The sequence below is a fragment of the Cannabis sativa genome, chromosome 1 (genome assembly GCF_029168945.1).
Source record: "Cannabis sativa cultivar Pink pepper isolate KNU-18-1 chromosome 1, ASM2916894v1, whole genome shotgun sequence".
NCBI lineage: Eukaryota > Viridiplantae > Streptophyta > Magnoliopsida > Rosales > Cannabaceae > Cannabis > Cannabis sativa.
This window is the reverse complement of record NC_083601.1, coordinates 19612416-19755643: the sequence shown is the minus strand read 5'-3', so window position 1 is coordinate 19755643 and position 143228 is coordinate 19612416. Positions and strand designations below refer to the sequence as shown.

The following is a 143228-nucleotide window of genomic DNA, read 5'->3' as shown; positions in this document are numbered from 1 at the left end:
TTACAAAAATACTTTCAGCTGGCTAAATAAACAAATATACAATTAAGATAAAAAAAATTACACAAATATCACTTACACAGACCTTCAACTCAGGATCCATGCTTCCTGGGCAACTATCGTGCAACTACGCAGCAACCCAACGCAACCGAAACAAAAATTCAATGAGAAAAAGAACCACCATTAATTCCGGCGACTTCACCTGAGAAGACGACCATAATCAATCAAAACAGGGGCTGCTTCAAATTCATAAAAAAAAGTGTAGAAAAACTACTAAGAAACTAAAATTCAACTGGAAATTCAATTTAATTTGCATAAAACGAATGTACTGACTTCAATTTTTAGATCCATGAAAGGCAGATCTCAAAATGTTGAGCTGGAGTTCCCAAACAATCTAACTCAAGTATAATTAAAAAAAAAATTACATCAATACTATAGTAAAATGTTTATCCTGGTGTATTTTTGTTGTTTTTCAAATTTCCAATAGTGAATTTATTCATATTAAATCATTAAGAGACATGTAGATAGAGTTACATACGTGAAAACACTGTTTTGATTTTTAATGTTTCACAACAGTTGTATTACAATTGCATTACAGTTGCCTAAACATTTTGCTGACAGTTATTTCGTCTGATTGAAACCTTTGTCTGATGCAACTTTCAGCCAACTGCCCAACAACCACCTATAAACTTTCGTTTGATGCAACCTTCAACCAACCACTTAGCAACCACCCTGCAACCATCGTCTGATTCGTCTGATGCAACCACGTAGCAACCACCCTGTAACCATCGTCTGATTGTGTAAGTGATGATTAGGGATGCACACGGGGCGGGGAATTAGCGGGGAGTGCTCTCCCCGTCCCCATCCCCGTTAAGGATTTTAATCCCCATCCCCGCTTATTCTTCATCGGGGACGGGATGGGGAATCCCCTATTGTAAAAATAAAATTTATTTTAAAAAATTAAATGTATAAAATGATTAAATTAGATAAAAGATAAAATATTACATATTATTTACTATTCAATATAGTAATTATTATACAAAAATACAACTTCAAAAATTGTAAAAATGATATTAATATACTAAAAAAATACAAATACATTTATAAAATATAAAATATTAATAAAAAATAATTAATAAATTAAACGGGTCGGGACGGAAAATGTCATCCCCGTCCCCGCCCCGTTTAACATTCGGGGACAAAATTTGATTCCCGTCCCCGCCCCGATCCCCATTTAGACGGGGAAAATGTGCATCCCTAGTGATAATAGTGTAAGTGGTATTTTTATAATTAAAATCACATAAAAAAGTATAAATATTGTCTTTACTTTATGAAAGTATTTTTACAAATAAAATATCAATTTATATTTTTTACGTAATAATTCTCAAATGAAATTAGAAAGGTAGAAGTATAACTATAAGCTGGTAATTCATACTACACAATTAAAAGCTCCAAAATATTTTATTTATTTAAATTTCATCTCTAGTTTTGCAATGTAATAATAATAAAATCTACACATTAATCTTGATCACACCACAAGTTTTTCTCTTAACTTTTCTAAACTTTGCGGTCTGTCTGATCAGATCATTTTATTATTATTATTAAATTGTTTTCTTCACCAATCATATATTATTATTTTTGGGTGAACAAAGATTATGTCTTTTCTGTTAATTAAACAATGATACAGAGAGAAAGATAGGATTTTTTTATTATTATTTTTAGTTGTTGGACGTTGGAGCTGCAAGAATACAGTCCAGTTTTTTTTTTGTTCGGCATTGGAGGAAAGCTCCAGAAAATGTAAACCCCACCAAAAAGTACCACAATAAAAAGCCAAAACGACAACTCTTTTCTAGTACCAGTTCTTAATTTGGAGATGCATATATAAATATCTAAATATATATAACCCAAGAACAGGGTAAGAAAGCAAAGTCAGCACCATTCCCACCGAGAAAACCAGCCCTTTTCCTCCGGTTGGCGGACGCGCCACCGTGACACGTCACACGAGGCCAACGAATCTCTGACATAGTTGGCGCCACGTGTCCTACATGAAGCCCTAGCGGGACCCGCACCAGATCTGAAAGCTTCGAGTACTTTACTTCTTCCTTTACCTTATTCTAGGCCTGGCCTCCTCCCTAGCTATATGACCGCACGAACCCTCCTGAGATATCAGCCAATAGGGTGCCTCCATTTCTCACCGGCCTGTCAGATGAGCCAATCACCTCGAACTCGTATCTGGGTTTGGTGCTGAATCACACACAGTCACCGGGGAGCTTTTAATTTTCGTGAGGAGAGAACCCATGTCGTTTTTGAGGCAGAGAAAGGGGAAAGGTCCCAACCCAGAGCTTAAAAATAATGATTTAAATGAAGATAGCGAGAAGGAGAGAGAGAACAGGGAGACAAAGCTGAGAGAAATCGAGAGGAGGAGAAGGAAGTGGTCGTGTATCGATGGTTGTTGCTGGTTTATTGGCTGTATATGTTCGACTTGGTGGTTTATGCTGTTTTTGTACAATACAATGCCGGCTTCGTTCCCTCAGTACGTGACCGAAGCGATTACCGGTCCGTTACCTGACCCACCTGGCGTGAAGTTGCGGAAAGAGGGTTTGAGTGCCAAACATCCGGTCGTGTTTGTTCCCGGTATCGTCACCGGCGGCCTCGAATTGTGGGAGGGGCATCGGTGTGCTGATGACTTGTTTAGGAAGAGGTTGTGGGGCGGCACGTTTGGGGAATTGTATAAAAGGTAATGCAAATATTTACTTTTTGGGTTTGATTTGGTATGGAGTTTCCTTTTTTTGCTGTGTTCTGTTTTGTATGATTTTTGTAGTGAATTTGCTGTTGTGGGTTTTGATTTGTTGGATGAAATTTTCAACTTTTGAATGAGTGTGACGTGAGGGGAGTAGGAGTGGTACTGAAGTGCTAAAGCTGACAATTTCTGCTTTTGCAATGTAAAGCTATGAGGGTGAGAGGTTTCTTAAAGCTTAAGAATCTTTAGGGGACATTGTTTTGGTAAAGCTTAAAATCTTTAGTACAATTAGATCTAATGTTGTTTTAGTTCTTCTGGAAAGGATTTCTTGAATTTATTACTTGCTCTGCATTGCTTCTGTCTGAAGGAAAGTGCTATCCCAGTAGTATTTTATTCACATTGTCCTTGTACTATTGTGAAAACTTATAGCTGATTGTCATGTGATAATTGAAAATGTTATGCAATAATTTTCTTTTTCCTTATGTAACTGGTATGTCAAATAATCATGATTCATGAGACATTATCTAAAATTCACGTGGAGGCTTATAGAAGAGTTAGCTCATGTATTAAGGGCTTGCTCAAAATCTTAATGACGGTTTTATGCAAATTCTAGAAACTTATGCACCGATGTAACTTTCTTAAAAGCTCTATCCTTTATGGTTTTTATTTCTAAGATAAGAATAGGTTAAATAAGATTTAAGATTCAGCTGGACGGATTATGTATAACCAGGATCCTTGTTTTGAAACTTCAATACCCCCTGGCCAGTTCAGATGCTAAACTTGTGTCTTCTTCTACAACCATAGTACTTGATTTAGTCTAGGATGTAACAACACCTTTTGAAGCCATTAATTCAACTAAACTTTTGTAAAACATGATTGTATCTAATATATCAATTACGTTCTATCCAAGGGCCCATGGCTAGTCATCTTATCAGCTGAATTCTGTTAAACAATTATAGGCGTGTGCTGAATATTTCTGATTCTTACTCCTTAAGTTGGATCAAACACCAGCTGTCAGCTTGTGGATTCCTGTCTTTCCAGCCATGTCATTCTTACTTGTTATAGGTATGCACTGCTTTCTTTAGATGTACGGGTTAATCGTACCCGCCCACATATATTTTGTTGCTGGACGATGTTCATTTCATAAATAAAAGGTGGTTTAAACAAGTATTTAGAATGCATTTAGGTGCTGCATCTCATACTAAGTGTCATAATTCAAATTATAATGTTTGATCAAGCGGCACTTCCTTTTTGCTCTTTAAATTTTTCTGGAGAAAATATTAAAACAGCTGGGAAGAAAGGGAACTACGAAAATGTATCATGTCTTTTGCACGACTTGTCCAATGTTATATTTTCTTCATGTTGTAACTTTGTCAGGTTGTTTTAGTTTCCAAATCTCTCTGTTTTTCTTACTGTTTTCCAGAAGTAATTAGGTGGATTGATTTCTATGGGTGGATTATTTTTATTTTTACAGACCATTATGCTGGGCTGAGCATATGTCTCTGGATAATGAAACTGGAATGGACCAGTCAGGCGTAAGGGTAAGACCTGTATCTGGACTTGTGGCAGCTGATTACTTTGCACCAGGTTATTTTGTCTGGGCAGTTTTAATTGCTAACTTGGCTCGGATTGGATATGAAGAAAAAACCATGTATATGGCTGCATATGATTGGAGATTATCATTTCAAAACACTGAGGTATTGTTAAGTCAGTCATTGATTTTCTTGAAGATTCCCTCAGGAGGCTCATTTGAAAGAATGTACTGTCTTTGTTTTTGTTGTTCTTTTTTTGCAGTATGTATCTTTCAGCCCTAAAATGAGCTACTCTGATTGATTTGATTAGGTAAGGGACCAAACTTTAAGCAGGATAAAGAGCAATATTGAACTGATGGTTACTACAAATGGTGGGAAAAAGGTTGTAGTTATTCCTCATTCAATGGGTGTTCTTTACTTTCTGCATTTCATGAAGTGGGTCGAGGCACCAGCACCAATGGGAGGTGGGGGTGGATCAGATTGGTGTGCAAAGCATATCAAAGCTGTAATGAACATTGGAGGACCATTCTTAGGTGTTCCAAAAGCAGTCTCAGGGCTTTTCTCCATTGAAGCAAAGGATATTGCTGTTGCCAGGTTTTGCTCTTGACCTATGCTGTGTAATAGGATGATAATTAGGCCATTTTCTCGTTATTATTATATCTTTCACTCTTAGAATTACAGTATAGCTGAATACAGTTTGTGCGGTAATTGGTACGCTTTCAGTTAATAACAGTATGCCAATAAAATAGTTTTTATGTCACAGTTGAGTTTACCTGGATACTTTATTTTTTATTGTTATCCTTATCCATGTAGTGCTTGATGGACTAGTATCATTTTCAGTCTTAAAGTTGGGAGGAAGAAAATATCGTAACACCCAACAATTTAATTCTAATTTTGAAATAAAAAATGCTTTTCACTCCATAAGCCTTCTGGTGTATTACATGATACTCTATCATTTGTGTGGTTTCTGTTACATTCATTGGTAAATCTTTCTTCCTTTGCATTGAAATCAATCTACTGTACAAATTGAAAACATTCCATCTTATAACCTTTTTACGTCTACCAATGAATGGATTTTTATATATTTATTAAACTTTTAAAATCAAAATTAGTTTCCAAGAAGCATGTCACTTTTTGTTGGGGCATTTGATGAACTGTTATTCTCTAATAATGCAGGGCCTTCGCACCAGGTGTTTTAGATAAGGATGTTTTTGGTCTTCAGACTTTACAGCACATGATGCGGATGACCCGCACATGGGATGCAACAATGTCAATGATACCCAAAGGAGGTGAGACTATATGGGGTGGCCTTGATCGGTCACCTGAAGGATTTTATGATTGTACTGCAAAGAAGCTGAAGAACAATGGCACACTAGCAAACGGCCAAAATGGAGCAATAAATAAGGGTTCAACTAAGGGAGTGAATTACGGGAGAATGATATCATTTGGGAAAGATATAGCTGCAGTACATTCTTCTGAGATTGAGAGGATCGATTATAGGGTACTTTCTGACTTTGGCACTTCATTTTATTATAAATTGACAGTTCTTCTGTTAGTAAAAAGTTCCTTATGAGTCTGTGACACAGTTGGTTATAGACATAATTGCAATTGGACCTATGTTAGTTTATTTTTGTACTTAAATGGTTAATTGTCAGGGCGCTGAAAAGGGTAATAACCTTGTGAACACGACAAAATGTGATGTTTGGACGGAGTACCATGAAATGGGTGTTGGGAGTGTCAAGGCTATTGCAGATTACAAAGCTTACACTGTTACAGAAATTTTGGATCTGCTTCATTTTGTCGCCCCAAAGTTGATGGCACGAGGAGGAGCTCACTTTTCTTACGGAATTGCAGACGATTTGAAGGACCCAAAATATCAACATTACAAATACTGGTCGAACCCTTTGGAAACAGAGTGAGTTCTAGTTTTATGAATCCCTTTAGTTTGATTAATTGTGTGCTTAAAATATTGGTTCAGAGGTTTTGATTTCATGCTGTTGTCTTAACTAAAAGCAAACATCTAACTTGCTTATCGCCTGCCTTGCTGAAGAAATTTAGACTAAACTGCTATCAAAATTTGTGTGTGCATTAATTTAAGGTATTGAGAAGCTATCCTCCAATCTGGAAAAATATAATAAGTTGATCACTTATGTGTGTTCTCTTATTAGACTAAGGTAACCAATATATCTATGAGCTGGTGATTGTGGACTTGTATTATCCAAGTAATGCGACCTTTAGCCTCATTGTTGTTAAACCTCCTGAACTGCTTTTTCAGATTACCAAATGCGCCAGACATGGAGATATATACAATGTACGGAGTAGGTATTCCCACGGAAAGAGCTTATGTGTACAAGCTAACTCCTCCTTCAGAATGCTACATTCCCTTCCAGATAGACACCTCGGCAGAGGGTGGAAATGAGGACCCATGTTTGAAAGGTGGAGTTTTCTTGAGCGATGGAGATGAAACTGTCCCTGTTTTGAGTTCGGGTTTCATGTGCGCAAAAGGTTGGCGGGGGAAGACTCGGTTTAATCCTTCTGGCGTCCGTACATACATAAGGGAGTACGATCATGCTCCTCCAGCCAATCTTTTAGAAGGCCGAGGCACTCAAAGTGGCGCTCATGTCGATATAATGGGAAATTTTGCACTCATAGAAGACATTATAAGAGTAGCCGCTGGTGCAACTGGCGATGAGTTAGGTGGAGATCGAGTGTTCTCTGATATTTTCAAGTGGTCCGAGGCAATTGATTTACAACTCTAACATATTACACGGTGAGTTTTCTTTATTAGGTTTCTATGCATAACTACCTCATTGCAAATTTTGACCCTTTTTTTCTTTCTTTCTTTCAAGTTTTCAGTAATGGCTACGTTCTTACTTAAACCCCGGAACTTCAAAAGCAAGACACGCATGGTGAATTAGAAATGAAAATGGTTGCTGTGTTGATTAAAGCTACAGCTCTCATTACATATTTTAGAAAGAAAAAAATGAAGACAGTGAAGTGAGAGAGCTGGTTTCAGAAACAAGTTCATCACAACCAGTAGTATTCATCTATAGTTGCAGTCTTCATTTTTTTGGGGGGAAGCACTTATTCCTCGTTGTTATCTGATTGAAATTCTTATATTCAATTAATTTATTCTCACAGGTGGTTGCATATTCCTTTCTATATTTTCTTGGATTATATACCATATTAATTTTTACTGTTTAATTACCTGCCTTGTCTAGTATAATACGTTTTTAGGCTTGATCAAAAACAAGACCAAGACTAAGACCAAGACCATGTCCAAGTCCAAATTCTCATTTATTAAAACAAAATTAAACAAATAAAGAGAGTTGAATATTCAGCAAACTTTGTCCTGAGGAGACAACCTTAGTTAAATAAAGGTATGAGGAATGTCACGTTAGGTGAAACGTTTCTATCCAAATGTGACTAAACTTTGTCTCAGTCATTGGTAATGATTAAAATAAACCGTAAATAAAGACCTAGGCAGACACTAGCTAGGTTGAGCCCCAACTTGATTATTATTGGCATCTTATCATATAATATATTATTATCACATTTTTGCTTAAAATAAAGTACATGGCTTGATTTTATAATTAAATAATACTGAGGAAATATAAATAATTGGTTTTTCTTTTTTGTCTTTTTGATACGTATAAAGAGTCAAATATGTGTAAAATAAAAGTATCCATCCACTTTAAATAATTAATTCCTTTAATTAAATATCTAACAAAATGACATAATATCCCACTTTTTTAATAAACATGATCAAAGCCATTAACTTTACTGTTATTTTTACTTTTATCATATAATACTTAAATAATTACTTTAATTTTTTAGTTCCACAATTGTTTTTTAAGGCATAATAAAATAAGATTAAGAAATGTGTTAGAAATGTGTTTTATATAAGGGTTTGTTTGGAAAGTAATTGAATTTTAAGTGTAATTTGAGATAATTACTTAATTTAGGTGTTGTTGGAGGAATTTCAACAACACTAAATATGTACTAATTTAGAATAGTAAGTACTCAAAAAAATATAGTAAAATTATATGCAAGTATATAAATAATATATAAAAAATACAAAAAAAAAAATAAAATTATAGTGGTCCAGCTTTGAGGCTTGAACTTTCTCTACTTTTGAATAGTACTCTTGATTTGTATTATTATTGAGTTCATTTTAAATGGAGGTAGATGCAATTATTTACATGGTAGTAGGTAATCGTTACAAAATGTAAATGTAGTTATAATAAGATCTAAGGATGTGCAGAAAGTTATTCAATCTAGTTACAACTGACTGATCTAATTCCAACTGATCTAATAGAATCAGATATCCATCATAATTGGATCGGATCGGTTGTTGGATGAGACATCCGATCCAATGAATAACCGACCAAACCGATCTAATTATCATCCAATTATATTTATATATTTTTAATATAATAATTTTATATATTTAATATATTTTATTTAAAAAATATAAATTAATTGATTTAATACACATTTAACACATGAGATTAAAGAAGAAGAAAAAACTTTAGATTTAAAATATTAATTTTTATCTTTCTAAACGCTAATAAAATTGTCAATGCGTATTGAATTAATTTTATTTTATATATTTTTTTCTTTTTAATGAAATTAACTTAAATGGTGACTAAAATAGATTGGATAGATCTAATCCAATCCAATAAAAAACTAGTTAATGCATCCAATGGTTGGAACTAATCCAATCCAATACATCTATTGGATCGGATGACTCAATTCGATTGTATTGGATCGAATGGCAAAATTCAATATCCAATAAATAATTGGATTGGATCGGTTGGGTCTAAATTCATTGGACGTGATCCAATGAACACCCCTATTAAGATCGTTACAACTTATAATTATAATTGGCATAGTAATCATATTGATTGTATCAGTTATAAAATAAGAACATTCACTTTAACGACATTTGAATGTTTTGAGCGTTATTTTTGTTGTTTGGTCGTACTTTTTCTGTTCATATTGTGGGTTTTACTTGATATTACAAAGTCTCTTTTTTTTAAGTTCTTCTTACGGGACAGAATTTATCACATTAACAGTTGTAGTATTATAAGCTCGTGCGTGCCGTGTTGGCTCAACCCGTATTTATCCGTCATGTTGTGCTGTGCCACAGAAAAATATGGGTTGTGTCGTGTCATATCAATATTTTTAAAGGGTAGGCCCAATATTTTCGTGTCGTACTTTGCTCGTGTATGCCCGTATTTCTTAAACAGGTCAGTCCATTTTTATATTCGAGCTTAAATTCGTGCTTTACTTTTTCATATATTTTTTTTACAATTACTAAATTATTTGTATATTTCAAAATTTTAGTTATATAATTTATATAACTTTTGATTAATATTTTACAAGTAATCATATAAAAATATATTAACATTAGAATTTAAATATTTACTTATAAATATTTAATTTTTATATCACACTATAAATAAATTAATATATAATCTTAATTTTTCATGTTTTAATAGTTTTAATTATAAAATTATAATATTTAGTATTATATTTAAATTTTATTATTATTTTAACTTATTTATAATTGATAAATGTATATCTTATTATTATTATTAATAAATTATAAGGTTTTTTAACATGTCGTAATGTATTTTTTGGGCTTATCGTGTATTGTGTTTTTGGGCTAGGTTGTTCGTGCTTACGTGTTGTGTCTTTCGTGTTTCTCGTGTTGTGTCATGCTAAGGACATATTTTTCGTGTCGTGTCAATTTGTAGTATTGTGTCGTGTCGTGTCGTGTCCAAATCCATACTTTTTCGTGTCTAGTTGTGCTCAATGTTCATACTTTCCGGACTCGTGCCAGTTTCTTGTCATGTCAAAAAACTCAACCCATATTACATTTTTATTTTGGACCCTGTATTTTGTAAAAGTTACCAATTGGATCCTCTGTTTTGTTAAATGACAAAATGGACCCTGTATTTTCTAAAATGGTAAAAATAGGACCCTGAGCTTAATTTTTAACAACTTTTTTTAAAAATTAATTACTTGAAGACAATTGCTAACACGAACATATACGAAAAATTAAACAGCTTTGTCATAACACTTTTAGATCGGATTATTATTAAATTTTATTTTGAAAAAAATCAATTCAGTGTCCTATTTGTACACTTTTAAAAAATACAGTGTCCATTTTGTCATTTAACAAAACAGAAAGTCTAATTAGTAATTTTTGCAAAACGCATGGTCCAAAATAGTATTTACCTTATTTTAAATAGGGTAAATAGTGGCATAAGTATCCAAAGTTTTGGGTTTGTAAGCGGCATAAACTCAATGATTTTTTTTAGCGCCATAAATACCCAATGTTTATAAAACTGTAATTTTCTTCCAGTTTCATCAGTACAGAGTTTGTTATTGTCTTAAACAGGACACTTATAAGACTCAAATTCTAGATTCTTTGGTTTGGACGAAAATATGTAATATTAGTTACTTCCAAATCTTTTTTTAATAAATTTAAAACGTAACCTGTTACTGATGAAAATAGAGAAAAATTACAGTTTTACAATGAGTACTTATACCACTAAAAAAATCATTAGATTTATGCCGCTTACAAACTCAAAACTTTGAGTATTTATGCCGCTATTTATCCCTTTAAATATATTATAACTAATGAATTACGGATTGAGAGCAAGAAAGATTACATAATATATAATTTATGCGAGAGAATTAATAATAGATTATATTATAATAAATTGTAAATAATAACAAATATTTGACACATTAAATGTGATAGATAATATTTTTCTCGTTTGGGGGTGTGGAAATTATTGTACAATTAATCAATATAGTAATTATATAATATTTTAAAATACAAGATGAGGAAATAGTAATTACATAAATTTATATTCTTTTATTTGATAAAATAATGTTAGTAATTAATATTAATAGTAATAATACACAATAATATTATTTAATATTTTAAACATTTTGTAGTAATTATATAATGTAATTATACTTAAGGGATTTTTTCATCTATAGCTTTATTAGGGTCAAATTTTACATTTTTATTACTATATGAGAAAATAAACCAAATTAGAAAAACTAAAGTTTTTTTTTTCAAAAATACGGGAGTCTTCTTCCCCAAAAAACTTCTCCTTCTTAAAAGAGCAAAATAAAGTGAGTTGTTCTTCATTGGAGGCAACACTCCACCCAAACAATCAAGTGATGGACATCTAAAATTAACAGCTACCAAAGATATAAAAGTTTTTTGTGATCTCCATGAATGCCCACTAGGAACTTTGGGTTGATCTCCATTAACGCCGGCGATAAGCTTTTCTTCGATATTCTGCCATGGCAGTCGGATCACCGTGGGGAGATCTCCATGAAGCCGACGAGAAAGGATCAACAATCGAGGAGGAGATCTAATGAAATCATTGAATATCAACGATTGAGGGAGATCTCCTTGGATTTTCATATACCCACACATTTTGCGTTTTCTTTTAAAAAAAAAAAACAAATCTGATTTTTTTTGAATAAAAAAATTGATGTTGTTACTGCATTTAATTTCTGGGAAATATAAAAAGAACAGTGAGTGTGTGTTAAAATTTCAATATAAAAATATGTTGCGTTTATGTTGTTTTTAAGTTTTATTTACGTTATTTTTTCATCTTCCCAAAATTGAAAGTTAAATGTACATGCAATACAATAATAACACAAATATAACTGAATGTGACAAGAAGATATTGCAAATATGTAGAAAAATTATGTATACTGATGCAATAACAACATTAGTAGTTGTTTTGTGTGTTTGCTATAATTACTTGTTCATCAATCGATATTGTTTTGGTTGAAAGCAACAAAAACTACACAATATCTACAAAAGAATAATTAAGTTGTTTTCATATTATTGTGAAGTTTTTTTTTTTTTGTGTTGTTTTTGCAACATGAAAATATTACATAAAATTAAGTTGTTTTCGTGTTATTTTAAAGTTTGTTATGAATTACTATACACTACACTAGTTGTTCAATATGTAAAAAAATAGAATTTTACATGTCAAAACAAAAATGTATCTTATCTCTTACATTAAGACATGTAAAATAATAAGAGATCACACATTATATTGATTTTCAATAAAGTGGGGGGATTGATAGGAAGAGAATGTAAATATGAAGAAAAATTACTTATATTTAGTAATAACATTGTTCGTTATTTTACCGTTATTTTAAAGTTGTAAATACGTTGTTTGATTTTGTTGCTTTTTGAGCATGTTGCTTTCACGTTGTTTGTACGTTGAGTTTCAGTTATTAAAATTTGTAGTGTAACGCCCTGACTCTCAGGGACGCCATGTGTGTGCTTTTATAAACTTATTATTATTACTAATCTATAAATTTTTAGAAAAAATGTAGTTTAATTAAAACCTTTAATTAAATTCAACATAAAGACTTTCATTTTAAATACTGTTGTAATATGGGGATCCCCTGCTAAGAAAATTCTTTTACAACTAATTACAATTCCATTTGAACAAGAATAGGTTATACATCAAATCATAGAAAAGGGTTGATCCTGCTTCACAAAAGCCAAGACAACACGGTTGATATGTACACTGCTGGAAGACCTTTGACCCATGGCCGAACAGAACTGCTAATCTTCTTACCTGCACCATGAAGTACCCGTGAGTCACAGTGACTCAGCAAGAAAAGCTATTAGATAAAGAAAATCATGGAAAATAATAGCAAATTATAGTACCACAGATTATACAAACCAAGAGATCATTCTCTTTCAACGTACATATACAATTCAACGTCTATACAGGCAAACTTGTTACAAAATTAAGAGTATTTATAGTTATACATAATCAATAACCTCAGTGTTTCATAAAACACCCTAATCATATAGTATTGTAAACACTTACTTTTAATGCTTCATAAAGCACTCCAGTTCACACATTAACATATCAACTCAATCTTTGTACTTCATAAAGCATTCTAATCATGCATTATTACAACAAAAGTGATTAACTTCACAAGCAACATAACATCCATTCAGTCCCACTATAACATAATATATTCAATTACAACTCATCATATAACAACACACTTAATCCATCTCACGACCTCGTAATCACACAATCCCGGTACCTCATAAAGTACCCTTACCACTCGTTACCCACGAGCTACATATGTCACTATCGTTGCCCGATATAGCAAACGATAAGTAAGAAACCTATCTGCGGTTTCAGGAGTAATTACTCATAACGGTGATAACCGTTTCTTTTACTCGATCATAATCGAGCCACAACGATAATAATTGTTTCATAATACTTCCCTCGATCATAATCGAGTCAAATGATGATAATTGTTTCATAATATTTCCCTCGATCATAATCGAGTCAAACGATGATAATCGTTTCTTATCATTACCCTCGATCATAATCAAGTCACAACGATGATAATCGTTTCCTATTAATTTCCCTCGATCATCATCGAGTCACAACCAATACATATCATTAACCTCGATTAAGATTAAGTCACAACAACGTATAACAAGATTTCGATCTTAATCGAAACTGTAACAATCATAACATTAACCTTATACAATATTTAATACTTTTCTTACCTCAAGTCCAAAGTCAAGTATGTGGGCCGACCTGAGTGGAACGATGCTCGACACTTTCGAGTCCTATGTCACGGCAAAGGTAAATCAATAAGGGTCTATTCCAAAACACTGTCTAAAACTCGCATAAAATAACCTAGGGTTTTCTACCAAATCTTATCGTAAGAACACCCTAAAGTAAAATATATCTTTTGGCTCTAAACTATGTCTCATACTGTAGAGCTCTTCATAAGCTTCAAAACAGTATATAGAATATCTAAAACGGACACCCGAGTGAAAAGTTATGGCTAAAATACGAAAAATCGGCGATTCCTGAAAATTAACCATCCGGAATTCCGGTTGGTGCAGCCCTGTACCATTCGGAATTCCGGTTCATCACACCAGAAAGTCAAAAATTTTAGATCTTCAAAGTCCCAAAACTTGCTCCAAACCTAACCAATTGTTCCCAAACTTCACAGAACAGTTCTATAACATGTATGCAACATATCTCAACACTCAAAACCAACAATTAACTTAAAATCACAACTTCACCATTGTTGAGTGAGTTTTGAGCTCTTAAACTCTAACTCACTCAACTCAAACTACAACTACAAACTCAATCACACCTGCCAAACTGCTCCAAATCAAACCAAAATCATATACTCAACATAATCCAAGCATCAATTAACATCACCTCATCCATTTAACCAAAATTGCATAATTAAGTGAAATTAAACTTAATAAAATTCACCTAAATCAATTCAAATGAAACAACCACTAATTCTAATTGATTTAAACTTAAATAAACTCTAAATCCAGCCTACAAACACATCCTCAACTCTCCTTAGCATAACAGCCTTGAAATTGAACTAAACCCTAAGCAAAAACTCAATTCAAATCATGAAATTTCAAGGAAAAGAACATGAGACTCACCTTTAATCTTGGGCAGAACCTTGGGTTAGCTTAAACCAATCTAAACTTGGTTGATTGAAGAATAAAAACTCAGCTTCAAATGGCTTCTTAGGATTTTCGAGAGAGAGAGAAAGAGAGAGCAACGTATATGTATTCTAATTTTTTTTTTCCTTTTATCTAACATTTCCTATCTTTAATTTAAATAAATAAAGAAAAAAAAAAACCTAAATTATAATTCTAATTCAGCCAACAAAAATTCAAAATCCATATAAGACAAAACTAAAATAATACTTGGTAAAATGACTATTTTACCCCTCCCTTAAAGCTTTAGTTATAACTTAACCTAAGGGTATTTCGGTCATTTTCTAACTTTCCCGATTACTTCTCAACATTTTAACCTAGTCCGGTATAATTCCAATATAACACAATTTCAACCATCGTGACATTTCTGACCATTCTGTCGAGTTCCACAATTGTCAGGCCCGAAAATATTTTATTCGAATTATGGTATCTACGATACCCACATATTTCAATACAATCTCCGTAATTAATAAATTACGCTTTATTATTCATTTACTCATATTTTCCTAATCAACTCGTAATTAGTTTAAGTAGGATTATAATCCAACTCTAATACCCACTTAATCACATATTTAATAAAATATGTCTGATTAAAATATCAATACATTTTTCGGGATATTACAACTATCCCCTCCTTATATAAATTTCGTCCTCGAAATTATTCAAACAACTCGAGATACAGCTCTCGCAACTGCGACCTCAACTCCCAAATCGCCTTTCAATCTTATTGTTCTTTCACAGCACTAGAACTAGTGATATAGTCTTGGTTCCGCAACACTTTCTCTTTTCTGTTCAAAAATCTGTACCGATTGTTCCTCATATAACAAGTCTGTTTGAAACTCAATATTCTCCCAACTCCGTATATGGATTTCTTCGACTTTGTATTTCTAAAACCTTGAAGCATATATTGTAAACTTTAGATAAAACAGGGAGTATGGCTAGCTAATAAGCTACCCGACCTTCCCTTTCCAAAAACTCAAACAGACTGATTAACCTGGGACTTAACTCCCCTTTCTAACCGATTTCTGAATTTTCCCTTTCATTGAAACCACCTGAAGAAAGATAGGATTCCCAATTTGAAATTTAATATTTCTACACTTAAGATCAACATAGCTCTTTCATCTATTATATAAGAAATACGCAAACTTAAATCTTTAAACTGCATTAGTATCACATTAACAATACTCTAATAACTGTTAATTTAGAATCTTCCATTCAGTATCCTTACCGGACTGATACACTAATTTAATTTATATCATAAAATTTCCCTCAAACAAAATCAAAAGTCATTTGTCATGCTAGTGCCAAACCTCTTCTCGTGCTTCTAAAGTTCGGAGTCACTCTGCTGGGCCATTTCATTTCTTTCCAACAAATTGCACTACAATGTAATATTAACAAGTTGTCCAATCACGATCTCAATTCTTATTCTGGTTACATTTCCAGTAACCTTTGGTAAGATCTTTTCGGTTTAAAATTTTCACTACTAATTAACTTCCCAAAGTAGAAGGTAATCACACCGTTAAAATTTCAATCGACTCTAACTGTCACTATTGCCTCTTATCTAAATTCTCCCAAAAGAAACAATATTTCCGGCTTTTGTGTTCTATATAGACTTCACATTCTCACCATACAGATAATGTGCCTCACTTTCAGTGCAAAACAATTATTACCAATTCAATATCATAACTGAAATACCATTGCTCATACTCCTTCAATTGGTCTAAGTAGTTAAGCAACAACTCTCCTAAACTGTGTAAAAATACGATCTAGTTCTTGTTTAGAAGTGTCACGACATACCACATTATCTCCTCACTAACTAACAATGTTAACATTGTTTCGATAGTTAATCTTTGTTTCAATTCTTTCGACCTAACTCCACTAAAACTGTAAACTTTCCTCAACAAATAATCCGTAGCATTCTATTAATTCCAGAAAACCTTTAACCTCAGTTGTAAACTTGGGTTGAAGTCAACTCTAAATTGCTTTGGAAATACCTTTCTCTTAAATCTTCAACTGGTAATAACCAGATCGAAGACCGATCTCAAAAAAGAAAGAAAAAAAAATGGTACTTCCTTAACATTAATCATCACGATTTCTATCCTTGACAAAGAAATACTTACTCTTCGTCATGAGTTTATTTAATTTCCATCGATCAATACACTTTTGTAAAGTTTCATTCTTCTTCTTCACAAATAAAATTGGCGTACCCCAGGATGGGATACAAAGTCCAACAATTTCAAGTCCAACATCGAGCATCCCCTGTAACTGAACCTTCAACCATCTCAAATACCATTTGATACGAAGTTTAAGATATAACTCTGCCCAAGTACCAAATTTATTTCAAAATCAATCTCCCATTTAATAGTAACTCCAATAACTTCCCTGAAAAGACATTCAGAAATTCTCAGACCACTGGAACGTATTCTGGTCCCATAGGTATTCTTCATAATATATACCTTACTAGTTAAGAAACGGATGCATCCATTCCACATTAAATCTCTTGCCTTAAATGTTGAAATTAATGAAATTCAGGACTCTTGAACCTTGCCCACGAACACGAATGGGTCCTCACCTTTAGGTCCAAGAGTTACCATCTTTCTTTCACAATCGATAATTGCATTAAACTTTACAAATCAATCCATTCCTAATTCATCCTCATGATTTTCTAATCTTAGCTCAACAATTACAACCAAGCATTCCCTTCTTCCTCTACAACTCGAGAAGGGATTTGAACCACTTGCTGTAGAATAACTAGTTCTACAGTAAAAGTAGAGTACCAGAACCACTTAGCAACACATCTTTAACTTTTACAATCTTCCAATCATCCTTCTCGAAATATAAGTTTACGTTGTATCAAAATCAATTAAAACTATTAACAAAGTATGATTCATAGAAGTTCAACTTATCACGGTGGAAAGACTAGCACCAGTCTCAGTCTAGATCAAACAAACTCCCACAAAAATCTAAAATGTTATCACCCTTTTTAATCCAGTCACGGCAACAATAGGCAGCTTCTTCTAAATGGCCTACTACCCCATGCTAAAAACACACTCTCATGTGGCATTCACTTTGCTAGTGTCTATTACATCTCGACCTTACACTCTTAGCAAAAGAGGTTAAATCAACCACCTGAGCATATAACTAGAAAACCCCTAGTTACTAAACAATTATACCCACATTCCGAGCGATATACTTTTCCCACCTTCAACTAAATTAGACTCCCTAGCGGCCTTAACAGCCGCTTCTTGAAAACAGAACTTGGCCAATCGGTCCGGTTTAGTATCATTCTCCATCCCCACACTGTCCGGGATCAACTATGCAAGTTCTACTACCTTGCCACTCGGATAATCTCTTACTTCATAGCATTCATTTGCTCTCAGCCCTGTGGTAGTGGAAGATTTATACCCACACCACCTACCCCGAGACTAACAGGCTCTCATTTTTGACTTACTAGATCACCTCAGGTACACCTCCTAGTGTGATCATTCCTTTCTCATAGTTAAAATCTTTTTAACTTGAATTAATGCTAATAAGCATTACCGCACATGCATAGACATACTTAGCAACTTTATATCAAAAAAAAAAAAACTTATCACACTTCTCGAACAACTTTACACATATCAAATAAGAAGACAATTCAAACAATTAGTAAATGATCCACTAATCAACTAACAATCAGCACTTACTAAGCCATGAGTCGAACGAGTCTTTGCAGCCAATGTACATATCAAGCCAGTCTTCAGGATCTTTAAACCTTGGTCGCTCTGATACCATGTTGTAACGCCCTGACTCTCAGGGACGCCACGTGTGTGCTTTTATAAACTTATTATTATTACTAATCTATAAATTTTTAGAAAAAATGTAGTTTAATTAAAACCTTTAATTAAATTCAACATAAAGACTTTCATTTTAAATACTGTTGTAATATGGGGATCCCCTGCTAAGAAAATTCTTTTACAACTAATTACAATTCCATTTGAACAAGAATAGGTTATACATCAAATCATAGAAAAGGGTTGATCCTGCTTCACAAAAGCCAAGACAACATGGTTGATATGTACACTGCTGGAAGACCTTTGACCCATGGCCGAACAGAACTGCTAATCTTCTTACCTGCACCATGAAGTACCCGTGAGTCACAGTGACTCAGCAAGAAAAGCTACTAGATAAAGAAAATCATGGAAAATAATAGCAAATTATAGTACCACAGATTATACAAACCAAGAGATCATTCTCTTTCAACGTACATATACAATTCAACGTCTATACATGCAAACTTGTTACAAAATTAAGAGTATTTATAGTTATACATAATCAATAACCTCAGTGTTTCATAAAACACCCTAATCATATAGTATTGTAAACACTTACTTTTAATGCTTCATAAAGCACTCCAGTTCACACATTAACATATCAACTCAATCTTTGTACTTCATAAAGCATTCTAATCATGCATTATTACAACAAAAGTGATTAACTTCACAAGCAACATAACATCCATTCAGTCCCACTATAACATAATATATTCAATTACAACTCATCATATAACAACACACTTAATCCATCTCACGACCTCGTAATCACACAATCCCGGTACCTCATAAAGTACCCTTACCACTCGTTACCCACGAGCTACATATGTCACTATTGTTGCCCGATATAGCAAACGATAAGTAAGAAACCTATCTGCGGTTTCAGGAGTAATTACTCATAACGGTGATAACCGTTTCTTTTACTCGATCATAATCGAGCCACAACGATAATAATTGTTTCATAATACTTCCCTCGATCATAATCGAGTCAAATGATGATAATTGTTTCATAATATTTCCCTCGATCATAATCGAGTCAAACGATGATAATCGTTTCTTATCATTACCCTCGATCATAATCAAGTCACAACGATGATAATCGTTTCCTATTAATTTCCCTCGATCATCATCGAGTCACAACCAATACATATCATTAACCTCGATTAAGATTAAGTCACAACAACGTATAACAAGATTTCGATCTTAATCGAAACTGTAACAATCATAACATTAACCTTATACAATATTTAATACTTTTCTTACCTCAAGTCCAAAGTCAAGTATGTGGGCCGACCTGAGTGGAACGATGCTCGACACTTTCGAGTCCTATGTCACGGCAAAGGTAAATCAATAAGGGTCTATTCCAAAACACTGTCTAAAACTCGCATAAAATAACCTAGGGTTTTCTACCAAATCTTATCGTAAGAACACCCTAAAGTAAAATATATCTTTTGGCTCTAAACTATGTCTCATACTGTAGAGCTCTTCATAAGCTTCGAAACAGTATATAGAATATCTAAAACGGACACCCGAGTGAAAAGTTATGGCTAAAATACGAAAAATCGGCGATTCCTGAAAATTAACCATCCGGAATTCCGGTTGGTGCAGCCCTGTACCATTCGGAATTCCGGTTCATCACACCAGAAAGTCAAAAATTTTAGATCTTCAAAGTCCCAAAACTTGCTCCAAACCTAACCAATTGTTCCCAAACTTCACAGAACAGTTCTATAACATGTATGCAACATATCTCAACACTCAAAACCAACAATTAACTTAAAATCACAACTTCACCATTGTTGAGTGAGTTTTGAGCTCTTAAACTCTAACTCACTCAACTCAAACTACAACTACAAACTCAATCACACCTGCCAAACTGCTCCAAATCAAACCAAAATCATATACTCAACATAATCCAAGCATCAATTAACATCACCTCATCCATTTAACCAAAATTGCATAATTAAGTGAAATTAAACTTAATAAAATTCACCTAAATCAATTCAAATGAAACAGCCACTAATTCTAATTGATTTAAACTTAAATAAACTCTAAATCCAGCCTACAAACACATCCTCAACTCTCCTTAGCATAACAGCCTTGAAATTGAACTAAACCCTAAGCAAAAACTCAATTCAAATCATGAAATTTCAAGGAAAAGAACATGAGACTCACCTTTAATCTTGGGCAGAACCTTGGGTTAGCTTAAACCAATCTAAACTTGGTTGATTGAAGAATAAAAACTCAGCTTCAAATGGCTTCTTAGGATTTTCGAGAGAGAGAGAAAGAGAGAGCAACGTATATGTATTCTAATTTTTTTTTTCCTTTTATCTAACATTTCCTATCTTTAATTTAAATAAATAAAAAAAAAAAACCTAAATTATAATTCTAATTCAGCCAACAAAAATTCAAAATCCATATAAGACAAAACTAAAATAATACTTGGTAAAATGACTATTTTACCCCTCCCTTAAAGCTTTAGTTATAACTTAACCTAAGGGTATTTCGGTCATTTTCTAACTTTCCCGATTACTTCTCAACATTTTAACCTAGTCCGGTATAATTCCAATATAACACAATTTCAACCATCGTGACATTTCTGACCATTCTGTCGAGTTCCACAATTGTCAGGCCCGAAAATATTTTATTCGAATTATGGTATCTACGATACCCACATATTTCAATACAATCTCCGTAATTAATAAATTACGCTTTATTATTCATTTACTCATATTTTCCTAATCAACTCGTAATTAGTTTAAGTAGGATTATAATCCAACTCTAATACCCACTTAATCACATATTTAATAAAATATGTCTGATTAAAATATCAATACATTTTTCGGGATATTACATGTAGATTCTTTAAATTATATATACAGTTGTTTTTATGTTTTTATATCGTTGTTAAATGGTTGTTAACAATTTTAAAAAGCTACTAACAACTATTGTTTTTTTTTAAAAAAACTATTATACCAATACTTGATGTAGAAATTAAAAATATAATAATAGTTGTTTTTCATTGTACTAAAAAATATAAACAAATAAAAAAAATTATAATTTTCAATATCCTATGCAAGATACATGTGAAATTAAATAGAAAAATATTTAAAAAATTATAAAAATAAAGTTTCTTAAAAAATATTGCTCTTCAGCGCATGCAACCAAAACCAAATAGCTCAATTATTAATTCATGTACAGTAGCTTCAACTTTCTTAAAAGACTTTGAAACATTTTCTTGTATACTTTTAATGTTTGCAACTCATGACTTCATTCTACCAAAGGAATAGAAATGAACAACAAGTCTATTCTGATCAACTTTGAAGTTCATCATTACTAGAAATCAAGTCCTGCAGCAGTTAAAACAACATTAAACAAACTATAAAACAACTTTCTGCTATGATTTCTTTTTCAAATGAATGAACAACAATCAGAGAACATTTCAAACAAGACAAATCAAAAAAGCAAATTATAAACCTTGACAATATTTTTCTTTGGAAGCTTCAACTTGTCAACAACGTCAGAGGTCTTATCACGCACCTAAAAATATTAGGATGACAAAAATAATAAAACAATGAACCAAATAAAATACGATTACTAGTTATACAATACTGCAAGTATATCACGTACTAATGAACAACATTAAAACAACAATATAACAACTAAAATATAACATAATTTATAAAATTTAATAAATATGCAACTAAAATAATTCTAATTAAAACTCAAATACAATTGATAAATGTAAGACTTAACCTAATGATCTAGTTTTTTTTAAAAAAACTTAATAACCTTAGAATAAGAATCGTATAATAATTAAATTAAAACTAAAAAATAATTAATTAGAAACAGAAAAAAAAATGAGAGACATAGATCATTTAAGGTTGAGCAATTCTTCTAACTAAATACATCAAACAAATATAAACATAATAAACAAGTATTTGAAACTAGATAAAGACAACAAAAACTAATACATTAATCTTTAAAGTTGTAACCTCATCATCATTATCTCACATTGTTTCCTGAAAAGCCTATTCAATGGATGACTTGGTGAAATAACAACAATAAAAAAAATTAAAAGATGAAACAACTATAAAACAACTTATAAACAACGTTAAATCAACGTAACCATTAAAATATTTAGATACGATTTCTAATTCATAAAAAAGATAAAATATAGATCAACAAAAGTAATATCTAAACAATACCACGAAAATGCTAACTTAAAGTTGAAATAAAATCACATTTGAATATGCCCTATTCCTTTAAGCTAGTGAAGAATTCTCTTAGGCATTTCACCAAACACTTAGCAAGTGTACTTTTATATGTATATATATGAGAACTTAACTTACAGAATACTAAGAACAAAATTCCTAAAATCTGTAAGAAAAATAGAAAATTCAATAATAAATAAGCAAATAAACAACAAACTCTTATAAAAACTATCAAATCTAAACTTTATTTTTATAATTTTAGCAAGAAGAAGAAGAAGAAAAAGAAGAAGACCTTACAAGCATCAATTGAACGACAATTGTGGCTTGAGAAGAGGCTTTGCGTGATGAAGAGAGGCTACATATGGTGATTGTGCGAAGACGAGTGTGAAAGTTTGATAAGCTTGATGAGAGAGTGAGAGATGACATGTTGAATCCAGATTTGAATGAGGTTAGATATGAGAAAGGAGAACAAAAAGTAAATATGTAATTATAAAACTTTAAAAAGTATTAAAGAAAATTTTAAAAAGTAAAAATATTAAAATTTAGAAAGGATAATATAAATGTTAAAAATTGATCAAAATAGTCATTTTGTGTAAAAATTCTACGAGAGTGTAAGTATAAATAATTAGTTTGGATTACATCCAAATTTGATAACGAGATAGTTTTTCAAATACAACTGTATATTATAAACATCTTTATAGTGCACAAATTTTGGCAATTTTAATTTAATACGACATTTAATTTATTATTAGTCCAAAACTAAGTTTTGTATTGGTCAATGAAACTTAAATGGTGAAACATTGTTGATATATACAATTGAAAGGACTAAACAGGTAATGATAATAGTTCATTATAAAAATGTTATAATGCTTAGCAATATAATTTTAATTTTATTTTAAAAATGAAAAGACAATTTCTTCTGGAAGTTGTAATATTTTATTATACTTTATTTAGATTAGATAAAGATCGTAAATATCTCAGTTGGTGCTTATTTAAAAAAAGCACTAATTATTTTATCAAAAAAAAAAAGCACTAATTATTATTAAGAGAACTCTCCGAGTATGGTTGAGAAGGAACAAGAAAAAGAGAAAAGGATATATTCTAAGCAACTGAAGGTAAAGTGGTTTGGTTTGGTTTTGGTGTCATTTCTTAGGCATGCCACGTGTCCTATCGTGATTGTTCAGCACTATCCCACTAAGAGCATCTCTAAGGTAAAAAAATTAAGGGACGTTTGCAATAGATAAAATGGTAAAATGTTGAGATACTATACTATTAGAGAAAAAATACTATTCTAAAAATGTGTAAATGCTATACAGTAGTATTGATGCTATTATTATTTTTTTAATAAAAAATTAAAATTAAAAAATTGTTATTGCTAAAAAATAAAAAATAATATGTGAGATCATAATTATAGTATTTTTAAAGAGTACTATACTATTAGAGTAATTTTAGAAGTAAGAGTGCTAAAAATAATATTAAAGAGAAATAAAATAAAATATTATATTTTTAAATGATATGAATATTTTTAGCATTCTTAAAGGATGCTAACATTGGAGATGCTCTAATGATAGCATTGTGAAGAATGTTTGATGATGTAGAAAACTTAGGTAAAAAAAATAAAAGGATGTTATATCATTAGAGATAAAAGAATACTAATCTTGAAATTTGCATTGATGACACCTAATGACATTAATGCTATGTTTTTTAAATAAAAAATTAAAAGTAAAATATAAATAATAGTTGGGTTATTTGCGGCAAAACCCCTTTAAGTGGATAGGTTTTTACAACTAACCCCCTAATCTAAAATTTTGGTGGTAAAACTACCTAAACCACTAGTCCGTTAGCAGTTAACCCTTTCCATCCATTTTTGGCTGTTAACTGCCATGGTGGAATGTCCACGTGTACACAGTGTACACGTGGCACAATTTTATTGGTCCACGTAAATAAATATTAAAAAAATAAAAAAATTAATTATTTTTAAAAATAAAAAATTAAAAAATTTATTTTTCTTTAAAAATTAAAAAATTAAAAATTAAAAATACAATTTTTTTTTTTAAAATAAAAAAGAAAACCCTAACTGCCCACCATCACCACCATTACACCACCAACATTACACCACCATCCAAGCTATTAGCAGAATTGCTAATCTTCATAATCTCTAGCCCATTAAAAATAGCATCTCTAATTTCGGAATGGGAATTCAAATTACACCCCACTTGAACCATAATCTTGTTATTGGTAATGTTCATCGAATGGAGAACAAAATCTTTGTAATAAGCTGTTGACAGAGCTCCTGTAAGGGTGGAAAGGTCAACACTTTCCATGGCCATAATCTCATTGATGTAAACATTAAAAAAAACAGAGTATTAAGAGATGAGCTCACAATATCGCAAAAATGGAGTCTGATCAAGTAAGAATATCCCTTATCGACATTAAAAATGCAACTAAGGTTGAAATTTGGTTCCATGGTAAGTGGGTCTTGCATTTCTTGAGCCGAGGAGTAAACCAAGCTGGAGCAAAATTTTTAAAATCAGAAAAAATAACTGGTGCTTCCTTTTTTTTCTTTTTTTCTTTTTTTTCCCTTTTTCTTCTTTTTCTTTCTTTTTCGTTGTTCACTCAGCCTCAGACCAATTCTACCACCATCGTTCTTCGCACGACACCACCACCACCTCCTTCCCAAATCTCCCTCGAACATACCACGCCGATCGACGTTGAGCCGAGAGTAGTGAGGGAGAAAGAGACAGATCTAAGGAGAGGGGTGCGGAGAGAGTGGGTCGGGGTTTTTGGGTCTTCATTGGGTTCATGCGATGGTGGTGAGTTGCCATGGGTGGTAGTGGTGACGAGTCGGAGAACGGCTGAAGAAGAAGAGGATGGTTTGGCCTGGGGGTGGTCGGAGAACGGCTGAAGAAGAAGAGAAAAAGATAGAGGAAGAAGAAGAAGAAGAAGAAGAAGGGCGGAAGAGAAAAGGAGAATTAGGGTTTTCTTTTTTATTTTAAAAAAAAATTATTTTTTTAATTTTAAATTTTTTAATTTTTAAAGAAAAATAAATTTTTTAATTTTTTATTTTTAAAATAATTAATTTTTTTTATTTTTTATATTTATTTACGTGAACCAATAAAATTGTGCCACGTGTACACTGCGTACACGTGGACATTCCACCATGGCAGTTAACAGCCAAAAATGGATGGAAAGGGTTAACTGCTAACGGACTAGTGGTTTAGGTAGTTTTACCACCAAAATTTTAGATTAGGGGGTTAGTTGTAAAAACCTATCCACTTAAAGGGGTTTTGCCGCAAATAACCCATAATAGTTTGATAAAGAAAAAGATTTGAGATTATAATTATATTATTTTACAAAGTGTTTTTAAAAATAAATGTGTCAAAAATAATATAAAAAAAATAAAATAAAATATTATATTTTTAAATAATAGGGAAATATATAGTATCTCTAATTTATTATTATTATTAATTAATTAATAATATTAATGGTAATTACTCCACATATTTTTTTTTAAATTTACGGTTTGAGTTTTTAAAGTGGTTGCAACGCTAGTTGCAATAATAATTTCCATATGATTTTTTGTTGCAATTTAGGTTGCAGTGCTAATTGCAATAGAAATTTCTACGTAGAATTTCGTAAAAATATATAAAAAAAAAGACGATTTTGAAATGTAAAAATGAAAAAAACCCTAATATTAATTATTATTATTATTATTAAAGGGTGAAACCCTTCCTACCGACAACAGGGCGGGGATAACGACAAACTACCTTTTCCTTGTCTAATTTCATGCCGCGTGTTCCTTTGCATTTTCGTGGGGATCTCTTTGCAAAGCAGGCCACCATGCATCATACAATTTTTTTAGCTTTGTTATCGGCACCTCATCTTGCAATTGATAAAGAGCATATCTAAGGTTGCTCACGGAGTTGTATTTGTCACACTTGTATTTTGCTTAACATTTTAAATTAATTTTATGGATATTATTGTTCAAAATCAGAAATGATCATATAACATTATTTAATATTTTTTTATAAAAAATATTTTATCACTACTAATTTTTAAAGAGAAGGTATATAATTATAAAATTCAATTAAAAAGTGGTATGTGAAACCATGGATAATTTTTAGAATTACTATGAGTAATTTTTGAAAGAAAATATGTCAAATTTTATGTGGATGAGAAAAAAAATAAAAAAATATATTTTAAAATAATGTGTGTATGTTTACAACTAGATTGTCTCCTATGGAGATGCTCTAAGGATACCCTCTAAAAATTATTAGATAAAATTATATGAGACTCATACTTAATTACACCAATAGCAATATTGACATATAAGAAGGTGCTAAACACCGTGGTACCTTATAACATCTCTCTCTCTCTCTCTCAAAAATTAATTTAGGAATATAAAGTATTTTTACATAGATTGGATTTATAAGTCTTAACCGAATTATAAACTACTTAACTCAACTTGTCAATTGAATAAAAAAAAAATTAGATCAGTTTGGGATCATAATAATCCTTATCTTTAATTATTGTTATTTCTATAATTGTAATTATTACTTTGATTATCTCTAAAGAAAAATTATTACTCATATAGAACTAAAGAATTAATTGATTGATAATTAATAATCAAGGGAATGATACTCTATTTATCATTATATTACTTGATTTGATTGCATATATTAGCGTACTAATTTTACCGAACAAGTTTTTGGCGCCGTTACCAGAGACTGAAAGTTATCAATATCAATTTTATTAATTTTTAATTCTAATTTGATCATCCATTTGTTTTGCTAATATTTTTATTGTATGAGTTAGGAGTGTACGTCAGTCAGTTTGGTCATTTTACGTTACATTTTATTCAACCTAACATAAAGATCAGATACCAAAAATCTAAGTGCAGCCGCCTAATTAAGAAAAAATAAAATTTCAATTCCCCAATGAATTGATCGGTTTGGTCGAGTTAACCCGCCTAAACCGAGCACTAATAATTTTTTTCATATTCAATTGTTATATTTTAGTTAATTTTCAACCACCATGAAAGATATATAATAGTTTGAACTTTCTATTTTTTAGGCGATTTGGTATTGTCTCTGTTTTATTCTCTAGTCTATAAGAAACCAGGCCTATCATGATCAGATTCGACCGTCTTTTATGGTGGTTCTTGATCAAATTAGGTCCATGGCCGCTAACCTAAACTTGATGTGGGCTGCTCAGTTAGACGTTGGTCATGGTCTTGATGCCCTTAATGATTTTCTGCTATAGGGCGACCATGTGGTGTTTATTGATGCGGCCAACAAAGGCTTGTGCTCTACTGCAGGAATTGTGATCACCAATTCGGAGGGCATGGTTGTGGAAGTTTTCTCGGTGCGTTTCGAGGCTAAGTTTCCCCTAGAAGCTGAGTCTTGGGCTCTCTTCCACCACTGTAGAATTCATGACTGGTCTAATGTCAATTTTGTTTCGGACTGTCAAATTTCTGTGCTTGGAATCAAATCTCATAAGGTTCCTGATTGGACGACCGCTGCCGTGTTCGGACATATGTTGACGGGGTTGGATCATCTCCCAGAGTTGGCGATCACTTGGATCCCTCGGTCTAGAAATGAGATGGCTCACCGTCTTTCTTGTTTGGTTTTTTCAATGTTAAGGAGTTGACACTTCTTGTTTCCAACTAAAACTTGTTTGTGTTGTGGCCTGGTTTGGGTCTTTTAATGAAGTTGGATGTTCATAAAAAAAAAAAAAGTTACTTGGCACTCATAGCCTTATCTTTTTCTGAGACTAAATCTAAATATTGAGGTGATACCATGAAGAATCCAATAAAAATTCAAAACTGTAAAGCATTAAGGAAGGTAGTTAATTGCATATATATGTATAAAATAATGTTCCTTTCTCATCCAGCCATTAAAAACAAGAGCTAATCATTTCATATCACCATCTTGGCTCTCTTTTTTATTTTTTCAAGTATTCATTATTTTACTCCCAGCAAAAAAAAGGTTAAAAATGTGTTCATTATTTTATTTGTTTAATTGTTAGGTAATAAATTTATCATTTCAGCATCTCACAAAAGTAAACTATTCGATTTAATTTAGGTTATAACCACTTACTTTCAATTCTAATTCGACATTAAAGAAAAAGAAAGAAGAAAGAAAGAAAAAGAGTTACATCAAATAATTATAAATTAAAATGGTAGAATCCTAAACATTTTATTCTTGAATCTTCTTTTTTTTGTTTTTTTTTCCATATCGTCACTATGTTTGGCAGGAAAAACAATTTTGTTATCATATTATTTTATATTTTTGGTTTTATAATCTGGCCAGCTACTAGTACGGTCAAATATTAATATTATACGTCGTTTTATGTATTTCGATGTCGTTCAAGGAAAAAGGGAAGGGTATTTCCGTAAATAAACGAAAAGAATTCGGGAGAGATCGAGGTCCCATGAATGGAGAGTGGGGATCACAGCCAATGAAAAAACAAAATCGATTAACGTTAAAGAAATACGAAGGCCTAGGACTTTGGGCCGAAAATGATTGGGCATAGGAAACGGTTGTAATCCAAGCGCGTGGAGGAGCGCGTGTGGAAAAAGAAAGTGGAGGTACAGTGAAGGGCGGCTGACAACAGAGAAAGACCGAATGAAGCCAAAAGTGTTATAAGGCCTTGTTTGGCTGTGTGGCAGTGGGGCCATCATAAAATGAAAAAAAATAAGAGAAAGAAAGACATTATATCGGAAAGAACAAGCAAAGTTGGTACTATAGTAGTGGTAAATACTACATATAGTAGTAGAGTAGTGGAGAGAGAAAGTAGATTGAGAGAGAGAGATGGTGGTGGGTAGTGGGTGTTTTTATTGGAGAGAAGAATTGAATTAACGAGTGTTTTTGTATTTATTAGTTACAGCAAACCCAAGAAGAAGAGGAGGAAGAAGTAGAAAGAGAGTAAACTAGTGAGAGAGATTGAGAGAGAGAAAGGAGGAGGAAGAGGAGGAAACATGTCCAAGTTCATCCCAACACCTCTGTAGCTTGCTTCTTCATAGCGTATCAGATTCCAAAGGTGTCTCTCTCTTTTCTATTTTTTTGGGATTATTTTTCTAATCCCGTACACTTCCCACTAGTTTCCACCTTTCCCATTCATTGGGTATTTTATTTTTCTTAAAAAAAATTAAGAAAATACTTTTTCTGCTTCTGGATTTTTCGTGGGGTTCATTTATTGGTGTAGAATCTAAGTGGGTTTTGCTCTATTTGCTGTTTTGAGAGTCCTTATACACGGTTTTGAGATCATATGGTAATGTTGTTGAAGAAGGGAAAGTGGTCCTGGTAAAGTCTTTTATGGCTGATGTTTGTTTTCTGGCTTTATCCCTGATTTGGATCTTCTGCTTTTCTGGTTCTTGGTTTTGCGTTTGGAGGGGTTTTTTTTTTGAACTTTTACTGCATTTGGTTGAACATTTATTTTCCATAACGTTTTGTTTGGGATCAACTAGGGTTATATATATATGACGAGTCAGATAAAGGTCGGGTCTTTATTAGTACTTAAATTAATATGTCAATATGGTTTGGTTTGTGAACTTTATTTAGTTGTGAGTCAATTCATGCCTAAAATCTTAAGCGATCTGCAAACTTTATTCTTTTCTTTTGTTGTTAGTAACTGCATGTAGACATAGTAAATTTATCAACCAAGTGTTAAGAACCAATAACGATTTATTGTACTTAATATATATGTGAAGATTGAATATGAAAAGTTTTGGAAGGAGAGAGAGTAAGAATGTTTGATTTCTTTTGTGGCTGTTTAATTATATATCGATTCCTCTAGTTATGAATGTGGGACTCACACAATACTCTTTTTTCTAAATTTGTAAGTAAAGACATCAACCACTGAATATTGCGAAACACTCCTTTTATACCATTTTCGTTCATAATAAGTAAAATGTCATTGATTTGCTTCTTTTGATTTTGAGATGTGTGTAGCCTTTTATGATTATAAATGAAATAAATTTCAATTGGACGACCATTGTATACATTTGTACTATCTTGATTGGCATACAACTATGAATTTACATTTTCTTTTTTAGACATAAATAGCTCCTTTTATTATGTCTTCCACTCCAGCTATCTATCTCTCTCTTATATATGTGTATTTAAAAATAGATTACTATTGCTTGCTGCTGAAAATTTCCCAACACCAATTTTTTACCATTAACTTCCCTCAACTTTCAGAAAATTTCAGACTAAGTGTACTCTACTACTGAAGCGTTGGTCAATATCAAGAAAAGTTGTGATTTGTGAGGGATCAACTCAAAATTTCCATGATTTCATCAGAATCTGGTACTTATATATTTATATGTTTATATTGGTTGTTATCTTGTAATTCATTTATATTTTCAGTACTTTATTGTGCACAAGTCATTTTATGCCTCGTTTGAGTTATCTACTTTTTTGTCTAGAATGTCTTGGTATAAATTGTGATCATTTTTCTATCCCATGTGCATTTTTGTTGGCCATATCTCTTTCATTATATATAATTATATGCAAGTGTATATTATATATGTGTATATATATCTCACCTAGTTAATAGTTACCGACATAAGTGTGTTGCTATTCTAAAATATGTTTGTCAGAATGAAAGTTGGCTTATTCTAGAATGACAATTAGCATACAATCTCTTGGTGTAATAACATTTTCTTTTTTGGAGACCTTCGACCTTGCTACTCTTTTCAAAATTTTAAACAGCATTACTATTTTTTTAGCCTAATTTATTATTTTACATGAATATACAAGAAAGAAAAAAAAAAAAGAAAAATCCAACATATGACTCCCTTGTATTTTCCCTCGAGTATAACTTCATGGCGATGCTTCTTGATATTGATCAATGTCAATCCAACATCTTATGTATGTATGCATGAGAAAGCTGAAGAGATACATGAACAATATATCAAATAAAACAACATTTTGCCGCATGAAGTCTTTCAGGAAAGTTGTAATGCATTAATGATGATGTATATCTATATTTGAAAGGTTACTGAGAGTTAACTTTTCTAGTTTGTGTTCCAAGTCTAGCACATTTCCTAAAACTTAATGAGTCTTTGTTGTTTTCAATACTCCAGGAGAGGATGCAATGTCCTCCGAGGGTGCTGAGGATCAGATGAAACCGGCCTTCTTCTTGAGCAAACCGGATTTCATGCTCCATCATTCACAACTTGGTGGCAGCCATTCATTGGTAGTTTGGTTGAGTTGTTGGCTTGGCTTGACCAACCCCGGAACTTCGTTTATCTCTTAAAATGTTAACTTGGGTTTCCTGTCTTGCAGGCTAGCGTTCAATACCCCTATGCTGATCCATACTATGGTGGTTTTTTGACTTCATATGGCCCACAGGCTCTTGTAAGTTTTTTTCGTCTAATTTGCTTTTTCCTTGTTAGAGATGAGATTATATTATATGCATTGTTTGCAACATAATGATCAAACCTCTTATTATATCTTTAAAGAGGATTAGAGGTTATGGTCATTAAATTAGTACATTATAGTAATGGCTTGAAAGCCTTGCCTTCTTTTAGTTTGAGAACACAGGCATTAAGCAACCCACCTTTTGTTTTTGATTGTGTTCTATTTTCTTCTGTTACAAGTAAAGTATATATAGATGCGTATATAATTTATGTGATCAACTTACTTTGATATGAATGTGGCCTCAGATGGTGGGGTTGCAATCCACACGAGTTCCACTGCCTTTGGATCTTACAGACAATGGGCCCATCTATGTCAATGCAAAGCAGTATCACGGAATTCTCAGGAGGCGGCAGTCTCGGGCAAAACAAGAAGCTCAGAACAAACTCATAAGAAACCGCAAGGTGATGCATGGTTTTGTATTGGAATTTCTTTTGATGCATTTACATTGTCACTCTAGACATGTTTTGTACGTAGAATTTCATCTTTGTCGAAATACCAGCGTGTTTTCTCGTTTTATGTAATCTATTTGATGCATTTACTATCTAATCTAAAAATGGAATAAAATTGGAAAGGAATACATATTTGCCAAGCTAAAAATAGGAAAATAATTGTAAAGTGAAAGGTTTTGGAGAGGTAATGGGAAGTGTAGACTGAGTGAGACTGACCTGAAATGATAGAAAAGGGAAACCAGTTCTTTATTTCCAATCATTTTAATATTTTAAGCATTAGAATAATGACCTACTTAGAGCTTGAATTTAGTATACAACTGGTTAAAGGTTCAAAGTCATTCTTGACTATTCTTGAGAGCATGTGAGTTTTTTCATTTTTGGTAGAATTGGTAGTAAATACTTTATTGGATGGATTTTTGGAAGAGTGATTGTTAATTAAAGATAATAGATTTTTAAAGGAAAAAGATTGGGTTTCAAATCCTTAAGAGGGCATAAATATCCCATCATACAAGAAGTAAAAGTAGTCTCATGTTATTTATTTCTTCCTTGGCTATTAATATACTTATGCCTTCCTATTATATCTTCCTAGTTTCTTCTATCTCTACACACAGCCTTAAGTGTTTATTATAGTGGAAAGGAGAAATGATTTTTTTTTTTGTACTAAACAAGCATAGTAAACATGACATAATCATTAATTCTAACCATTTTACTTAATCACCTTTTTGCAGCCATATCTCCATGAGTCTCGGCATCTGCATGCCTTGAATAGGGTAAGGGGATCTGGTGGACGCTTTCTCAGCAAAAAACAGCTCCAACACCAGTCTTCTGATTCTAACTCCTCGTCCTCCTCCTCCTCGAAGCTGCTGCATCAGAAGAATGACAGAATGAACTCTGGGTATGCTGAGTATGTCACCTCAGTTACCACCTGCTCGGACACCATGAGTGTTTCCGACAGCAGTGGGCTACGGTTCTCTGGAGCAACGTCACACATGGGCGGGGCCATGCAATGCAGTGAGAGGCTGTTGCATGGGGGAACCCAGCACTGTGCTTCAGTTGTTCGGTGAAACACAAGACCATGCATCGTCCATGGTCGGGCAAATCATCCTTGGCTTTTGTTACTGTTTACGTTCTATATTTGCTGTTCTACTTTGGTTCAAGCAAAAGAAGAAAAAAAATGCTGTTTGCTGAACTTTGTTCTGGAAACTGGACCAGAGCTACTACTGCCTACTGTATCCTATGTTGTTTATAATCATGTCATAAAAAAAAGTGCTTGTTGTACTGCTCGAATTCCTCAATTTGTGACTACTTTCTGTGTGTTGTTATCTTACTACGAATATCAATGTTTTAGTATGCACTTTGGTTGGTTGGTTGGTTGTTGAGGTCGCTTGTGAACATTTTATAATATGTAATTTTTTATTTTCTTCGTTTTAAGAATCAGAATTTATAATTGGTTTTATTTCTTGTGTTTTCTTGAATGGAAAATAAAGGGAACTAAGGTGGTGTTTGGTTGAAGGTAATGAAATGAAGTGGAATGGAAAAAAAATAATTTTTATTCCATTCCTTTGTTTGGTTGCATATTAGGTGGTGTTTGGTTTGGTGGAATGTAATAGTAATGGTAATAGTAATAGTAATGTAATAAGAATAGAATTGATTAAGATGTTTGGTTTGTTATTGGAATGAATATTGGAATAAATGATAAATTGAAAAAATTATCCCATATTTTAATTTTTTTATATTTATATAAAAAAGGGTATTAGAGTTTTTTTTTTTTTTTTTGAAAATAATTTTATTAAGGAATAGCATCGGCCATTACAATGTTCTTCAAAAGATAGGAGCATTTCGCTCATTAAACAAACAACCTGACAAAGAACAAGACGCCCGAGCAAGAGAATGAGCAGCTTTGTTAGCAGATCGATACACAAAAGAAATGAAAACATTCTTTAAAGTAGATAAAATCAAACGACAATCCTCCACCAACAAACCAAAGTATGAAGGCATATGAACTGAACTAGTGAGTGCTTGAACAACCATTAACGAATCCGTCTCGATGAACACATCCTCCCACCCTTTTCTTTAATCCAGCTTAATGCTTCCTTCATACCAACAATTTCGGCAATTTCAGGCAACACCACTCCAAATTTTGAATCCGAAATTGCTTCCAAGAGCTGACTCGCATGATCACGCGCCACACAACCAAAACTAAACATTCGTTGAGCTTCAAAGATAGCACCGTCAACATTTACCTTGATCTTTCCACCCATTGGTTTGCGCCAAATGTTGCTATTAGAAAGTACACCAGTAGCAAAAGAAGTTGCTGTGTTCTTGTTTGCAACGCGCCATTGATCAAGGGGCCTTTCTTGCCGACTGAACTACTCTCAACGCAGTATAGTTTTTGTTCTGCCAGAAGACTTCATTCCGAGTCTTCCAAATGCTCCATGAAATCATTGCGGCACCGACAACCACCTCAGTTTGCTTGCTGTCTATAAGGCTGAAAAACCAGCTGCTGAACTCGTCCACACCAGTAGCAACTACAGCGGCCGAGAGGTGCCAGCAAGCTTGGGCAAACCGACATCCAACAAGCACGTGAAAAATCGTCTCATAGTAGACGTTGCATAGAGGACATATAAGATCGACATTCACATGCTTAGTGCTAAGTTGAACTTTCGTGGGGAGAGAACAAGCCCTCCACAAAAAGTGAAGAACCTTCGAAGGAACATCAATCTTACAAAGCCTTTTCCAATAGCTCTCATCATCAAAATGAAGCCAACTACCACTTGAAGCTTGAAGATAATTATAAGCACTTTTGGCGGTATAGAAACTCGAATTTTCCATCATCCAATGCCATGAATTCACGGTTGTTGAGTCACTCAGTTGAATACTCAAAATCAGTTGGGCATCACGTTCTTCAAACATATCTTCTATGATCTCTACATCCCACCCTTTTTCTTCCATCAACATCAGATTGGATACCAATTTATCTTCAAGACCTTGGTTAACAGTAAGGACAAAAGGCATACTATCATGAGGCAGCCATGGATCATTTAATACACTCATAGAAGAGCCATCTCCAATAGGTCCATGGCCGCTGACCTAAACTTGATGTGGGCTGCTCAGTTAGACGTTGGTCATGGTCTTGATGCCCTTAATGATTTTCTGCTATAGGGCGACCATGTGGTGTTTATTGATGCGGCCAACAAAGGCTTGTGCTCTACTGCAGGAATTGTGATCACGAATTCGGAGGGCATGGTTGTGGAAGTTTTCTCGGTGCGTTTCGAGGCTAAGTTTCCCCTAGAAGCTGAGTCTTGGGCTCTCTTCCACCACTGTAGAATTCATGACTGGTCTAATGTCAATTTTGTTTCGGACTGTCAAATTTCGGTGCTTGGAATCAAATCTCATAAGGTTCCTGATTGGACGACCGCTGCCGTGTTCGGACATATGTTGACGGGGTTGGATCATCTCCCAGAGTTGGCGATCACTTGGATCCCTCGGTCTAGAAATGAGATGGCTCACCGTCTTTCTTATTTGGTTTTTTCAATGTTAAGGAGTTGACACTTCTTGTTTCCAACTAAAACTTGTTTGTGCTGTGGCCTGGTTTGGGTCTTTTAATGAAGTTTGATGTTCATAAAAAAAAAAAAGTTACTTGGCACTCATAGCCTTATCTTTTTCTGAGACTAAATCTAAATATTGAGGTGATACCATGAAGAATCCAATAAAAATTCAAAACTGTAAAGCATTAAGGAAGGTAGTTAATTGCATATATATGTATAAAATAATGTTCCTTTCTCATCCAGCCATTAAACACAAGAGCTAATCATTTCATATCACCATCTTGGCTCTCCTTTTTATTTTTTCAAGTATTCATTATTTTACTCCCAGCAAAGAAAAGGTTAAAAATGTGTTCATTATTTTATTTGTTTAATTGTTAGGTAATAAATTTATCATTTCAGCATCTCACAAAAGTAAACTATTCGATTTAATTTAGGTTATAACCACTTACTTTCAATTCTAATTCGACATTAAAGAAAAAGAAAGAAGAAAGAAAGAAAAAGAGTTACATCAAATAATTATAAATTAAAATGGTAGAATCCTAAACATTTTATTCTTGAATCTTCTTTTTTTGTTTTTTTTTTCCATATCGTCACTATGTTTGGCAGGAAAAACAATTTTGTTATCATATTATTTTATATTTTTGGTTTTATAATCTGGCCAGCTACTAGTACGGTCAAATATTAATATTATACGTCGTTTTATGTATTTCGATGTCGTTCAAGGAAAAAGGGGGGTATTTCCGTAAATAAACGAAAAGAATTCGGGAGAGATCGAGGTCCCATGAATGGAGAGTGGGGATCACAGCCAATGAAAAAACAAAATCGATTAACGTTAAAGAAATACGAAGGCCTAGGACTTTGGGCCGAAAATGATTGGGCATAGGAAACGGTTGTAATCCAAGCGCGTGGAGGAGCGCGTGTGGAAAAAGAAAGTGGAGGTACAGTGAAGGGCGGCTGACAACAGAGAAAGACCGAATGAAGCCAAAAGTGTTATAAGGCCTTGTTTGGCTGTGTGGCAGTGGGGCCATCATAAAATGAAAAAAAATAAGAGAAAGAAAGACATTATATCGGAAAGAACAAGCAAAGTTGGTACTATAGTAGTGGTAAATACTACATATAGTAGTAGAGTAGTGGAGAGAGAAAGTAGATTGAGAGAGAGAGATGGTGGTGGGTAGTGGGTGTTTTTATTGGAGAGAAGAATTGAATTAACGAGTGTTTTTGTATTTATTAGTTACAGCAAACCCAAGAAGAAGAGGAGGAAGAAGTAGAAAGAGAGTAAACTAGTGAGAGAGATTGAGAGAGAGAAAGGAGGAGGAAGAGGAGGAAACATGTCCAAGTTCATCCCAACACCTCTGTAGCTTGCTTCTTCATAGCGTATCAGATTCCAAAGGTGTCTCTCTCTTTTCTATTTTTTTGGGATTATTTTTCTAATCCCGTACACTTCCCACTAGTTTCCACCTTTCCCATTCATTGGGTATTTTATTTTTCTTAAAAAAAATTAAGAAAATACTTTTTCTGCTTCTGGATTTTTCGTGGGGTTCATTTATTGGTGTAGAATCTAAGTGGGTTTTGCTCTATTTGCTGTTTTGAGAGTCCTTATACACGGTTTTGAGATCATATGGTAATGTTGTTGAAGAAGGGAAAGTGGTCCTGGTAAAGTCTTTTATGGCTGATGTTTGTTTTCTGGCTTTATCCCTGATTTGGATCTTCTGCTTTTCTGGTTCTTGGTTTTGCGTTTGGAGGGGTTTTTTTTTTGAACTTTTACTGCATTTGGTTGAACATTTATTTTCCATAACGTTTTGTTTGGGATCAACTAGGGTTATATATATATGACGAGTCAGATAAAGGTCGGGTCTTTATTAGTACTTAAATTAATATGTCAATATGGTTTGGTTTGTGAACTTTATTTAGTTGTGAGTCAATTCATGCCTAAAATCTTAAGCGATCTGCAAACTTTATTCTTTTCTTTTGTTGTTAGTAACTGCATGTAGACATAGTAAATTTATCAACCAAGTGTTAAGAACCAATAACGATTTATTGTACTTAATATATATGTGAAGATTGAATATGAAAAGTTTTGGAAGGAGAGAGAGTAAGAATGTTTGATTTCTTTTGTGGCTGTTTAATTATATATCGATTCCTCTAGTTATGAATGTGGGACTCACACAATACTCTTTTTTCTAAATTTGTAAGTAAAGACATCAACCACTGAATATTGCGAAACACTCCTTTTATACCATTTTCGTTCATAATAAGTAAAATGTCATTGATTTGCTTCTTTTGATTTTGAGATGTGTGTAGCCTTTTATGATTATAAATGAAATAAATTTCAATTGGACGACCATTGTATACATTTGTACTATCTTGATTGGCATACAACTATGAATTTACATTTTCATTTTTAGACATAAATAGCTCCTTTTATTATGTCTTCCACTCCAGCTATCTATCTCTCTCTTATATATGTGTATTTAAAAATAGATTACTATTGCTTGCTGCTGAAAATTTCCCAACACCAATTTTTTACCATTAACTTCCCTCAACTTTCAGAAAATTTCAGACTAAGTGTACTCTACTACTGAAGCGTTGGTCAATATCAAGAAAAGTTGTGATTTGTGAGGGATCAACTCAAAATTTCCATGATTTCATCAGAATCTGGTACTTATATATTTATATGTTTATATTGGTTGTTATCTTGTAATTCATTTATATTTTCAGTACTTTATTGTGCACAAGTCATTTTATGCCTCGTTTGAGTTATCTACTTTTTTGTCTAGAATGTCTTGGTATAAATTGTGATCATTTTTCTATCCCATGTGCATTTTTGTTGGCCATATCTCTTTCATTATATATAATTATATGCAAGTGTATATTATATATGTGTATATATATCTCACCTAGTTAATAGTTACCGACATAAGTGTGTTGCTATTCTAAAATATGTTTGTCAGAATGAAAGTTGGCTTATTCTAGAATGACAATTAGCATACAATCTCTTGGTGTAATAACATTTTCTTTTTTGGAGACCTTCGACCTTGCTACTCTTTTCAAAATTTTAAACAGCATTACTATTTTTTTAGCCTAATTTATTATTTTACATGAATATACAAGAAAGAAAAAAAAAAAAGAAAAATCCAACATATGACTCCCTTGTATTTTCCCTCGAGTATAACTTCATGGCGATGCTTCTTGATATTGATCAATGTCAATCCAACATCTTATGTATGTATGCATGAGAAAGCTGAAGAGATACATGAACAATATATCAAATAAAACAACATTTTGCCGCATGAAGTCTTTCAGGAAAGTTGTAATGCATTAATGATGATGTATATCTATATTTGAAAGGTTACTGAGAGTTAACTTTTCTAGTTTGTGTTCCAAGTCTAGCACATTTCCTAAAACTTAATGAGTCTTTGTTGTTTTCAATACTCCAGGAGAGGATGCAATGTCCTCCGAGGGTGCTGAGGATCAGATGAAACCGGCCTTCTTCTTGAGCAAACCGGATTTCATGCTCCATCATTCACAACTTGGTGGCAGCCATTCATTGGTAGTTTGGTTGAGTTGTTGGCTTGGCTTGACCAACCCCGGAACTTCGTTTATCTCTTAAAATGTTAACTTGGGTTTCCTGTCTTGCAGGCTAGCGTTCAATACCCCTATGCTGATCCATACTATGGTGGTTTTTTGACTTCATATGGCCCACAGGCTCTTGTAAGTTTTTTTCGTCTAATTTGCTTTTTCCTTGTTAGAGATGAGATTATATTATATGCATTGTTTGCAACATAATGATCAAACCTCTTATTATATCTTTAAAGAGGATTAGAGGTTATGGTCATTAAATTAGTACATTATAGTAATGGCTTGAAAGCCTTGCCTTCTTTTAGTTTGAGAACACAGGCATTAAGCAACCCACCTTTTGTTTTTGATTGTGTTCTATTTTCTTCTGTTACAAGTAAAGTATATATAGATGCGTATATAATTTATGTGATCAACTTACTTTGATATGAATGTGGCCTCAGATGGTGGGGTTGCAATCCACACGAGTTCCACTGCCTTTGGATCTTACAGACAATGGGCCCATCTATGTCAATGCAAAGCAGTATCACGGAATTCTCAGGAGGCGGCAGTCTCGGGCAAAACAAGAAGCTCAGAACAAACTCATAAGAAACCGCAAGGTGATGCATGGTTTTGTATTGGAATTTCTTTTGATGCATTTACATTGTCACTCTAGACATGTTTTGTACGTAGAATTTCATCTTTGTCGAAATACCAGCGTGTTTTCTCGTTTTATGTAATCTATTTGATGCATTTACTATCTAATCTAAAAATGGAATAAAATTGGAAAGGAATACATATTTGCCAAGCTAAAAATAGGAAAATAATTGTAAAGTGAAAGGTTTTGGAGAGGTAATGGGAAGTGTAGACTGAGTGAGACTGACCTGAAATGATAGAAAAGGGAAACCAGTTCTTTATTTCCAATCATTTTAATATTTTAAGCATTAGAATAATGACCTACTTAGAGCTTGAATTTAGTATACAATTGGTTAAAGGTTCAAAGTCATTCTTGACTATTCTTGAGAGCATGTGAGTTTTTTCATTTTTGGTAGAATTGGTAGTAAATACTTTATTGGATGGATTTTTGGAAGAGTGATTGTTAATTAAAGATAATAGATTTTTAAAGGAAAAAGATTGGGTTTCAAATCCTTAAGAGGGCATAAATATCCCATCATACAAGAAGTAAAAGTAGTCTCATGTTATTTATTTCTTCCTTGGCTATTAATATACTTATGCCTTCCTATTATATCTTCCTAGTTTCTTCTATCTCTACACACAGCCTTAAGTGTTTATTATAGTGGAAAGGAGAAATGATTTTTTTTTTTGTACTAAACAAGCATAGTAAACATGACATAATCATTAATTCTAACCATTTTACTTAATCACCTTTTTGCAGCCATATCTCCATGAGTCTCGGCATCTGCATGCCTTGAATAGGGTAAGGGGATCTGGTGGACGCTTTCTCAGCAAAAAACAGCTCCAACACCAGTCTTCTGATTCTAACTCCTCGTCCTCCTCCTCCTCGAAGCTGCTGCATCAGAAGAATGACAGAATGAACTCTGGGTATGCTGAGTATGTCACCTCAGTTACCACCTGCTCGGACACCATGAGTGTTTCCGACAGCAGTGGGCTACGGTTCTCTGGAGCAACGTCACACATGGGCGGGGCCATGCAATGCAGTGAGAGGCTGTTGCATGGGGGAACCCAGCACTGTGCTTCAGTTGTTCGGTGAAACACAAGACCATGCATCGTCCATGGTCGGGCAAATCATCCTTGGCTTTTGTTACTGTTTACGTTCTATATTTGCTGTTCTACTTTGGTTCAAGCAAAAGAAGAAAAAAAATGCTGTTTGCTGAACTTTGTTCTGGAAACTGGACCAGAGCTACTACTGCCTACTGTATCCTATGTTGTTTATAATCATGTCATAAAAAAAAGTGCTTGTTGTACTGCTCGAATTCCTCAATTTGTGACTACTTTCTGTGTGTTGTTATCTTACTACGAATATCAATGTTTTAGTATGCACTTTGGTTGGTTGGTTGGTTGTTGAGGTCGCTTGTGAACATTTTATAATATGTAATTTTTTATTTTCTTCGTTTTAAGAATCAGAATTTATAATTGGTTTTATTTCTTGTGTTTTCTTGAATGGAAAATAAAGGGAACTAAGGTGGTGTTTGGTTGAAGGTAATGAAATGAAGTGGAATGGAAAAAAAATAATTTTTATTCCATTCCTTTGTTTGGTTGCATATTAGGTGGTGTTTGGTTTGGTGGAATGTAATAGTAATGGTAATAGTAATAGTAATGTAATAAGAATAGAATTGATTAAGATGTTTGGTTTGTTATTGGAATGAATATTGGAATAAATGATAAATTGAAAAAATTATCCCATATTTTAATTTTTTTATATTTATATAAAAAAGGGTATTAGAGTTTTTTTTTTTTTTTTTTTTTGAAAATAATTTTATTAAGGAATAGCATCAGCCATTACAATGTTCTTCAAAAAGATAGGAGCATTTCGCTCATTAAACAAACAACCTGACAAAGAACAAGACGCCCGAGCAAGAGAATGAGCAGCTTTGTTAGCAGATCGATACACAAAAGAAATGAAAACATTCTTTAAAGTAGATAAAATCAAACGACAATCCTCCACCAACAAACCAAAGTATGAAGGCATATGAACTGAACTAGTGAGTGCTTGAACAACCATTAACGAATCCGTCTCGATGAACACATCCTCCCACCCTTTTCTTTAATCCAGCTTAATGCTTCCTTCATACCAACAATTTCGGCAATTTCAGGCAACACCACTCCAAATTTTGAATCCGAAATTGCTTCCAAGAGCTGACTCGCATGATCACGCGCCACACAACCAAAACTAAACATTCGTTGAGCTTCAAAGATAGCACCGTCAACATTTACCTTGATCTTTCCACCCATTGGTTTGCGCCAAATGTTGCTATTAGAAAGTACACCAGTAGCAAAAGAAGTTGCTGTGTTCTTGTTTGCAACGCGCCATTGATCAAGGGGCCTTTCTTGCCGACTGAACTACTCTCAACGCAGTATAGTTTTTGTTCTGCCAGAAGACTTCATTCCGAGTCTTCCAAATGCTCCATGAAATCATTGCGGCACCGACAACCACCTCAGTTTGCTTGCTGTCTATAAGGCTGAAAAACCAGCTGCTGAACTCGTCCACACCAGTAGCAACTACAGCGGCCGAGAGGTGCCAGCAAGCTTGGGCAAACCGACATCCAACAAGCACGTGAAAAATCGTCTCATAGTAGACGTTGCATAGAGGACATATAAGATCGACATTCACATGCTTAGTGCTAAGTTGAACTTTCGTGGGGAGAGAACAAGCCCTCCACAAAAAGTGAAGAACCTTCGAAGGAACATCAATCTTACAAAGCCTTTTCCAATAGCTCTCATCATCAAAATGAAGCCAACTACCACTTGAAGCTTGAAGATAATTATAAGCACTTTTGGCGGTATAGAAACTCGAATTTTCCATCATCCAATGCCATGAATTCACGGTTGTTGAGTCACTCAGTTGAATACTCAAAATCAGTTGGGCATCACGTTCTTCAAACATATCTTCTATGATCTCTACATCCCACCCTTTTTCTTCCATCAACATCAGATTGGATACCAATTTATCTTCAAGACCTTGGTTAACAGTAAGGACAAAAGGCATACTATCATGAGGCAGCCATGGATCATTTAATACACTCATAGAAGAGCCATCTCCAATAGATCTTCTAGCACCCCGTCGAACAAGGGATTGAGCTTCCCAAATACTGCGCCAAATAAAGCTAGGATTTTGTCCTAGTTCTGCATTGATGTAAGAACCCCTCGGGTAATATTGAGCCTTGTAAATCTTTCCAACAAGTCAAGTGAATCTTCCTTAGTGAGTAATCTCCACCCTTGTTTGCCAAAAAAAAAAAAAGATTGTAGTTTCTAAGGTCTCTAAACCCCAAGCCCCCAACATGTTTGTGTTGACATAACTTCTTCCAATTAACAACTAATCCCTTTATGAGAAGAACTAGGGAATAGATCCGCGCTTCGCGCGGTTTTAATAATTTTTTAAAATTTTATATTAAAAAATTAATTTTTAGTTACGAATAAAATTTCAAGTCTAATACTATTTTATATTTTTTTTATGAATAATATAAAATTATATAATATATTTATTTAAAAAAAAAAATATTTGTGATTAGCACAAATCTTAATCATAATACAATAAAAATAAAAGTACATTTGGGATAAAGCTATTTATCATAAAAGAAAGCTATTATAAATATATATATTTTTTAAATGAATCAAATATTATAATGGTATAATTTTTTTTGTAATTAAAAAAAAATTATCATTTTTTAATTATTCATTTATAACAAAACTTAATTTTTTGTTCATATATATATTTAAATTAAATATTTTTATAATTTTATTTATTTATATAAAAATATTAATTTAAGTATTAATAATTTAAACGTTATAAATTTTTAACGTTTTTATTGAATGAAAGGTAGATATTTTAAAATATTATTTATTATTTTTTTGTTGCAACAATTCATTAAATTAATGAATCATGATTTGTTATCTTTTTTATTACTATTATTATTTATAATATTAATTGTTTGTATTAATTTTTTAAATTAGACTATTATTATTATTTTAATTGATGAATATTTTTGTCTCTTCTCTTTCCTAGTGCCATATTTTTTAAACTCAATTAAGATGTATATACATAAACTAATTAAAATGTATATTCAAAGTAATTATGAAATGAAAAAATTACAAATATTATAAGTAAATGGAAAAATATTAATTTTTTGGATATTTATATAAAGTTGATCAATTGAATACATATTTATATATAAATATATAAAATTAATTGTATAAGGTATTCAATTGTCCCTACAAAGAGAAACAATATTAATTATTTTTGGACAAATCAGTGTGAATGAAGAAATATTTTACTTGAAGTATTTTTTTAACGAAATATAATATATATTGTGTTTACTTGTAGTTAATAAGTATAAGACACACATAGTTTGTAAACAATGTAAGACTCTTACAAAATATATATTACTTAGAAGACATATAATAAAATAGATAAATAATAAAAAAATATTCATATATATTGAGAAAAAAAATTATGTTTGGTTTCATTTAAAATAATTTAATTTGAATATTTTTTTAGGCTAATAAAAATATAGAATTATATATATAAAATCTTAAAACAAAATTAACTCATAATAAATTGTATATTATTATATATTACATCAAATATAAAAAACTTATAAAATAAATATTTATTAAAAAACTATTTTTAAAAATATAAAAAATAAAATGTATATTAGATGAAAAATAAAAAATTATAGGACCTTAAAAATAAAATAATAAAAACTCATAGGGTAAGAATTAATCAATCACCCATAAATAAAAATACTTTTAGATGAATTAATATGACATGAAAAGAATAATATTTATAAGATACATGGATGATGCCTACATACTTTATAAACAATGTGGGACATTTAGTTCCATGTATTTTGTAGTTCTTTTCTAAACAAAATAGAAAAAATTCACAAAATTTTAAAAATAGAATAAAAAAAATCTAAGATGCCACCTAAACTTATTTTGTGCTTTCCTTTATATTATATATAGATAGATAGATTAGATTGAGTCTTCCACCAAAATTTAGCCATTAAACCTTCTAGACTAGAGCATATTTCTTTGGTTAAGAGAAACACACTCATAGCATAGCTTGAAAGAGCCTGAGCCACAGACTTGATCAACACCTCTTTCCCCGCTTTAGAGAGGAACTTGTTTTCCCAACTGAAAATCTTCTTCTGTAATTATGATTACAATGTAATCCCATTACATCATTTTTAAAAGCAAAGCAAACATTGTAATGGTAAATTGATTTCATTACGATTCCCATTACAACAAACTAAATATGTCATTAAAGTATAAGAATGTATTTTCAATAGAATAACTTTTTCACCATTTTGGTCGAATGACTATTCCATCTTGAACTAGAAGGAAAGACCATTTTAATAGATGATGGGAAAAAATTTAAGATTTTTTTTATCAATTTTTTTTTATGCATTTTAAATTTTATTTCATTCCTATTCCTATTCACATTCATATTTCTATATTTTCATTCCTCCCAACCAAACACCACTTAAGAATTTCGGTTATGGATATGGTCGTATCGTATGCGGTATGAATTGATTATGAACTTTTCATCCTACTCTACCAAACAACTACTTGCTAAATAATTTCTAATTACTCGTACATAGGACCACTTTATTTAACTCCTCTCCTTTATTAAAGCCTTGCTCTCTATTCATATATGTAGTTTTATATTTATATTCTCATTTTAGGAATCGTATTTACAAGTTTACAATTTTTGAGAAAACCATTTAAGAATTGTCTGAGTTCATAACTTAAAAATCGTTTTTAGTTTTTAAAAATAAAAAATAATTTTTAAAAACTAATAGGGGTCGTTTAGCTAAATTTTTTAAAAATTGAATTTTAAAAAATTAGAAAATAGAAAACATCAAATTTAGTTTTCAAATTTCAATTTTTTTTTCTAACATATTATATTTTACATTTTTTCTCACATACCTAGACCCTAGACTCGAACCATGGAACCCGGACCTTAGATCCTGAACCCTAGATCTTGGACTCGAATCCCTTGAACCTGGACTTGGACCTTGAACCCTAGACATGGACCCCGGACCCAGACCTAGACCCAGACCCAGACCTGGACCCTGGACATCAGACATCGACCATGCACCCCAACTAGAATCGGACTAGGACACGGACCCCGAACCCTGACCCCGAAACTGGACTCGGACCCTGGCCCAGGTTCGGGTCTAGGTTTGGGTTTGGGGTCTGGGGTTTGGATACGGATTCGATTTTGGGTCGGGTCCAGATCTGTGTTCGGGTTTGGGTAAAGAGTTCGGTTCGGGGTTAGATGGGTTTATATCATGGTATGGTGTAAAATATTAATTTTTTTTAGTAAATAAAAATCAAAAAATAGTTTTAAAACACTTGTCAAACACCATTAAATTTTTAAAATACTAAAAAATTATTTTATGTTCTCAATTTTAAAAACATAATTGTTATACTTAAAATGTTTTAATTATCTAAAAATTACCACGAAACATAAGATTTCATTTTTGGTGTGAAATTTATCATGTACCCCTTTCATCTTTTTATTGGAAGCTCAAAAGGAAGCATGAGAGTATGCTATGTGTTACGTGCGTGCTATGATGGCACGTTACAAGCTAAGTGATGCCCACAAGTTGGCCAAGTGATGGTCAAGTGGTGGCGCATGTTGTGGTGTATGCTGCTGGCATGTTGATGCTTAGTTTGTATGCAGTGACATTTTCGTAAATATCTTCAATATTGCCCGGATCGGGACGGGACTTGGTATTCGCCATTTATTTGGGTCTACAAATAGAATGGTGCAATCGGTTTGGCAAAACTATGTGATTTGGTTTACAGTTTGGCTGTATGTCTACAGAGCCAAAATTATGTATGTTTCTGGTAGAAGGCTAAAAGCTCAGAATGCTCTTTAAGGGGGTACCCTGGTGTCAGCTCTCCACTAGCCCTTGCACCTTGGTGCTAAGTGAGCTACTACTAGTCAGTGGGGCTAGTAGGGCGGGCTTATGAGGACCACGAGGGGACTCATATGTCTTCATGAGTTGGAGTACTCATGGACATTATTGGGCCGACTCGGTAGTGCGTCGAAGAATGCCGCTAGAGGTTCACTGGTACGTTTCCCTTGGCTTGCCGGTATGCCGTTTGCACGGGACGTGGCCTAGATCCTCCAAGGTACGTTGTGGTGCGCCTTGGCCATGAGTCTCAACACGAGATGACACGGGTAGTCATTCGTGGGCTAGTTGGCATACACGCATGGGACGGATGCACCATGTTGGAAAGGGACAGAGGTCTAATGTATGCAACTAGCTTGGTGGCTTGTCTTGAGGGCCTGCCAACATGCGTGGAGGCATGACACCTTGAGGATTGGTCCATGGACGTATGGGAGTCCTTGGGCGACGAGGGAGACTGTTCGGACAGTATCGAATGGGGCATGATAGAAGCGTTGGCACGTTAGCTTGGTGTTGGCATCTTGCCACACATGCTACCTTGGTCACGAGTGACAAGGTGAGCGTCGGTGTTGGGATTTGTCTTACCATGGTAGGAACCTATGGACAGTGCGACTATCTTGGCTAGAGAGCCTCGATGCTTGGATGCACTCATGGATGCTTGCGAGCATGACTCGGCGGGAGTTGTTCGAGAGACGGAAGTGTGCACGAGGCACACGGTCGCGCGAAAAATGAGCTCATTGTTACTCGGATAGTTGAAAGGCTGACCTTGGCTTAGAGAAGTCAAGGTGCCGCACGGGTGTTCCGCTACCTAAAAAGGTGAGCCCGTGACACTATGCATCAACAAATTATTACCCAATATTTTATGTGCTTACTTAATCACGCAAATTAATAGTAATATTAATATATGTACCTAAAACGGTATCATGTAAGACTGTCTGTATAGTATTGAGTGTACACGTATTATTACTCTATCAATGTTAGTGTTAGTTGTCCGTTTTAAGAAAACTGGCGTTGTCTTAAGCATTATTTTTTGAAGTAAGATCTATATTAATTAATAAATTGTTTAAAATAATCCAGTAAAAATATTATTCTAATATTCCATTTCAAATAATAATAATAATAATAATAATAGGTAATAACAATAATGAGAATATTATTCTATTTCTAATTCCTTTGGTCCTTGGAAAATTGCGAAATTCAATTCAAAAGGCACAAACACAAGTCCATACCAGCCAGAAATTAAAAACAAAACAAAAAATTCCTGTGTGTGTGGGGGAAACTTTCCCTTTCCCCTTTTCTTTTCTCAATAACTATACAGACAGACAGAACCAAAGCTTCAGTTCCAGCTCGAAAATGGTGTCTTACGTGAACGCTTTGCTGTACGGAGTGGGAGGTTTGGTGGTGGCCGGAATGGCGTTACTGGTCGCTCTCCAGGAGCGTCTGGTCTATGTACCTGTTCTACCAGGCCTTACTAAATCCTACCCCATAACCCCTGCTCGCCTCCGACTCCCTTACGAGGACGTCTGGCTCCAATCCTCAGATGGCGTACGCCTTCATGCCTGGTTCATCAAGCTCTTTCCCGACTGCCGAGGTCCGATCCGCTTTTCTTTTCTTTCAACCCGTTATTTTCTTCTTTGCTGAATTTCAAGCTGGTTACTAATTTTGGTTATGGTTATGTTTGAGTCGAACATTTTAGGGTTCGATTGAAGTTGTAAGATCTGATTGTGTCGTATAACTTTGTGGTCGGAAAGAAAAATTGAGCTTAGGTTTCTATTCCATTGGGTGAATTGTAAAAAAATTTAGGAAGTTGAACTAGTTTTTGATTCTCTAACAAGCATATTATAAGTCAATTACGCTTTTAGGTTAATTGAACAAGTGAAATTTACAGTCTTATTTCTTTTTGAATCATTTAAGAATTATCCGTGGATATTATGTGTTTTTTTTTTAGGCTTAAAAATTTGTGTTTATGGTTTTGCAGGTCCAACCCTCTTGTTTTTCCAAGAAAATGCTGGGAGTATCCTACTTATTATTATCGTCGTCGTAGTCTTTGTTATATTATGTACAGTTTTCTTAAAATTTAATATGTCCAGTTTAATTACTTTTGAGCGGCCTTGACTATTGGCCTGTAGATATTGCTCACCGACTTGACATGGTCCGTATAATGCTACAGAGGTTGCAGTGCAACGTGTTCATGCTTTCATATAGAGGGTATCTATATAACCTCGTGTTCTATTTCACTTTTATGACTTGGTTATGTCATTTGCAGCTTGATTTGGATCGGTGCATGACAGCTTCTAGTGTTGTTAGATATAATTTTTGTGCCTTTATATACTTGTTGGATGAATGATATTAACTTATCTATACAAACAGTTACGGTGCAAGTGATGGATTTCCTTCACAACACGGAATTACTAAGGATGCTCAGGTATTTGTTAGCTGATACAATATAGTTTCATGTACTGCTTATAACGTAGGTATGTTCTAACTATATATTTTGTTCCGGCTGTTAGGCTGCATTGGATCATCTTTCTCAGAGAACTGACATTGATACATCTAGAATAGTTGTGTTTGGAAGGTCACTTGGAGGTGCAGTTGGAGCTGTGGTTACCAAAAATAACCCTGATAAGGTATCTTTGCTGTTAAGTTATTCTTATACGTCTAATATTTAGCCAGGAGAGAAATGAAGTGGTAGAAATTTCAGAATTTTCAGTGTTTGGAATTTTCAGTTAAAAATAATAATAATAATAATAATAATAATAATAATAATAATAATAATAATAATTCAGTAGGTGACAAGGCTTTGATTAAATGTGCTAGGCAAGCATTACATACTAAAGAACTGTTATTTGGATCATAAATCTACTAAGGTATTTGTGGAACTACTGATAACTACCATTGACACTGAGTTCTTATGTGTGACATTCTGTTTAAGGTGAAAGATTACCTTACCTAAGTAGGATTGAAAGATACATTGTAATTTCCATGCCATGTGTTGAAGCTCCTTTTGTATGTACTATGTCCGTGTGCATGTATGCTAAGAATTTCTTTACTCACTTTTAGCTTGCTAAGGAAGCATTCTGTGTTTAAGAAACCTAGATTGGAATCTAGAAATGCTTGTCATGTAGTAAGATGTGTTGGCTTTCTCCTTTATTGTTTTAAATATCAATTTTACACTTGTACATTCCAGGCTAATTGTTATTACCTTTAACATTATTTTAACTTTTACTTTCCTCCCACCTTTTTGGATGTAGTGTCCCATCGTTGGTATATATCTTTTACTTATAGAAAGAGAAAGGGAGTAACCTTTTATTTAGCCTTTCTGATGTGTTACTTTTGTCATTTTTCTCTCACAACTCCTATCAACCATCTCAAGTACCGTGCCTTTTTTTTTTTTGGCAATAAATTATTATTACCATTATGTTTGGAATAGTTCCTCTGTCCCTTAATGCTGGTAGGTGCATAAATCTTTGGCAATTCTTTATATTGCAGGTTGCTGCATTGATATTGGAGAACACTTTCACGTCTATTTTGGATTTGGCTGGAGTTTTATTCCCTTTCCTCAAGTGGTTTATTGGTAGCAGTGGTGCGAAAGGTCCTAAAGTTCTCAATTTTCTTGTACGATCTCCATGGAATACCATTGATGTCGTTGGTGAGGTGAGGCTATAGCTCATTGAATGCCTGTATGTACGATGAACACTTCTTTGCCAACTTGACTGCATCATCTTATTCGTTGTATATGGGTTATTCAGTAGTTGATGTGTGTTTGGATGTGCATACTAGACATGATTATTTTTCTCAACTATATATGAACATGTTTAAATTACTTCATGTGTGTGGCACAATCTTTTTAGCTTCTTTAAAATCTGAATCCGTAATGGTACCTTGCTATGTGATTTTTCAAACCTGTATTTTGAATGAGACATGTGACATCCCAACATAGAAATGCTGTTGATTTGTTATTTTCCAATATCTTATAGAGGAACTCATGTTTTCATTGACCACTTTTTTTTACTGGCTCTTTGCAGATTAAGCAGCCTATTCTTTTTATCTCTGGCTTGCAAGATGAGATGATTCCCCCATCCCAGATGCAAATGCTCTATGCTAAAGCAGCTGCTCGCAACAGGCAGTGTGTTTTTGTGGAATTTCCTGATGGCATGCATATGGATACTTGGCATTCCGGTGGTGACCGCTACTGGAGAACAGTTAAAGAGTTCCTTCTTCAGCATGCTTCAGAAAGAAATGAATCATCTAAGAGTGGTAATGGTATAATACATTTGCTAAATCAGTCCCACTTGTTTGTCTTCACTTCTCTACAATATATCATCCTTTTTCCTTGTTTAAACTCTCTTCATGCTTTCAGATACTGGGGCTAGGTGATTTGAAGAAATTTATTCTTTGCAAGTTTTATTCGTTGGCTCTTCCAGGACTCAACAACTTTTTGTACTTTCTATTGAAGCTGCAGCAGTCAAAAGCACTTTGTGAGGAGGAGTTGCCATTTTCCGAGACCTGCTGCGGTTGCTTCCCATTAAGAATTTCTTGGTGATTTTTGTTGGTTTTAAGAATTTCAGAAGATGCAGAAGAAAAAATATGTGAAATACCCTTTGGTATACAACTCTTTTTTAAGACATCTGACACAGGTACCATAACTAATCAGTTCTAACTGACTCATTGTATGAAATAAGAAAGTTCACTACAAATGCAAATATATATTTTTATAAAGCTCTATTGGTATGTGCTGGTGGCTTTTGTATCATTATTTATTCCAATATATCACTATGATAATCGCTCTATTGTTAAATTTGACTATTCTTTAGTTACTACAACTGTGTCCATTTATATAATTGTATTACTGTTATCTGCTCTTAAATCGCATCAATTAGTTAATTGTAACCTATTTTATTCAGTTGACTACATCATTCACAATCAGGGAAGATTTCAATCATGAGATCACATGTTATCAACATTTAAAGTAATATTACAATAATAACAATTTCCTGTTTTTTCTACTAATGGCAATGATGTAATTCACACTTGATGTTTTACTGTTTAGTGTTTCGATTTGCCAAGCAGTTACCGGTTAAGGACGCAATTGTATCTATTACATTTTATCATATATAGGAATTGAGTTTCATTATTCTTTTTAAAACTCATAAAAGTTTAACAAGAAAGTAGTTGGACAAAATGGAAGTTTCTGTAAGATTAAGAATGGGGTCTTCGTCATAAATGTATCCACTATCCATATTCGTAGTCATGAACAACACAGGGCAATCATAACACTCCTACCATTTAATTTTATTAATGACTCATTTATTTTAATTATTATGTTATTATAAAGTATTACTCACATATTCTAAAAGAACTTTTAAACTCAAAATAATGGTGATAGTGATGACCACATCAACTTTTAGTTAAGAATTAAAATGCAATGGTTTTGATCCTCATTCCATTTTTTGAAATTCTTAAACAAACTATTATGTATGACAGTTTCCCTAGTATCTACAACTAAAAGCTTATGTTGTAGTTGGGATATTTAGCCAATAGATCCAGTCTTGTCACTTTAATCCATACCATGCGTAATGAAAGGTAGGTTTATGCATGGGAAGGCTTGTTGAACAGAATCGTTAGGCCACATTATTTTTTCTTTATTTATTTTAATCTCCAGTTGTATGAGTACATAGGTTTTTTGTTAAAAAGAATATTTATATATGACAGGAGTTATTTTATCAACCAGCTGGGATTCCTTTCTTAATTCTTTGGATGATCAAGCTGTCCAATTAGTTCCACCTATAAGATCTTTCTTTTTTCGTTTTGATACTGACCATAGCCGTTGTGACACACCTTGTTCCCACTTTTTCTATAAGCCAACTCAGCCATTGCATATTAATTATTGCTTATGAGCCATCATGAACCATTTAATGAAGTAACATAGTGGCCAATTCCCATTAACTTTCGTGATTTTGTAGAAGATATTGTTTTGATACTACTAAGTTATTTGTATTTGTGAAATAAAGTAAGTCTTAAAGAAAATGTAACCCCGAGTTAGAGTGGTTTATTTTACTTCCACATGTTTAATTCAGTAAATACTATAGTCTATAGAATATTCCTTCAATTCTGCAAAATGAAAAACTACCAATACAACATCGAATGACAAAAATTTTAATTTTATCCATTAATATAAATGGCCAAAGCTTTAACAAATCTCCTATGAATTAAGCATCAGCACACTGATTAGTTTGGTAGAAAGCAAAATGCTTTAAGGGTTACAGTAGCTTTACAAGCTTCAATAACCCCACCAAGAGATAGTAACAACTGACTCAAATAAACTCAAAAGGTTGGAAATCTACCGTGACATCTAGTGATGATATTGATAGCTAGTAATAGTATGACCTTTTCATGATCTTCAACACACTAGCAGCATTCCTTTCTTCTTTAAAGTATAATCGTCTTCATTGGATAGCTATCACTGCCTAAGAACATGTACCTCAAAAATGACAGTATACAGATGATAAAATGTATGAGATTCTATCTAAAATGCAATAAGAATAAAAAAATAACTCATATTTTTTATATATGAAATTAACTGTTCACACATTATAAATGTGATACTTAAATTTATATATATACTTGTTATTGCTCTCAAATCTTCATAAATTTATCCAACAACTTCATATTGGTATGGTAATGGTATGGAGGCAAATTATTTTCTCCATTTGCTTAATATAGTACTAAGCGAAGTTTAAATACAATGTAGATCAAATCAATCTAGAATTGTATAATTCAACTGTAAAATATTACATATTTTGTGTCGTTTTATTATATTAATTGAAATGAAAGAAGATCCGTGATGCATTTGTTTTTTGTTTTTGATGAATGTCGTTTTCATTTATAGTACCTAAGCTAAGTAATTGACTTTTTGGTTTCAATGGGTATCGTTTTCATTTTTAGTGCCTAGGCATTGATTGCTTCATAAACAGTAATTATCTCCGTGTCTTTTGCATACTTGTAAAAATACACAAAAAGGTTCCACTTTCCTAAACACCAAGTTTAAATTTTATAGTCTCCATTGTATTATTATGGTTGCTCCTCCCTCCCTGAGTAATCTTGTGGTCATCTAAAGATTTTAAATTAGAGAAATGCTAAAAAAAACATTAGTGGTGACTACATTCAAGTATCGGTCGTAAGCTCTAGCTTCTATAAAATTTAAAATATATTATCTTTATATAGTAAATATAAGAATTAGTTGTGATGACATAACATTAATAATAATGTTAATAATAATAATTGCCTGAACTTGTCTCATGCCAATGTCCTTGTATTGTAACTGTCCTGCAAAAGAAGCTTAACTTTAATTGGGTATTTCAATTAAAAGAGTCGCACATTCTAATGATTCCCATAACCAATTTCGCCATTCCTTCAAAAGAAAAACTTGACATATTATGAATCGTGAAGTGCAAATTTTCCATTCTTTCAACAGGACATCAATTACAAATGCACGCATACAGTGAAAGACCATGTGAATTTACAAAAATGGAAAACATCAAAAACCATTTTGTCTAATACTAATCAATTGCCTAATGTTTCGTTGGGTGGTGTTGTTCCATTGAGCAAATGAATAGAATCCCAACAAACACAAACTCGGACCTTTTGTCTGGCATAGAGAGATTAAGCCTGTTCACGTAATTTACCATTTCCCCACTAAACAATGAGACTCACATTTTATCTACTCACCACAACTTGATAGTTTCATTGGGAAAAATAACATTGGGGTTCCGTATGTGTGGATTTAGAGCAGCCAATTCCTTCCATTTCGATCCCGTCCCATGAATGCGAGAAGAGATGCTCCACAAGGTCTCACCAGGCTGAACTTTTGTAGTTGCTTCTGGAGCCTTGGATTTTGAAACATTCGATTTTGAAGTAGGCTTCGACTTCAAGAATGGATTCTTATTGCTTTTTCCCATTCCATTAGCAACCAACCAGCGTGATCCGGACTGTTGCTGAGTCGAATTACCCCAGAGTTTCTTCTTGCCAGGCTCAGCTTTCAAACCTGCAACATGAACCTCGGTGATTCTATACTGAGGATTACCTTCCTCTTCAGGAGCTTTCTCCAGTTTTGGCTCCTCTATAATTTCTTCCTTTACTGCAATTGCTGATGTAGCCTCATCATCATCCTCTTCGGTATATTTCCTTAGCTCAGAAACCGTGCTGTATATTTTAGGCTTTGGTGGAATGAAGACCCTTTCTACTTGAATAAGCGAAAGCATTGGCGTTCCTACTGGTTCATAGTTTCTCATTGGATCGCGAAGTTGCACCATTAAAGCTACTGTAAAATTGTTCCCTAATAGACCACACTTTCTACCAGATCCTTTGCCTTTTCTTCTCTCCCCTTTTGTCCTTCCACGAATGTAGTCCAGAGAGTGAGCATGATGAGCTGCAAGAATTTTAGAAGTACGCTCACTGATTTGATTTTCATCATCATCAAGCTCCCCTGAATCCAATCGCATCCATTCATCAAGAGTCAGTGATAGCCCCATTAGTCCATCAACATCATCGCTGCTTTCTTTAGTGTCCAACAATTGCAACCCACCAGTTCCGTCCAAGCCAAGGGATCCACTAGGGTTAATCCCCTTGCCCTGTAGAGCTGAAATTTCCCTAATGGACTGCGCGCTGATATTTGAAGGTGCTTCCTCATCAGACATCCCGGACTGTATTCTCAAGCCCTCAATTGAAAGCGCTTCTATCTTATCCATAGCCAGTGGAGCAAGATCTTCTAAAGACACATATTCCGATGCTGTCTCACGACCTACTGAGCTGGGAGTATTCTTTCTAGACTTCAGCCGTGACGATCTTTCATTACTCACTTGGCCAGCAAAGCTATCAAGCCCGACCATTGGTTCATGCTGCAACAAACATTCACTGCACCAATAAGAAAGTACAGTTAATAGATGTGTTAGCCCAAATAAAAATTCTATGTGAAAGGAAATTTCGGCTGCTGATGCTTAAAATAGACCAACAAACCTTTGAGGTCCCTCCAAACTGGGATCAGCTTCCCATGCCATTTGTTGCATTGTCTTGCCAGTGATATCTTCCAAAGGCATTAACTTATTTGCCTGCATTGAAAGCTTTTCAATTCCAATAGATGCCAATTGCTGTAAGATCTCCATTATACCTGAACCCATATCTGCTGGAACCACAACAGGGCTAGAAACCTGCATAACCAAGTTCCCACTGTTTTTAGCATTTGTAAAAAGGGACGGAGTCATAGACCGCAAGAACCCTCCATCTTTTGTCTGAAGAAAAGGGCCTAAACCTTCTCCCAAAGGAGGCAATTCAGGTGGTCCTTCTGGAGGTAAATCAATTGGACTACCAAAACCAGCAGAGCTTTCTGGTGGAGAATGTTGGAAAGCTCTCTCATTCAAGCCCCACTCTCGCATCAGAGCTTCTGTCTCTAAGTCTTCCAAAATCTTTGCTTTGTTTTTGCTCATTTCCACCTGACTTGCCAAGAGATGCTCCTCTTCTGCAGCTTGAATAAGTGACGAAAATTCAAGATCCTTAGCCGAGTTACTCCACCCTGTTTCAACAGTATCACTGTAGCTGGGCTGCGCTTGTTCCTCACTTTCTAAGTCAAAACCAAATAAAGGACAACCCCCAGCAAGAGCCTCCTTTTCAAATTGTCTTAATAGGCGCTCTCTTGGGGATTCAGGCTCACTTCCTGAACTCAAGCCAGATGGACTACCCTCTATTCCTAGCATGTCAAAAAATTCATTTGCAACGGATTCTGTCAAGTCATCCAAGCTAAGTGATTTCCCTTTCATATCACCTTCAAAGTCCAATTTAATATCCTCGTAGTTCTCTTCCTCTCCAGGAGAGTCTAGAGCTGCAGCCTCCAAATCTGAGACACCATTCAAAGCCGACTCCAACTCTTTCATGAGTGATTCTTTCGTATATACCTCATCCTGCTCGGAAACACAGTCCTGAACCTCAAGCTCATCTTTATTACTGCTATCTTCCTCAACCCGTGAACAAATTTTGGTGTCCACTTCTGTATCTACCTGAACATCAGTCTCAACTTCAACAACATCACGACTTACTACTGGAGACACATTAGCAGTTTCTACAATAACTTGCTCTGAATTCCCTGGTTCAGCTAATGATAATTCTACTCCTTGTTCAGTAACAGAAAAATCGCTCTCATCACAGCCATTGTCTACATCTTCTCTACCAGAATCAAAAGGTGAATATGAATCTGGTTTTACGGGTTCAAGGGGCTTGGTCAACTCACCAAACTCAGGTTTTTGAACAAATGGTTTATCCAAAGTCTCTTCTTCCAATTTCCTGTACAAAACATCTACTGAACTTGCAAGTTCCGACCTTGACACAGGCAAAACTTCATGAAGATCCTTTATATCCTCTACAGATCGAGACAGGGTATGAAGCTGGTCTTGGGAAATATTGGGAAGACTATCTGAACGCCTCACCTTTCCCCTTCCATCAACTTGACGAAATTTATTCCCTGATTTCACCATAGTCAGATTGTTCTGTCTCATATTCAACATGTCAGGAGCAGTAGATCTATTTCCTGGTGCACCTAAATTATCCCCAAGAACAGTATACCCAAAACTAACATTCATAGTAGCACCTTTAGCCTTTCCAGATAATTTATAACTAGTTGTCCATTTTCCAGAGCTACTCTCCTCTTCTAACTCCTCTAGAGTCAAAGGAAGCAGCTTTGTTAGATCAATTCGATGCTTACCCAGATCAATTTCATGGGCTCCATACACAGAAGCATAAAGCAAGAAATGCTTTGCCTCATACTTTGCCGAATGATGGGGTCCGCTCCTACTCCCATAGACAGAGCAAGTAATAGTCAACCTCTCTTCAAACTCCACCAAGCCTTGAGAAACCTTCACAGGTCGAGTAACCAAATCCCCATCCCTCCTCTTCCAGTGCACGCAAAGACTAACTTCGTCAAAATTCGAAGGCAACCCTTCTATTGAATGAACTTGAAGAGAAAAACAACAGTTGAATCTGCGGTTTCGGATATGAGAAAATGCCTTCAATGCCTTCCAATTCCATATGGACTTCTTCTCCTTGCGAGATGGCTCTTCAGTGGCATGTTTCACGCTCGAATTCGTATCGGGCAGGTGGGTTTTCCCCCCGTACTTGATTCCATAATTCGGCCGAGGAATCAAACTCCTTGAGGTGTGTTTGTCAATGTAAAGAGCTTTACTTATAGCCTCAATCTCATTCAACAACTTACCGCTGCTTGAATCTTCACCAATTTTTTTCCCAGCTTCAATTTTCGACAACATTATCTTCACAAAACTAAATTTCAAAATCAAAATTAGAAAAAAACCCAATTGCAAAATGAAACAATATACATGTAAAGTTGTAAACTGTTACATTGATTCATAATCAGCACGCCATTAACGGCTTAAAAATTCTATTTAATAAATATATAAATAGATAAAAACCTAGTAATTACCGGAAGAAGATATTGCTGTACCCAGAATATTTGGTCTGTAGAAGAACCAAAAAAAAAAAAATTACCCTAAAATAGAAAAGGTAATCGATGTGGAAAAGGGGGGAGAGAGATGTAATGAAGAAGAAAGGTGAAGAAGATGGTTGGGTTGAGTTGAGTTGGTATGAGTCTGAGTCTGAGGTGCAATTCGTGTGCCTAAAGCTCTGTCATTGTTCCAAATGTCTGCCCTCTTTGAATTGCCGCTGCCTTATTCAAACGCAATAATTATTATTTTTAAATAAATAAATAAAATAATAATCGAAATTAAAAGTTTAAATATTATTATTTGTACACTCTATTTTCCATATTTATTCTTTGCCTTAACATTTTTCCATATCTTTATAATTAGCCCCCGTCTCACATTATGAAATATGCATCTATCAAAATATTGTTTGAATATTTCATATACTTTTTTTTTTAATTTTTTTTAAATTTACGGTTTGAATTGTTCCGGTAGTTTTTATGTGGATTGTTATATGAATTTTGATTGTAATTTAAGTTGTTCAATCGGTTACTAGGTAGGTTTTTATGTAGATTTCCATAAAAATACAATAAAAAAAACTATTTTAAAGTACAAAAATAAAAAAAAACCTAAAAAATTATTAAATTGAATATGTATTTTTTTTTTAAAAAAAATATGTTTTATTTACAATTTTATAACTTAAAATTTTTATTTACAAAATACGATTTTAAAGTTTTAAAATTATAAAAAAAAATATATTTTTCTCAACAAAAAGTAATAAAATAACTAAAAAAATAACGATTTATAAAAAAAAAATAAAAAATCAACATCACAATAATTATAAATTAACTATTAAATAACCAAAAATAATAAAAAAAATCAACCTCACGACAACTACAAAGCAACTAAAAAAGAATATCGAACAATTTTGAAATAAAAAAGTTCAATCCGTAAAAATAAAAATTTGTCCGTATTAACATATTTTTTAAATTTTTTATCAATTATGTAAAAATTTCTTCTTTTTTTACACTTTTCATAGGTGAGCAGTGAGCTTGTAGGAGAAAAAGAGGTAGAAAGAATGAGAGGTGTTGATATATTATTGGCTAGACTTTCGGTAGGGCAATTAATTTGTAGGATTGTTTTTGGAAATTATTTGAAAATAATAATAATAATAATAATAATAATAATAATAATAATAATAATAATAATAATAATAGTTTTGACAAATTTATAGTTATTGTCTGTCTGTCAAAAAAATTGTAGCAATTGTAAATTAGTTGACTCAAATACTAGGAAATAGGAATTGAGATGTAATTGTAACATTAAAAAGGTTTTATCACCAAAACATTAGGACTTGTTTTGTTTTTAAAATGGGAGCATTAATATTTTGAAATTCAACATAAACAAAAAGATGCTTGACAAATAATTTATAAAAATACTTTCTTCTTCTTTTTTTAACAAGATTTGTAAATATAATTTAGTTTAAAAAATTATAATAAGAAAGGGTGAAGTGATATTATAGATAGACAATGTGGAGGGTAATTGTTGTAAAATAAATTGCACAAGGGAGAAGAGGAAAAGAATATAAAAATTAGTGCCCAAACGAAAATAGACAAAAAGTTTGGGTAGCCATCATAATTAATACTAAATATACATTTTGTCTTTATTTTACAAATGAGTGTTGTACTCTCTCTCACTCTTAGTTGTCCAATCTGCCTTTCTTTTCTATTTTTTATGTTCTATTTTCATTTCTAATTAAAGCTTTATTATGGACAAATCTATTCAACAAGATTAAAATGTAAATTTTCCCAACCACTTTTACATATAAATATTGTTTTTTTTTTTAAGGAAAATGAGAGATATTCTGCAAGCCAAAATTCACAAGTCAAAATACTCAAACAAAGGTCAAAATACTGATTTTATAAATGTTTATTTTTTTTCATTGTATTAAAGATTTTAATGTTGTATCCCACACTTTAGCTAATGTTACTTTTATTACGTTTACTAACACTATTTAGTGGTTGGATTATCAAGTTGTATTTAGAATTTATTAATAGTAGATGTTATTCAATAATACATTCTTCCTTCCATCTTTTTTGAGTTTTTTTATTTTTGGTGTCAGTGGTTTAGACATTTTATAATTAGGGAAGAAGCTATGTTGAGTTCATGGAGGCCTTGGCCCTCAAATATTTTTTTTTAAAACTTTACAGCAAAAATATATTTTTTAAAACTTTTTTAGTTATAATTCGATATTTTTTTTAAAAAAAAAATTATTTAAAATTTATCTGATGACATGGTAAATAATAATTCATTTAATTGTATTGTATTATATGTAATATTTTTATTTACTAAATATTTCGTTTGGTATGATGTATTACACCGTATTGTATTGTATAATATTATATTGAATTGTATTTTATGCAATATTTTTATTTAAAATTATATTAAGTATTAATTTTTATGGACACCTAAATATATAATATTTTAGTATAAATTAAAGTTATAGTGTTATATAAAAATATGATACATAATCCAATTTAATATAATACAACACATTATAATATCACCTAATACGACATTCCAAACAAGCACCTAATATCAACATTTTAACATTCATAATTAAAGTAATTTTACCAGTTCAATATCAATTGTGTTAGGCACCATAATAACTTAATATTTATATAGTGTTTAAAATAACGTTATATCAAAATTAGTATTATATTAATTAATATTATTTTTAAGGGGACTTTTATTTGCACCCCACCAAATTATAAATACACCCCATTATTAAAAAAAATATAAACTTAAATAATTTTTAAAAGTTATTCTTGATATTTTTTTTAAATTTTTTTCTCACATTATTTTATGTTAATTTTAATACTTATTTTGATTTTATTTTTATAATTTTTTCTAACTCATGTATATATATATTTTTTTATTTTTTACTAAGAAAATTTCATAAAAATTTTTATTTTAATTTTTTTGTCATAATATTTAAAATGTAATTTAATTTTATTTGATAGGTATATTTTTTAAGTTTATGAATTGGAAGGAAAAAGTTGAAAAAATTTAGTATAACTAAAGATATAAATTTTATATTAAATTAAAATTATTAAAATGGGTGTCTTTAAAAATTTTTGGGGTGTAAATAAAATTTTCCTATTTTTAATTATAAATATTTGTTTAATTACCTCTCTCGCCTTTATGTAGATCCGTACACTTCCATAGCAATACTTTTTATATTATTTTAAAGGGTTTTTACATTATATACTAAAATTTCTTATTTTTTTCATTTTTATTGTGGAGGAGAATTTTTATAAAAATTATTGTGTACTGTGTTAACTAAGTTTACACTGCTATTTTTTAGTTGTTCTATTGTTATTTTTAATTATTCTATTTTGTTATTTTATAAAAAAAATAATATTATTATAAAAAAAATTTGTATGGCAATAAAATTTGGTATTTTTATAAAAGTTCCATATTCTAATCACCCATGTATTATTCATAGGATCACAACCGAAGGGAGTTGGAATAATTTTTGTTCTCATCAGCTATTAAAAAAAATAATAAAAAGGTGCAAGTTACAACTGAACCACCCCTAGATTACTTGTAATCTATATAAATATATTATTCAGGAAAATATATATGAGTATATATTTATTTATTTCTGTCACCAAAATTAAATTTCTTTAAAAGAAAAATAACAAAACAAGAAGGTAAAATACGAGAGAGAACAGACAAAAAGGTATAGGTCACAGACTCACAGGTAGATTTTTGAGGAAATTACACTCTATACCCTTTTTATATTGTCCTCTTTTATTTTTACCCTCTTTTCTAAAGTCTATCATTTTTACCTCTTTTTTTAAATATTGTACCAATTTTACCCCTGTCACTTCAAGATACTCTCCATGTGACTCTCTTATGTTAGGGTATTTTGGGTACAATACATATAAAAAGAGGTATGTTTCAAATAAATATAAAATTAGAGGTAAATTTGATTAATTGATTAATAAAAGGGGTATTTTTCAACTTACCCCTAGATTTTTCTATTTTGCATTGTTGAAAGGGGGCACATTTGGGTAGGCTCCTCCACGGCCCACTCTCAGACGCTCCAACCCTCTAATTTAGCCCACTCAATTTCCAATAGTCCCCTTTTAAGACAAAAATGTAATAATGCATTACTTTTGAATTTTGAAATTTCAAATACAATTTACCTTATCACATTATCCTATACCAATTTCTCTATATACTATAAATTTTCATCCAAAATATAAGAAAATCTTAACAAAACGATTAAACACATGAATAATAGATCTCAAGTAGGGTAAATACCATTTTGGACCCTGTGTTTTGCAAAAGTTACAGATTGGACCCTGTATTTTGTTAAATGACAAAATGGACTCTGTATTTTCTAAAATAGTAAAAATAGGACCTTGAGCTTAATTTTTGACAACTTTTTTTTTAATACAACCAACTTGAAGACAATGCTTAATACGAACAGATACAAAAAATGTAAACAGTTTTGTCATAGCACTTTTAGATCGGATTATAATTAAACTTTATTTTGACAAAAAATCAATTCAGGGTCCTATTTGTACTATTTTAGAAAATACAGGGTCTATTTTGTCATTTAACAAAACACAAGGTCCAATTGGTAACTTTTACAAAACAGAGGGTCCAAAATGGTATTTACCCTAAATTGTATGTAAAAAATATTACAAAAAAACATGATGAAGATTAGATTTATAATAGTTTACCCTCTTTCAACGAAGATAATAGACTGATTCAATTAGTACTATTATTGATGTTAATGCTAAAACATAGTTCTCTAAAGTTATGTTATCTATGAATTAATTCTACTTCTAAATGAGTTTTTTTGTTCTTGTTACAAATAATGAACTATTTATAAGTATAAATTTTTTAACTCAAAAAGATATTTACAAACAAAATAAACATTTAAATAATACTCACAACTAGAGGTAAAAAAAATTAAATAAATTTAAACTACTCCTAAAATAAATTAGATAGTTAGATTACTCAACTTCTTATGCGACATCTAAAATCTTCTAGGAGCTTTCTTCATCTTGTGGAATTTTGACAACATGTCATAGTCACATCTAAGCCTCATAGCTAAAGATTGCTCCATGAACCACTTGATTTCATATTTTGTACCTGTAAGAAATTTAGCTCTGATACATAGGAATTAACCTCTATAATTCTAGCTTCAAGATCACACTTAAACAAATAAAAGTTAGATCAAAACAAATCAAGAATTAAATCAGTTAACACATATCAAACTAGAAATATAAACACGATAAATCTAGATAGCTTCCAGATACAACACACGAGAATTATACTGGTTCCGATCCTAAGTTCAATATGAACTTGGTCATACTCCAATTTGAAAGCAGTGTCACCAATCTTTATTGATAATGAGAATTAGAGATATCAATCTTTGGAGCTACAAGAAAATAATCACAGTAAGTCATCTATTGTGTAATCTCTCAACATTCATTAACTCATTAACCTGAGCCAACATAATCAACAACGTTGCTCAATACAATTTTCCAAACTCAACCCCCTCTCAGATATCTCTCACTTTCTCACTCTAACTTCTCTCTCTATTGTGTTGAGTCTTCTTCTTATTATTCACTTAAAATGGGAGGAGTAGTCCTCTTTATATAGGTCAAAAGACCCAATAAATTTACTGTCACATTTAAAAGTTAAGTTAGTTGATGCACAACTAACCAACAGAAAGTTAGTTGGGGGGTATAAGGAATAATACCACATTACTCAAGCCCTCCTTCCTCTCTTTGGCTCAGAATACACATGAAAAATTTGCCCCAAATTTGAGCTCTTCATCTACTTTTGGTGCTCGAATTCCCTTTTTTCTTTGTGTGGCTTACATACCCGTTCCCGCTAAACTTCTAAAGGGCTCGAAACTACTCGGACCAAATGTTCCAATTCTAAGCAATATCTCTCTTTATTGGGCTCGGGGTTCACCTAAACAAAACCCCCCATTTCCGAGCCCTATAGTTCTCCACATTTGCTCGGAAGCGATCATCCAATTCCAAACACTTCTAGCCGCTCATACATGCTCGACCGCAAACTCCTTTAGAGTCAAAAAAATGCTCAAAAATTTGCTCCTGAAATCGAGCCCTTATGCTTTCCTCTTGGGCTCGAATCTGTGCTTGGATATACTCTCCCCATTCTAAACCTTCCTCTTCATCTAGGCTCGACACATGTTTCAAACCTCTAGTCTTATGTGAGTCGTGCATCTACTATTTTGGCTCCCAACTCCAAGCCACACTCATGTGATGTGTGGTCTGAAATTTGCTCCTATATATCTCTTATCATATATAAATATAAATAATAAACCATATTTTTATCTTAGTATAATATATTAGTCAATATGGGTTGATCAAAGCTTTCAATTGAATTAATGATATCCAAGAAGAGATACTACCTCATTATGTGATGATATTTATTGGAACCAAAAAACTGATATGTGCTATGCTTGACTTATGGTACCTGATACATTTTAGTGTTGCTTAATAAAGGCTCTACCAATACTCCCTCCTCCTCAAATTTTTTGCACATTCTATGCAAGCCAACGTTTTTGTTGAGACACGTATCAGCTCAGAATGTACTATGGGTTTAGAAGGTGTGGATTTAGAGAAGAAGGTGTGGGTGAAGTTGTCGAGAGAAGAAGAAAAGCAAAACAAAAGGAAAAAAAAAAAAAAGAAAAGGACAAAAAAAAAATAAAAGAAAAATTTATTTTTTAAAATTTAAATAATTTTTTTACTGTGTCACTTATGTTTGGACAAAAATATAAAATGTAAAACGAAATGTGAATTTAGTAGATTTTACCGTCAAATTACTAAAAAATAAAATTCAAATAATTTTACGAATAATATCTCTATTTTTAATAAAGTGCTAGGAACTTAGAAAAATTCATTAAACAATTGTTTAACTTGTAGCTTTTGGAATATTTTTATGAATAAGAATTGGTTCATTAACCAAGATTTTTTCAAATAGACATATGACTGGTATGGTATGAAATGTGACTTTTTACTATTGACGATTTAGCAGTCCAAAACCATAAACCGAAGAGAGCCTGCCCTTCGGTTACCTTTTATTTTCACTTTAATTTTCATACTAGCTTAATTATTTTTGCAATTATTAATAATTTTTTACTTTAAGATTATTCTTTGGTTTTGAATCTGTAACGCCCTAAATAATTAGGCACGCTACCCAAAAAGCTTATGAAATCCTAATCCCCTAATCGGGATTACTAATTAAAATAGCGCAGAATTTAAACTTTTATATTAATCAAAATGAAAATAAACTTGTAATATATTTAAACTTTTCAAAATAGTTGGGATCCCAAAAATATTTACAAACTTATTACAAGTTCTTTCTTACTAGCCGACCTAAGCGGCAAAACAGAATACAAAAGTCAACACTGTTAGACCCATAACCCGCTTGGTCTGAAGTGGCATGAACATGTACATTCTTCGCCCTGCTCCTGAAACTCATGGCTGATCAGCTAATGCCTTACCCTTTCCTGCACAGTAGAGCACCCGTGAGCCAAGCCCAGCAAGACAGTATAAATCATAACAAATATATTATGCTCATTCACATATGTCTGTATAGCACAGACCTGATCATTATATCAACATGCCTATTTATGTCTACGTACCGTAGACCTATGTGTTGCGCTCACACATCTAATTAAATCTACGTGATGTAGACCCACGTGTTGCTCTCACACGTCTAATTACATTAAGGCCTTAGAAGTGGTTCATCTCGGTTATGAGTACCGAGTCCAACCTGATTATGCCTTGAGCACATAATCCTTAAATCTCATTTCAATTAACATGGCATGACATTTATACACATATATCACTAGGGTAATAACCCTAGGCTATTAGACCGTTCCTATTAGGGTAATAACCCTAATCCAGGTTACTTAAATATTCATGCATATCATTCTCAACATAAGCGCCACTGCGCATACTCTACATGCTAATCACTCTCTTACCTGTTGTCCCGCAATAGTAGAGATTCCAAATCCCTGGGTGCTCCTGATCAGGTGCCGGTAATCCTAGTCACACAATCCGGGATTTTACAAATAGGGTTAATCCCCAATTTCACTTTCACAAAATATAAACATGGCATTCAAAACACAGATAATCAAATAGAGCTTGGAACGAGCTTTCCAACGATATAAAGAACGTCCCAAACGGAGTCCCGAGTCAAAAGTTATGGCCAAAACAAAATTGAGAAAAATAGAATTTTTCACTGCCAAATCCAGTCGCGACGGCCGAAAATCCCGTCGCGACGACTGGGTTTAGAACACCCAAAAACTCTATTTTTAAGGTCTTAAAATGCCAACCTTTCCTAGATTTCGAACCCCAACCAAACATAGGGTAAAAAATACAAAATTTATGCATTAATCCTTAACCAAAATCAGATTTAATCAATATAAAAATTAACCTCCAAACATTGAGCTAAATTTCCCACTAATTCAAGCTCAAACCTTGAATCTTTAAATTCAAACACAAGCTCAAGAAAAACATACAATTCAGAGCTGCATAAGATAATGGAAACACCAAAACAAACTCTAATAATCCCACACAACATTCAAGTTGCAATCCATATGGTCTCAATAGCTCAAACACATTAAAAATTACCAATATCACCACTAATTCACCAACATGCATCAAATCTCAAATGAACATCAAGAACATCAAACCTAAACTCAAAAAAAATATTCACATACCAGAATTTAATCATAAACAAAAGGATCAAGAAGTTTTACCACAAATTTCTAAGCTCCAAGCACCAAAATCACCCAAACTCCTTAACTTTTCTCCAATCCAAGCCTTAATTTCAAAGTTGTAAAATATTGAAGATGATAAAGAGAGAGGAAGAGGGGGTCGGGTTAAGGAGAGAGAGAGGACCCAGAATTTCTAATTTCATTTCCTCAAAAATTCAGCTTTTATTAAAGTAAATCAAATAAGGTCAAAAGACCATTTTGCCCCTAAGGCCAATTTTCACCTATTCACACATACAAGGGCATTCTAGTGAATTCATACTCAATTATTTTCAAATAAAAATTCAGATTATCACCCATAAATAATAATGCCAAATAAATCAATCCAATTTATATTTCGGGCCCGAACCCGGTTCGGCCCGAAATACTCGGTTGTGACTATACCGCGCCAACCTGTCAGAACACACCTGAAAAGACAACACAGTCATACTACATAATAATATAGTTCCATTAAGCACGTAATTAAATTAATTTCATCATTTTACCCTTCTCGGGTCATAATTACTAAAATGCCCCTGGCTCACCAACGGGGTCTTAACATATAATTAATCAAATTAATTCACATATATTGAATTATATAATAATATAATTCCTCAATTATTCATAATTATCTAATTAGGGTTTTGCTAATCCATTCCTTAATTCTAGAGTATTACAGAATCGTACGCATATAATATTAGATTTGCTATTAGTGTATCTCATATTGTGTAAGTAATTAGGGTATGTTTGGTTTATAGGAATGGGAATTGTAATGGTATTTAATATCTCCATTACTTTGTTTGCGTTTTTTTTTTTTTTTTTTAATTTTGTAATCCATGACATTGTATATTGTAATTCTCATTACAATAAAAAACTATTGTAATGGTCATTACAATTACAATCCATTACAAAATTAATATAATTTTATAATAAAAAAAAATTCAAAAGTCTATTTTACCTTTTATTTAAATATTTTATAATTATAAAAATAAAAATAATAGGAATATTTTGGTCAATATACATTTTATTCCATTACATTCTCACACCAAATCAAACACAATAATTTTAATTACAATACTCATTCCAACCACAAACCAAACATTGTAATTAATTACAATTACGATTCCTATTCCATTACATTACTATTACCATTACCATTACATTTCTATTACACCAAATCAAACATCACCTAATGTTGTATATTTTTCAGTTTTATTTTTGTTAACAGGTTGTTTTTTACCGGTTCAAACAGAGTGTGTGGCTCTTATGATGGATTCAGATCAAATTCTTTCATTGATCTTTCGATGATCTTAGATTATTATTATATGATTTGATAAGTTTGTATGTTATCTAAATTTTGTGTTAAAATTTCGGATAAGGTGAATGACGTTTTATTTTAAAATCAATTACCAAGGGAAGAAGTAGCTCATTCCTCTTATATATTTTATTAGGAAAATTTACACCCATTACTGCCTTTTTCATATTTTTTTTTATTTGTACTGTCGCACGGAGATTTTAACTTTTATACTGTTTTTTATTGTTAATTATTTTTGGCAGTATACTGGCTTTGGTAAGTTTTATTTATATTGGTTTTATGGCTTTACAGGTGTCATGCTGGGGTTGTGCCACATTTTTTTTTAAAAAGGAAATCATTTAAAAAGTTTTGATTTGACCGTTTTCTCTACTTTTGGCAGCAGTTGTACTTTTCCATTTTTTTAATTTTTTTTTATTTTTTTCGAATATAAATTTTTTTTTTATACCCCACTCGCCCTCACACTGTTCATCTTCTCCTTCTTTTCGTTTTTCTTTTCAGTTTCGAGTAGTGGGTGGTTTCATCCATTTCAAAAAATTTCAGTTGTCATCTCACTTTCTCAAACTTCCCTCTCATTTTCCCCCCCGTTTTTCTTATTTTTGTCTATAAATACCTTCATCCTACATTCTAATGGCAGTTACTCGTTCATCTCCTTCTTCGGCTAAAGCTAGAAAACCCACAAAACAATCACAGAAAACCAAACTCAAATAAAAAATGGGTAAAAAAAATCTAAAAGATAACCCACCTAGCCCCACTTCTCCTATTGCTCATAAAAGAAAACCTCCTGTTGGAACTTTGAAGAACCCTCGAGGGAAAAGGCCTCGAACTGTTGTGGAAAATTCAGACTTAGATTTTGAGTTGGAATCTGAATTTGTGAGGTCGCCTGTCTCGGTGAAGGTATTTTCTTATTTATCTTCTATTGTTTTTGAGTTTTTTTTAAATTCGATTTTTGAAGTTCATATATCTGGGTAATTGTTTGGGTTTTTTCTCTGTTTTTGTTATGTTTTTTCATTTCTTGTTTTCTTATATATATATATATATGTTTTTTTGTTGATATTTTATTGTTGTTCTTTGTGTGTTGTTTCGTTCAATTTTAGAGCAAGGGTAAATCCCCTGTCAAGGTTTTGCCATCCACAGGTGTGGCTGAGGAAATTACTGCCAATAGGATTGTTGAGGTGTGTGATGTTATGCATTCTGTTCTCTGTTTTTTTTCCTTGTTTTTTGTTTTTATTGTTGTTTTCGTAGTGTTTTATGTGTGTTTTAGCAGTGTTTTTGTTGTTTTGTTTTAGAATTGGGAATCTAAGTACACCCGATCTCAATACTACCATTCTAGAGTAGTGACATCTGGTTATTACTCTGTAATTGGAGACATAAAAAAAATTCTAACTGAAAGCCAACTAGAATTTTTTTCAAAAACTGTGTTTGGATATTTTCTCCGGATTCCAGAGTACATTATCCATTACCAACTTCTTCATGGTTTGCTGTTGAGGGAGGTTCAACACCCTAATGAGTTGGAGTTTTGGGTATGTGTCCAAGAGAAATATCTTAAGTTTAGTATCGAAGAGTTTTCGTTAGTTACTGGATTAGATTGTCAGGTTGATTATGATTTTTATCAGTTTAAGCAAGATGATAATGCATTGGCTAAACATTGTTTTAAGGGTTACAAAAAAATTACCAAGGGTGCTATTCAGACTGCCTTTATTGCTGACAATCTCAAGAGTAATGACGATCTTGCAGTCAAGTTGGTTGTGTTGTATTTTGTGCAGTGTTACTTGTTGGGTGGTCCCCCGGGTAAAGTTGTTTCAATAGAGGAAATGAATGTTGTCGATAGTGGTCGGTACAATGAATTTGGTTGGGGCAAGCATTGTTTTGATATGACTATTCCATCTTTGAAGGATAAGATTGACTCTGGTCTTAGGAGGGTTGTTCGTAGTGATGAGGATGGTGGGTACTATAGGTTATTGGGTTTTCCTTTGAGGATTCAATTCTGGTTTTTCGAGTGTTGTCCTTACGTTATTGGGAAACTTTCTTTGTACTCAAATGTTGGCATTCCAAGGATTCAGAATTGGCCTAAACTACCTAAGGATAAGGAGGGTCAGGTGAAAAAGGATGTCATGAACACCCTCGTCTTCAATTGGTCTTTGAAAGAGGTACTTCTGTTGTTTTTTACACTATTTCTATTGTTGTTTTAATGTTGTTTTGTATACATTTGTTATATTTGATGTTTCAATTTTTGTTGTTATTTTATATTTTCAGTTTCATGTGCATAATTATTTGGTTGTTGTTGTTGCAGTTAAAATTATGAAACATCTCTCCAACTTCTGTTGAGAGAGTGAGTTTGAGCCTTAATGATTTTTTCTCTGGTGACACTACTCCGGATGTTGTTAAATTCAAAGTTAAAGGTGGTTCCAAGTCTGTTGGTCAACCTGGCTTGATGGGTGCTTCTTCATCATCTGCTCATGAGAATGTCTCCCGACTTGAGTTTGAGGAATTAAAAAAAGAGTATCTCTGTTGTTGTCAGCCAGCAAGGGATTCTCAGGAAATCTGTTGCTGAAATGAACAAGAAGTTGGACATTCTTATTGAGGTGTTGTTTTTTTTATTGTCATTAATTGTTTTTTGTTATTTTTTTAGTAGTATTTTTATGTTGTTTTATACATTTCATTAATTTTTTATGTTTTTTTTTCAGTCATCCCATGGTGGTCATACTCACAATGGATCTCAGTCTGAAGATGCTCTCTGTTCTTCTGAAAATGAGGATGATGAAGATTTTATTTCAGAGGAAGACGAGGATGCTAAAAATGAGGATGACAAAGGAGATGAAGATCATGAGGATGATACTGATGATGATGATGATGATGATGATCTAGATGGAGCTGGAGTTGGTGCTGGGCAGGATGAGGCTCATACTAGGGATGATCGTAATGATGAGGGTGTTGTTGTCCCCGAGGTTGTTTCAAAAGGATGATGATACTGGCAAAGTGGATGATGCCAAGAAGTCTGACCTGTGGAACCTGTTTCAGAGGTCAAACAGGTGTATTTCTTGTTTGCCCAACCTTTTCTGTGCTCTTTTTGTGGATTTTGTGTTTTGAGGTTGTTTTAAAATTTTCTTAATGTTGTTTTTGTTGTCAGTCTGACCAGTATCAAGTTGTGGAAGAGAACATTGATGTTGATGCAACAATTGCATCTACTGTTAAAGCTGTGGAGAATTTGGTTTGTTTTTCTTTTCTTTTTTCTTTATAATGTGTGTTTATATAATATTCTATTATTTTTACTAGTGTTTTGATTGTACTTTTTTTAATAAAAAAAATTTAGTAATTTTTTCTTCTTTTTTTTTTTTTCAGATTGGTTCCTCAACTTATGTCTCTGCTTCTGTTGAGACCTCTAAGAAGAATGATCTTGAAATGGTTATTTTTCAAGAGACTCCTATTTGACGTCCTCAAAAGAGGGATCGGAAGAAAGGAGCTGTTTTGAAATCTCCATTCATTGAGCTTGCTTCTGGTGCATCTAAATCAGGTTCATCCTCAGTTTCTCCTGATGAGTCTGTTTATAAGGTGGTTAAATATGTGCGTGGTTTGTGCCCGTTGGACAACAAGATTGGTGAACCTGTCGATCCGCAATTGGAAGCTGAGTTTGTCACTTGGGTTGATACAGGTCTTAGAAAGCATAAATCTAAGTAAGTATTTTGTAGGTGTTTTCACTTATATATATCTTATTGTTTTCCCTTTTTTTCCTATTTTTTTTTTTTTTGTGTTTTGATGTTTTTTTTTTGTTTTTTTTAGCACAACAACTAATGTGTATTGTAAGGGTAAGGACACAATATTTTCGCCCTTTCGTTTTGGGGTTGAGGACATTAGCAACAAGATGTGGTTTCACAACCTTGCCTACCATAATTGTTTCCTTACCAATTTTGTAAGTTTTTTTTTTTATTTATATGTTTTTGTTGTTTATTTTAATTATTTTATGTTTTTAAGTGTTGTTCTGTTAGTTTTTTTTATAAGATTGAAGGATTTTTTATTATCTTTTTTTTTTGCAGCACATTGACATTATTTTCTACTATCTTCGTAAGAAAATAATGTACTCAGCCGAGCCGAAAATCAAAGTCACCACAACTGATTACCTTTTTTGTTCTAGCATAACAAGCTTGTATGAGAAGTTTGTTGAGAAAAAGAACGATATATCGGTGTTGTCTCTTTCTCATAATGTGACCCAGTACATCTGTGGTGGTAAGATATTATGTGCCACTCCTTGGCATTTGGTTGATCATGTTGTTATGCCTATCAATGTCAAATTACAGGATCATTGGATTTGTGGTCGTTTAAACATAGCTGAGCGGTGGATATATCTGTACAATTCATTGCGTTCTGGAAGGTATATGACAGCTGCCAAAGAAGCTTGCAAGTCTTTTTCTGTTATTTTACCATATTATTTCTCTATGTTAGACTTCAAAGGCCTTCGCAATGAATCTAAGTTTAGCACGATGGAACCGTTCCCGATTGTTGTTGTTGATGGTTTACCCGAGCAGGTCACAGCGTAAGTTTTATGTATAATGTTCAATGTTTTTCACTGCTTTTTTGTATTGTTATGTTTTTGTTATGTGATTTTGGTTTTTACTAGTGTTCTCATAGTGTTTGTTTTTGTTATTCTTCTTGTCTTTTTCCAGTGATTGTGGTGTTTTCGTAGCATCATTTGCTGAGTATTTCATTGATGGCAAACCCATCCCATCCTCTGGTTTTGATGTGAAAATTCACCGCGATCGTTTGGCTGTGTTATTTTATCATTATGGCATGAAGAAGCAACTTGAGAACATTGAAAGTGAATCCGAGGCCCCTCCCAGCCTTCCCAAGAAATGATTTGTCCTTTTTCAATCAGATTGTCATTGTTTTTATGTTGTTTTTATGTTTTTTTACTGTTGTTTCTGGAAACAAACATTGATCTTCTTTTATGTTTTTACATTTTTTTGTGGACAATATGTAATCTTTATTTCTGTATGTTTTTTTTTCTTTTTGTTATGTATAAACAAGTTGTTATGTTAAATTTGTTAGTATTTTCATTTCACATCACATCTTTTTATGTATTTTCTTTTCTTATAGTTTTTTTGTTTTTTTCTGTTTTTTTTTCTCCCAGTTGTTAAGATACCTTTTCAAGTGTTTAATAATAATTCAGTAATGTTATTAACTTTTTTGAATACAAATATTCATTTCATTAATAAAAAAAACAAACTGTTTAAGTAATAAACTTCATATATATATATATATTCAATTTAGTATCAAACATCTTTTAATATCCAATCTAAAGTATTATCAAATCCCAATGTAATCAATGTTTTCAAATAAAAACTTTAATCTCTATGTATTTCAAAAATTTAAATTCCTCAATATCTCATTCTCAAATGTTTGTGTAGTTTTTTTTTTTGTTTTTCCACTGTTGTTCTGCTGTTGTTTTTATTCCCTTCTACGTATTCTGCTACATGTTCTTTTGTTATGCCCCAGTTCCCCACATTTGCTGCACTTGTTGTGTTGATCATTTTCCCATCCAGCTTTCCTTCTTAATGTTTTTGGTCTTCCTGATTTAACTCTTTCATGCGGAGGCAAGACTATAATATTCTTCACTTCTTCCGGTACCTCCCACTCACTTTGGTGTCCTATTGGGTAAACTGTCCCTGCATAAGTTGCCAGCCAATTTTTTTTTGTGTAGTAATCTGAACAGTAGGTGTACAGGTCCATGTTCATCTCCCTCATCACTCGCAGGGCATTTCATCTATTTGGAACCTGTTGCACGTGCATGTTCTTTTTTCTAGGTCTACTTCTCACGATTCTTTCATTCTTGTTACCTCGAACAAGTAATCTGTTGTTGCTTTAACCTGTTTCAAATTTTATTAAAAAAAAAAAACATAGATGATATTTTAACAACAACACTACAAAACTATAAAAACAACAATACAACAACATATGCACTTACTGTTTGTTTAGGATTTTTTTTTTTTTTTAAAAAAAGAAGCATAATGAATATGTTACCTCCAGGTTCAATGAGTATGTGTAATTTTCAAGCAGTATGTCTTCTCCAGCTGGTGATAGCTTATAAAGGTGTTGTGTACTTTTGTCCTATTAGTATGTGTCCATTGTTGCACCAATGCTCTCAAGCATTCTAGCAGGGTTGTAATTGGTAGCTCCCTTGCTGCTAGATTTGCGGCGTTCAGTGATTCTGATATGTTTGAGATTATTGTAGAATACCTCTTGTTTTGGCTATGAATTCTTGACCACTTTTCATAACCGACTTTTTTTAAGTAAGGTCTTATGCGTTTGTCCAATCCATCCAATTCAGCCATGGGGAACTCGAATTGCTTTTCTGTGTAGGCTTTCACTGCTCCAAAGAATGGCAGATTGTATTTGGCAGCATGTTGTTTGAAGCTTGTTTTAAGGTTGCTCAAAATGTGGTACCCGTAGAAACTGTGTGTAATTTCTGGATATATTTCTGCTTTGATGAGGCTTTCATTCCTGTCTGAAATTAGGCATTGGTGTTCCCGGACCCCATACGCTTCTTTAAATTTTTTGAAGAACCATTTCCAAGATTGGTCATTCTCAGAATCTGCAACACAAAACGCTAGTGGAAAAATATGACTTGCTGCATCTTGTGTGCATGCGCACAACAAAGTTCCCCCATAAGCTGTTTTGAGGAATGTTCCGTCCACCACAACTATCGGTCTGCATGCTCCCCGCCCTTTTATGGATGCGTCCAACGCCATGAAAACAAAAAGTAAGATGTTGTCTTCTGTTGTTTTCAGATCCACAACTGATCCTGGGTTTCTTTTTTCCACCATGTGTAAGAAACTCGGTATTAGGTTGTACGAGTCACTAGTGTTTCCTCTTAAGTCATTTACTGCATGTTCCTTACTTCTCCAAGCTTTCATGTAGTTCATCTTGATGTCATACCTGTATTTCAACTCTCCTTTTATGTCCATCGGTGTTGCCTTTGTCTTTATGTTCAGAAACTTCAGTTTTATGCATTTCCCGATCAGTTTCGATGTTGCTTGCCTTTGGTCTTCATGCCTAATATTTATGAGGCATGTGTGGATTTTTGAGAACCTCCTGATTATGAATGTGTTTGTTGGGCCATTTCTCGATGCTCGTAGAGACCAATTGCAGCTTTCGTAAACACATTTCAAACTGTACTCTTAAGAGCAGGACTTCCACACTTTGTACTGAAAGTTGTTTTTGATTGCGTAGTAGCTGAGGACATTCTTCAGAGTTTCCTTGTCTTTGTATGCCTGTCCTTTTTCCACTTCGGGTGATGCTTGTCTGTTATTAACTTTGCATTGTTGAGGTCGATTTCTGGATCCAGTTTTTTACTGGTGTTTTCAAGTTTTTCTACCATTTCTTCAGCAACCAGATTTGCATAATCAATTATGTCGAATTTTTCGTTCTCATATTCTCTTGTTTCTGACTGTTCCCCTTCTTCTGTTTGCTGTCCCGCTGTGTATGATTCTGTTGTTGTTATGTTGTTTTCAAGCGTTGTTGTGTTGTTTTCGATCATTGCCACATTATCTTCATACGGTGTTGTTGTGGATATCAAATTTGGTGTTGCAGCAGGTGTTGTGTTGTTGTTTTCCTGGTTGACGCATAGTGGATATGTGGTGAAATCTGTTTCTTTGATTTTCAATTCCAAGTAAAAGTAGAGGCTTCGATCGTTGAATATTTTTATCGGTGGTATTCCTTTTTTAGCTTGGTACTGTATTTGTAGTGTTGTTCTGGTGTTTTCGCACCCCAATGAAGTAAGCAGTATTTGCAGTAGCTCTTCATAATTGCATTTTGTTGGTATGAATTCTCCACTAGCCACATAGTTGACATAATTGTAATCTTCATTCCATTGTCCATTGCTCTTTATGAGTACTGGTAGAAGTTCCATTACATGTCATTGTTCCATATATTACATTTACGTGTATTATTTCATGTTAAAACAACAATACAACAAGAGTAAAACAACAGCAAAACAACCAAACAAAATTACCCAGTATATTTTTTATTAGTTATTCTTATGCTATTTTTTTGATACATATAATTAAGAATGTTTTTGTATTAATAACGGCAAAACAACATTAGAACAACCCTAATTTTTTGTATGAACAACTGTAGTAGTTTGTCAAGTATATTTACCAATCATTTTGTGTTAGAAACGGCAAATTAACAATAAAACAACCCTCATTTATCAATTCACATCATAAATTAAACAACATCAAATTATTTTTTTCGTTTTTTTTTTCTTAAACTTCAGATCTAAATCTGGGTTTTTTTTTGTGTGTAGTTTTTTAAGAATTAAACTAATTTGGGTTTTGTTGTGTTTACCTCTGTTTTTTGGGGAAAAATCTTTTGTAAATCTTGTTCTTCGATTATCCTTAGATTTAGCAAAAACTCTTAGCCGGATTTAATGGTTTTTTCTTGGTTATCTCCGACTCCGGCCCGTCCCCAAACACGAAGGAGTTCCCGTTTTTTTGTGTTTTTTACTGTTCACAGTATAAAACTTAAGTTATTGGGCTTGGACAGTAAAAAAGTTGTATTTGTCGTGTTGCAGTATATTTGTAAAGTTTCGGTGAAAAAGCAGTATATATGTAAATTTTCCTTTTATTATCTTTCTACACATTAGCAATGTGAGACTCTCTAACAGAGTATCCTTAGTTCATGCTCGTCGTATGGTTAATATGGTTACATAAAGATTAACAGTTTATCGATTTATGCTTTTCGGTTAGATAAATTACTTGTTTAGTTGAACAATTTCCCTTTTTGTGTTTGAGATAATTAGTTTTTGGTTATTAGACTGGTGAACTCTTATTTTTATTGTACAATGATATATCATTGCTTTTAAAAAAAACAAAAACAACCTTAGAAGAATCCATACCCAATAGAAGTGATTGCTAACTTTCCATAGCGTTTGATAGGCTTGTAAATGTGATGAGATTGTTGTAATATTTTTAGGCATATCAAAAAGATCTATTTAGTTGGAGCGGGTTGGAGTTCCGATCCGACGAATCACCTCTGATCCGAAACATTCGGATACTTATTGGATCTTGGATCAGATTCGCTCTGCCCCGCCTAATTTTTTTATAGATCGGATTTGATCCGACCCGATTTCAATTTATTTTAAAAAAACTTAACTCAAGACTTGGACCCCAGACTCGGATACCTTAGGACCTGGACTCGGGACCCGGACCCGGACCCGAATCCAGACCTAGACCCGGGACCCGAACTCAGGCCCGGTACCCGGACCTGGTCCGGACCCCGACCCCGGACCCGAACTCGAACCTAGTTTGGACCCAGACCCCGGACTCGGACCTAGACCCGGGACCCAGACCCAGACCCGGACCGAGATCGGAACCCGAACCTGGACCAAGACCAAACTCGGGACCCGAGACCAGGACCCGGACCCGAATCTTTACACAATCTATTTATACATGTCAATACCAAACATAGTATTGTATTTAATAATACTAATACAAAATTAAATAGATATAAAATTATAAGTTAATATTAAAATTCTTTTTTTTTAAAAAAAAAGAGTCGGGTCGGATCAAATTCGATCTGAATAAGTCGGGTCGGATCTGATCCAATCCAGGTATCTGATTTAAAGGAGCGGGCGGGATAGATCCTTACATGATCTGGATCAAGTCAAATCATAGTCGGATCAGACCCGACCTACTTACACTCCTAAATATTTTGATTGATTGTTATTTTATTTTATTTTTTCTTAAATTATAATTATTTATGTAATTCCATTTGTATTATCTTATATATATAATTTCCAATAAAAAAGAGAGAAAGAAAGAAAAAAATGATAAAAGGCCTGGAATGTGAGAACGGAAACAAGTGGGAAGCATATGAAATTAATATGATTGTGCTAGAAGCTTCTTCTGCTATTGTGAATTTCCATCACTATAACTAGCTTCCTTCTTCTACAACTTTCTAGAAAGCTTCAATCAGCTCTTCTAGAAAAGCGTACTATTTCCTAATCCTTTATCTCCTCTTTTCAATACAATATTAGTTGAGATTTTTTTTTTCTTTTTGTAATTAACAAGGCATGTGTGCCATATATCCAAATATATGTATATTTTCAAAATATTTATTTGAAAAAAAAAATGTTAGAATTTATGATTTACTTTACGAATTATAGATATTTTTTTGACGTTAGTGACAAATAACTATTTCTTCTTTTTTTTTTTTTTAAAAAAAAAGAAAATATATTTACAATAACTTATTAGGTTTTTTAAGCAGTAGGAAGAAATTATATGACTAAATATTGAATATTTTGGAAAATATATACATCGATCTCCTAAAATGTATAAAAATAGTTAAAACCAATAAAATGGTTTAATATGCCCTTTTTTTACAAACTTATTAATATATTTTTTTCTTTTCTGATTTTTAGTGAAAATTATCCTTAAAAATGACTTGATGTGTTATTATTTATTGCTTTAATATTACTACTACCAGTTCTCAAAAAAAAAAAAAAATTACTGCTACCTTTTTTTAGAGTTGGCTAACAAAACAAAAAAAAAAATCATCACTCATTCATAGTATATATAGTGATAGGTCGAAGATAACTTTTTTTATTTTTCTGAGTACAGTCGAAGATAACTTTTATTAATATGAAATTGTGAATAATTGATGAACGATGTTAAAAATATAGAAATAGTAAACTCTTATTTATTTATTTTTTTTATGTAATAAAAGTAGACATATACGTATGCTGGTACATATATTTTATTATTTTGTCCAGAGAAATACACTTTTCTTTATTGGCTACTGCATTTTTCTGATCCATTTTCTGACCACGTAGATAGATATTTTTAACTTGGCCAATAGAATATTATAAACACCTTCGGCCGGTAAATACAGTCTAATAACCAATAATATCATGCCACGTAGGAAGATAAGTGGGTATAATCAGACACCCTGATAAATCTGAAAGAAACTAATTTGCCACGTCTATGTACACGTGGCAGCATACTACTATGGGACAGTAAATTAACATGCATCTTTATATGGGTGGAATCCACGTGTATGGTTAGATTTTTTGCGGAGTTGTTGCATTAACCGACGAACCGTAGGATTTCTTTTTCTATTTTGTTATTTTTTTCTGACAAAATGGATTGGATAAATATTTTTTTGAACAATGAAACGATTGGATAAATATTACAAGACAACTAGCTGGTGGCTAGTGTGGCTTGGTATTCAAAATATTTATTAACTATAGCTTAATGGGGTGATTCGCCTATTAACTTTGATTAAATTATCAGTAAAATAATAATCCTATGTCCCTATATAATCAAATACTTTTTTCCCTCATAAAAAAAAAGATCTCAATGTGCAAATGTTGGAACTTTGTATGAAATATGTAAAAATAGAAAAGTGAAGTGTGTGAAAGTATAGGAATTCCATACGATGTAAACACTACATTTTAAGTGTATATCTAAGGCAAGCTTTGAGATACGGCCGCCCCAAGGGGTACCCAGTTTTGCGCGCATGGGTGAGGACTCACACACTGGACCACCACACACGCGCGCGCGCGCCGCCGCCGCCGTCCGTCCGACCGACCGATCCGAGCCGGGCCGGGTTGGCGGGTGAGGTGTCACTTTATTTTTTGAAGAAAAATTATTTAATTAAATAAAGATTTATTTTTATTTATTTATTTATTTATTAATTAATTTTTAACACGTGATCAGAAGAGGTAAAACGCGATCAGTCAATGATCCGCCTTTTCCTCCCACGATCCAACTCCTCCCACGATAATATTACCGTTTTCTTACCGTTTTTTTCCTTCGATCGACTTCTATATAAGTCGTATCAGAACAACGTAAGAACATATCTTTTCTACATTAAAAAAAAAATTCTTTTCTTTCTTTACGATTTTTCTGAGAGCAAACAGTAGGGTGTTACAGAGCGATACGCGCCTTGCAACGTATCGTATTATACAGAGGCCGTTTTATCCCTGGGACGCCGTGGTTGCTGGGGATCGCCGTGCACACTTCGCAGCCGCGAAACGTCTTAAAGAGAGCGACATTGTCCGCGACTCACCAGATTATTCTATCGTAATCTGCTCCAATTTTACCGTATTTAATTTCGTATAACAATTTTAAGACGTCCAGCTCGCTATGGCCGCTACCGATGAATTTTCTCGGGTTCTCGCTTCTAACGATATTAACAAGCCTTTCCGTTTCGAGGATTACATTTTAAGCCGATGGAAACAAGATGTTGTTCTACCCGACGATGAAGAAAGTTGCTTTCGTTCTCACCGCTCGTTTCGCCGTCTCCTCGAAGCTTCTACCGACAAGGACAAAGAGGCCGAACGCGAGAAGCAACAAAAGGATTTGGACTCCCGGGTCGAAAATGACTTCCTCTCGTAAGAATTTTATTCTTAACGATTCGACGATCCGTATGACTATTATAATTCGTATAAATCAAGAAACGAAATATGGGATGCTCAAAGTTAAAATACGATACCGGAAGCCGGAACTAAAAAGTATGCCGTCGGGCCGCTACCTCAAGTATCAAATGGTGGACGACAAACTCCGTGGAAGCCCAATCTCACGAGCTTCGTAAAATTGCACATGAGATCATCTCGAAGGTATGACTTTAGATGAACAAGCTTCAAGTCTTTCGTATTAATTGATAAGTTACCCCTTCCCGAAGGATTTCAAAAGTACTCGTGCATAAGACTAAGGAATTTTCCTTAGAAAGTTTGATCACCCGCCTTCGTATACAGGAGGAAGCAAGAAAACAAGACCAGTAAAGATGAAGTGCTTGTTTCTTCAAACAACAACACTAAGAAATCCACACCACGGCTTCGAAGCCTAATGGCAAAAATTTTAAGAATCAGAACCGCAACTCGAATTCTAATTCTAACCGCAACAACCCTCCTCGTAACAATAATCGAGTTGGAACCATAATAGAACCAACATGGAAGGTGCCCACCTCCACATAAACGAATGACCCCGATGCTTTTGTGTTACAACCGTAACAAGCCGGTCATATGGCACGAAAGTGTCTGAACAAGCCTAGTTTCGCTCCGTGTGCTAACTTGACCGAAGAAGCTTTTATAGCTATGATCTCCGAGATCAATATGATTGGTGGATCGAAGGATGGTGGGTAGACACCGGCGCCTCTCGCCATGTTTCGCTATGATCGTGCTATGTTTAAGACATACACCTGCCGTCGATGACAAGAAAGTGTTGTTTGGGAGATTCCCACACCACTATTGTTGCCGGAACTCGGAAACGTGGAGCTAAAGTTTACCTCGGAAGAACCTTATTGCCGAAAGATGTAATGCACACTCCCGAGATGAGAAAGAATCTCGGTTTCGGTTTTTTGCTTAATAAGGCCGGGTTTACTCAAACAATTTGGGCCGATTTGTACACCATCACTAAGAATGGTACTTTTGTGGGGAAGGGTTATGCTACCGATGGAATGTTTAAATTAAATGTTGAATTTAATAAAGTATCTTCTTCGCTTACATGCCGTGTGATTTTAATGTTTGGCATTCTAGACTTTGTCATGTTAATAAACGTATCATTAAGAATATGAGTAATATTGGCTTAATCCCGAAAATGTCGAAAAGGATTTTGAAAAATGTATCTTTTGTAGTCAAGCAAAAATAACTAAGACACCACATAAATCGCTACTAAAAAAACCGAACCTTTAGATTTGATACATTCCGATATATGTGAACTTGATGGAACGCTAACCGTAAATGGTAAACGTTATTTTATTACTTTCATAGTATGACCGTTCGACTTTACTTATGTACTTGATGAAAAATAAAAATGATGCACTTGACATGTTTAAATTATTCGTAGCCGAAATTGAGAATCAATATAATAAGAAAATAAAAATGCTTCGTAGTGATGAGGAACTCGAATATGAATCAAACTCGTTTATTGAATTTTATAATTCACATGGTATGATACACGAAAGGACCGCACCATATTCACCCGAAATGAACTAAAGCCGAAAGAAAAAATAGAACATTTACCGAATTAGTTGTGGCTATTTTGTTGAATTCTCTGCCGCATCTCACCGGTGGGGTGAAATTTTATTGATCGTTTGTTATGTTCGAATAGAGTTCCTAAAACTAAGAGTAAATTTTCACCTTATGAGATCTTGAAAAATAGGCAACCAAATGTGTCTTATTTTAGAACCCTGGGGTTGTTTAGCTTATGTTAGGATTCCCGATCCTAAGAGAATAAAACTCGCTAGTAGAGCCTATGAATGTGTATTTATTGGATATGCGGTGAATAGCAAAGCATATAGATTCTATGATTCGAATGCACATGTTATAAGGAATCTAATGATGCCGAATTTTATGAACATAGATTTCCTTTTAAATTAAGAAATAAAGTGGGGGTACATCTACTAGCAATGTTCCTACCATTAGGGATAATGAGCACACCGAGAGTAATGAAATGTAACCTAGAAGAAGCAAGAGAGCTAGAGTAGAAAAAACTTTTGGTTCGCATTTTTGTGCTTACACCTTAGGAGAGGATCCCCGCCAACCTCCAAGAAGCTTTGTCTTCCATAGATGCCGACCTGTGGCAAAGAGGCCGTTGATGATGAAATGGACTCACTTATTAAGAATAAAACCCGCATTATACAAACTTACCACGGGTGCAAAACTATAGGTTGTAAGTGGATTCCGAAAAAGAAATTGAAACCCGATGGAACCGTTGACAAATACAAAGCTCGCTTAGTAGCAAAGGGTTTTAGACAAAGAGAGAATGTAGATTTCTTTGACACCTTTTCACCCGTCACTAGAATAACATCCATTAGAGTTTTAATTTCTCCGGTCGCTATACACAATTTAGTTGTGCACCAAATGGATGTTAGAACAGCTGCTCCTTAATGGTGAATTAGAAGAAGAAATTTACATGGATCAACTCGAAGGGTTCGTGATCCTGTGCCGTGTGAACATAAGGTTTGCAAGTTAGATAAATCCCCGTATGGTCTTAAGCGTGCACCTAAGCAATGGCATGAGAAGTTTGACAATTTAGTTATCTCGTATGGTTTCAAAGTGAATGAAAGTGACAAATGTATTTACTATAAATCTCATAATGACATTTGCACAATTATTTGCCTATATGTGGATGATTTGCTTATATTTGGTTCAAATATCCATGCCGTTAATGCCGTGAAATCATTATTGTGTGCTAACTTTGATATGAAGGACCTCTAGAAGCCGATGTAATCCTTGGTATTAAGATTACTAGGTCCGAAAAGGGAATTTCTTTGGATCAATCTCATTACATCGAGAAGATTCTTAAGAAATATAATTACTTTGACCAGTAAACCCGTTTCGCACACCATATGATCCAAGTGTAAAGCTATTCAATAACACCTGGTGACGGTGTGAGACAATCTGATTATGCGAGCATCATCGCGCCTTCGATATGCCACCGATTGTACGAGACCCGACATTGCCTATGTCGTGGGATTATTATGCAGTGTTTACCAAAAGAGGCCTAGTATAGAGCATTGGCATGCTATTGAGAGGGTAATGAGATACCTTAAGAGAACCATGAACCTTGGATTACACTATCAAAGGTTTCCAAACTGTCCTCAAGGATACAAAGGATGCATCGAACACTTTGTCGATGACTCCAAAGCTACAAGTGGCTATATTTTTAAAGCATACCGTGGCGCCGTTTCTGGAAGTCAAAGAAACGTACTATTTTAGCACAGCCCACCATGGAGCTCGAATGATAGCACTAGCCTCTCGCTGCTGAAGAAGCTGGTGTTGGCTTAAGCCCTGCTAACGAGATCCCTTTATGGGAAAAACCGATACCACTCGTAGTTGATCCATTGCGATAGTACCGCGCTATTGCAAAGTCCGTAACCGTTATTATAATCTGCAAGAAACGACAAATCCGTCGTAAGCACAAAGACTGCTAGAGAGTTCCTCTCAACAGAGTCGTTAGAAAGGATCATGTACGCATCGATGACAATTTAGCGCATCCTTTGACGAAAGGACTAGCTGTGAGAGAAAGTCTATAAAACTTCGAAAGGAATGGGACTATTGCCCTTAGAAGAATGAGTCACTCATAATGGTAACCCAACCTAATGACCTGGAGATCCCAAGAATTAGGTTCAACGGTAATAACAAATTATGAATTGATATGTGTTGATCATGCTATAGTTATACGAGAAGCATGAAGTCCTGAAGCGATAAGAGGATGAGTTAATAGAAACTCTTAATGAGATCTATACTCTATGTGGAGTGGAGTACCGAGCTACAAGGAGTACTTGATAGACTCACCTATGTGAATGTGGGAGTTGGGGCCGCTTCCTATGAAATTTGGGGCAAAATTTCTGTAGCGTTCACTATACCGGGATAGACGTGCATGGCCATTAACGCACGGGCTTATTTGAATACACCCTTGAAAGATTGGTGCGTGGTACGACGCGTTAGAGATGTAGTTCAAGACTTCGAGTCACTCTAGTAAAATCTAAATCGTATTCACTATGCAAGATTCAAATCGAAAGATATCTTTTGCCGAAGCACCGTCTTATAGCTTGCCGAGGTTGCTCGAGAAAATATTTTTAAAAATTTCAAGTGGGGGATTGTTGGAACTTTGTATGAAATATGTAAAAAATAGAAAAGCGAAGTGTGTGAGCAGAGTCCCACATGATGTAAACACTACATTTTAAGGGCGTATATCTAGTGCAAGTTCGAGATATGGCTCGGGCCCTGCGGGGTACCCAAGCTTTGCGCGCATGGGTGAGGACTCACACACTGGACCACCACACACGCGCGCGCGCGCCGCCGCCGCCGTCCGTCCGACCGACCGATCCGAGCCGGGCCGGGTTGGCGGGTGAGGTGTCACTTTATTTTTTGAAGAAAAATTATTTAATTAAATAAAGATTTATTTTTATTTATTTATTTATTTATTAATTAATTTTTAACACGTGATCAGAAGAGGTAAAACGCGATCAGTCAATGATCCGCCTTTTCCTCCCACGATCCAACTCCTCCCACGATAATATTACCGTTTTCTTACCGTTTTTTCCTTCGATCGACTTCTATATAAGTCGTATCAGAACAACGTAAGAACACATCTTTTCTACATTAAAAAAAAAAAATTCTTTTCTTTCTTTACGATTTTTCTGAGAGCAAACAAGCAGGGTGTTGGCGAGCCGATACAAGCCTGCGTAACGTATCGTATTATACGCAGGTCGTTTTATCCCTTGGGACGCCGTGGTTGCTAGGATCGTCGTGCACATTTCGCAGCCGCGAAACGTCTTAAAGAGAGCGACATTGTCCGCGACTCAGCCAGATTATTCTATCGGTAATTCGTTCCAATTTTACTGTATTTAATTTCGGTATAACAGCAAATATATACATTATATATATAAACTTTGTTTATTTATTTATATATTTTTGAAAGAAAATCTCATTGAATCATTGTTTGTCTAAAGAGGTTAACAAAAGTAAATGCAATACCATTTATAATATAATAAAAATCACCACTAACAACTGCTATTAAGAAATTAATATTACTAAAATTAAAATTGCACCTCTTTACTTAATTTTTATTTTGAAAGAAATAGACTTCACCTCCTTTTGCGGAAATTAAAGTTCCAGTGCTAAACAGAGTATACACTTATCTATGTTTGGCATTTAAATCATAAATTAATTATTTCAAATACAATGTGGGTTTATAAAAAAAGTTAACAAATAAATAAATGAAAAATAGATTACTTAGTCAGAGTGTCTCGTTACAGATACTCCAAAATTTTTTTCATTCTTAATTCACAACTTGCAAGTTTATATATAGGATTTGTTCACAATTAATTTTTCATATTCTACATTTAATTTAAGTCATAACCCATGATAATATGTATTGCGTATTAGTGATATCAGTAATTTTTATAAATAGTGTTTTATAATTAATTAATGATATTTTTAAAAATTATTTTCTTAAATTATATAAAATTTAATACTTATTATACCAACAGCAATATAACCGCTGCTTTATAATATAACAAACTATTTATCTTTACAGGGAAAAAAAAGAGATTGCATACATTATATTTCAACAAGAGTAAGGTATTTAGTCTTTATGAGAAAAGAAAAAGAAAAAGAAAAAGAAAAATGAAAAATTGAGTTAAGAGGAGGATGATGTATGCATTGGCTTAAGTCCAAAATTGCCACGTGGAATGTATAATGATCAATCATTAAGGGTATAATAAGTTCTTACTAATCAAAATTAGGAAGAAAGGTATAGTTAATAACTTAGGAGTCCGTGCATGTTAATTTGAAGCAGAGCGACTCATTTCTCGTCTCCTTTCATACTCCAACAATCACTACCACCCTCTCTTCCTCTCCTTCTAAATTCTAATTTCTAATCCTTCGCACTTCATTCATATTGCCAACCAAGATGTCAAAAAACGAAGATTCAGGTGAAGAATCAAATGGGGATTCGTTTCAGCAGGTGAAGCAAAGGTTCAAGGATCGATCCAAGGTATGATCAACCCGTGAATTCGTTTCATTTCGTTACGGATCGTGGGTCCTGTTTATCTTTCGTATTATGATCTGGGTTTTGTTTGGTTTTTCCAGAAAGTTGCTCAAACGAAGGATTTGCTTTCGAAGCAAGCGGTTCAGACAAAGGAGATCCTATCCAAACAGGCTGTTAAGATCGCCAAACAAGCAGAAGAACACGAAAGTTTTATAAGCAAGGTTTGTCTGTCTATGTCTATGAAAGATTAATTTTGATGGATTTGGATTCGTACAGTGACAAGGTGTAAATAGCATTTAATTTTTCTTTTTTTAGGTGACTCATCTTATGGGAGTGCTCTGGTTTGGTGGGTTTTGCTTTCTCTTGGGAGCAAGTGAGTATGGCAGTTATTTTTTTGCAGTAATTACACTTGAATGTACAATTTATTTATTTATTTATTATTTTCTTTTATATATGTAACAGGACCGCAGGATATTCGCTATATATATTGTTTGTTCTATGTTATATTCGTTCCCCTTAGGTGGATATACTACAGGTTCAAGAAGTGGCATTACTATCTTTTGGTAAGTTTTAGTATATTTTTAAAAGATATATCTTCATTGCTCAGTAATGAATCTCAGAAGGTGTCTCACTATCACTGTAACAAATGGCTAATTCCTTACTAGTTTTAGCATTCATGAAAATTTGTGTTACCTGTTTTGACCACCCATTTGTAGTAAATGTAGTCTGCAGGTGCCTGAAATGATTACCAAATTAGCTTTCAATATGTTAATAAAAGATTGGTTAAACCGTTTTGGTCTCATTATGGCTTTACCAAACTCATTTTTATACTTTCCAGTCAATCTTGATGTTACCTCAGATTTTTGTTTTATATATTGTTCATGTTTTGTTCAACTCATTGAAGTTGAAGTGAAGAATGACTTCATTTTTTTTTCCCTTCATGTCTTAGGACTTTTGCTACTATGCAAATACAATTTTTTTGGTTGATCTTCTTCTGTATCCAAGGAATGAAAAGCTTTTCATGATCTGCTTCTCGTTTGCTGAGGTAAAGAAGTAGCACTTTGCTGTAGAACTTTTTTATTCCCTCTTGACTGAAAAAGTGAGTACAAATAACTTACGAGTTTTGACTCTTTGATTGATGTCAGGGGCCATTAGCATGGGCATTGATTGTTTGGCGTTGTAGCTTGGTGTTTAGCTCTCTTGATAAACTTGTTAGTGTCCTTATACATCTTCTACCCGGTGAGTGAATAAAATTTTGGAATGCCTGATTGGCTTTCCTTCTAGAGAAAATTCTGGTGTATCAATTTTAAGTTCTGTATGTGGAAATTGGAATTTTGCTGGATATCTTCTTTGTTGTGTTTGTTGTGGTTATCTGCTGTTGGGGTCCCTGCATTTCAAACATTGGTCAAAGATCCAAGTAGATATTAAGGAGTGCTTCAGCTATTGACCCAACCAAGTAAATGTATTACCATTGTTCAACTAGTACATAATCCTAGACTCTAATGTTTATCACCATACCAAAGTCTACTAGTTTGTTTATCGGCGTGTCAAAGCCATAGCGTTTATGCTGTATAGCAGCAGCAGCGTAGTATCTGGTTCAGTCATCCGTTTTTTATTGTTATCCTGGCTTGGCATCCCCAATTATCACACCCTATTAATGTTATTTTTTACCCTATTAATGTTATTTTTTCTTGTATATAAAAAATGATACAGGTATAGTTTTCTTTACCATTCGATGGTGGGATCCAGCAACCTTCGCAGCCATGCATCCAGAAGGATCTTCTCGCAGAAGTTCATGGCCTTATGTAGAAGACAAATCTTACCTATGGACATGGCTCTTTGTGGTTCCCTTATTTGCATACACTCTCTGGCAGATTCTATACTTCCTCATCGTCAATGTCTTACGTCGACAAAGGCTGTTAAGAGATCCTGAAGTCATGACTTCCTACAGGTTTTTATTCTTTATCCCACCTTTCTGAAATTTGTCACTAATTTTTTGTAATGATCTCTTTAGTTGTTTCTTCTTTTTCACCTCTTCTAATTACTATATACTTTTGTAGGGAGCTTTCAAAGAAAGCTCAGAAAGCAAATAACAGTTGGTGGCGTTTGAGTGGTTTGCTTGGGGACCAAAACCGCCCGTTTATGTACATTTTGCTACAAGGCCTTTTCACAGTAGCGACTATGGCGCTTACAGTTCCCATCTTCTTGTCTTATGAATTACATCTCATTTTTCAAATACTGAAGGTCTCTGCCACTGCTTGGAATGGAGGGAGCTTTTTGCTAGATGTAATGCCTAGGCAGGTTATTCTCAAGGAGAAAAAGAAGTCAGAGATGCAGCCGGCACAAACTGAACAAGAGCCACCCCATATTGTGCCAGAAAATTCCCACTCCGCAGAAAATTCCCACTCTGTTGAGGCACAGAATTCAGTCGAAAGCTAGTGTCTGTCTTGAAAGTACACCCTGTTCTGGTGTCATAAAAATTACTAGTCAAGTTTATACCTCTAATCCTAATTTGTCACCTGGTTTGCCCACAAACTAGCTCTTTGTAGTTTGAATAGTGTTGGTTTCCATAGGTTTTGGTTAGCCAGAAAATGTTCTTCGATTTTGGACATGTCATTTTAATCTTGTTTCTTATATGCACGATGCACCTTTGCACCAAAAATAGAAATTAATGGATTGAAATATGAAAATTTTCTGAAGCATACATGAAATGTCGACAATGTTGGAGATATATATCACGAGTGCACTTCTGTCAGTCGGTCAAATATTTTTATGGATATTTTATGAAAGATATATTTTGTCACACACTGTCTTCTTATTCATACACATGATCAATGTTACACTGTCGATATATATTAATATCTGTTGTGATTTATTACTTGATCAAGAACAATGAAACACAAGACAATGCAATTTGAATTAGAACAAGTGTAATACTAACATGAAAATGGTGAATAGAATTTAACACAAATGCATAAAACATAAAACAGAATACCAAAAACTGAATGAGGTTCCAACAAGATGATGATGAATACATCACCTGTCACCTGTCTACTCCCCCGGCTAGAACAGCCCCCCTAATGGCTTTAGAATCTTTATTGAGCTAAGAACAAAGGTGTATTACAATCAATATTCACAAAGAGTAGTCGGACTCAAACTCAAAGAACCCTTGCTTCGACTACAATTGATTCTCACTTGAGGCTATAGTGATTAGATACACACCATGCCATTACGACCCTCTCTCTCTCTCTCTCTCTCTCTCTCTCTCTCTCTCTCTCTCTCTCTCTCTCTCTCTCTCTCTCTCTAAAACTATATATAGCTTTGTGTAGGTGTATCAATTATAATTGTCAACAACAATAAGTTAGGTAAAGTAGTTAGCTTAGGGAAATGTTCCTCAATTAGTGACCAATCACAATGGTCATTAAGTGAGGACTTTGCTATAGAGACGGGACTAAAGTGGACTTGATTCTTCAACTAGCACTTGAGGATGTTTAGCAAGTTTAAACTCACATATTTGGTCATCATGTCTGTTGGATTCTCCTTTGTTCCAATCTTCTTCACAAACACTTTCTTTTCTGTTATATTTCTGATAAAGTGTAGCTTTATATCTATGTGTTTAGACCTATCATGAAAAATTGGATTTCTCATTAAGTACAATGCACTTTGGTTGTCACAATGCACTGTTAGGTCATCTAATTTAAACCTCAATTCCTTGGTGAAACCCTTGAGCTAGATATTTTTTTATGGCTTCTGTAGTAGTCATATATCCTACCTAAATTGATGACAGTGCAACCACCTTCTAAAGGTTAGATATCCAGCTAACACGTCCACCTAAGACAGTAAATGCATACCATGTTATTGATCTCATTGTGTCTATCTTTTCTACATAGTCAGAATTAACAAATTCATTTACTTTAATTTCTATTTCCAGCTTGTTGTTGTAGACAAGACCAACATCTACTATACCCTTTAGGTACCTCACTCATTTAACTGCAAACCAATGCTCTTTCCCTGGGTTAAATATGAATCTGCTAACCATGCTCAAGGCATAAGCCAAATCTGGCCTAGTTCACGTCGTACAGTACATTAGGCTACCTACACATGATGCATAAGGTACTGAATCCATGTATCTCTTTTCTTCTTCTGTTTTAGGTGCTTGGGCATGTGTCAATTTGAAGTGTTGTGTTAGAGGGGTGCTGACAGGCTTTGCTTCACTCATACAGAACTTGTCAATAACTTTATGTATGTAATTCCTTTGGGACAGTGATATCTTCTCTGATCTCTCTCTCTCTCTCTCTCTTTTGATATTTATCCCTAGAATTTTCTTAGCCTCTCCAAAGTTTTTTATTTCAAATTTTGTGCTCAATTGTACTTTCAATTTATCTATTGCATATCTTTTCTTTCTTGTGATGAGTGTCATTAACATATAATGATAACTAGATTGGTTCATTATTATAGTACACAGATGATCATAATCACTTCTTGTATATTCAATATAGATCATAAACTCATGGAATCTCAAGTTTCACTGCTTAGGGGCTTGGTTGAGCCCATAAAGAGATTACTGCAAGAGGCATATCTAATTTTGTTTGCTATTTTTGTATCCATTTGGTTCTTCCATGTAGGTTTGCTCTTTAAGTTTGCCATGGAGAAATGATGTCCTTATATCCATTTGCTCCATTTCTAGATCAAATTGAGTTACTTTGGTCATTATAATTCTAATATAGGTTTGCTTGACAACTGAAGAGAAAATATTATTAAAATTTATACCCTCTCTTTGATTGAAACCTTTGGCCACTAGTCTATCCTTATACCTTATTTCTTCACTCGGTAATCCTTCATTGTGCTTGAAGATCCATTTGGAGCCTATGATATGTTGTCTAGGTGGCCTTAGAACTACCTTCCAGGTCTTATTCTTTCTCAATGATGTCATTTCATCATCTATGGCTTTTATCTTCTTGTCTTTGATGTTTATAGCTTCCTCATAGGTTTGTGGCTTAGTGCTTTTAATCTCCTCTACTAAAGCCAAAGCAAATGCAGTGCAGTTTGCAAAACCTACTCTGTCTTCTTTCCCTGCCTCTTACAAGCTAATAGTATTGTGTAGGGGTGTTCGCAGTGCGGGTGCTGCAATTTTTGACCATTTTTTCAAACCAACCCGCACATACAGTTTTTCTAATTTCACAAACTGCACTCGCATCGCAAAACTAAAAAATCATAAAAACTGCACCCAGGGCCGGCCTTGAGTTGAAATGGACTATAGGAAAAAAAAAATTGGGCCCTTACTATAAAGATAAATAATATTTTTAAAAATTATTTTAAAAAAAATATGCATATTTTTTAAAAGGCAATTTTTTTATTTGGGTCCCTAAAATGAGTGGACCCTAGGCGCGGGCCTAGCCAGCCTATGCCCAGGGCCGGCCCTGACCGCACCGTAAAAAATAATGCAGTGAGGTGCGATTTTTGCAGTTTCTACAGTTTTTGCAGTTTGGACTATCACCAAATAATTAAACTATCAGAAATACTACAAACCTTGAGCAACACTTGTCAAAAGTACCATAAGGCTTGAAAATAAATATGAAAAAAAAAATTAAGTTTCAACAATACAATAATTAATGAGCTTTGGGTTGGACATTCATATATTAGACCTAAATAAATATAAAATTAGTATTTTTATAATGTGCGGTGCGGTGCAATTAAATCACATATTAACAATTCAAAACCGCAAATTGCACCACACTGCGCAGTTTAGGAAAAATTCAAACCGCAATCGCATCGCAAAGAATTTCAAACCACATTTTTTTGCAGTTCGGGCAGTTTGAATGGTTTAAGCGGTTTGATGAACACCCCTAGTATTGTGTGCTAGTTGTTGCATATTCTTCTTCCTCTTTTGTTTCATCTTCTACTTGAGTACAATTCTGTGTATCCACTAGAGCAAGACTTTCTTGATTTCCCCTGTCCATTATTTGCAAGTGAATCCCTTTTTCAATTTGACCTTTCTAATTGTCACATGTGCCTACGACTTTAATGGCCATTTCTTGTTCGTTGAAGATCACATCCCTACTGATGATACACTTCTTGTATCTATCTTCTAAACACCATAACTTATACCTTTTTACATGTTCTGGGTATCCAAGAAATAAGCATTCTAGTGCTCGTTGTTCAAGTTTACCTTGTCTTATGTGTGCAAAAGTTGTGCATCCAAAGACCCTAAGGTGTTCAATTATTGGTATGTGACCCTCCAACACTCTTGTGAACTTTTAAACTTCAAGACAGTAGAGTGATACCTATTAATGAAGTAGCAAGTTATTTTCAGTGCCTCACCCTAGAATTTCTTTTCTAGACTACTCTTCCATTAGGGTTTTATTCATCCTTTCTGGAAGCCTATTTTGTTGTAGATTTTTCACAATAGCCTTGTGTCTATCAATCCCTTGATCTTGATACTTGGTGAATTCATTTGAACAGAACTCTAATCCATTATCAGTCCTAAGCTTCTTTATTTTCTACCTATTTGGATTCTATAAGGTTTTTCCATCTAACAAATGTGTTAAAAGCGTGATTCTTAATTTTAAGTAGAAAAACTCAAACATTCCTAGTATAGTCATCTACTATACTCATAAAGTAGTTGGCCCCTCCTAGTGTTTTTGTTCTAGAGCTCACCCATAGATCAGAGTGTATGTAGTCTAGCTTTCCTTGAGTTATATGTTTACCTTGTGTGAATTTTACCTCGCAATATTTTCCATAAACACATTCATCACAGAAATCAAGTTTGCCACCCAATTTTCCTTTGAGAACTCCCTCTTTCCCTCTCACTCACTTGTCCAAGTCTCAAATGCCATAACCTTGTGTTGTCAATATCTGGTTTCTTAACCACCATATCATTTTCCCCAATGATGATTTTACCCTTTGGAAAATAGATTCCATTTATCAGCTCACCTTTCATAACCACTAGAGATCCCTTTAGAACCTTTAGTGAACTGTCACTCTTGATGGTAAAACCTTTTTCTGTACGTTCCCCAATTGAGAGCAAATTTCTTTTCAGTTCAAATACATACCTGACATCTTGGATGGTTCTCACTTGATCATCACAGTTCCAATACCAGAAACATTGCAGGCTTTGTTGTCTCCTAGTAGAACTACACCACCATCAATCTTCTTGAAACTACTGAACAACTCCCTTCTTGGTGTCATATAGATTGAGCACCCTGAGTCAAGTATCCAAGAATCATCATATTCTTGACTGGAAACCACTAAGACATCTGCTGATTCATAGCCATCAGAGGGTACACCAGCATCTCCTATTTCCTTTCCTTTGTCTCTTTGAATCTTGGCTTTCAATGCCTTGCATTCATCCCTGTCATGTCCTTCCTTCTTACAATAATAGCATTGTTTGTCTATCTTTGATTTTGATCTTGGTTTGTGAGTGTGGTTTGAACCCTTGTACTGATTTCCTTTGTGATTTGTCATGTGATAGCCACCTTTGTCATCTCTGAAATTTGATCTACCACGAACAAAGAAACCCTCTCCATGGCCATCAGTCTTCTCATCATTTCTTTGTTGTATTTCCTTTGAATTCAGTGCAGCTTTGACTTTTGTCATGGTCAAATATTCCTTCACATATAGAATTGTATCCACAAAATTTTCATAATATTTTGGCAATGAACTCAATAACATAATACCTTGATCCTCATCTTCAATCTTGACTTCTATGTTGTTGAGATCCAAGATAATCTTGTTAAATTTATCGAAGTGATTTCTGAGATTCTTCGATTCATCCATTCTCAATGTGTAAATTTTCTTCTTCAAATAAAATTTATTGGCTAAGGACTTTTTCAGATAAATCGAAGCCAATTTCTCCCATAGCCTACTGTAGTTTCCTCACTTGAAACTTCTCTGAGCACTTCATCTCCTAAGCTCAGAAATATGGCACTGTGTGCTTTTGTCTGAATCTATTTGAGTTTCTTCTTGTTTTCTCCAAGAGTTGTAAGCTCTTCTCGATCGATTGCTTAAGATTCCTTAATGTATAATGAATGCTTTCATTTTGATCCTCCACAGACTAAAATCGTTAGTACCACTGAACTTGTCCACTTCAAAACGTGTGGAAGCTATTGCTAATCAAATCTCGATCTTTCTTGAAGTCTTGATTCGGTTCTTAATTACTCTTGTCTGAGCTTTGACTCCAAGTGTTATGATTTATTCCTCCATCAAAAACAATGAAACACTAGACAATGCAATGTGAATTAGAACAGGTGCAATGCCAACATGAATATAGTGAACTGAATTTCACACAAATGCATAAAACATAAAATAGAACACCAAAAACTTAACGAGATTCAAACAAGATGATGAAGATTACATCACCTGCCTACTCTCTTGCCAGAACAAACCCTAGCTTTAGAATCTTTATTGAGCTATGAATATTACAATTAATTCTCACTTGTGGCTATAGTGATCGGATACACATTATGCCATTACAACCCTCCATCTCTTTTTCTTTCTCTCTCAAAATAGCTCACTCATTCTAAATAGGTAGCTATATAGGTGTACCGGTTATAACTGTCAATAACAAACAGTTCGGCAAAGTAGTTAGCTTAGGGAAATGTTCCTCAATTATCACAACAGTATCATATTCATGTTGTGTTCTTTATTTTTGCTCTCAGCTTTCACTCATTTCCCATGTTTTAAATTATGTTCAAGTGAAAAGAATTATTATTTCTACTTTAATTTTTGTTAATTAAGATATACAATCATTGACTTCTTTAAGAATATAATTGGGGAAAAAAAAAACTAAAAGTCTGTTATATGTGATATTAAAATCCTTCACGCATTCCACTTTGAATAACTAATGGATGTTCTTTTTTTATTATTATTACTCAATTCGTTGTATAGTATATGTGACACGTTTGCAACCCTTTTCATCCTTGCAAAATGAACATGTTCTTGAATATGTTTTAGAGCACATTCGTTGTATACGCATGTCCTTCAATTTTAATGATAATAATTGACTATTTTCACGTTCTTGCAAAACGAAAAATAAAATGAACAAAACTTTATATTATGTGAGGATATAGAATTGACACTGTCATCATCTAACGAATTAAGAAAAAAAAAATAAAAAGTAATACCTTAGATTTAGATTACAAATTACTTCAACAAAACAAATAATGACCTATAAAACGTATCACTCAATACCACTACGTGCTCTGAAACCAAGCAAACAAATACAAAAGTTAAAAAACAAGCCAAGTTAAATGTGAGGACCAGAACACCATTGCCTGATCTTGCACACTATCACGATAAAAAGTGATATATGGCTTCTTAACAAATACCCCTCTTGTCGATGAAACGCGAGGGAAAAGAATAAATTGACCCAGCCATCACCAAACCAAGATTTGTGGGTCGTATAGAAAAAAGTGCTATACACATGGATGAAGATGAAGACATCAAAAGAGAATAATACTATGCACATGATTGTTTCAGCACCTTAGTTGACGTGCTAAGTGGGAGACCTTGTTCAGCACATTGATCACTCGGGACGTGGAAGTAGGAACACAAATCCTGAGTTTTCACGAATCAATGGCGGAGGATCAATGTCAGCTATATCTACCTGTTCCATTGACTTGGAGATGTCGTCTACCGAGAATGGTATGCTGCATATTGTTGACGTGGTATGTGTAAATTAGGTGGAGGACATATTTTTAGGGACAAGTAAAAGTAGTTTGATGGAAGACAGTTAAACCATACCTTGAGTCATCATCCAACAGGAAAGAACTGCTAACGGCATTGTTAGAGTCCTCGGTCATCATAACTCTCATACTCGAAATTACCTACGTCATTATGGAACATATTCAGAAAAAAAATTGGCAACAAAAGATTCACCTGTCAGGAGAACAGGGATTTCAAATGCCTAACACAAATGATTCAGCTAACTCGTGGTATAGTGCTTCAAGGGACAATAAAGTTGACATTTTGGGTCGTTAATGGTCAAACTTACATCTGAAGACACGCTGTGTGTACCATATTTGTCATCCCAGTACATTGTACTGATCCTGTATAACTGCTGGATGCTCAACACCTGAAGTGTGGTGGCAGGAATTAATACAGAAGAAGGGAACACAATTAAGGATCGGACATTTAATGTTAGACAAATAATAATGAGAGATTTAGTAAAGATGAAGCACTAACAGGACAAAGTTCTTTCGTTATTTCATTCAAGGTCTTTTTTGGCTTTTGGTGTATGACCTGAAATGTTAAGAAATTGACAAAAAATAAACTGAGTCTATAAGCAATGGTAAATATCAGTAGTGAAAAGGTTATATGCATCAAACATACCAGAAAACCAACGGCCTGTCTAATATGCTTCAATTCATCCCACGCTGTGCCTGCATACTGGACACAAAAAGATTTCAGGTCTAAGAAACATGGAATGCAGCGAAAAATTCATGCAGCATTGAACGATACTCACTTCTTCAGAGGCCAGGCAACACCATTGTTCTAATTCAGCCAAACCCGCTTTTACATACTCTCCGTTACTGAATGAACAACACTCACGACGCAAAAGAAGACTGCAAAAAATATTATGGATGTGATGTGATCTTTGAAAAAAGTGGAAACATCCTTGAAATTGAAACATTTTAAGCCAATGCAGGATACAGTTGAAGCCTTGAAGGTTTGGAGTCAAACAAAGGCATGTTAAAAGGATATAAGGTATACCTATTGAATAATTGAACATTGATGAAAGAGAATATCTGAGTGAACACTTTACGAACCAAGAAGGCCGGAACCTGTAAAAGCCAAAAGGCATTAAGTGATCGTACTTTTTTCACATACAAAATCAGAACATCAGAATAAACTTAAAACTCACATAGTTCCCTTTCATCATCTTTAAATAGTTGTTTAAACTTTTAACAATGCTTTGCCAGTGAGCAATCAACGCCTGCTGTGCTACAGCATTAGCTTGAGAACGCCCTTTCACTAAACTTGCCCGCGATGTCCTTGGGGCCTGAATTTTTATTTGCAGTAATTCAGTTTCAAAATCTCAGCTTTAAGCAGAATTAACCACAAATTTAAACACTTGTAGCAATCTAAGTTACCTGTCACGCTAATGTGATCATAAACTAGTTTTTTTTTATCTACATCTAGCATGATATAATTCTTATGTGATCATAAACGGGTTTTTTATCTACAAATTATTTTTGTGGCTAGATTAACTCTGTCAAACCCGTAAATTTTGTGATTACTGATTACCAACTAATTAAAAAAATAGTCTTTCTCTTTCTAAGAAAAATTAGGTTAATTGCTGCATAGATATTAGAATAACTCTTAACAGCCAATCACCTGGATACACAGCCCAAGTAATGGGGAAATCTCTTTCTTTAAATTGTCTCTAATCATTCCATATATCTTCTCAAGGAACGCAGTAAGCTGCTGCTTAAACAGCAATGCTGGATACTTGGCCTCAACTTGCCGTAAGTCGTCCAGTCTACCAAGTCCCCCCCGACCATTAAGAAATGAGAGTCCAGCAGTTTGAGGAGATGCTCGTAAGCCCTGGGGTTCACAGTAAGGAAATATTGGAAGGAGAAGAAAGACAATATCATAAGATAACTAACTTCACAAAATGATATATTTTTTTTTATTTATCCAAACTATGGCGTACTTGAGACATCCTTCCAAAGAGTGATGCCGATGCTGTCCTTCGACGCTGTGGTGTCAAGCTAGCTGCTCCACTAGCTTTTAGAGTATGTTGAAGCAGCAACAATAAAGTTGATGTATTTGCTAACCAATAAGCTAACCTATCATTATTATCCTGGACCTTAAACAAAACAAAGAAAAAGCATCAGTATCATTTAATGGGTTTTGGAACTTGGCATAAGTAATTTATACTGCCAAGATGTTGTAATTTATACTACCATAGGTTTGGTTTTTTAATTTTTTGTTTTTTTTTTCGTTGATAAGATACTAACCTCAATAGATGAAGCTATGGTTTGAATAATTCGATCAAAAATGCTAGTCCTCTCAACTTCAAATGACCTCCAGTGAAGAAGGCATTTATATATGACACAAGCCGCCACTGGTCTGCCCCCAGAGAATCCCAAATCTTGTGATATACACTTGATCAGTAGGTCCTGGTTCTCCTGAAACAGAAATGAAATAAAATAATTTAAAAGAGAGTGGAAACTAAATTCCAGGGAAGAAACTATTAGGGGCTGCACTCTGGTCGGATTTTTTGGGTGCTTGGAAAACTTTTAAACTGGTGCAGGTTTACAGTCCCGTTTTTTTTTTCAGCCTTTTCAGCAGCGGAGTGGGGCGGGGCGGGGCGGGTAGTCGGGCTTTCGGGTCCACCAGGCCCAAATGTTCAGCCCTGAAAACTATTCCCAAGTCAAAGGGCACTCACCTGTTGTTTCTCATTGAGAGATTTCTGTGGTTTTTCCTCTGATTCAGGCTCACGTGCATTTGATGTCGTAAGAGCCATATCCTGTAATACAATAATAATTAAGAGATAAAGTTGTGGTAATTTTTTTCACAAAAAAGATAAACAAAATAAGTGTTCTTACTGATGCAAGCCTGGGTTCACCATGAAGAACATTCCCATTTTCTGGTGTCCTCTGCAATTGGTTTCAAAAAGATAAATCAAACAAAAAAAAAAAATAAGTTACCTGCATTTCTATAAATTAGAAAAACGACAGTATCAGCTTTATATCCATTGGTACCTGAACAATAACCATCTTTGGTCTTGCAGATAAAGTTTTTCCAGTTGGAGACATAGTCAATGCTTGTTGACGAAGTACTTGATTCTCGGACTCTGAGTTGGAAAGTTTCTCCTCCAGCCTGTGATAAACAATGTCAAAGTTAACCAACTTGGAGAGTTCATAGGAAACTAACTGCTATGCCAGAGTGTGCATTTGTGAATGTTTGCATACATTTCCGTATGAATATGAGAAGAGAAATGCAAATATTGAGACTGTAGGTAAGAGGTTATTTCAAAAAGATGAATATGGTTAATTTATATAAAAACCTTAACAAGACCAGACCCATAATATCTGTAAGTATGATATGACAAATGAGGCCAAAACAATTGCAGGTCTACTTCGATCATCAGTTGCGAAAATGTAAATAGCCTTCTAGGTAGAGTATTTTCATTTGTTTTCAAAACAATCAGTGAATTTCATGACAGCAAACACAACATATCAGTGGTTCAATTATTACTAAATTTAACAAACCTCTGCACAGATTCCTGAAGTTGATCCACTTTTTTCCCTGCATCTTCAAGGTTTTTGGTCAGCTCTACAGTTCTCGCCTCAGCATCTGAACTAGCCTTCCTGGCCTCTTCTGCTGCTTGTCTTTCTGATAGTAGCATAGCCTGCTCAGTACGAAGGTTCATGAATTCAGCATAAGCCAATTGATGCAAGAAGTAATTATTAATGGAGTTCATAAAATAACATTTAGAAAATTGACAAATGGTATTTTATAAGATTGCAAAAATTCTATGTATCCAGAATCAACCCAACATCCCAACCTCGATCGTAGACTAAAATCCTGAAGCATGTTTATGTTCTTAGCAGTCAAAAAACAAAGGATTAATCAGACTGAAAAGCAATCCTATTAAACTCATAATATAGAGATTAGAGTCAATGACAACATTGCCTACCTTCAAACTCTCCACCTCAGCAGTCAACGAATCAATTTTTTCAGTGTCTTGAACTAGAACAGGTGTCTCCTTGATGACAGGTGGTGCTTCTTCAATGGCTTTTCTAGCTATCTCTCGTTCTTTAACAATTGCAGCATTTGATTCTTCTACTTGAATTTGCATTGCATGCAAAGCTTCCTGTAACTTGGTTATTTCCTGGGCTTTTTCTTCTTCTAAATCAGTCTGCAACTCAGATGAAAGTCAATGATTTTTATGGCTTATCAGATTCATGTCTAATTGACAATCCTTCAAGAGCATGACAATAACCAATAGGTGATACAAAGTTATTTACCCGTAATCGCTTTTCAAGTTGCAAGCGCCATGTAAGTTCTTCCACACGCTTTTCAAGTTTGTCCTTTGCTTCTTTAAGGGCCCCTGTTTCTCTCGCAGCCTGAAAAGATTTACACCAGAGAAATATAATGAGACACCTTATGTTACTACACAAACAAAAGGCGCACTAACCAGTTGCGACAGACCATTTTAAGATTTCTGAGCTCCCTCCTTGCAACTCTTCGCCTCCAACCACACTGAGTAAAAATAATTGCTTTTTGAAGCCTCTTATAATAAGAGTACGCTATGAAGCAACGCAAATGCGCCTGCACAATACCAAATAAACAATGAATCACTTCATATTCACAACTTTCATAGAAATAAGCACAGCATGAGTTTAATGCATTATAAAGCTCTTGCTTTTATGTTATTTATTACTTTCTAAAACAAAAGAGAAACATTCATCTAGAAGTTGCTAGGTTTTCTAAAATTAAACCTGGATGAGGATTGCGGCCTTTGTTTGTTTTCTAAATCTGAATTCGTTGCGAGCAGTCATTGCCCTTAATCCTGTCTGTAATGTGATTGCAGCCAAGCGGACCGCTAAGTATGATTTTCTGCTTGTGTATAGTCGGAAATTCTTCTGTATCTGAATAGCTCCAGCTTCTCTTCGCAACTTCTCATAAAGTTCACGAGCAAAAATACCTAGTTACAATGAAAAAGAGAAGCCAATTACAATATCCATTGGAACAAAGTTCAATTCGCATACCCCCACAAAGTATTGTATAAGAAACAAGAACACCGAATATCATGATCTAGGTAGTCAAGTGTACAAAAAAATTTAAGCTTTTCCTGCCCCGGTAGGCACCTCCAAATGCTAAAAAGAAACTATTGAAAATCATGAACACTTGAAGTACCATTGAATATTGTTGTCAACTACTAAACAATTTTTATATGGTCAAACAAATTGAGGCGCAAAAGACTAAAGCAAACAGTACACTAATGGAGTTTTATATGCAAAGAAACAAAAATGACTCACTAATGCAGTTCTGTATTCTTAAAGTTCCAAATCAGACAAACTGCATCAGTATACAGTAAAAATAAACAGGCTAAATAGCAAGTGCACTTAGAGCGCAGCAGTGTTTTAGCTACAAATTAAGATAATACCTCGCAGGTATGATTGCAATTTAATGGCAGCTTGACGAAATTCAATGAACTCTTTGCGAGCAATATATGTTCGAATTTGCCTTTGTATGATCCTGGCTGCATTTCCAAGCACCTCTGCTCTTTTTGCATCCAACTCGGCCATCTGGCCAGCCCTAAGAAAAACTTTTGTCTTTCCTATCTGCCAAATGATAGTTAAACAAAGTACGACGTTAGGGATCAGGGAAACCTGAGACAAATTATCACAAAATACAAATGTGTGGAAGTTAACTAGCAGGATAAATTTTATGGGATTTTCATTCTAAAAAACTTTTGGTGAATATTACATTTAGCAGTTACTTGCACACAGTAAGAGCAAATATTCAGAAACAATCATTAATTCCTCTGAGTTTCTTGAATAAGCTGCATCAGATATTCCAACAGACCTTGTCATCACTGTATCCTTAAAAAATCTTGTTAGAATGCTGATGTGATTGTAAGGCTCGCAAAGTGAATAGAGGTTAGAATCTCTGCCATTATCATCAATTAAGGATAGTGTTGGATGTAATTTAAAATTTCCACTTATTTCAAGATAAAATATTAAAGTACTAGTTTCTCAATTTCCACTTATAGCCATCATCCCCACCCACAATTCCCCATTTGCCTGAGAATCCACTCATACCAAGTTCCTTACAGCAATCCATTAAGAGACATAGATGAGAACCAGCATAGTTGCCAAACAATGGAGCTTGTTTAAGTTTATAAATCTCATCAAGGATGATAATGAGATTGGAATTTTTGAATAAGCTATTTATTCAGACTTGGAGTGGCCTTCAGTCTGATATATGCAAAATATGTTGTCATACATATGGGTCATGAAGGGATCTTCCCACAACTATATCATCCTCCTGAGCAGCTTGATATTTAAAATAATAAGACAGAACGCAAGAAATTGAATCACCTGATATCCTTGTAGTCCCATTTTGTCCAAAATCATTTCGCAGGCGGTCTTGTCATCATAACTGTACAAGGCATAGCAATGGCTGATCATGACTTCCATAAATAAAATGGACTCTGCGTTATATTGAACTTGAACATGTATATTCATCTTCATCATGGAATGAACTAGAACCTAAAAATCCTGTACTTACTTTCCATCCAAAACTTCAGGAGCAAGAACCCCAAACCGATGAAGAAACTCATAAAATGTTCGCCTAGTAGGATATCCAGCACAGCTGATCCTGATAGCTTCAAGAACACCCTACAAGAAACAGAATTGGCAAACATAAAGCTTACTCTGAAGCACAACATTCCAAGGATAATGCTAAAAATTTCTGATATAAAGCGGGTTTATCGTTAGAATATACTCACACCACACCGCAATTGTTGGATTATATTGATGTTCTCAAAAATAGCAGGCTTCAGGACATTATTTGGCTTCACACATCTGATATAGTGAGGTTCTGTTGAATTCAAGGTCTCCATCAAAGATTGAAGTTGTAACTGCATTTTTGAAATATCATCATACCCACTTGTCCAAGAACATATAATGACAAGAAATCTAAAAGGAAAGAAAAACAACAACTTCATGCCTGATTAGCAGTATGATATCATTTTAACTATTGACTCAGATGATAAAAAGTGATGACTATAACTAAGGCATACTTTTGGAATGTTACAAAGTCCAAAGTCAGATTTTTTTCTTTTTGGACGAGTCTATTCACTGTGGCCGCATAATTAATTTAATAAATACAGTTTTGGATCAAAACTATGGTTTCTATCAACCATCATAAATACAGATATTGATAAGTTGATACCACTAAGCTAGCAAACGTATATACAATCCACCTTAAAGAATAACATGTTTTGCAATTATGCTAAACTTAATTTCAACATCATGTACAGACTATTCTCAATGTAAAGGAAAAATAAATAGCACAGCTTATCATAGTCATGTCAAATGCACCTTTTACATCATGCAAGATGAATTATAAGGTCATGTAATTTTCTTTCCCAAATCAAAAAGTGACAAAATTTTGACCAAGATCAAAGATTTTCATTTTTATCTAATTATAATATATATGTATAAACTAAAATAATCTCATCTCCTCCAGTATATCAATTCAGATTCGATTTCGACATTCTGTCCAATTAAAGTTGAGTTTACCCTTATTTTTTGTGAGAATAAGTCAGGTTATGCTGTCTTTTGATCTCATTTAACTTCCACACACTACTGTGCAGACCTAAATTGAAAGATTATTTTTGCCTGCTTTGGAATTTATCTCTGAAATTAAGTTAAGGTCCATCACATATCACACCACATATATATCATTACTTCATGATTTCTTTTTCAATGTTTCCAAATTACCATTTCAGTAGTTTATATACTCTATAGCTGCATCCTCTAATGGGCATTTTAACAGATGCAGTATAATAAGGCCAGAATCACTAAAGCTTATCCCATCCAATATAATAACTTTTCATTAAGGTAGACTGGCAGTACCTTAAAGCGTGACCCAATGGAAGAGAACTTGGATGACTTTGATGATTCCTCCGCTGACGCTGGAAATAGACCTGCCACAAACGAGCATCTTGATGCTGTCAAGAGATCCTGATGCTCTGCCACCACATAATCCTTGTTTTTATCAAGAAAGTGATCAGCCTGATAAGTTACCTGACAAAGCAACAAAACTTCAGGATAAATACCAGTAGTTGGTCTTCCAAGATGACCTTAATATCCCCCCACCAACCCACAAAACAAAAAAATCCTTACCTCCCCAGCATAGTGAGATATAGTAAAACTCGTACGAGAAAGCTTAGGTTTAATGAAACGCTTGTTGCTTTTGAATGTCTGGTACAATTTCTGAGCAAATGTTTCGTGTGTTGATTTAGGAAACATGCTGAATAAAGCAAACAAAGATTCATTAGTCCAACCAAGGGAAAGAATCCAAATCATGCACGCAGGCTTCAAATAATAATAATAATAGAAAGAGTATTTATGAAAAACATAAAATCCAGTATAGCATCCACCCTCCTTATAGATATCCAATGAACTTTAAGTCAAATATCATTGAGCAGAATTATATCATTACCAGGCTTCATCTAAAAGTGCAATAATTCCACCAGGTTTCTGTAAAATATTAAAGAACTTAGTTTTAGTTATTTGAAAAGTGCTCCAGAAGAAAAACAAAAAACGTATTTACTATTTTGATGTAGATCAAATACTGTCTGCTTATGAAAAGAAAATGAAAAGAGTATCTGCCACACTATAGAAACATTAATTTTATATATCTAGCACTATCTTTCAATGATCTTTTTATATAACACTAACGCTAATAGAATGTTTATATATGTCACCTTTTCAATTAGATCCAGCACATCTTGGTTGTCAACAAATTCTATGTAGCTCCAATTGATTTCTTCTTTTGTATATTCTTCTTGTTCCATTTTAAACACGTGCTGCAACCATATAATTAGTAGACATAAAGATCAAGATAAATTACTTCATAATAGGAAGCGAGAATAAAACACAGATATCGGCCAACCTGGTTAAAGTGTTGTTGCAGCTTTTCATTTGTGAAATTGATACAAAACTGCTCAAAACTGTTTAGTGTGGAAAGTTTTCAGCTGTAAATCCAAATCTCACATGAAATATAGTATCTAAATTAAATCAGCTTACCTATTAAACTTGAAACTCTCAAACCCATAAATATCAAGGACTCCAATTAGTGATTTCGAGTTTGGATCTTGACCAATTGAATTGTTAATTTTATCCACAAGCCTGTACACGGATGAAATTGTCAAAATCAGAATATTGAATGTACATTCATTTTAAAACACACTTAGTAATATGAATTATTTGCATTTGGTATGCACATAACTATTAGTCCTTGAAGTAATTGATAACAGAAATACATGCAACATGGGATGCACGGACATAGAAAAGAAAGAGTCATGTACCAATCAAATAGGCGCGAATAAACGGTCTTAGCTAGGGCATCCCTGCTAATCACAGCAGCAACAGGATCAAGTGTTCTTGTGATTATCTCTTCTGGCGTTACCATTACACGAGTAATCAGTGCATCTTCCAAGCTCTTGGCATCACACCTACCATATATCCAAATTAACAAAAGTATAACAATATCAAAAGGCAAGCATCAAGTAACAATGAAACTGCACTGCATGCAAGAGTGATTTAAATGTATACCTAAGCAGTTCTGCTGTCATGTTAAGATGGAATCTGGATTTCTCATCCTTAATGACAGAAGAGTCAATCTCTTCTCCCTTTGCAAAATTAACATTTCCAAGATGCAAAATTGCAGCCACAACCCTAAAAATTGCTTCCTGGAGAGAAGTTTTTGTGTCAAAAATCTTAATGCAACATAAGGAAAAATGATAGAATTGCTCAAAAAAATGACCTGTTCTTCCTCGCTGATTCCCACTACATCCATAGCCCTTCTCGTTGCAAGATATTCGTGGGCATCATTTACTCCATCAAGCTCATAGCAGGTGGACTGATTTAAGTAATGGAAATCTTTCGGGTTTCCTAACTTGTAGTTCTCTCTATACTGAAAGTAAAAAAATTAATAAACAAATAATCAATTATACTCTATTATCACATGCATATGCAGTATCAACGAGTATATGGCCTAGAAAGATTTGAGGAAATTTTTACATAAAGTTTGATTGTAACTACCTCAGGAGGAGCACCACAAAGAAGGTAAAAGCAATGATAATTTCTTTCAGGATCTGAAACTTGGCAAACTCGAGATCTCTCAAGCAAATAAGTACGCACAGCTGCCCCAGATATCCTCCCATTCTTATCGAATTGGATCTCAACAAATTTACCAAAACGACTGTAGCATTAAAGAACAAATATCAAATGAGTAAAATAGGTTACTTGAATATGTTGAACCCAAGAAAGCAAAATTTACAAACATTAAACGTAGTTTTTATTTTACAGAAATCTTTGATGCAAAGTGATAGGGTTGGCAGAGTTGAGGTTTTACAAAAATAAAGTATGCTAGACACGGAGGATATTTTGAACAATAGAACAACTGTTAAAAAATCAAATTTATCCACTTAACATGTTTGATCATCATTCCAGGTAGAAAATGGCATGCAGTAGAGTAAAGGCAGAGGCAAAAAAAAAGAGGGTATTAGCAACGTACCTATATAGACCTTAAAATAAATTATTTTACAGAAATCAACTACTACTAAAGTACACCTTCATAGGTTACATTCATAGTATTCACACAAAGTCGAACCATTGATATGAGCACCACCCGTTTTTAGTAAGATATAACCATATTAAAACTCAAGGTACAAACAGATAATCACCTCGAGTTGTTGTTCCTGACAGTTTTGGCATTGCCAAATGCTTCAAGGACTGGATTGGACTGAAAAATCAAGCAGACTAACACTTCAGGCAACAGTTACAAGTTAATTATATTGGAAGATCTAATAAGTAGATAATGACTATAATTTTAACCCAATAAAGATAGCTCTATCATACTTCAAGAACTTGTTGTTCAACTGTCCTTCCTTCTACCCCAGATCGACCACCAAGATATGCAAGATACCGCATAAGCATCTTTGTTGTCTCTGTCTTACCAGCACCACTTTCTCCGCTGACCAGAATTGAGTTGCTCTTCCCTTCATTGATCATTGCCCTGTCATAGATAATAATGAACCCATATAGATCAAGCTAAATAAGAGAAGAAAAAAAAGGGGATTGTAAAGGATATTTAATTTCACCTGTATGCAACATCTGCAACTGCAAAAACATGAGGACTTAGTTCCCCAAATGCGGCTCCTTTATATTGTTCCATCATATGAGTATCATACAGATGAGGTAATCTTTGAAATGGATTGACAGCTATAAGTATATTTCCCGTGTATGTCTGGGGTAAAATATTATTAATAACATATCAACATCTTTCTTCCTTCTTTTGTCAAAAAATAATTCAGCATATAAGAATATGAAATGAAAACCTTAAGCATCTTACATATATTTCATTAAGTTCATATCTTGCAGCCAAGTTATTAAGAACTCCTGGTTCGTGCAAATATGACAGCTTTGTCATGTCATCTACACCTCCAGGAGGAGCTTCAGTATCCTTTGGAAAGACTTTGGAGATATTTGTGACAACCTACAAAAAAATATACAAGTCAAGAGAATAATAACACCAAAGACTCAATCATATATTACAGTATTTATGGTAGCTTTCTGTCCTCCTAACTTGCCTCAGCAACAAGTTAAGTTGAATCATGAACTAGTACATCATGAATTGAAAAGAGCCCATGACATAAACAATCATATTTTATAGAGATCCTTTATTTACAAAAAATATTAATCAACAGAATTATGCTTTAAATTTGTGGTGGGTGTATCTCACCGTCTTTCCATTGGTGCAATGAACATGAACTTGTTCACCAGCAATTCGAGAAACTTCTCCATCGATCCATGCTTCGGCAGGATCTTCAACCCAAACATGGGAACCAACAATTATATTAACTGGCGGGGCCTGAAAAGAAAAAAGTATTAGAAATGCAAAGCAAAATACATGTATAATGTACTACCAAGAAACGAAAAAAAAAAATCCTCCATTTAAAGAGCGAATTAAAAAAAAATGTACCAATGGCTAAACTAGCCATTTATATATTACAAAATTTAGTGGTTATACTGTTATTATAGTGATGATAATTTCAATGAACAAGTGTGATGCAGCTTGTTTATAAGAAAAAGAAAGAGACAGAAAAAGCCAATTTGGAGTCACACAGTGCTTGATAAACACTCAACATTATAATTAACAAATTATTCGCCAAGTCCAAACTTACAGAGAAAAGAAGAAAAAAAATGAACGCCATACTACATATAGCTACAACATTCTAAATGATGTATCAACATTGCTATTCATGCCTTATCTTCTCTCCTTTCCTTTTGCCACTAGTCCTTGACTACAAAATTTGAGCCACAATTAACTGGCCACGGTTCCCAACATGGTATGAACACAAAATAATCCAAGATCCCTTTTTTCGCAGAAAACAAATACAAGTACCGCTCCCTCCCTAGTTGTTTCTAACCTAGTAAACTAATCACCATCTCATTCATCATGATAGTGCCTCTGATACACTGACTTGTATTTGTTTTAATCTAGCTTATCATGAAAGCGAAAAGCTTACTCTCCAACATTTCAAAATAAATAAATTATAATTGCTACTATAAACCAGCTGAAGTGTCTACTCAAAGCTGTCAAGTTGATGGTAGAACTGGGTCACAGTTGTTACATAGTACAATGCCTTCTTGCTTTCGAGAGACAAATACTAAAAGCATATTGATATTGGCAATAAAACCAATTCATTCACATTAAATTGATTCTATGCCACAATCCTATTACCAAAGTTCTAATTCAGCTTCAAGACCTATAATTCGACAATGCAAAGATAAAATAGGAATGAAATTGGAACATAGTGTGAGCTATAAAAAGCTAAAGAGAACAAAATTCAACAAATTTCCTCTATACGCCAATGATTTCCTAAAGTTTGTATATCATATCATGATTTTTCAAAAATTAGAAATATAATCACATACTTATACTCCTAGAAACACATCAAAACCGATTCAACTCAACTAGCAAAGGAGTTAAAGAAATCAATCAACCAATAAGGCAAAATTATAATTAAAAACAATAGATAAATAAAATCAATCAATGAAAAACTAGATGCTTTGTTCAAGTTACCATATCGATTGAGGTCGGCGATCTTCTCCGCTAACTCATCCGAGAACAGAACCGAGTAGAAGCAGAAGCAGAAGGAACTCGGCGAGTCAGATCGGAGAGAACAAGAGACAGGTGACTTTTAAATTTCAACGGCAATAGAGATGAACAAAGAATAATTTTAAACAGAAACAGAGTTTTTACGAACTGAAGAAGACGATAATAGGAAGCAAACAAAGCACAGAGAGGGGATTTTTGCCCTTTTTTGAAGCTTATGATTTTGGTTTTTCTTTAAAATGAGGTGAAATGGAAGCTTATATATTTATTTATTTATTTATTTATTTATACGAAAAGGCAAAAAAGTTATTTGAGCTTCTCTCTCTAAGCTTGTTTATGTCTTTGCTGTGATTTTCTCTCTCTAAAATTTTTATTTTTATTTTTATTATTATTTCTTTGTACTTCAGCTGAGGAAGATGGAGGACTTGTTTAGACATTCGTGGCCTCCATAAAGGCACAAGCAGTGGCTCTCACCTCTAAAAACGACAGTGAAGAGCTATATCTAAGGGACAAAGACTCTTTGGGCAGGAAATTGGAATCTCCTCTTTTTACGTATTTACCCTTTTTAGTACTTTTAGTTTTAACAACTAAAGAGGTTTTTAATTAATTTTTTTATTGATTAAAAACTTCTGCTTGATTGAATTAATTATAATTATAGAACGTTTACGTAAAATAAATATATAAATGGTTGATCATTTTGTGGCCAAAAATAAAACATTTTGTTTCAGTAAGTTACTGTATTATTACTCATTCACTAGATTAGATACACTATACATGGCAATTGACAATACAAATATGGTGGGGGCCCTAGTAGAAAAAAAGCTAAACAGCTTTCAGAGTCTCAAAACTTCATTTATAATTTCCATTACTGTGGGTGGTGGGGGTAAATAAGTAATTTCATAAATCAAGAAAGTAAATTTTAAAGACAAAAAATATTTTCCGACCAAAAAGTATTCAATAAAAAAAAAAATCGAAAATATAGCGAACATTACAATACGATATCGCTTACAATTCGCTGGCGCCTAAATATTTTATTACCTATATTTTATGAGCAATGGAAATAATTATGTACGGATCGCTCCACCGTAAAATGAGAATACCCTACATCCACTATTGCTTAATCATGATTCATGGGCTTATCAACTCAACGTTGCATTACACGTGGGTGGGCCCGGTCAACCAATGAATGTGAAACGTAACCATGTCATAATTTTTAAAAAGAATTAATTAATGCCTTTCATTATGAATTTTAATAGGTTGATTGGAAAATTTAAGGACGAAAATTTGAAAATCTTACTTATTTTAGCATGTGAGAAAATCGTTTTCGAAAAAAAAATAAAAGAGAATGTGATTTAAATCCATAAGATTTAGTTAAAGATAAGATAAATAATTAAGTATTAAGTAGTGTAATTAGTAGCTCGATTATAAATGGTGATGACTTATTATAGTAATTTTAGTTTTACGATTAAATTTCTAAATATGATTGTTGAAAATTTTACTCTAGGATGGTTATAAACAAGGCCACTCACAGTATAGGGCCTTGAGCAAAAAATTAAAATTAAATCTGTTATTGAAAAAAAAAATATCAATCAAAATTTTATAAATTTTAAAATAGGCAAGAATCGTGTGTATTGAGATTATAAAATTTTATCACATTTTTTGTAAGTGCATATTTGTTATTATGAATATTTATTAGGAAAATTATCTCATATTCTATTTTTATTTTTATTTTTAATTTACGGATTGGGTTGCTTCGATAGTTTACCCGGTAATTTATATGTGGGTTGTTATACGAATTTTAGTTGCGATGTAGGTTGTCATGTTAGTTACTATAGGGGTTTCTCTGTAAAAAATCTTGTGTATTGAAACCATAAAGTTTTATCATATTGTATATATATATATATGGAAGAGGTTTCAATGGTTACATTTTTATTGTAACCATCATGGTTACATTTTTTTAAGCCATTGGATTATTATTAAATGGTTGTGATTAATTTGAAAATTAAATAAAAATAAATAATAAATAACTTGTAACCTGAAAGTGACCTAATCATTTATTTCCTTATAAAACTTTAATTAAGATTAATGATATTTTAAAATTAAATTAATTATAATTATTAATTAATTTTTTGCAATTTATTACTATATAATGATCTTTTAGCAATTTATATTTTTATACTTAAATTATTTAAAATTTTATAGCAAAACTTTTTATAATTTAAAATTATACACATATAATTTCATAATTTAAATTTTATTATACTTGTAATTTTAATTTTAAAATTATTACACTTAATTATTTAATTTTTTTATTTAAATATTTAAAAAGTAAAAAATGAAATAAGTTGAAGGATTTTTTAGAAAAAAATGGCTGCACTTGTTATCGATTGATTAGCTTGAGGCCTCATACTTAATTCATATAATTGTAACAAAATAATTAAATATCATTTAAAAATAATTAATTATTTGAAAATTTATTATAAGAAGAGAATTTTAATTTGTGTCAAAAGAAGTTTAATTTTTGTAAAAAAAATAAATTTTATTGTAAATATTATAATTAAATGACTTAATTATTAAAATAATTCAAGTAAGGATTTAAATATAAATATTAATTGCTAAAAGAAGTCTTGTTAAATATTTAATAATTAAAATAATTAATTATAATTAAATAATTCTAAAAAAGGAATGTCTACTATTTAATTAATTATTTTAAGAAAATAGTTAATTATAATTAATTAAATCTAAAAAAGGAAAGTCTACCTATTAGTAACCTGCTATTACAGGTTAAAAAAAAATGTAACCATATGGTTACAATAAAAATGTAACCATTGAATAGTCACCCATATATATATATAAAAGGATAATAAAAAAATAAGACCTTTAAATATAAAGGGCTTGTGCATTAACTCAAACTGTCACATGTTTGGGACGGCCTTATTATAAAAATGATATAACTTATTACAAATTATTATGTAAATGGTAACAATCTTATTATATAGAGATTAAGATCCTTTCCTTATAAGGTAATAGTAGAACAGGGTCGGCCCTATGTTAAGACGGGTTAGGCACGTGCCTAAAGCCCACTTATTTTAGGGACCCTTAAAAAAATATTTTAAAAAATATCATTTATCTTTATAGTAAAAGTTTAATTTTTTTTTATTTTTTTTATTTTTTTTTGCCTATGATCCATTTCAACTCAAGACCAGCCCTGTGTTGGGTTTTATGCCCTAAATAAAACTCTTGTAAAGACCACTTAGTTAATTTGGAAATTAGCAGTTAATTATGACTAATTATGAAAATTATTTATAGCTATTTAAATAATTTATTATACTGTTATTTATTGAATTCAGAGATGCATTTTTATGTCATGTAGTAGTTTGCATAATTTTGCATTCCGGTGCCCGGTATTTTGGAACTCGGTGTTTGGCTCAGTAGAAATCACAACTTAGTATGTTAGTAGTTTGGGGCGGTTTATTAGACATTGGGAATGTCGGGAATGGCCGGGAATTTAGAATTTCCCAAAAATACCCCTTTAGTGTGATTTATGTGATTTTGGTGTGGAGGGGCAAAATGGTCTTTTTGCCCCAATGATATTTTGTCTTCTAGTGACTTTATTAATTGAAATAAAATAAATGTTAATTGTTTATTTTTGGCTGAAATGATATTGGTTTATATTAGATAGCTTTTATTTCTTTTTATTCAAAAAAATACTAAGTTAGAAAATAGAAAAAAAATTCAAAACACTCTCTATTTTCCTCTCTCTTTTTCGGCCCTAGGAGCAACTGGGTTCTTACTCCTCTTTTCTTGTGGATTCAAGGATTTTGTGTGTTTAATCCAAGCTAGGTTAGCTCCTCATCTTTTCCTCTTTAAGTTGTTGAATTTTTGATGAAAAAAGTGTTATGCATGCATGATTATTTGGTTGTGGTTGCTGCTGTGTTTTGTGGTTAGATTCTGTAATTAAAGCTTGTTAGATTAAGGTTAATTGAGTTGTTTTTGAAGCATGAATCTTAGGTTGAGCGAAGCTATGGTTTTTCTATGCAAAATATATGATTTTTGAAAGAAATTGTATAATCTGTTGCAGTGATGTTGTTGATGTTTTTAGTTGTTTTCAGAGGTTATATTATGCTTGTTTATGTAGATTTATGTTGGTTTGATTGCATGTTAGCTAGGTTTGCTCAAGTTTGAGTTTAGAACTCAAAGCTTGAGCTTTAATGGTGATTTTTGCTATGGTGCAATCTGGGTAGTTTTGGTGCCTTAGAAATGTTCTTTGGGTCATATGGAGTAGGTCTGGAAGGTTTCATTTGATTTGGAGTTGATTCGAGCAAGATATAGATTTTTATGTTTGCTGCCTGCGAGGAACCGGAATTCCGGTTGTGCATCCGGAATTCCGGATGGGGTTCTGAATTTTCCCAGAACCGGAATTCCGGTTGGGCAACCGATCTACCGGTTGGGGAAAATTCTGAAACCCTGGATTCTCTCGATTTTATGTTTTAGGGGTTATTGCCATGCTTTTTATCGATAGGGAAACTTTTAGTTCCTAGTTTAAGTCCCCGGGAAGTGATTTAGCGTATCGCTTATAGTGTTGTGATTTTTATGGTTTAGGAGCCTGTAATCCGTCGCGCAGTTAAAGTCCCAGTTAGGTTGACCGGCACACCTGAATTCAGAATCCAGGTAAGATTAGTATAACAGTATGCATATGTAGATTACATGTTTAGCGTGCATGTAGGAAGCCTGTTAGATTACATTAGTTATGTATGTTGGCTTCGAACCATCCAACCCTGTCACGTCGGTACAGGCTGGAGTATGACCAGCAGCCGGAGTATGACCGGTTCGACCGATCAGGCTGACACTTGGTTGGTGGTTCCGTACTATTGACATATCCCGTCGGTACAGGCTGGAGTATGACCAGCAGCCGGAGTATGACCGGTTCGACCGATCAGGTGGATATAGTAACACGTCGGTACAGGCTGGAGTATGACCAGCAGCCGGAGTATGACCGGTTCGACCGATCAGGCTGTTACGTGTCAATAGTACCGTCCCTATGAACGTTCAGAACTCAGTACCGTGTTGGACACGGCAGTAGTGACTCAGTACCGTGTTGGACACGGCAGTAGTGGGACTCAGTATCGTGTTGGACACGGCAGTTAGGGTTATGATCGGGGGGTGGGCGTCTGATCATGACCGGGTTTTATGTATGAATATTATTATGCTTTTCTTACTGAGTCTGTCGACTCACAGTTCTATGTTTATGTGTAGGTAAAGGCAAGGCTAAAGCTGATGGACCGTGAACGAGCTTGTGAAGATTGTACATGTCGGGGCGGTTAGGCCTGGAGAGTACGATCCTCGGGACAGCAAGGCTGATTTTGTAATTAGTCGCTAGGCGACATTTAATTTGTATAAACAGTTAACTTTTGTAAATAATTTTGTAATCGGGATCCCGAGTCTTTTTGTAATTATATTTTACAAGTTTAATTAAAAAGCAAAAATTTTAATTAATCACGTTTTCCATAAACCTCGTTGATTAGCAACGAGCTGCACAGCATGTTTAAAAATCACGTAATACGCCTATGTTAGTTAGGGTGTTACATTTACAATCTGATTAGTTATCAATATAAGAAATTTGAAGTGATTGATGTTTGCATGAATTCTACATGCTAATGGTTTAAATAGGTTTATTACATTTACACACAGAATCAGTTAAATCCATATCATATGTTTATTCACAATTACAGTATCGTCAACGCAGTGGAATGTGATTGTGATCATATGAATCAAAAGTCTTGGTCCCTGTTTCATCAGTGTTATTGGATTTACACTAATGTGATAATCAGCGATGATGTGTACTTACACTTGGAGTAAGTGTTATGTTCTTTCCAGGACATTAGTAAAGTATACTAGTTTCGAATGTATGGAGTATACATTGGACTGGACCGATATTGCAACTAAGTTAAGATATTACAAACTTACCGTTATACATATTTTTCCAAGTCAATATCAGTAGTTGATCTTAAGATTAAAAGAATCTAAATCCTGATATGCTTAGGCTCAACTCAGGAGTACTATTCATGTTCTTTGATTTATTACCGTTATACATATCTTTCCAAGTCAATATCAGTAGTTGATCTTAAGATTAAAAGAATCTAAATCCTGATATGCTTAGGCTCAACTCAGGAGTACTATTCATGTTCTTTGATTTATTAGTTAAGCCTACTTTTAGGTTAGGGTGATACGTATATTTTGGGAACATGATAGTGTGATTGAGTGGGAGTGCTGAACATAAATATGGAATCTATAGCGTCTACTGGTGTATAGAAGTAAAGTGATGATTCCCTTCGAGCTTAGCAAATAAAAGTAAATGGATGAGCTCTTGTTTAACTGACTAATTATTAGATCACTAAACACCATTTATAGGTAGCTAAGTGTTTTAAGGGGCAAAATATATTGAGGGGTGAGAACGGTAAAGAAATCTCATCTCGATGTAGATCATCTATATAGAGGATCTTTAAATCACAATAAGATTATAACAATGGTTAAATGAGATAGCATATTGATATCGTGGAACATACAATATGCTCTATATAAGTCTGAGAGTGCAATTCTAAGTTCTAAGAGTGGATTCAACGAAGAATTAATAAGTAAGAATTTACTTGGTAAATTTGGTTCACTTATTGGAAGCTCAGCATATAGATCCATGGTCCCCATTCTAGTTGAGAACATTCTGCTTGTAAGACTCATTAATTGATTCGTGATTGATCAATTATAATTCTAAAGTTAGACTATGTCTAATTTTATGAATTTTCACTAAGCAGGGGTGAAATTGTAAAGAAAAGAGTTTCTATGTTTATTTATTTATTAATGGACTTTATATGTCTAATTAATAATTAAATTAAATGACAATATTATTTAATAATCTATTTTAGTTATTAAATAATTAGTTTTGGCATTTAAAAGGTTAGAATTGGAAAATTGGCGTTTTTGAGAAAATAGAAATGAAATTTGGTAAAACTGCAAAATCAAGTGGGGCCCACTACTACACCTTGGCTGGCCACTTATTGTGGGATTTTAAATTAATATTTTCATTATTTTAATGCCAAATAATTCCTAACCTAAACCTAGTAGTTGCCTATAAATAGAAAGTGATGGCTCAGTCAAATCACAAGTTTTCACAAGCATTTTCTGACAGAAATTTCTCTCTTCAGAAAACTGAACCTTCCTCACTTTCTATACCTGGCCGAAACCCTCTCTTCTCTTTTCCCTTCATCAATTTCGACCCTAGTGAAAGAGTAAGTGCCCACACACAGCAAGCAGTAACTCAATCATAGATTGGAAGACTGTGAAGGATCAAACTTGAAGAAGAAGGACATTCGGGCTCAGATCTTGATTATACTCTGCTACAGAAAGGATACGAGGGTTAGAGATCTGAGCGGAAGGAGACATTAATTCCGCTGCATCAATGTAAGGTTTTCTTAACTTTATATGTGTTTAATTTATCGTTTTAGAAAGTTCATATTTAGGGTGTTTAAATAACATACTTGTGAGTAGATCTAAGATCTTGGTAAAATAAATTCCAACACCCTGCAGTAGAATATATATGTTCAGATCATCACTAAAATAATAAGAGGGATAAGCAACATTATACTATTGAGCAATTAAAAATGTGTAATATATGCTATTAGAATTAGTCAAATATGTTAGTTAATTATTGTTTATAGATTGTTATAGGTTGTTACTTAAGTCAGTTAAGTTAGTTAAATTACTAACTAACTCAGCTCCTCTAATTGTCTATATAATGTAAACTCTTGTACCATTCTTTTACACATAAATACAATTCAAGCATTCAAGCTTCTCTTTTTCTTCTTCTATGTTCTCTGTTTTCCTCATATGATATCAGCAGTAACCTTGCCCACTGCGTCAACGGCGAGACCTTCTAGACACTCTCAAGATGGTGTCCTCCATCCACAAATGAGCAACCTCAATTGGAGTCCAATCCTGATGCAACTTCTGTTCATGTTCTTAATTCCTCAGTTGCTGTAATACGACATCAAAGCTCAACAATACGATCTCAAGTCGACAATGAAATCCTCGATCCTGTTTAATCTTCTCTAGATTTACCAGCTGGTGACATTCCTCATTTCGCTGCTCCTCGACGACCTTCGTCTCTTAATCATCTTGCTCATGAAGATGTTCTGAGTCCCTTCTTTCTTAGCAAAGCTAACCACCTTGGATTAATCCTTATCTCTATCGTCCTCAATGGTGCAAACTACTAATCATGGAAACACGAGATCACTATGTCTTTTGCAACAAAGAACAAGTCTGTGTTCATTGATTCCCTTCCTCAATCAACAGTTAGTAATCATCTTCTCAATTCTTGAATTTGTTGTAATAATATGGTCATGTCTTGGCTAGTAAATTAGGTTTCTTCTGAAATTAATTGCTCAAAGCATCATGTATTTTGATCTTGCCACCGTTATGTGACATGATCTTCAAGAAAGATTCAATGAGGGTAATGAACCTCGCATCTTTCAGCTACAAACTCAATTCACCCGTTTGCAGCAAGGTGATCAATCTGTCACCTCTTACTTCACAAAATTGAAATCAATTTGAACAAATTGAAGGAATTCCAACCCAATACAAGCTACACTTGTGGTGCAATAAATTTTTTTCTTATAGTTCTTGACTAGTCTAAACAAGTAGTACGCTTCAACTCAAGCTCAGATTCTCCTCAATGAGCCCATCACGAACTTGTCTTGGATATTTTCCACGATTGTTGAAGAAGATCATCAAATGACTCTTGGCTCTTGAGATTTATCTACTTTGGCATCTTCTGTTCGTCCTTTCTCATCCAACAATCCATCACGCTCAAAGAAGCCTTCACCTTTATGCACCAATTGTGACAAACTAGGCCATTATGTTGACAAATGTGTCTTTAATTACATGGATGACTAGGAAAATGAATTAATAAAAAGTAATCCAATCTTTCTTAACAGGTTGTATATTGGTTTCCTTAAGGGTTAATTCTGGTACTGGATGATAGGGGGTGTGCATAAATCGGTCAAATCTAATGAGAACCGACCAATCCAATTACAATCGACCGCCAAACATTGGATATTCAATTGTGATCAGATCAGATTCGATGTTATTTTTAAATATCCAATTGGATCGGATCGGATGGTGGATGGGGTGTCTAAAAATCCAGTACTTCTGACATCCAATCGAACTAATTATTAGTATTTTCTTTTAGTTTAGATGAGTAATTAGATTTTATATTGTTATACGTCAAATCTATATGTATATATGAAAATTACATTAAAATTTTACTCTTTTTTTCTTGGATTGGATGAATCCAGTCCAATCCAATACATACTGCACCTAAAACATTAGATGGATCCGATCCGATCCAAAAAATATTAGGTCTAAAATATTGGATAAACCCAAATTAAATAAATAAATATATATAAAATACATCCAATGGATAAAACCGATTTGATCCAACATCCATTGGATGTTGGATTTGATCGATTGGATGATAGAAATTAATTGGATCGGGTCGGATGGTAAAATCTAACATCTGATATATGATTGCGTCGAATTTGGATTGGCCTAAAAATATTGGATGTGATCCAATAAACACCCCGATGATTTGAGCTCAAATCTATAATCATAATATAGATTAATTATTCACTAGTGAATTAATGGTACTTAAGGAGTAAGAAGTAAATTAGAAGAGTAAAATGGTAATTCTTCTATTCTAATTTATGAATCAATTTATTAGAGGGTTGAACTAGTGAATCAATGAACAACTTAAGAAAAGATTCATGTAAAAGTAAATCTATAACATAAAGAGTTTAATTCTGAATTCATAGCGGAGGAATATCAGAATTAATAAATTAACAAACATAATTAAAGAGTTTAATTATTCAATTTATGGTCCCCAAGACAGCTCAATAAAAAATAAATAAAGGTAAATACAAACAATGGGCAAATTTGACTTATATGATAAGTAAAATATTTTACTATGCAATAAACACAATTATTAAATAATTATGAGTATTTAATTAATTCAAAATTAACCAAAATACATAGAATTAATTTATTTTTGTGATATTTGGTATTTAATTAATTAAAAAATTAAGAAATCAAGACACATATATCCTCCTTGGCATATGACATATGTGTGTAACACGATGCCTTATCACTATGTGTTACACACATGCAACAAAATGGAGATTTTAATTCAATAATTTTATTTATTAAATATCAAGTTAAATAATGAATTATTTTAAGGGAAATTTGCGGCAAAAATCCCCAAAAACTTAGGGTTGATGTAGATTAGTCCCCAACCTTAAAAATTGGCGGTAATAGTCCCTAAAGTCACTATATTTGTAAGTATGTTGATACCGAATTTAATAGACCTGTTAAATACTGACAATAATACCACGTGTTTAAAGATTATTGGGCCAACTCATAATTTTAATTAAAAAATAATTTAAAATTAAAAAAAAAACTAAAATACATTATTTAAAAAATAATAATTTTTTTTTTATTTTTTCTCAATTCTTCTCCGATTATTTTTCCTTTTTCCAGATATTTTTTCTTTCATTTTTTTTTTCTTCAATCTTCTTCATACACACTATATCACCATGACCATCATAGTACCACCAGTTACGAATTCAATCATCAAAATTTTTTATAACCCATTAAGAAAGCTGGGTAAAAACTCAGATCTAAAATCGAATCTGTACCAATTTTTTCAGGAGAAAAAAACAATTCTTATATTTGATAAAATAACATACAATCGAATTCAAAAGCCCGAATCTGTTTTTGGGGTTCTGCAACTTATCTAGAGAAGATTGAATATTTACTTTCATAATTCCAACAACACAATGAATTGTATACAAGAAATCAACATCCCACAACCACTTGAGGCTAGCTCAAGTGGCTATAGGTGGGTGTGTGTGTGTGTTAGAGGTCCTGGGTTCGAGTCCCAGGTAAAACATGGTTGTAATATATAAACGCTTAAATCAAAAAAAGAAAAAAATCAACATCCCACTTTCTTATTAATCGAAAAGGGAAGATTGAAGATCCAATATTTTTTTTTCAAAAAAAAACCCAAAAAAAAACTAAACCTGAAATTAAACGATTTGGTACCCACTATCCAGCCCCAATTACTTCATCCCTCTTCTTGGTGCGGTGGACGTCGACGATGGTGTGGGAGTGGGCTTTAGAGAGTGGTTTATGTTGGTTACAAAGAGCTTATCACTGTCGTCATCCATGGCGCTCTCTGTCAAGAAGATCTGACCAAAAAAAGTGAACTACCTCTGCTCGCCGTCGACAAGATCTGAACAAATCTACCACTTCTATCTCCCCGTGATGTTTGTTGTCGAAGTCTCACCCGACATGGCTTTGACCTGGGCGATTTCAAAGTTCGATAAGCCAACCTTTAGTGGTGGTGGAAGGCAAGAAAGAAAGAAGACATGGAATAGAGTTTGTAAAAAAAAAAGTTGTTGGTTGAACAAATTTGGGTTTGTGAATGCTTGAGGATGATGAAGAAGACTCAGTCAAAGAGAAAATAAATGAAAAAGAAAAAAAGAAATAAAAAAAATTAAAGTTTTTTATTTATTTATTTTTAATAATTTATTTATTTTTCAAATCATTTCAAATTATTTTTAATTAAAATTATGAGTTGGCCTAATAATTTTTAAACATGTGGCATTATTGTCAGTATTTAATAGGACTGTTAAATTAGGTATCAACGGACTTACAAATATAGTGATCTTATGGACTATTACTGCCAATTTTTGAGGTTGGGGACTAATTTGCATTAACTCTAAATTTTTGGAGACTTTTGCCGCAAATTTCCTTTATTTTAATACATGATTAAAATATTATTATTTAATAAATAAAATTTGAAATTATAATATTTTAGTTAGTTGATAAAAATGAGTGAACCACTCAACTAATTAGTTTTTAAATTAGTTTAAAACTAATTATATTTAATTAGTAGTTCGAATAATATTCAATTTTGAATTAATTAGTATCTCTCATTAATTAAAAATATTTATTTAATTAATTAATTTATATATATAGATATAGATATATATAAAGAGAGAAAGCAATCAAAAAAATATACAACATTTTTCTCAAATCTAATTTCACACACATAGGTTTTCTCTGAAATAGAAATTAGGGTTCTTAATTTATCAGATCTTATGTGTTGAGAATATCTGATAAATACAAATTTCACATTACGTTGTATTACAAGCCTACACTCATCTTTGGGTTGTGAGACTGTCGAGGAAGATCTTTGTGTGAGATCTTAAAGAATTATCATACAAAAAGATAGTAGCGAGAAAGGACTTCAAGTTTAGTTTCTTTCTTTCTATCATTTTTGTTTAATGTATATATATATATATGTGTGTGTGTAAAAGTAGATTTAACATGTTGAGCATTTTTTCGCTGCATATTTCTTTGATTTGATTACTAAAAATCAACAATAACTCCAAACAATAACCCCACGGTCAACCAACCCTACCATGACCTCTTTCCCCTATTATCCTTTTAATAAGCATCTAGGTAATCCCACGCCCAATCAACAATCAAGGCCAAAGATGAAGTGATATTTTCATGGACAATCTTATTCCTATAAAACCACACCCTCCACCACAATATGAGAATTTTTTCCACACCAGAATAATGGAGAATAGAAACAAAATGTTTAATGTAACTACAAAAATCAGTCACCAAAATATTTAGGTCCCTAACAAAAAAACCATTCGCCTTTCGAATATTGGCATGCGAAGAACAACCCCAAAAGACATGATGAGCAGTGTCCATTTTCTTAGAACAAAAATAACAAATTTGATCAATATTCATGTCATGTTTGTTGAGATTGACTAATGTAGGAATCCAACTAGATGAAGCCTTCCAAGAAAATGCTTTTGGAAGGATTGTTAAGACTCCAAAGTAAACTCCACCAACTTGTTCTTGCAACAAATTAAGAAGTTGGATCTAAACCAATAACCACTCTTAACAAAGAAGCACCCAAACTCATCATGGCCCCAAATAAACTTGTCTTTCGAAAGGCTAAGGGATAGACAAGATGGTCGAAGCCTCTAAAGGAATGAAACTAGCACGAATAAGATTCCCTCTTCTAGGGTACCATCATCACCTCTCAACACGTACCACAACAACTTCTTTGTCATCAAATACACGGTAGGACACAGAAAGAATAGCCTTCAGAGTAAGAGTCCATTTATCCAAAAAGATAGATAAAATTAGCTAATACTTTTATTTTTAGAGTGTAGTTAGAAAATCATGTTGTAACTAGATTTGATTGTAATTCAAAGTAATTATTAATTTGCAATATTTGTCCAATTAAATAATTATATAGTCTACATATAATTATAAGTAATTGAAGAGTGATAACTATAATCTTCAATTTTCATAGCACCTATAAGAATTAGATATAGTTACATGCATAATTAGGAAACATATATCATTTTTTTAATTACACAATATTATTATTAATAATTGATATTTTTATCTCCAAAATTTTTTATACTACTAAATTTATATCTCTTCGTTAATAATATTTATTGAAATACATAATTACTATTTGATATTCATATATTTTGCATTTTAAAACAAAGTGTTATAGTTAAACTGGCTCTAAAACATGATTTTTGTTGAAATTGAAATAGGTAGAGCCGATGTTCTTAATCGGATATTTTAACATCAACAAAATTTTCTTTCTATAATTTTTATCTTTTTTCTTCTCTTAAAAACAGTAGACAAAAACTTGTTTAATATTGATTTTCAAAAGAAAAACTTATAGACATAACCCATTTTATACTCAATTTGAAAACTTATAAATCAAATTATGAAAATAAATATTTCTTTCCATGTTAATATCTTATGATTGTTGGGTGTGATGTGAAGTATCTAAGTTGATGCCATTTCTTTCTATTGTTTAGTTTTTATTATATATTACTCCACTCTACTACCTTAGGAAAAAAAAAAAGAATATGAAGAATATAGTGCATGTTTGGCATCATAACTAAAAAACTGTTTTTTGTGTTTAAAAACAGAAAATTGTTTTTAAAAACAATTTGGCTTGTTTGGCCTTGTTTTTTAAAAACAGTTTTCAGAAAACAAAGTTACAAAAAACAAGAATTTTGAAAACAACAAAATGTTATTTTCTGTTTTAAAAACCAATTCACTTTTGGTCAATATTGTTTTTAAAAATCACTAACCAAACGTGACTTGTGTTTTAAAAACTTCAAAAACTATATTTTGTTCTCATTTCTAAAAACAATTTTTTAAAACAAAAAACAGAAAACAATACCAAACATGGTCATACTATTTTCAATACTTTTTTTTATATACTTTCATGCCTATTAGATATTGTACATTGTCTTTCACGTTTTTTTTTTTCCTTTAATGTTCATATGCATATTTCAATGTGTTATATTAGTTGTAAGTCTCATATAGTGCATATTTATCTATTGTATTTTGTGAAGTAGCTCATAAGTTGTTGATTTTTTTTATTTAAAAATAAAAATAAAATAGAACTTTCATTTGTTAGTTGAAATGGTTCAAATGGACTACGTTACATATCAGATAATTTTTACTTTTAGTAGAAATTTCAAGAGAAAATTATAAAAATTTACTTTTTAATGGCATCAATAAATAATACTATAAGGTTATGGTTTTTTTTTTTTTTTTTAATTTTTACATTTATATGAAATTTTTTATGCCATATTTTTGTAAAAAAAAAGATAAAAATTCCATATTTTTAAAACAATAATAAGTTTTACCGGAAAAGTCACTGGCATCGGAAAAGTCACTGGCGCCGGAAAAAATACCGAAAAAGTTGTTGTCGCCGGAAAAAGTCACCGAAAAAGTCAGTCACTAGAAGTAGATGTCTCAGATATAAACAAAAATAGAACCGATTCTATAACATAATGAATAAAAATAAATAATACAAAAAACTCAAACCGGTTATAATTGAAATATAACCGGTTTTGTAACATAATAAATAAAAATAAATAATATAAAAAAAAAATCTCAAACCAATTATAATTAAAATATAACCGGTTCTATAACAGTGTTATAATGAATAAAAACAAATAATACGAAATAACTCAAACCAGTTATAACTAAAATAGAACGGGTTATATATCATAATGAATAAGTATTTTTGGGGTAAATATGATATGTGTGTAATTAGTTGGTGGGTTGGAGCATGCTGAATAGATATTTTCGTTTGAGTTATTTTATTTAATTGGTTTTTGTGCATGAGTTTTTATCTTAATTGTTTTATGGAACTAATTTTTTTGTCTCAAATTTTTAACTAGTTGATAAATATAACTAGTTTCTTTATATTATATTTGAGTTATTGTGTGTTATTATTTGTGTTTATTTATTTTATTATGGAACCGATTCTTTTCATATTTATGCATCAATATTTTTTAGAATTGATCCTCATTTTTTTTTAAAAAAAAATTATAATCGATTTTATGAGGTATTATGTGTTATAAGATATTTTGTTATGAAAATAGTTTTGTTTTTAATTTATGTTTCAGCGTTTTAGGAACCTTCCACGCCCCATGCTGGATTTACAGCTTATACCCTTCCCGTCTCGTTGAGCTTTCGACTCTCATATGCTACTGGGTTACCTTATTATACTAGCACACCGCCTACGACATAGTCTGACGCATCCGTGTGTACTTCAAATGGCTTAGTGTGATCTGGCAACTGCAATACGGGGTCATCAATCTCTGCCTGCTTTAGGTCCTCAAAAGCTCTTTGACACTCTTCCGATCAGTGCAGTGCCATGATCGGTCCGTACATCCTTCTTTAGGAGATTTTTAAGTTGAGCAGCCCTCTTCGAGTAACTTACGATGAATCTGTTGGAAATTATTTTACCAGGATCTTAGATCTACTCACAAGTATGTTTATTAACACCCTAAATATGAACTTTCTAATACGATGAAATGAACACATATAAAGTTTAAGAAACCTTACATTGGGTGCAGCAGAATAATATGACTCCTTCCGTTCAGATATCTAGCCCTTGATTCCTTTCTGTAGCAGAGCATTATCAATATCTAAACTAGGGGTGTTCAATAAAATTTACAAACCGCTCAACCCGAATAAACCGCCCAAACCAAACCGAATAAACCGACAAAAAATACAACCCGAAATAATATAATGAAAATCCAACCCGCCCAATGAATATATTGGGTGGTTTACAAATTATTCTAAACCGCCCAATTAACCCGAATAAACCGAATTAAACCGATTTATATATTTTTTAATAAAAGTGTATATCTTATATTATATAAATTACATTTATTAGTTAAATTATTTTGTATTTAAAGTTTGGACATTTTAATTTTTAACTTAAAACTTAGATTTTATAGTTAATAATTTTTAATGTATTTGGATATTGAAGTTAAAGTTTAAAATCTACACTATATTATCACTTTTTTTATTATTTTATTCAATTATTTTATGTTTACTCAATTATATTTATCTTATATTAAAGTTCTTAAAATTAATTTAAACTATAGCATTATTTAACTTGAAATATAAATAATATATTTTTATTTTTTTAACTTTTTTGTTACTTGAATTCTAGAAACGAACAATAATAATTATAAAAAAAAATGAAGAACGGTTTGGACGGGTTAACCCGACCAAACCGACAAAATCATTGGGCGGGTTGAACTTTTTCTAAATTTTCATTGGGCGGGTTACGATTAAATTTTGCAACCCGATATTTATATTGGGTTAATAAAAATATGCTATAACCCGACTAAACCGACCGACGTACACCCCTAATCTAAACCTGGATCTCTTTCTCTGAATCTTTGATGCTGAAACTCCTTTGCTGATGATCTTTCTTCACGATCTTCCTCACTATGATTGAGGTATCACTTGATGTGTGTGGGCACTACTCATACACTAAGAAATTTCAAAATTTCAATGAACAAGAGAGAGAAGAAGTGGCAGCTAAAGATAGGGAGAGAGAGAGGCTCAGTTTTTCTGAATCAGAAGTATAATTTTCCTGAAGCCTTCACTATCTATTTATAACATTCCACTAGGGTTAGATTTGAATTATATGGCATTAAAATAATGAAAAAATCAACTTAAAATACTACAATAGGTGGCCGGCCATACCTTTAATGGATTGGGCCTTGCTTTTTGCAATTTTGCAATTTTAACACCTTTTGTATCTGATTTTCTAAAAAATGCCAATTTCCTAATTCAACCATTTAAATGCCAATTATAACTATTTAATAACTATAAATAATTATTAAATAATATTGTCATTTATCATATTTATTAATTGAACCATACAAAGTATCATAATTAACAAATATGCCCCTATAAACTCTTTCTTTACAATTTCGCCCTCACTTAGTGAAAATTTCACAAATAGACATAGTCTAATTTGTGAATTATAATTGATTAATCAAAATCAATTACATGAGTCTTACAAGCAATATTATCTCAACTAGTGGGGGGACCATGGGTCTATATAACCGAGCTTCCAATAAGTAGATCAAGAATTTAGCACTAAAATTCACTAACTTATTAATTCTTCGTTGAATCCACGCATAGAACTTAGAATTGCACTCTCAGTATATAGAATACTCTATATGTTCCACCATATAGACACATCATTAGTTATCCATTGTTATAATCCTAATTTGATCAATTATCCTCTATATGAATGATCTACACAATAAAGGGATTAAATTACCGTAACACCCTACTATGTATTTTATCCTTAAAACACTTGACCCCGTATAAATGATATTTCAGCTTATGTGAAATGAGATCTCCACCATTTATTTTCGTTTGGTCAAGCTCGAAGGAGATCATCCTTTGCTTACTATTCGCCAGATAGAAGCTATAGATTCCATGTTTATGCTAGCGCTCCCACTCAATTGCACTACCGTGTTCCCAAAATGTACGTATCACCCTAACCTAAAAGTAGGCTTAACTAACAATTCAAGGAACACGAATAGCCTTTCAAGATTGAGCCTAATCATAACAGGATTAAGATCATGTGATCTAGGATCAACTAGGCGATATTGACTTGAATAGATTTTACGGTAAGTTTAATTAAATCTAAGTCAAAGTTTAATATCGGTCCCTTCCGATGCATACTCCATGCATCCAACCTGAGCTTTACTTTAACCAATGCTCTGGAAAGAACATAGCACTTCTCCAAATGCAAGTAAACTCTGTTGTAGATTATCATATCAGTAAAACCCTATGTCTGATAAATCTAGGAAACTTTATTCACATAGTCATGTTTACTTTCCAATGTGTTGACGGCATAATAAACAGGATCAAGTATGTGAAAAGGGTTTCAGATGAATTTATACATTATGTACATACAATCATGAAATAAATCATGTGAACCATGCAACATTAAATGTTATTTCTGATCTATATTAATAAGTAAATCTGATTATATTGAAATGAGTTTTATTTAGGGCATAAAACCCAACAAACTCCCACTTGCACTAATATAAAACAAAAAGTGCGTTTCAAATAATCTCAACTTCTTGATATACAAATCAAGTGTAGTAGTAGTAAACTCCTCGTAATAGGATCTGAAAGGTTGAATTAACCATGTAAAGACCGCATATGACTAATACTTTGAATTATTAAATAATTAGGGTTTATGTATGAGATTTTATTGTTATTAATAATAATATGATTATGGGAATTTATTTGAGTTCATATATATTTATTATGCTATTTATGTAATTTTTCATTTTCTGTGATTGTGTTCGGAAGCTGTGGACAGCGACGTTGGGCCTTTAGAGAGTCATATTGTATATATTTTGATGTATGTTATTTGTTCGGGGTGTTTTGTTAAGTGTTGAATTAGCGGGTTTAGAAATGACCATTTAGCCCTTGAGTGGTGGTAACTAATCTAATTTGTTAAAGGGGTAATTAGGTCTTTTCTTTTCCTAAACCCTTATTTTGGCTTCTAGTGGGATATATGGCTGGCTTTTTATCATGGTATTATTAATTTTTATTTGAGGAGTAAAGGGATTAGTGAAAAATTAGTCTAGAAGTCTCAAGTGGCACCTCTCTCTTCCTCTCTCCTTCGTGCACCCCAAAGAACCAGCAAGGGAAGGAATTTGTTGCTGGAATTGTAGTGTTGCTACCTGAATCAAAGAAGATTCAAGTTAAGGTATTGATTCCTAACTTTCCTATGTTGATTTTAGTAAGTATAGGTTAGGTTTTACATGTGAATTTAGGTTCTAGGTGGCTGTGTGGATTGAAATGGTATAATTTGGTATTCTGGAAATGGTTTGAGGTTGTTTAAGCTTATTTGAATTGAAATTGAAGGTTGATTTGAGGTTTGAGCAAAGTTAGAGTTTAAGAACTCAAACTTAGCTCTCTAATGGTGATTTGAGAAATTGTGTGAATTGTTGTGATTTGCTGCTTGGGTTTGGTTTGGAATAGTATATGCAGGTATTCTGGAAGTTTTTAGAAGATTTGGTTTTGATTTGAGTAAAGGGGAGGAGTTTTTGGGTTCCCAGCTCAGAACCGGAATTCCGGTTCCTGGGGCCCTGTTGCAACCGGTCGACCGGTTGGTGCCAGGAACCGGACTTCCGGTTGGCAACCGGTTTGCCGGTTGGGACTTTTTCCTGAGCCCTAGTTTTTCCCGTTTTCAAGTAATTTAGGTTGTTGGCATCCTTTTTATCGATAGGGTTAAGCTTAGTTTGTATTTTAAATCCCCGTAAAGTATTTAGCGTGTCTCTCACCGAAGTTTGAACATTATGGTTTAGGGCCCTGTAAAACGTCGAGCTGCACTTCCACTCAGGCTGACCGGCACACTTGAGCACGGAACGAGGTAAGATAGCGTAAGAATATATATATGAATGTATATGCTTGTTTTGATTGTTATACTACTAGCACAAATATAAAATGGTTATTAGAGTGTTAGTACAGTATTGTATGTTAATGTGGTTACGGTGTTACCAACACGAGTACCCAGGGTACGTCGTGTTCGTGGTACAACACTTAGTAATTTCCGGGAGTACAATTAGGGCTCTACCAACACAAGTACGGAGTTGGTACTTTAGTGCATTTGGTACAGTAGTCGTACTTCCCTTAAGAACGTTCTTAACCATTTGGTGAGCTTGGTTAGTGAGCTCAGGGCGGCTTAATCATAAAGCCGGCATTGCAGTACTTTATATTTCTTGCATATCTTACTGAGTTTGTTGACTCATCAGTTTGCTACCTTGTGTAGGTAAAGGAAAAGCAAAGCTGGAGGAACAGTGAGGCAGAACTCGGCATGATTGTACATATCGCGGCAGTGCAACCTGGAGGGTTTCAATTTCTTAGTATTTTGGAGTCTGTATTTTGAGGATGCTTGTCTGCTAAGCTTAAAAAATATATATATATATATATATGTACTTATTAGTAAAATACTTTTAACTTGTATTTTGATACTCGGGATCCCGATCCATATGGTTAATAATATATAAATTATTAAAGTTAATTTTCGAGTTTATTTAATATAAAATACGGGCGTTACAAACCACAACCTTTTCTCCACTATTACTCTTCCTTTAATCACAAAATCATTGATAATGTGAAATTCCTCTCTATATGTCTACTCTCTTGGGATACTGGATTCTATATCTTTGGCAACTACTTTTGGTTAATCAGGAAATTAACACTAGTAGTTTAAGGCAATTTGGAATGATGCCAAAAATGTATAGAACTTTCCTTAGACTGAATAAGTACCTTTCCTGCAGCTTTAACATTCAGTCTCTCTCTGGTAGACCTAGAGACTTCAGATAGGTTTTTACACTTCTCCAAAATCACTATTCCACCCCAGAGTAACCACCATCTTATCAGAAAAATTTACTAGCACAATGGCAAATTTCGAAATCTGATATGGTGTAGTCTAAGAGTTTTAAACACACCCTTATAGACTAACATATAGTTCCTCTTCTTAATCTTAGGATTTACTTGATTGTCTTCCAATGTTCTTCTCCTGGATTAATCTGATACCTACTCATTACTCCCACTCAACAACAGGTGTCTTGTCTAAGGCATACAAAAGCATATCTAAGACCTCTCACTGTTGATATAAGAAATTCTTTCATGGCTTTATCTTTTCTGGAATAGTTAAGACTTTTCCTTAGATAAATAAAATTTATACCTAAGAAGTTGTGAAGCTTCTATAGATTGCCATTAGAAAGAAAATGCTTCAGCATCTTACTAAAGTAAGTTGCTTGCATTAGAGTAAGTAATTACCAGGTATACCACAAGTCATAGGTTTAGATAAACTCAAACCTATAATACTAGGAACAGGAAGTTTTGTTAAGTCCATAGAATAGACTTATTAAACTAAAATTTCCTTTTATGTCCTTGTAATAGAAAACTTTAGGTTATTCCATGTGAATGGATTAAACCATAGTTCTATTGGCTTTCTTCTTAGTTTCTTATCTTGACAATCCATTACTTGTTTAAACTCACAATGGATTTTAATCACTAGTGTCTCCCAAGTCATAAGAAGGTGAGTTCCTAGAAACTCTCCCACTACGACAAGGCACCGTGAATTATGTCTAAAAAAACTAAATGGTATTCATCTCTTCGGTTGTGACAAGACAACAGAGGCAGTGGGATCATCATATGTTATATAAGATGATAGAACACTTTTGGAATCAAGAATTAAATATCTCCTTTATTTGCTACTTGTTTTTCAGACTTAGTCATTTTCTTAGAAAAGTAGTATTTGTTTGAACAAATACTTTCTTATCTATTGACAATGGGATGGTCCACCCCTAATCACTTAGAATAGCTAAGAAACCATGGTTAACAGTTCTAGCTTTTCTTAAGATTTTTGATTAGGTCATCCATGAATCTAGTAATGTTTTACATTAAGTATACAACCATTACATCATTCTGAAATTGTATTACCATAGAAGAATTTAGGCAACGACTAGTAACTAATCATCAACATGCAACTCGAAATTTCTGGGGAGGTAAGTTTGGATATAATTCAAAAATCAATTTAATGATCTTTGAACTGCATATCTACTAACTATTTCTCCACCCCTATCAGTTCGCAAGATCTTTAACCACTTACCTTAATGGTTTTAACCATTGCTAGAAATTAATGAAATTTTTCAAACATTTCAAATTTCTTGCTAAAAGGTATAATCTAGAGTTATTGTTTTAAGAATACAACGAAAAACTCATATCCACCCCTGAATGTACATCCATCTGCGAATGAGATGAACTACTTTCAGTGGATATAGGCATATTAACTCTTTGCAGAGATTGATCTTGTCAAATCCACTATGAACAAGATACAAATGCCATAGATTAAAAAAAATGTGGTAGTGTCTTTTGATGACATAGGTTTATAAAAGAATTCTTAGAATAGTGCAAGTGGATTCTGGTCACAGAATACCTAACTCATATTCCATACAGTTTTAATCCATTAATAGAATATGGATATTAAACACTTGAGAAAGTGTAACTGTATTGTATTCTGGAATTAGAAATATAAGAAAATTTCTATTTGGAATCTAAAATTAAAGTCAAAGACTTAAATTTATACCAAATATAATGAGTAATTCTTTCTTGGACCACCACTACTAATTTAACTCTAAGTCTGATTTGCCCATACAAGTAGGAGATTTCTAAGATTGAGGATTTATATCAATTTGGAATAGAATTTCGGGATTATAATCATAAGCGTCATTTAATTTCTTAAGAGAAAATATAGAATGACATGAAATGATTTATAGACCATTCATCCAATGATATGTTTTGAAGCTAATTCGAAATGAATAAGCTAAGAGGAATTAGGATAATTTCGTTTAAAATAAGAATCCAACGATGCTTCGATTAGCGAAAGACAAAGTAATCTTATTTATGTAATCTTCTTGTTTCATATTGTAAAAATACTAGTCTAAGGTGTCATCAATTGATGAACAGCTAGATGTCGCATATACAATATTTATCTTCCGAGATCTTACACTATTATGTATGTCTAATGGTGAAAATCCATTAGGGATTTATCTCATTAGAAAAATAAACATGTTAGACCAACAATGAAGATTCGAAATTAAACTACAACTTAATAACAGAAAATAACATGGTTCAATATAAATTCATACACAATTCAGAAATTATAAGCATATAGCAAGTAGGAATGACAAGTGAAAATACTAAAACATACAATCCTAAATAATTTTCAAGGTTTTTCAACAAAGGCGATACGAGTGTCCCGTTTAGGCGAGAGTCAAAGCATCATCCATTGAATAGAGTTGTCAGCTCATCTAAAATGATAACCATTCTAGCAACCTTTTATTCGATCAAGATTGGAATTCAGCGTTGTCCCGTTTAGGCGAGAGTCAAGGCAATTCTATCTTATGAGCTTCCACCATTGTTTCATAATTTGCAAGTCAAGTATGGTCGCCACCATTAGGGTGATCCATACCATACAAAACACTTACAAACTACTTATCATGCGAGGTTAAACGGTGCGAAATTGCTAATGAACGTTCCTCCATTAGGGAGGATTACTCACTAAAACAAACGCGGTGTAAAACCCACAATGGAGATCGAATATCTTAATAATAATCAAGCTCATTATTTAAAGTGAGTTGTATTTTCTTTGATTCTCTTTATTTATTCTATTTATTTTAAATATATATTTATTTAATTAAAATTTCCAATTTAGAATGAAAAATTCCAAATATAAATTTTAATTTAATATTTATAAATTTTACTTAGATGGATATGAAAATAACATGAATTATTTCCATCTTAGTAATAATTTCCAATAAATATTTAGAAAAATATTCAATTTAAGTTGTTACAAAATTAATTTACAACTCAAATTTAATTTTCTATAAATATATATTGCATTTCGAAAAATTAAAGTATATAAGAATACAATTTTCGAAAAATGCATATTAAAATAAAAAATAAATCCTGGAAAAATTATTCTAATTTAATGTTGGTCCAAAATTAATTAATAAAATTAATTTACAACAAAAAATATAATTTTCCTATTTAATTAAATATATAAGAAAAATTTCAAATATTTAAGTATGATGATGAAAATCAACTTAAATATTAATTTTCTATTTAATTAAATACACTAGAAAAATACTTCAAGCAAAAATATCATCTATCTAGATTTTCCTTTGACTAATTAATTCAATTTCTAATAATATACTTTAATTCAATTTATTTTAAATTAATCAATAAATGAATAAATCATTGATTTAAGTTGATCCAAGAATTAATTAAAATAAATAATTAATTTACAACTTAATCTATTTTTCAAGATAAAATTCGAAATTCTAGCATTTAAGAAATGCAATTTCGAAAATTGATTAATAAAATAAAGAAAAAATATATTTTGAAAATTATTTAAATTTAGTTGAAAAAATAAATTTCAACTAAAAATAATTTTCTATTTAATTAAATGTCATGAAAAAGAAATATTTAAGTATGATGATAAAAATCAACTTAGATATTCAATTTTCAAATTAATTAAATGTATTAAATTCAAGAAATAAATAATTAAGTGTAGAGAAGGCTTAATTATTAATCTCTAGTTTAATACTAGGAAAAATATACTTAAAATAAATTGTACCAAAATTAATTAATAAATAATTAATTTCACAATGTATAATATTTCCTATTTAATATTAGAAATAATAAGTAGTCTAGAAATAACTATCTAGAAAATATCTTATTTGACTAAGTATCTTTTCCACAAAATTTGAAAAAATATCTAATTTAAGTTGTATTAGAAAAATCTAGAACTTAAATATTTTCAAATTTAAATTTAATTAAATATCAAAAATTAAGTTGTAACCACTTAATTTGAAAATATTCCATTTTAAGTTAATATTTGAAAAGATATTAACTTAAAAAATATCTAAAGAATCTTAATAACCAATGCCTAAAATTCCTCAACTTAATTTTGAAATTTGAAATTCAAAAGATATTCAGATTTAAGTTGGTTAGTTATAGATAACTAAATATCAACTTAAATAAGAATATTTAATGAAAAATTTAAATTAAGTTCCAGAAAGAATCTAGATGGTTATAATTCTATATTTAATTAAATACAAGAAAATACATATAGTTTAGCTTAGAATAAAGAATTCTTTAAACTATAATTTTCTTAAATTAATTTCAAAATAAATGAAATTAATTATGTTGCTAATCAATTTTATTAGGTTAAACTAGTGTAATTAACCTAGTACAGTTGTTCAAATCAGGCAAATGGGCCTTCACAATTGGGGTGGTTCATGTGAGGGGGTGTTGGGTTCAGTATGTCGTACCCACTTCTATGGCTCCCAACTCTCACACAAGGCCCTAAAGAGAGGAATTTAACCTTAATAAGAACAACTGTTATTAATTGAATAAGCCCAATAACTAAATGGGCCTAAATAAATTCTATCAAGAACTATGATAATTTATTTTAGCAACAACAACCTATATGCATCTATAATAAAATTAAACACATAGGCTCACACAGGCACACTTTGGATGGGTCCTATCATGTTGCTAGGTCATACACAGCTGAAAGAAGATTGTAAATATACCTGTTACAAATTATTATCTTGACCAAGGGAGCCATCAGATCATTAGATCTGGCAAAAAGTAACCATGGCTATTTGCAATCAAGTAATAATAGGTTTTGAAAACTTACAAATAAGCTAAAACACATACTCCTGCAACAAGGTTAGTTGGATAGTTGGATGTAGGATTTATTTAATTTTAAATTAAATATTTAATTTCGAAAATAATTAATTAAAAAATAAAAAAAATTCGAAAATTTAAAAAAAAATTGAAAAATTCGAAATTTTTTAAAAAAATTTAAATTTAAAATTAAACCTACAACTTTTGAAAAATTAGGTTTTAACCAACCTAAATATCATTTCAAAAATTTGCTAACTACTTTTAAATTTTAAATGTTATTTTATAAATAAAAAATTAAATAAAAAATTAGAAAAGATAAATAAATATCTTTTTCAAATTTTAAATGTAATTTAAATAAATAAAATAACAAAATTTAAAAAATTAGCAAAATATCTTATATCATTTAAAAATTACATGATTATAAATATCTTATTTTTAAATTTAAAATAAGATAAGATATAATCAAATTTTAAAATAAGATAGATATTTAAGCAAGAAGATAGATGCTAATTCTATTCAAATTCAAATTACACTACTATCTTGAATTAAATTTAAAAAATATTAAATCAATTCAAAATGATAATTAGAATTGAATTAGGAATAGTAATAGTATAAATACAAAACTATACCAAAAATCGGAAGTTAATTCCATGAAAAAGTATGAAAAATCGAAGAAAAATAGAAAAATTGTGAACTGTACGGACAGTTTCACGATCGCAGGAAAATTTCAGCACAGCCCCGATTTTTTCAAATCTTCAAAAAATCATAACTAATTCAAATAAAATCGAAATTAAGTTCTGTAAAAGGCTAACTTGCTTAATTTTTCCCATACTATCCAATAAAAATAATTCCAGAAACAAAATCGCAATTATTTTTCACGAAAATTTACAAACATCAATCAATCATCAAATAACACTCAATACAACATGATACCATCCAAAGAACATACAAACAATCGTTTTAAAGTCCAAATTTCTTGCAAGTAAATCAATTACCATGGCTCTGATACCAGTTGTTGGAAATTATTTTACCAGGATCTTAGATCTACTCACAAGTATGTTTATTAACACCCTAAATATGAACTTTCTAATACGATGAAATAAACACATATAAAGTTTAAGAAACCTTACATTGGGTGCAGCGGAATAATATGACTCCTTCCGTTTAGATATCTAGCCCTTGATTCCTTTCTGTAGCAGAGCATTATCAATATCTGAACCTGGATCTCTTTCTCTGAATCTTTGATGCTGAAACTCCTTTCCTGATGATCTTTCTTCACGATCTTCCTCACTATGATTGAGGTATCACTTGATGTGTGTGGGCACTACTCATACACTAAGAAATTTCGAAATTTCAATGAACAAGAGAGAGAAGAAGTGGCAGCTAAAGATAGGGAGAGAGAGAGGCTCAGTTTTTCTGAATCAGAAGTTTAATTTTTCTGAAGCCTTCACTATCTATTTATAGCATTCCACTAGGGTTAGATTTGAATTATATGGCATTAAAATAATGAAAAAATCAACTTAAAATACTACAATAGGTGGCCGGCCATACCTTTAATGGATTGGGCCTTGCTTTTTGCAATTTTGCAATTTTAACACCTTTTGTATCTGATTTTCTCAAAAATGCCAATTTCCTAATTCAACCATTTAAATGCCAATTCTAACTATTTAATAACTATAAATAATTATTAAATAATATTGTCATTTATCATATTTATTAATTGAACCATACAAAGTATCATAATTAACAAATATGCCCCTATAAACTCTTTCTTTACAATTTCGCCCTCACTTAGTGAAAATTTCACAAATAGACATAGTCTAATTTGTGAATTATAATTGATTAATCAAAATCAATTACATGAGTCTTACAAGCAATATTATCTCAACTAGTGGGGGGACCATGGGTCTATATAACCGAGCTTCCAATAAGTAGATCAAGAATTTAGCACTAAAATTCACTAACTTATTAATTCTTCGTTGAATCCACGCATAGAACTTAGAATTGCACTCTCAGTATATAGAATGCTCTATATGTTCCACCATATAGACACATCATTAGTTATCCATTGTTATAATCCTAATTTGATCAATTATCCTCTATATGAATGATCTACACAGTAAAGGGATTAAATTACCGTAACACCCTACTATGTATTTTATCCTTAAAACACTTGACCCCGTATAAATGATATTTCAGCTTATGTGAAATGAGATCTTTACCATTTATTTTCGTTTGGTCAAGCTCGAAGGAGATCATCCTTTGCTTACTATTCGCCATATAGAAGCTATAGATTCCATGTTTATGCTAGCGCTCCCACTCAATTGCACTACCGTGTTCCCAAAATGTACGTATCACCCTAACCTAAAAGTAGGCTTAACTAACAATTCAAGGAACACGAATAGCCTTTCAAGATTGAGCCTAATCATAACAGGATTAAGATCATGTGATCTAGGATCAACTAGGCGATATTGACTTGAATAGATTTTACGGTAAGTTTAATTAAATCTAAGTCAAATTTCAATATCGGTCCCTTCCGATGCATACTCCATGCATCCAACCTGAGCTTTACTTTAACCAATGCTCTGGAAAGAACATAGCACTTCTCCAAATGCAAGTAAACTCTGTTGTAGATTATCATATCAGTAAAACCCTATGTCTCATAAATCTAGGAAACTTTATTCACATAGTCATGTTTACTTTCCAATGTGTTGACGGCACAATAAACAGGATCAAGTATGTGAAAAGGGTTTCAGATTAATTTATACATTATGTACATACAATCATGAAATAAATCATGTGAACCGTGCAACATTAAATGTTATTTCTGATCTATATTAATAAGTAAATCTGATTATATTGAAATGAGTTTTATTTAGGGCATAAAACCCAACAGAATCTTCGGTAATAGTTCCTGAGCCCTAAAAATGATCTTAGCTCACTCACCTCGGTAGGTGCTTGCCACTCCTCGATGGCTCTGATGCACATCCAATAATTTTTTAATTGTAATCAGTTTGAGTTATTGCTTGTTACTTGTTTGTATTCATTATGTTATATAACCGGTTCTATTTTAGTTATAACCGATTTGAGTTATTTCGTGTTATTTATTTTTATTCATTATAACACTGTTATACAACCAATTCTATTTTAATTATAACCGATTTGAATTATTTTCTGTTATTTGTTTGTATTCATTATATTACAGAACCGGTTATATTTCAATTATAATCGGTTTGAAATATTATTTGTTTTTATTCACTATGTTATAGAACAGGTTCTATTTTTTGGTTATATCTGAGATATTTACTTCTGGTGACTTTTCTAGTGACTTTTTTCAGGGAAGGTGACTTTTAAGATTATTTTTTCCGGTGACTTTTTCGGCAACACTAACTTTTTGGCACCAGCGACTTTTTCAGCGCCGATGACTTTCTCGGTGACTTTTCCGGCGAACTTTATTATTACAAGTTTTATCAAATTTATTTATTATTTTTTCTCATATTTTAAATTTTAATTATTTTTTAATCTCATATTTATTTGTATTATTTATTTATACCATAAAAAAATCTACTATATTTTTTTGGTCAACACTCGCTCGCTAGATTGGCGAGAAGAAATAAAAGTTAAGTAAGTAAATAGAGAGTGTTAGGATATTTTGAGCCTATTATTTATGTTATTTTTAGAGTTAATTTTCTTCTTTGTTATCACTTTTTAGAATAGAAGTACACTTGTTTTCGTTAATTTCAAGTTTCGACACTTGGAATCTATATATTGGTCAAATTTCACAAAAAGATGATCTATAAAATAGAGAAAATTGTGCAAGAAAATAAAACTAAATCTTCAAGCCTAAATAAGACTATGTTCTGTTCAGATTTTGGAGAAAGTCAAAACATAAAAGTTCTATATCTCTCTTTTATCTTTTTGTAACATCTTGAATCGTCTAATTCCGAGTAATATTGAGAGAGTTATAGCTAAAATACTATCAGTCAATGCAGTAGAAAGCTCATTGCCCAAATAAAGGGGGGTTTATGCCTAGGCATAGGTTTTCAACGTCTTTTATCTTTCTTTTTTTTTTTTATATCATTTTTTGACTATAAAAGAAGTAGACTTCAATAATTTTCAACAAGCAACCAAGGAGTACGAATTTTGGAGAGCAAAATTGATTTTGAAGGCTTTCTCACCAAGGTTTTTAACATTTTTTTCTTCTCAATTTTTTTCCTTTATTCTAAATTAATATGTGTGAAATTGCTACGATGAATATGAGTAGTTAAACAGTTCATTATGGTTTAGATGGATATTATTTGATATTGATTTTTAGTTTTGATATGATTTAATTCCCCCTTAATTACTATGTATTCTATTTCATTCGTGCTTAATTTCTTTTAATTGTCTGATCATCAATTAATTGTTTATAATTTGATACAAAATCTGAGAAGTGGGTGTCAATTATGCTAAGTAAAATTGATCTAAATTTCGATATAGGACGAAAGTATCTATATGGTTTGGATAGCTTATAAGTTATAGGGTTTCTGTAATTAATGCCTTTTACATGTTTAATTTATCACGAGAGTAGAAAAGTTGCATGTAATTGAGGTTTATATATTTGAGAAGACTATAAATTACCTAAGTAAACCTGCTATTGCATAGAATTTGGTAATAGGAATAGAATCATGTTAAACCATAATCAATAGATGCAATTGATATCGAAAGCCCTAACTTTTAATCATTGTTAATGTCTTTATTGATTTACTTACTTCTTCTTTTCATTGTTTCTTTATTTGTTTTCTAATTTTAATTTTCTCATAATCTCGATATAACAAAATAGAAGTAAAGATTTCGTTTTTAAGTACTTAACTACAATCCTTGTGGGATCGACCTCACTCTTTGTGAGTTTATAACTTGTTAATGATACATATACTTGTGTGTTAAAAATACCACAACAAAGAGACACAAAATATTTACAGTAGTTCACTCCTCATGTCGTGACAGGTATAGAGCTACATCTACTTCGAGTTTTTATTGCTCACGATAATTACAAGAAAATTGACTAAGGCAATAGGTCTAATTTCTAGAGAGAGAAAAGAGATGCTCTGACCATATGAGCTCCTTTCTGAATGTGAAAAATGAACTAGTAGAACTCTTCTTTTATGGGGAAAGATGTCCTATTAAAATAATATGAAAAATATGAAAAAAAAATTACTTTGGGCTAATATTGCCCATTGATGATGATCTAATGGCTTTGGAGTTTGAATCTCGTATGTTGGATCGTTTTTCAAGAATTCTGTGGAAAAAAATTGCACTTGTCTTAGGGACGAATTTTGGACTTAAAATCTTCAAAATTACAATATGCTTCTGAGCCATGACTTGAAAGAGATTTGAAAGAGCTTTAAAATCCAAGTTGAATTGCGTCAATCAGATCAAATTGAGGGAGTTATGGCTATTTTACTTAAGGTTGTTCAACACCCGGCGCCCAAGTTGACATATTGACATCAACCTGGACGATGGGTCAGTGAAATCCTAAACTTGTAGTCAATTTCTTAGTTTTGGTGAAGTTTTTTTACCAGTTCTCAAAGATGTTGCCTTTTTGTAAAATCGGGTAGACGCGAAACTTCTCGAATTTGCTGATATTCCACCTTGTTGAAATGGTAAAATATCAAAGTGTGAGTTTGACTTGTTACAAGTTGTAGCTCTTGTTTACTACAAAAAATAACCAGATGCTCGAGACGAAATCAAAATTAGATAAGCAGAACCCAGCACACTTGGCCACATGTCAACCTACGCGCTGGGTGCTCTTCGAGATGTTTCTCAGGGCTCATTTTGATACTTCTATGACATTCGAGATTGTGAATGAGATCTCTTACCACATTTTTAATCAAAAAAAGAAGAATGTCTGAAGCAAATTTTGTATTTGGGGAGCGAAAACATGCGAACCAGGTTGCATGTCAACCTAGGCGCAAGGCCCAATGCCCATGTCAACTTGGGCGATGGGTCCCTATTTCGACCCTTAGATGACCTCGTTTGCTCCCCGAGATCACTTGTATCTTCGTTATTTCTAAAAACGGAAAAGATTCCCGAAACACTTTTTTGATAAAATAGTTGGAACTAGCCCACGTTGACTCAACCTAGGTGATGGGTCCCAATTTTGCTCATCAAATGCTTTTGTTTGATTCCTGGAAACACTCATATCTCAGTTATTGGTGAAAATGTAGAATATGTCCGAAAGACTTCTCAAAAAAACTGTTTGGAAATGGTCCAAGTAGACAATATGTCAACCTGAGCGATGGGCAAGCCCAGCCCTGTGCATAGGCAGGCTAAGCCTGTGCCTAGGCTCACCTAACCCAAGGGCTCAAAAAAAAAAATTCTCTTTTAAAATTACACATTTTTATTGATTTTAAACAAATATGACATTTTTTTTTTTCTAAATAAAGGTCAATTTTTTTTTTCTTTTTCTATGACCTACTATATTTAAGTACCATCCTCGTGATGGGTCCTAATTTTGGCTTGAATATGGATCCGTTTGTTTTCTTAAAGTACCTAATTTTAATTGTTGATAAAAGTAGAGAATATGTTTGGAGTAATTAATAGTATTTTATAAATGTATGATATAAATAATGTATTTTATAAAAAAATTAAAATAAAAAACGAGTTTATCAATTATAACAATCTTTGAGTATGTTATTTAAATTTTTTTAAAGTTTTATTTGGACAATATTATAAGGGGATAAAGAAGAAATTAGGGGAGTATAAGTGGGCCAAAGAGGTCAAAATGCCAATACTACTACACCACAAAACCAAAGCTAAAGTAAAGCCGAAGAAGCCAAGCTTAAGCAAATCAGCGCCGCCTCTTCTTTCCGAATCAGGCAATCAACCATGGCTGCCTCTTCTTCCTTGTTCAACACCTCCCTCTCTTCATTCGACCCAAAACCTAAACCCTTTTACCCAAACTCTCTTTCCAAACACCGCCCTTCCTCTCTCATCACCTGCACCACCTCTTCTTCCTCCAACAATGCCTCTCCTTCTAAGGTCCGCCGCTCCGATGAGAACATCAGGGACGAGGCTCGCCGCCACCGCGCCA

General features: G+C 33.1%; 13 protein-coding genes and 1 long non-coding RNA gene across 23 annotated transcripts in view; 7 read left to right on the top strand and 7 right to left on the bottom strand.

Moving 5' to 3' along the window:
* The first annotated feature begins 1657 nt into the window (after positions 1 to 1657).
* Positions 1658 to 7419, top strand: LOC115705212 (phospholipid:diacylglycerol acyltransferase 1). Of its 3 annotated transcripts, XM_061105273.1 has the most exons (8): positions 2593 to 2734; positions 3697 to 3802; positions 4212 to 4434; positions 4580 to 4863; positions 5446 to 5770; positions 5925 to 6184; positions 6545 to 7039; positions 7119 to 7419. In XM_061105273.1, exons 3-7 carry the CDS (start codon positions 4234 to 4236, stop codon positions 7026 to 7028), a joined length of 1554 nt encoding a protein of 517 aa, XP_060961256.1. In that variant the 5' UTR covers positions 2593 to 2734; positions 3697 to 3802; positions 4212 to 4233; the 3' UTR covers positions 7029 to 7039; positions 7119 to 7419. The 3 variants fall into 3 exon arrangements, with proteins under 3 accessions (XP_030488335.2, XP_030488334.2, XP_060961256.1); XM_030632475.2 differs by lacking the exon at positions 3697 to 3802 and having other exon boundaries at positions 1658 to 2734; positions 7126 to 7419; XM_030632474.2 differs by lacking the exon at positions 3697 to 3802 and having other exon boundaries at positions 1658 to 2734.
* A 22167-nt stretch (positions 7420 to 29586) lies between these two features.
* LOC115706177 (nuclear transcription factor Y subunit A-7) lies at positions 29587 to 34189 on the top strand. 3 transcript variants are annotated; one of them, XM_030633729.2, is made up of 6 exons: positions 29587 to 29900; positions 31071 to 31168; positions 31948 to 32060; positions 32150 to 32221; positions 32530 to 32685; positions 33462 to 34189. In XM_030633729.2, exons 2-6 carry the CDS (start codon positions 31150 to 31152, stop codon positions 33795 to 33797), a joined length of 696 nt encoding a protein of 231 aa, XP_030489589.2. In that variant the 5' UTR covers positions 29587 to 29900; positions 31071 to 31149; the 3' UTR covers positions 33798 to 34189. The 3 variants fall into 3 exon arrangements, with proteins under 3 accessions (XP_030489589.2, XP_060961240.1, XP_030489588.2); XM_061105257.1 differs by having other exon boundaries at positions 29587 to 30163; positions 31061 to 31168; XM_030633728.2 differs by having other exon boundaries at positions 29588 to 29900; positions 31061 to 31168.
* A 574-nt stretch (positions 34190 to 34763) lies between these two features.
* On the bottom strand, positions 34764 to 35748 carry LOC115704017 (uncharacterized). Its single transcript, XM_061103301.1, has 2 exons — positions 35197 to 35748; positions 34764 to 35102 (listed from the first exon to the last, which is right to left on the bottom strand). Exons 1-2 carry the CDS (start codon positions 35746 to 35748, stop codon positions 34764 to 34766), a joined length of 891 nt encoding a protein of 296 aa, XP_060959284.1.
* Positions 35749 to 37358: 1610 nt separating this feature from the next.
* On the top strand, positions 37359 to 41960 carry LOC133031694 (nuclear transcription factor Y subunit A-7-like). Of its 2 annotated transcripts, none has more exons than XM_061105242.1 (6): positions 37359 to 37671; positions 38842 to 38939; positions 39719 to 39831; positions 39921 to 39992; positions 40301 to 40456; positions 41233 to 41960. In XM_061105242.1, exons 2-6 carry the CDS (start codon positions 38921 to 38923, stop codon positions 41566 to 41568), a joined length of 696 nt encoding a protein of 231 aa, XP_060961225.1. In that variant the 5' UTR covers positions 37359 to 37671; positions 38842 to 38920; the 3' UTR covers positions 41569 to 41960. The 2 variants fall into 2 exon arrangements, with proteins under 2 accessions (XP_060961225.1, XP_060961219.1); XM_061105236.1 differs by lacking the exon at positions 37359 to 37671 and adding an exon at positions 37737 to 37934 and having other exon boundaries at positions 38832 to 38939.
* Positions 41961 to 42539: 579 nt separating this feature from the next.
* Positions 42540 to 43524, bottom strand: LOC133030488 (uncharacterized). Its single transcript, XM_061103269.1, has 2 exons — positions 42973 to 43524; positions 42540 to 42878 (listed from the first exon to the last, which is right to left on the bottom strand). The coding sequence occupies exons 1-2, from the start codon at positions 43522 to 43524 to the stop codon at positions 42540 to 42542; spliced, it is 891 nt and encodes a 296-aa protein (XP_060959252.1).
* A 5091-nt stretch (positions 43525 to 48615) lies between these two features.
* On the top strand, positions 48616 to 52256 carry LOC115706504 (alpha/beta hydrolase domain-containing protein WAV2). 5 transcript variants are annotated; one of them, XM_030634168.2, is made up of 8 exons: positions 48616 to 49049; positions 49437 to 49472; positions 49588 to 49666; positions 49829 to 49883; positions 49969 to 50085; positions 50948 to 51112; positions 51484 to 51715; positions 51819 to 52256. In XM_030634168.2, the coding sequence occupies exons 1-8, from the start codon at positions 48812 to 48814 to the stop codon at positions 51833 to 51835; spliced, it is 939 nt and encodes a 312-aa protein (XP_030490028.2). In that variant the 5' UTR covers positions 48616 to 48811; the 3' UTR covers positions 51836 to 52256. The 5 variants fall into 5 exon arrangements, with proteins under 5 accessions (XP_030490028.2, XP_030490025.1, XP_030490023.1 ...); XM_030634165.2 differs by having other exon boundaries at positions 48619 to 49049; positions 51915 to 52256; XM_030634163.2 differs by having other exon boundaries at positions 48619 to 49049; positions 51484 to 51721; positions 51915 to 52256.
* Positions 52257 to 54842: 2586 nt separating this feature from the next.
* LOC115705187 (protein PLASTID MOVEMENT IMPAIRED 1-RELATED 1) lies at positions 54843 to 59181 on the bottom strand. Its single transcript, XM_030632438.2, has 3 exons — positions 58941 to 59181; positions 56474 to 58780; positions 54843 to 56371 (listed from the first exon to the last, which is right to left on the bottom strand). Exons 2-3 carry the CDS (start codon positions 58765 to 58767, stop codon positions 55183 to 55185), a joined length of 3483 nt encoding a protein of 1160 aa, XP_030488298.2. The 5' UTR covers positions 58768 to 58780; positions 58941 to 59181; the 3' UTR covers positions 54843 to 55182.
* Positions 59182 to 66273: 7092 nt separating this feature from the next.
* LOC133031685 (uncharacterized) lies at positions 66274 to 68091 on the bottom strand. Its single transcript, XR_009684771.1, has 3 exons — positions 67763 to 68091; positions 66983 to 67045; positions 66274 to 66505 (listed from the first exon to the last, which is right to left on the bottom strand). It is a non-coding gene; the product is annotated as an uncharacterized LOC133031685 (long non-coding RNA).
* Positions 68092 to 72824: 4733 nt separating this feature from the next.
* Positions 72825 to 74453, top strand: LOC133031699 (uncharacterized). Its single transcript, XM_061105251.1, has 2 exons — positions 72825 to 73599; positions 73730 to 74453. The coding sequence occupies exons 1-2, from the start codon at positions 73142 to 73144 to the stop codon at positions 73917 to 73919; spliced, it is 648 nt and encodes a 215-aa protein (XP_060961234.1). The 5' UTR covers positions 72825 to 73141; the 3' UTR covers positions 73920 to 74453.
* Positions 74454 to 74875: 422 nt separating this feature from the next.
* LOC133030458 (uncharacterized) lies at positions 74876 to 76027 on the bottom strand. The gene is made up of 2 exons (XM_061103214.1): positions 75164 to 76027; positions 74876 to 74929 (listed from the first exon to the last, which is right to left on the bottom strand). The coding sequence occupies exons 1-2, from the start codon at positions 76025 to 76027 to the stop codon at positions 74876 to 74878; spliced, it is 918 nt and encodes a 305-aa protein (XP_060959197.1).
* An 11103-nt stretch (positions 76028 to 87130) lies between these two features.
* Positions 87131 to 90264, top strand: LOC115705879 (glycerophosphocholine acyltransferase 1). Its single transcript, XM_030633326.2, has 8 exons — positions 87131 to 87568; positions 87664 to 87783; positions 87878 to 87935; positions 88025 to 88125; positions 88512 to 88607; positions 88708 to 88801; positions 89276 to 89513; positions 89623 to 90264. The coding sequence occupies exons 1-8, from the start codon at positions 87485 to 87487 to the stop codon at positions 89999 to 90001; spliced, it is 1170 nt and encodes a 389-aa protein (XP_030489186.2). The 5' UTR covers positions 87131 to 87484; the 3' UTR covers positions 90002 to 90264.
* A 6329-nt stretch (positions 90265 to 96593) lies between these two features.
* Positions 96594 to 110794, bottom strand: LOC115706956 (myosin-17). Its single transcript, XM_030634739.2, has 39 exons — positions 110399 to 110794; positions 109055 to 109183; positions 108665 to 108808; positions 108414 to 108559; positions 108172 to 108328; positions 107997 to 108055; positions 107353 to 107512; positions 107075 to 107224; positions 106864 to 107000; positions 106617 to 106763; positions 106336 to 106437; positions 106202 to 106259; positions 106014 to 106115; positions 105749 to 105786; positions 105430 to 105556; positions 105160 to 105330; positions 104028 to 104159; positions 103808 to 103917; positions 103618 to 103678; positions 102681 to 102858; positions 102013 to 102218; positions 101723 to 101842; positions 101539 to 101637; positions 101208 to 101429; positions 100780 to 100919; positions 100270 to 100387; positions 100114 to 100164; positions 99954 to 100034; positions 99523 to 99693; positions 99216 to 99371; positions 98897 to 99106; positions 98424 to 98561; positions 98273 to 98343; positions 98025 to 98124; positions 97892 to 97948; positions 97745 to 97801; positions 97554 to 97634; positions 97304 to 97386; positions 96594 to 97209 (listed from the first exon to the last, which is right to left on the bottom strand). Exons 1-39 carry the CDS (start codon positions 110399 to 110401, stop codon positions 97086 to 97088), a joined length of 4596 nt encoding a protein of 1531 aa, XP_030490599.2. The 5' UTR covers positions 110402 to 110794; the 3' UTR covers positions 96594 to 97085.
* A 32136-nt stretch (positions 110795 to 142930) lies between these two features.
* LOC115705051 (WD repeat-containing protein VIP3) overlaps positions 142931 to 143228 on the bottom strand; it is a 5021-nt gene continuing 4723 nt past the window's right edge. The window contains exon 2 of the mRNA XM_030632291.2: positions 142931 to 143228. This exon is cut by the window's right edge and continues 3568 nt beyond it. The gene's annotated coding sequence lies outside the window, so the exon portion shown is untranslated.
* The window catches only part of LOC115706054 (threonine synthase 1, chloroplastic), a 1805-nt gene continuing 1600 nt past the window's right edge, over positions 143024 to 143228 (top strand). The window contains exon 1 of the mRNA XM_030633568.2: positions 143024 to 143228. This exon is cut by the window's right edge and continues 1600 nt beyond it. Within this exon, the coding sequence (XP_030489428.2) occupies positions 143024 to 143228 (205 nt within the window).

What these genes read in the sequence shown, in the direction of transcription:
- LOC115705212 (XM_030632475.2), top strand. Translation starts at nt 2,295, where the DNA reads ATGTCGTTTTTGAGGCAGAGAAAGGGGAAAGGTCCCAACCCAGAGCTT. An exon ending in TATCATTTCAAAACACTGAG is followed by an intron (nt 4,435 to 4,579) that starts GTATTGTTAAGT and finishes TGATTTGATTAG; the next exon opens with GTAAGGGACCAAACTTTAAG. An exon ending in AAGGATATTGCTGTTGCCAG is followed by an intron (nt 4,864 to 5,445) that starts GTTTTGCTCTTG and finishes CTAATAATGCAG; the next exon opens with GGCCTTCGCACCAGGTGTTT.
- LOC115706177 (XM_030633729.2), top strand. An exon ending in TTGGTGGCAGCCATTCATTG is followed by an intron (nt 32,061 to 32,149) that starts GTAGTTTGGTTG and finishes CCTGTCTTGCAG; the next exon opens with GCTAGCGTTCAATACCCCTA. An exon ending in CATATGGCCCACAGGCTCTT is followed by an intron (nt 32,222 to 32,529) that starts GTAAGTTTTTTT and finishes ATGTGGCCTCAG; the next exon opens with ATGGTGGGGTTGCAATCCAC.
- LOC115704017 (XM_061103301.1), bottom strand. Translation starts at nt 35,748, where the DNA reads ATGCCTTTTGTCCTTACTGTTAACCAAGGTCTTGAAGATAAATTGGTA. An exon ending in TAGACAGCAAGCAAACTGAG is followed by an intron (nt 35,103 to 35,196) that starts GTGGTTGTCGGT and finishes CGTTGAGAGTAG; the next exon opens with TTCAGTCGGCAAGAAAGGCC.
- LOC133031694 (XM_061105242.1), top strand. An exon ending in TTGGTGGCAGCCATTCATTG is followed by an intron (nt 39,832 to 39,920) that starts GTAGTTTGGTTG and finishes CCTGTCTTGCAG; the next exon opens with GCTAGCGTTCAATACCCCTA. An exon ending in AACTCATAAGAAACCGCAAG is followed by an intron (nt 40,457 to 41,232) that starts GTGATGCATGGT and finishes ACCTTTTTGCAG; the next exon opens with CCATATCTCCATGAGTCTCG.
- LOC133030488 (XM_061103269.1), bottom strand. Translation starts at nt 43,524, where the DNA reads ATGCCTTTTGTCCTTACTGTTAACCAAGGTCTTGAAGATAAATTGGTA. An exon ending in TAGACAGCAAGCAAACTGAG is followed by an intron (nt 42,879 to 42,972) that starts GTGGTTGTCGGT and finishes CGTTGAGAGTAG; the next exon opens with TTCAGTCGGCAAGAAAGGCC.
- LOC115706504 (XM_061105221.1), top strand. Translation starts at nt 48,812, where the DNA reads ATGGTGTCTTACGTGAACGCTTTGCTGTACGGAGTGGGAGGTTTGGTG. An exon ending in GCTCTTTCCCGACTGCCGAG is followed by an intron (nt 49,050 to 49,436) that starts GTCCGATCCGCT and finishes ATGGTTTTGCAG; the next exon opens with GTCCAACCCTCTTGTTTTTC. An exon ending in TTCATGCTTTCATATAGAGG is followed by an intron (nt 49,667 to 49,828) that starts GTATCTATATAA and finishes CTATACAAACAG; the next exon opens with TTACGGTGCAAGTGATGGAT.
- LOC115705187 (XM_030632438.2), bottom strand. Translation starts at nt 58,767, where the DNA reads ATGTTGTCGAAAATTGAAGCTGGGAAAAAAATTGGTGAAGATTCAAGC. An exon ending in AGTTTGGAGGGACCTCAAAG is followed by an intron (nt 56,372 to 56,473) that starts GTTTGTTGGTCT and finishes TTATTGGTGCAG; the next exon opens with TGAATGTTTGTTGCAGCATG.
- LOC133031699 (XM_061105251.1), top strand. Translation starts at nt 73,142, where the DNA reads ATGTACTCAGCCGAGCCGAAAATCAAAGTCACCACAACTGATTACCTT. An exon ending in TTACCCGAGCAGGTCACAGC is followed by an intron (nt 73,600 to 73,729) that starts GTAAGTTTTATG and finishes GTCTTTTTCCAG; the next exon opens with TGATTGTGGTGTTTTCGTAG.
- LOC133030458 (XM_061103214.1), bottom strand. Translation starts at nt 76,027, where the DNA reads ATGGACATAAAAGGAGAGTTGAAATACAGGTATGACATCAAGATGAAC. An exon ending in CACATACTAATAGGACAAAA is followed by an intron (nt 74,930 to 75,163) that starts GTACACAACACC and finishes AATTTGAAACAG; the next exon opens with GTTAAAGCAACAACAGATTA.
- LOC115705879 (XM_030633326.2), top strand. Translation starts at nt 87,485, where the DNA reads ATGTCAAAAAACGAAGATTCAGGTGAAGAATCAAATGGGGATTCGTTT. An exon ending in GGTTCAAGGATCGATCCAAG is followed by an intron (nt 87,569 to 87,663) that starts GTATGATCAACC and finishes TGGTTTTTCCAG; the next exon opens with AAAGTTGCTCAAACGAAGGA. An exon ending in GAAGTCATGACTTCCTACAG is followed by an intron (nt 89,514 to 89,622) that starts GTTTTTATTCTT and finishes ATACTTTTGTAG; the next exon opens with GGAGCTTTCAAAGAAAGCTC.
- LOC115706956 (XM_030634739.2), bottom strand. An exon ending in ATTGCACCAATGGAAAGACG is followed by an intron (nt 108,809 to 109,054) that starts GTGAGATACACC and finishes ATTTTTTTGTAG; the next exon opens with GTTGTCACAAATATCTCCAA. An exon ending in GTTGCAGATGTTGCATACAG is followed by an intron (nt 108,329 to 108,413) that starts GTGAAATTAAAT and finishes TATCTATGACAG; the next exon opens with GGCAATGATCAATGAAGGGA.